This window comes from Anolis carolinensis, chromosome 1 (genome assembly GCF_035594765.1).
Source record: "Anolis carolinensis isolate JA03-04 chromosome 1, rAnoCar3.1.pri, whole genome shotgun sequence".
Lineage (NCBI taxonomy): Eukaryota > Metazoa > Chordata > Lepidosauria > Squamata > Dactyloidae > Anolis > Anolis carolinensis.
This window is the reverse complement of record NC_085841.1, coordinates 43,178,245-43,291,653: the sequence shown is the minus strand read 5'-3', so window position 1 is coordinate 43,291,653 and position 113,409 is coordinate 43,178,245. Positions and strand designations below refer to the sequence as shown.

The 113,409-nt window shown below is 40.3% G+C and overlaps 1 protein-coding gene and 1 long non-coding RNA gene across 3 annotated transcripts; both read right to left on the bottom strand.

Annotated features, from left to right (window-relative positions):
- Window positions 1–44,539: 44,539 nt before the first annotated feature.
- LOC100562670 (uncharacterized) lies at window positions 44,540–104,763 on the bottom strand. 2 transcript variants are annotated; one of them, XM_003217367.3, is made up of 5 exons: window positions 104,210–104,760; window positions 90,375–90,453; window positions 88,254–88,744; window positions 64,150–64,203; window positions 44,540–47,191 (listed from the first exon to the last, which is right to left on the bottom strand). In XM_003217367.3, the coding sequence occupies exons 1-5, from the start codon at window positions 104,276–104,278 to the stop codon at window positions 47,063–47,065; spliced, it is 822 nt and encodes a 273-aa protein (XP_003217415.1). In that variant the 5' UTR covers window positions 104,279–104,760; the 3' UTR covers window positions 44,540–47,062. The 2 variants fall into 2 exon arrangements, with proteins under 2 accessions (XP_003217415.1, XP_016846929.1); XM_016991440.2 differs by lacking the exon at window positions 64,150–64,203 and having other exon boundaries at window positions 104,210–104,763.
- Window positions 97,928–103,877, bottom strand: LOC134297013 (uncharacterized). The gene is made up of 2 exons (XR_010003758.1): window positions 103,651–103,877; window positions 97,928–102,140 (listed from the first exon to the last, which is right to left on the bottom strand). It is a non-coding gene; the product is annotated as an uncharacterized LOC134297013 (long non-coding RNA).
- Window positions 104,764–113,409: the final 8,646 nt, after the last annotated feature.

Genomic DNA, 113,409 nt, shown 5'->3' with positions numbered 1-113,409 from the left:
AGCCATTGCAGATTAGGCTTCCAAGACTTTAAAGAGTATATGACTTTGATGGTCCCTTCAAACTGGCCACTTTTAAATTTCATACAATTTTAAGACTTGCATATGTCTAGATATCTATGCTGTTACAGAAAATGTTCTATTGTATGATCAAAATCAGATGCCTACACACACACAAAAATCCTTAACCTGCCAACAGAAATAAAATAGGGAAAATACTAGGTAAGCCTCCTGTGGGATGAAGTTCTTCAGTCTAAGAGCACCCCTAAGAAGGCCCTCTTTCGTGTCCTCAACAACTGCCTATGAAGCTGATGGGACCAAGAGAAAGCCCCCTCCTTGAAAATACATAGAACTCAAATCTGCTCATATATGACAATACAGTCTTCTAGGCAGTCTAGACCGAGGCCATGAATTCTGCCTTTGAACAGACTGTTAGTCAATAAAGGTGGTTCAATGGCGGATTTACACAATTCATGAAACCAGCCCCAGTCAGCAGTCTAGCCACAGCATTTTGGACCTGCTGGAGTTATCAAAAGTTTATGTTATTTTGTGCCTTAAACACAGTAATTACTTATGGTGGTCCTAAGGTGAGGCTGTCACAGGGTTTTCTTGCCAATATTTGTTCAGAGGAGTTTTGCTATTGCCTTTTTTTGAGACTGAGAGAGTGTGATTGTCCAAGCCCACTCAGTGTGCTTCCATGGCTGAACAGCAAGTCTAGTCCTGGTCTTCCAGTGTCCTACTCCCAACACTCATGCCAATATATAATGCATAACACATAATGCTATAAAGTGTGCTAAAACAACTGAAATGGGATATAGTCAAGATATGGGCCACCATAAGCTGATCTGACTTCTCAAAATATAGATAATAGCTACTCTGATCAACTTTCTATTGATTTCTTCTTACACAATCATATCTGTTCTGAAGCTTGGAAGCATGTTTTCCTTGGTAGTTCTATTTTTTCCCCTCCCTTATGAGTGGGTGGGAAGCTGTTATTTCAGAATCTTTCAAATAACAAGTGTGAATTTCACCCTCATAAATTTTCATCTCCCTGTGTTAATAAAATAAGCATATTTTTCTCTTAAAAACAATTGGTCTTTACTGCTTTGACCTTTCTACAAACCATGAAGGATTTATCATTGACTCAAAACACATCTCCCCAAGCCAAAAGGAAACTTCAAAAATGTTGTTTTTGTAAGGCTGGGTTTAGAAATGTCAAGTGGGCAACCAAATAGCATGAATCATAGGAATCAGTTCAACAGGCCGAGAGCAATATGCATGCAATTAACAGTAAAAGAGGTAGAATTTCATAGTATACAAAACAAATTCTTCTATCAACTGGCATCTGATCTTTAGTTGAGTTTACTGCCATTAGGATTTCATACAGTTGAGCTTTTTCTGTCCTTCCTGCAGTATTTCTGCTGCCCAAAGTATGAAGCAGAATGCCTATGCAGCGTGAATATTTGTTAGGAGAAACATGAAGTCAATTAACAATGGTACAGTAGAGTCTCAATTATCCAACACTCGCTTATCCAACGTTCTGGATTATCCAATGCATTTTTGTAGTCAATGTTTTCAATATATCATGATATTTTGGTGCTAAATTCATAAATACAGTAATTACTACATAGCATTAATGTGTAATGAACTACTTTTTCTGTCAAATTTGTTGTATAACGTGATGTTTTGGTGCTTAATTTGTAAAATCATAACCTAATTTGATGTTTAATAGGCTTTTCCTTAATCCCTCTTTATTATCCAAGATATTCGCTTATCCAAACTTCTGCCGGCCCGTTTAGCTTGGATAAGTGAGACTCTACTGTACTTTACTTTCACCATGCTTTGAAGAACATTTTGATAAAACAGCTCAACCTTCTCCATCCACATTGAAATGACTGTATGCATTTTAATTTGTACTAGCTCACTGTGATGGAGACTAGTGTGAACAATTCCCTATAATTTTTGAGTGTTTTTTTTCCCTTTCTAGTCCTATTCTTATTGACAAGACACCTCCTACCATAGAATTATAGAGTTATAAGACATCACACATGTTGCAGGAAAAACACAATCAAAGCAGCCCCAATAGATGGTAATTCAACCTCTGTTTAAAAGTCTCCAAGGAAAGTGCTTCCACCATACTCCAAGGCAGAGAGTTTCACTGTTAAACAGCTTTTAAGATCAGGATCTTCTTCCTAATGTTCGAGTAGAATCTGCTTTCCTGTATTTTGAACCCATTCCTCCAAGTCCTAGTCTCCAGGGCAGCAGAAAACAAGCCTGCCCCCTCTTCTTTATGACATTCTACTAAAAAAGAGGACAGTACAAAACAAAAGCTGCTGTTCGAGTCTAAAGTGGCTCTACTCGAAGCAAAAGCTTATGAGATAAAATGCATGCTGTCTTCTTCTGCACTTCGACAGGTCATGGTCTCTGGCCAATGGCCATATTCCTCTACCCGCCTTCTGACTTGCCTGTAACTGCTCAGTTGCACAAAGAACTTTTCCATTGTGAAATCTGACAGATTGTTATATGACATTTTGTTGGCTGGATGGAACCAGAAACAACAGAGCTGTTCTTTTGCAGTCACTAAGGACCTCATCACATTGAGGTCCGAATCGGTGGGGCAGCAGGGTGGGCAACATGGAAAGCCTCCCATGTTCCCAAGGAAGCATCCTAGCACGCTACCAGGATGGAGCCCCATCGAAAGATGCCTTGTGCCGTCTGATGCGCACAGAGATGGTACTGATATGAACGTTGAACTAGGCTATCCAACTCTGCACTGAGGAATTTGTTGGTAGGAACCAAAGGATGAAAGTTGCATGTTATTCTGAACCAAAGCATGAGGTAACATTACTATAAGCGAAGAAATCAAGCATCAGCTACCTTTGAATCATCTGCAGCATAGTTTACTGTTACCACAAATGAATAACCATGCCAATGTGGCATGGAAAAAAAATTGGATATGGGGTTGGACAAAGACAGTGGTTCTCTCTGGACACAACACTTGAATTCTAAACATGTTTACTTGGAAAAATTCAATTGGGCAATACATACAATGAAACACTAATTCGTGTATTCAGTGATTTATTATAAAAGGCTTTCACCATCTGATGAAGGATCTTTCTGATACTTTAGAGGCTATTTATAAAGAATGTGAGAGGTGGCAGCTGGCCAGTCAAGAGGATTAAGAGGCATAACAGAAACATCAGGGGCTTCTTCTTAAAAAAATGTTAGTGAGATTATAGGCTTTTAAGCAGAGGCTGGATGGCCATCTGTCGGAGGTGCTTTGAATGCGATTTCCTGCTTCTTGGCAGGGGGTTGGACTGGATGGCCCATGAGGTCTCTATTATTCTATGATTCTATGAGAGGTCAATCATGAAATAAATGAAGTTACTCATGTAAAGTGTCAATGAGTGAACTATACCACGTATTAAGGAGGCAGTGTGCATCTGAGCCCTTCTTTAAATCCATGGGTTAATGTGGCATCATAGAATCCTAGAGTTAGAAGGGAGCCAAAGACAACAGACCAACCCTTGCCATGCAGGAATACACAATGAAAACAATCCTGCCATCCAACCTCTTGGATGAGACCCCAAAAGTAGAATTCAATTCACCACTCCCTGGGGCAGTCTATTCCACTCTCAAACAACTTTTTGCAGTATAGACGTTATTTATGTTTAGGTCAGACATGGGCAAACTTGGGCCCTCCAGGTGTTTTCAACTCCCACAATTCCTAACAGCCTACTAGCTGTTAGGAATTGTGGGAGTTGAAGTTCAAAACACCTGGAAAGCCCGAGTTTGCCCATGCCTGATATAGGTGTATCCTCTTGTAATTTGAATCCATTATTCTAATTTCTGGAACAGATGAAAACAAGCTTGTTCTGTCTTCTGCATGACACCACTTCAACTATTTAAAGATGGCTATCATATCATTTTTCACTCTTATTATCTCTTTTCCAAGCTAAACGTAACAGACCACTTCTCACTCAATTATTTCTTCTCATGTTAAACATAACCACCTAATAAGTGGATTTGTTAGTGTGAGTCTTCAATATTTCTGAGTGACCCTAAGGCGAACCTACCAGGGGCTTTCCTAGCAAAACATGTTCAGGGGGTGTTGCCCTAGCCTTCCTCTGAGAGACTATGGCTTGCCCAAAGCTACTCGGTAGATTTTCATGGCCAAGTGGGGATGAGAATCCTAGTCTAACAATGTTTTAATCCAATACTTCAAACCACAGTTAGGGAAATGGTGTTTTAAGCTGTAGATCCCCAAATCCTCCAGCCAGCAATATATTTAGCCTACCTGGGGCATCTTAGAAATTATAGTCCAAAAAGTAATGTTTCCAAGCCTTGTTTTTTCAACCTTTCTCTGAAAAAAAAAATCTTCCATATCACAAGTCTCCAACTGTTTCTCTGGCATGCCCTCTGTAGAGCAGGTTGTATAGCCAGACTAACAGAGTCTTTTTGACAGAGGATTGTCAGTATCTCAGATGCAGGAGATTTCTTCCTGTCTCTCTACCTGATATGCTGTTCATATTACCAGATCTTTTGTAAAACTGGGTTGTTTTATTTAACTTAATTAATTATATATACTCATTTATACGTTGACTACATGTATAAGTGAAGGGCAAATTTGGGGACCCAAATAATGGATTTAGATATAAGCTGTAAGTCAAAGCTCATTCTGCAAAGCAGAGTACTTACATTGACTGTAGATAAGTCAACTCAGATTTTGGACTGCAAATTATAGACTTATAGACCCATCTACAATCCTTGATTGATTCTACACCCTACTTTTCTCACACGCAGGACACAAAGCCACTCACAGTATACATTGGTCCAATAAAGTCCTGAGATGCTCCATGGAACCCAACTTTCATAGTCACATAATTCAAGCGAAGGTATTCCTGACATCTATTTTGTCTAAAATGTTTTGCCAAAATAAAGATACTGATGTAGGTCAACAGTTTCCAGGCTTTTAAAGCATTCCATCAGTTCATAAATAAATCAAAGATGATATGGGAGTTAGAGTAACGAGGAACTAGGAGCAAAGGAATATAAAAAAACAATAATCAAGGGACAGAAATAAAGCTTTTCAAGCCAACACCAGGAGTTGCATTACTCCAAGCACACCCTGAGGCAAAGGTGACATAAGGTGTGAAACAAGAGAGCCTCACAATGATAGGAAAACCAAATGGGATTCAGTCAAGGGTCAAAGCCAGAGCAGAAGCCATAGGTCTCTATGGAGGAGGAAGCAAAAAAAGGGAAAGAGATAAAGGCAAAGCAGCTACACCATTTCCCCCCTTTAGATGTGGGGGAGATGCTCCAAGAGGGGTTTGCTGATTAAGAAACCATAACAGTTGGTAATGATCTCCAGCTGCAGCAATGAAAGAACTGCTCTGGGATTCATTAATATGAGAGGAGGCCTCCAGTCCTTTCATGAACTCTTGGGCAAATGTTGAGATCAATTAAAAACTGGGGAGAAGGCACAAGCAATGGAGATTATTTTAACATCTGGCCTGTGTGAAATACATTCCTTAAAACAATACATTGACCCCATCTGATGGCACATGCTCCCCTCCTGTGAGCTCTTCCTTGTGCTCCCACCCGCTGCTTAGTGTACACTACACCCTTCAAAAATACATAGCATGCCATTTGGAATCAATTTTGCTTTCACACACAGGTAACCTCCAGTCCAGGCTCCTCTCAGTTTCAAAACTGATCTTATCCCCATTCGCTAGCCACCAACAGGATGGGAATATTGCAATCAGCTAGATCAGTGGTTCTCAACCTGTGGTCCCCAGATGTTTTGGCCTTCAACTCCCAGAAAACCTAACAGCTGGTAAACTGGCTGAGATTTCTGGGAGTTGTAGGGCAAAACACCTGGGGACCCACAGGTTGAAAACCACTGCTCTTGATGTTGTTGCACTGCAGTTCTCATCAGCACTAGTCAGCATAACTATTGGTGAAGAATACTTGGGAGTTGCAGTTCAGCAACAGCTGCCAGGCAATGGGCTTTTCACAACTTGTCTAGAAAAACTCCAGTCAATTACTGCCTTTTTTCTTTTTTAGTTTGAGCAAAGAGGGTTCAGAAAGGGAGAGTGTATTTTGAGTGTATTATTTTTACTGTTTTTATGGTTGCATTTTGGTTGCTTTCCAAAAATGATTTTTGGAGATAGTTTTTGCTGTCATGATATGGTTCTGATTAAGAAGGATACTGTTAAGAGATACAGAGTTTGGAACCTATTTACTTTTCTTTGGCGAAACTGCATTCAGGCCTGTTACAAGTACTATCAGGCCTGAAAAATATGATACACAATAATGACAGTATATGATCCACCTTGGATAAAGCACTTTGAGGTTTTTTTTCTCTCCATTAGTGTGGTGACTTTGGGGATTTTTTTCCCTTATTGCTTGTGTAAAGTTTCTCATTCAGGTTGCTATTTGTATACTCTTCTTGTTGTGTGCCTTCAAGTCATTTCCAACTTACCTATGTCACATCTATCCCAGGATTTTGGGGGGCTGAAAGCGTGAATCACCCAAGGTCACCAAATAGATTTTCTTGGCTGAGTGGAAAATAGAACGCTGGTCTCCAGAATCATAGTCTAATGTTCAAACCACCACAATAAATTTTAAATACATAATGTTTTATAAATGCTTTTCTTGTCCTACACAGTATGTTAATAAATCAGTAACTATGGTGTTGTGGACAAATGTAGACTGCAGATACTGGTGATGTACCAGAAATACAAAGGTCTATAAAATTTCTTTGTCTGTTGGATTTCTATCCCCTCTTTCTCCCAGAATGGGATTCTCCTTAGGCAAGCTACATGGGTGCATTCCATTTTCCCGTCACAACTTATTTCAAGGAAGATTGAGTTGGAAAGGTTATAGCAATCCAGTAAACACCATGGTTTCGTGCATATTTGAATCCAAGTGGCATTGGCACTACACATCTATATCAACTTTAATGATTTGGTAACCTATAAGAGTCATTTTTCAAAATTCAAAGTGCTTGGATCATCACATCTAATTTTGGACGCCTTGCGATAGAAATGACTCCTTCCTAAGGAGCCAAGATACTTGTGTTTTAGTGAAGTACCACACTATCCTTAGGTTGGCACCCCTAAATCACAGTTCCCAAGGTAACACATTTAAACATCTACACTGTATATACACAGTAGCATTTATGCAGTATGACACCACTTCAACTGCCATGGCTCAATATTATGGAATCATGGGAGCTTTAGTTTATAAGACCTTTGGCCTTCTCTATGAACAAGTGCTGGTGCCTTGCCAAGCTACAACTCCCAGGATTCCACAGCATTGAGCCAGGGCAGTTTAAGTTGTCTCAAGTTACATGAATTTTACAGTGCAGACGCTCTCTAAAATGTGTTCCCTTGGGAACTGTGGTTCAGGGGACCTAGCCTGTCAAATCTCATTAATTCATTATAGTTGCAATCCCTCTTTTCAGGCTACCTTGAGACCCATAGTTGAGACAGTTGTAACTGGTTTGACTCTCAGTCCTTCTTAGCATTAACAACAACAACAACAACAACAACAACAACAACAACAACAACAACAACTTTATCTACATCCAGCCACTATCTCCCAAAAGGGACTCAGGGTGGCTTGAGACTACAGCTGAGGTAGTCTAAGCAGAGCATAATTGAGAGAATCTTTATAACAAGAAGGCTTAACAACTTTTTAAAAAAGCATAAAATTCTTTTCTGCAAGTCCCTTTTTGTAATGTTTGACATGCAGATACTGAGTATGTATTCCTAGAGTCTTGCGGTTGGGTTCAAAACCTTTGCCTGCAGGAACGCTGGCAGATATCAGGATAGATCCAGAAGGGGAATGTTCATGCAACATTGACACAAATATTTCAAACGGGAGTTGGCTAAAGAAACATGTCTTCCCTGGGTTGCCTAGGTTTGTCATTTACATCCCTCATATCTTCATCCAGAGTAGAGTTTTGCTTTCTTTGCTTCATAAACACACACAGCAGTGTCCACGCTTTAGTCAGTTCCGAGGTCTCTCTCACAGAACAACATCTCATTTACAAGTTGGATCCATTTTGTTTACAAAAGACATGCTGATATAACGGAAGTTTCCACTGGAAGAAGCAAAAAGAAATTTTCCTTTTCTCCCTGCTGCTCTTACAACCCTGCCTAATAGCTATATAAATATTTCAGCCTAGATCAGAGGGAGGCACCCTATACATGCAGACACACATACAGAAAGAGAAAGAAAGATGGCCAAAACTAACCACAGAAAGACATTTTACCTTTCCTGCTCCCTCTTCAGGCTATTTTAAGGTAGATAATCATTCTTTTGGTGATGAATTTAAGGGAGATTGAGTCACAACAAATTCTTAGCAACACAAAGTCACTTCAGCAAATGTTCGTGGAATGAACTCCAGTTAGCAAAACATCTGTCAGTCAATCTCTCAGCAATCTTGCTCCACTTTTCTTCTTGTTCTCTATCATTGGATGATTTTAGCAGCATCCTCATTGGGAGGATGCTGAAGTAGGACTGGAGAAATACAGGCATTTAGAGTTGGGTTGGAGCAGCATTTTTTGCAATAAACACTGCAATAAAACTTGAAGTGGGAAAGAATGGGATTATGCTCCAGTTAATACTATTTCAGCTGTGTTTATGGGAACATGGTAAACTTCTCCTTTTTTACCCTCCTTCTCCTCTTCTTCCCTTCTTGCTCCTCTTCCTTCTTTCCTTGCCTCTCCTTCTCTTTCTCTCCTCTTTCCTCCTCCTCCTCCTCTTTCTCTTCCTCTCTTCTTTTCCCTCTTCTCTTATTTTCCATCCTCTTCTTCTACCTCTTCCTCTAATGGCTGTGGGGTTGTGGCTGTAATTCTAAATATACAGGAGAAATAGTAAGGCAATACAGAACTCAGGCGTGAAGCCCAGTTCCAGCTACATGCCAAAGGAGCTGGCTGAGTTCAGTGCCTGGCACACCCTGCTACCTTGATCAACACACAAGGAAGCAAAAAGGAACAGAGGTTTATTGCTTTCAGGCCTGAAAGAATGTCTGTGCTCAAAAAGATTGGACATAAGCAGCATGTAGTACAGTACAAGATATTTTATTCTTTTGACAGCCATTCAAAATCCCTATGCCCTCCTCAATTGGTCAGAAGCTGATCTGGTTTCAGTCAGGCTCCTGTTGGCTGGGGAATAGTGATGACATCAAAGGTGGATGGAGTCTTCTCCATGCTGGGAAAAATAAATAGCTGTCATTTGATAGTTTGAAACCAAAACATTTGGAAGGTCTGCCCTGGAAGACCACTGAATGCGAATGCCACTGAATTCAGCCCAGTCTGATGAGGTTGTTAGGCTGTGCAGCCTGTAACTAGAAGATACAGATATATTGCTAACAGATGATGTTATCTCTTGTTAAGTCACAATGTTATATACTTACAGTTTCATTATTGGAGGAAGAAATTAAATTGAAAGCAGCGTCGTGTACTGGTTTGAGTTTTGGACTAGGACACTGAGAGAGCATAGTTTGAATTCTTGGTCAGCCATGGAAACCCACTCTCAGCCTGAAGAAAGCAATGGCAACCCCATTCTGAACAAATTCTATCAATAAAACCCCATTATAGGGTCATCTTAAGGGCAGTATAACTCTGAAATGATGTGAAAGCACACAACAACAAAAGCTATTTATATGAGGTGATTTACTTCCAAGAAAAGCAGAAAGATGGGCCAATTGAAAACAAAATTAATGTAAGCTAAGTTTTCAAAAGCAGAGCTTTGACACACTCGTTTTGACTACTTCTTGTTAAAAGTTGCTTCAGTTTTGGACCACTTTACTAAGACTGATCTACTAAGGGTACATTTACAGTACAGAATGAATGCAGTTTGGCACTACTTTAACTGCCATGGTTCAATATTATGGAATCCTGAGATTTGTCATTTGGTGAGGCACCAGAATTCTTTGGCAGAGAAGGCTAAAAACATTACGAAACTACAATTAATAATTCCACAGCATTGAGCCATGGCAATTAAAGCTGTGTCAAACTGCATTCATTCTACAGTGCAGGTTCACCCTTAGATCCATTCCATTTAGAGGAGTTACTGAGAGCTGTCCTCTGGTGACCAATGCAGCAGTGCAGTTGATTATTTAGGAGTCAGAGTTTCATGGAAAGGTTTTCCATATCTTTAGCTTCATATGTTCCAGGTCTAATCCCAGCTGTTCTCTGATGAACCACAAACCTCAAATTAAGCCCTAGGTGGAGTCCTTCAAGCTGCAAAAAATAAATGGCTTGGTGTAGCTTTCAAAACTTGATTGTATTAATCTGCAAGCTTGGCTCTGGGTTTCAGTAGTTGTTACTTCTAAGGCATTAAATATTACTCAGGCTTTATTAAAAGCATATTTACCAAGGTTTAGCATCAATTGGATGCACATGCATGTCCCGCATGGGAGCTGAGCCTTGATGAGAATTGTTTCAATAAGGGAGTGGTATTTCGTTTACAAGGCATTGCCATGTTGGTACTTCTAAAATGAAGAACAGCAAAAATGTTCCACTTTGTGGAGGATGTTTCCCTTGAAACAGAATAGAAGGCCTCAAGCATAGGAAGAAAGAAGATCCCCCCTCCCCTAAGTTCATCAATTCCTGATTTTTTTTCTCAGCCTGTTTTATGTTGGACTGGACAGCAATTTGATCTAAACCAGATCTTGCCTGCATGTGAAAAGTTTACTATACCCAAAGTTAATCCAACTATATCAGAACCTTTACATCGATAGAAATTCTGTACAGTTACTGCTTATTTAAGTCCCATTGATTAGGTGGGAATAATTCAGTTTGACTAACCAGCTTTAGGTCTAGATCAGAGTGGGCAACTAACAAGGGTTGGGGGATCATACTGACTCCATGAGAACTCTAGGGAGCCCTCGTTTCCTCTCCATCTCCTTATATATATGAATTAACAGCAGGTTCTGTGTTTTCTATTACTTCCCAACAACTCCATCATGGAGAGGCATATTGCCTCTGAAGCAAACTCAAAATGGCCACTCAAATGGGATGGGACAGGAGAAGGATGGAGGGAACTTTGGATCAGCTGGATCCAACATGCCAGCATTTCCACCTGTTATGCCAATTCAAACCTGGTACGAGTATAAACCCTGTAAGATTAGGAACAATAGGTTTTAGAACTGATCGTCATTTGGTTCACACATCCTGCAATCCCATTTAGAATTTCACAATTCGATTCAAGTTCAAATGGATAGACTGTGCTGGATTAATAATCTAGTCCTGGATAATCTTCTTTCTAGTGTTAAACTTTGACTCATAGATGGAGGGAATAAGGAGAGGATGAATTCACAATAACCAGCTGCTGGATGCACCTTAGGGCCCTTCCACACAGCTATATAATCCAGAATCTCAAGGCAGAAAATCCCACAATATCTGCTTTGAACTGGGTTATCCGAGTCCACACTGCCATATATTCCAGTTCAAAGCAGAAAGTGTGAGATTTTATTCAGATGTGTTGAGGGGGTCTTAGTCCACAGTTTGCAGTTGTGCTTATTTATCCATTGTTAATTTAATACAAACAGCTCCTAATTTCTGCTGAGACAATAGAAGTTGAGGTCTTTTGAAAAAAATGGGGCTGTGATGCAACAGGCAATGTATTTTGTAAAACAAACCGACAAAAGGCTTGCTCTTCCTTTGATACATGACATGAATCCTCTTTCCGGGGACTTCTCTCCTAGCTCCCAACAATAACACACTGACACACTTTGATTAACAGAATGCAATCTGCTGACACATGGAGGAGGTAACAGAACAGACTTCGGCTGTTGTCCAGGTAAATACATAATTACAGACAGGAGATGTCTTATATGTATCACTTCATCCAAAAACTCAAACAACTGAGAGTTGGGAAATAGCCAAAATTATGCCACTTAAAGTCTATTCTCAGATGCATCATTCTTTTTGTTCACTGAATAAAGAAAATCTAGTGTAAATAAAGTGATCTAGTAATTGAATTCCAAGGAAGCTGCTGTGTCAGGGATGTTCTTTACTGACCTTGAGCTCTGAGGCATGTAATTAAAAAGGAGATGTGTTGCCATTTTTAATAATTTCAATATACACACACTTTACTCTAAAAAAAGGAGAACTAGGCAGAGTGACTAAAAATAAATTGAGAAGTGTAATTTGGTATCAAAGCTCTTACTTTACAAATGCCTCCCCCGACACAAAAAAATGTAACCTCTGTCTTGTGTTCAGCGCCCCCCCTTGTTGGAACTGAACCCATGGCACCAGTTTACCAATATTTTAACTTTCTTCCACTACCATAACAAGAAGCTCTTCTACTACTCCCACCTGTTTCAAGAATGTGAAGTCTAGGCTGGGAAAACAACATATGGTAATAATCACATGGCAGTTCAAACATCACCAAACATGGCAGCAAACATCACCAATTATCCAATTGGAAGGTTAGTGGTACCTAAAGCATCTACAGTCAGTTTTCCATAGTCACTGAGGTTGGGGCAAGGACCTTGTGAAAGTAGGAAACATGTGAACCCCTTTCCCCCACCTTTTTTTTAACCTGAACATCTCTTTAGGGATCTCTAGGCCCTCTCGCATTCCTCAGTTGTTACCTTTTATCAAAAGCTGACTTAGAACACACCTTGGAGCACCTACAAATGCCTAGAAAAGTCTACTTTTTTGGCATCTCTAACTCCTCTTCTTCTGGTCAGCATCTGTTGGAGGGCCTAGAGCAGTGGTTCTCAACCTGTGGGTCCGCAGATGTTTTGGCCTTCAACGCCCAGAAATCCTGACAGCTAGTAAACTGGCTGGGATTTCTGGGACTTATAGGCCAAAACACCTGGGGATCCACAGGTTGAGAACCACTGGCCTAGAGAATCAAATCCACAACAGCTAACTTGTGATCAACAGAGGTCTGCTCTCCTGGTGATCATGAAGCACTAGCTGACTCTCTCCCTTCCCATGAGCAATTTACACGCAACTGTGACAGGTGTCCGGTTTCTGCCTGTCACTTATAGAATGAAACAGGACCATCAGGGGTTTGGGGCGTGTGCAGGGTCTGTTGTGTGTAATATGTTGTATGTCTTTGTTTGAATGTTAGGGTAACTCTTATATATAATTTTAAAAAATTAGTAGAAACCTAGATTGAAAATAGTGGATAACATGTAGAGCAATTCCATATGTTTTGAGTTACTGATAATAATATGTACTCAATGTTAGAATTAACCAGTTGATTGGCTAATGTAGATATTCATGTACATTTCAAAAGGATTGTTATCTGACTTTATCTGCTATAATTTGCTGTTTTGTTATGTAACATATCATTAATAAACTGTTTACCCACCAAAAAGAAAAAGAAACAGGACCATCAGTGAACTGCTTCCCAATTGACAAGGGAACAGAACCCCATGATTACAGAGGCTGCTTCCTGGTAAAAGGGACTCTACCATTTGAGAAACTGGTAAAATATAAGCCAATAAAATTGACATTTGGGCATTAAAATAATTTTTGTGAGATATTTATGGCATGTATTTTATGTATCTTATCTTTGTTTTGTGGCCAAGCAATAATTTCATATTCATGTGTTGTTGCTCCAGCAAATTGGAAGTTGTGTATATATTTTTGTTTACATAGTAGCTATATTAAAGTACATCTGCCTCTTGGCATTTCCATGATCTGTAATTCTCGCCTTGTAAACTTGCTTATGAAAGCTCATGCTACAATAAACCACTGAGTCTCTGTAGTGCCAAAGCTGCATTTGTCTCATAATTAGAGAATGTATGCTCAAGCACAAAGGAACCAATTAAAGCTAAAGGCTTCCTCCAGAATATTGAAGAGGTCGACTATAAACAATGAAAATGTGACACATTGAACTGAATCATTGAAAAGAAAAGAGTCAAGCTTCATATTGGTGCCATAATATCTCAGGAACTTTGATTTAAAAATGCCAGTTGCTCTATGCATTTCAGTGGAAAGCTTCTGCAGAACTTTTAAAAAGGAGTCATTTTGTTTGAATACTCAAGTAGGACAGAATAAAATCCACATTTTTGTACAAAACTCAACTAAATTATCCAGTCAGAATATACCAGCAAATGCATCACAAACAATAGGAAATAAATCAGGTTTGAAACAGTACTTTATCTCTCAAAAAAGGTAATATTGGAAAATTAAATGCCTAGGTACAGTGGACTACATATCAAGAATGCCAGTGTTCATAGAGAAGACCAGTTTCATATTTTTAGGACCAAGAAAGGACAGTTTGCGTACATACGTGTGGGAGAGTCTAATTCCATTTGCAAATTGGTCTACCACAATTCTACTCCCACCCCATCCTCAATCAAGAGATGTGACTAATTGTGAGTGACCACTGAATGGAAAATAGGGGTTAGGAAGAATGAATTAAAGAGCTCACTATTTAACACAGTATTGAATTTCTCCTTTCAATGCTTATCGCTGATTAGGTAGCTTGATACAAGCCTGACCTAGTAAGCACAAGGATTGGCCCACATCCAGAAATGGCTTTGTGTTTCCTTCTCCATTAAGTCTCTTCTTATTAAAAACAAGAAGGTAGGGCTCAAAAAGAGCTTCTTTTTTTTTGATGAAGGGAACTTTCATTGGACCTGTAGAACGTAGTTGTGGGAAAGTAGAGGTACAGCTACAAGTTTAATCTTTAGCAAAATAGTGCAGTGGAGAAAAGTGTGAACAGGTGAACTGCATACAAGTTGGGCATATCTTATCCGAAATTCCCAAATACTCTGAAAATCAAAATTGTCCACATGGGTGGCCAAGTAGTAATAGCTTTGCTTTTCGGTGACTCAGTGTTCACAAACTATGTTTAATGTATAAAACAATGTTTAAATGTTGTACAAAATTATCTTCAGGCTATGAGTATGAGGTGTATATGAAACATAAATGAATTTTGGGTGTAGTCATGCGCCTGATCAGGGTGTATGCCAGCAGTTTTCATTTTTATTATTATTATTATTATTATTATTATTATTATTATTATTATTATTATTATTTAAATTTTTATTGAAGGTAAGTGATATACATAGACACAATTTAAAAACAAAGTAACAGTTGGGCTAACAGTGAGGGATATTTGGGGGGGAAATAGGGGGGGAGTGAGGGGAATGGGAGCGAGACACACAGGGGCAAACAGGGTAGGGTCAGGGGTACGTTGAAAACTTCCATTCTATCCCCTACTCGGAAAAAATTTCATTGTTCTATCTTTGTGTCTAAGTCCCGGTTCAGATTACTATTATAGTCCTTTTCTTAATGTAAGAGTCTAATTTTTCCCACTTTGTGCTCTTCATCGGTTCTCCTCTAATTGCTTTCAAATAAAAAGTTAATTTGTCCATGTCTTTTATTTCTTCTAATTTCTCCAACCATTGTTCCAATTGGGGGATCTGTTCTGTTTTCCATCTTTTTGCAATAGTTATTCTTGCTGCCGTAGAGATATATGTAAACAGTTTATCGTCATTAGTGTCTAATTCCAGTGATGTATCCAATATTCCCAATAGATAGTATTCGGGTTTCATAGGGTATTTTTTATCCAGTATTTTTTGAGCCTCTTCGTGGATCATTTTCCAAAATTTTTGTAACTTTTCACATGTCCACCATGAGTGAAAAAAAGTTCCTTCCTGCCTTTTACATTTCCAACAGACATTCTGATAATTTTTATACATTAAATTTAGTTTTTTGGGGTCATGTACCATCTATGAAAAATCTTTAGCCAATTTTCTTTTAAATCCCATGCATATGTATACTTTAACTTTTTATTCCAAATCCGTTCCCATTCCTCCATTCTTATTGGACGACCGATATTTTTTGCCCATCTGATCATACAGTTTTTCACTGATTCAGTTTCAGTAGACCAATCTAATAACATGTTGTAGATCTTTGAAACTTCTTTCCTCTTTGATGATATTAGTTTGTCCCATACACCCTCCTCTCCGCTGAAGCCTACTTTTTTGTCCTTTATAAATTGTTCCCTAATTTGTGCATATTGAAACCAGGAGATACTTTTAAATCTCTCTTTCAATTCTTCCTGCGATTTTAGTTCATATTCTCCCTCCTTTTTCCTCAAAAGATCCTTATATCTAGGCCAATTTTTCCACCCTAGTAAATTTCTTTGATTTGCTTCCAGTGACGAAGTCCATAATGGGGTTTTGTTATATAGGTATTTCTTATACTTCTCCCAAACTCTAATTAGGGATGCTCTAATAAAATGGTTGCCGAGATTTTTCTCTACCAATCTTTTTTCATACCACAGGTATGCATGCCACCCTCTACGTAAATCATGGCCCTCTAGGGTTAGGATATTCTCATCCGCCAATGTAATCCATTCCTTAACCCATTTTAGGGTGCATGCCTCATAATAAAGATTTAAATTTGGGAGGCCGAATCCCCCCTTACTTTTTAAGTCTGTCATTACTTTATAATTAATTCTCGGCTTTTTGTTTTTCCATATAAATTTGGATAATTCTTTATTCCAGATATTGAACAGTTTTTGATTTCTTAAAATCGGTAAGTTTTGAAATAGGTGTAGCATTTTAGGTAAAATGTTCATTTTAATCGTTGCTATGCGTCCTAGCAGGGATATATTTAGAGATTGCCATTGTCGTAGATCTTTTTGAATTTCTTTCCATTTTTCCTGGTAGTTATTTTTCAATAGTTGTGCATTCTTTGCCGTTAACCAAATCCCTAAGTATTTTAATTTAGATACTGTCCTTATGCCAGAAATTTCTTGTAGGATTGCTTGGTTTTTCTTAGTAATGTTTTTTGTTAATATTTTTGTTTTTTGTTTGTTTATTTTAAATACTGCTAGGTTGCCAAAACGATCAGTTGACGCCGTCCATTTGCCGATTTGATGCCTAGGTTCTTCTATTATGCAAATTACATCATCGGCAAAGGCCCGGATTTTGTATTCCTGGTTTCTTATTTTGGTGCCATTCAAATCTTTATCTTTACGAATATTACCGATAAGTGTTTCCAAAGCAAAAATAAATATTAGGGGCGAAAGTGGACAACCTTGCCTTGTTCCTTTTTCAATCTCGAAGTTCGATGATTGCTGATTATTTATCACAACTTTAGCAGTTTGTCTGTTGTATATCGCTTCTATGGCGTTCAGGAAATGAAATCCAATATCAACTTCTTTAAATAATAATTTAAAAAAAGACCAATTTAAGTTGTCGAACGCCTTTTCCGCGTCAATGGCCAGTAGGGCGACTTCTTTTTCATGGTGGAGTTCATAATATTCAATAATGTCTACTATACATCTTACATTTTCATTCATGTTTCTGTCTGGAAGAAAGCCTTTTTGATCAGGGCCAATCCAAATTTTTAAAAATTCCTTAAATCTGTTAGCTAAAATTGGCGTGAAAATTTTGTAATCTGCATTTAAGAGGGATATAGGTCTATAGTTTCTTATTTCCATCGGGTCACTATTTTCTTTTGGAATAGCGATTACTTCTGCCTGTGTCCACGATTCAGGTATTTCTGAATTTTTTAGAGCTGCATTCATAATCTTTTGCAGGTATGGTAGTGTTTCCTCTTGGAAAACTTTGTAAAAGTCCGCTTGGAACCCATCTGGTCCCGTGGCCTTATTTGCTTTCATCGTCTTTATTGCTTTTCTAATTTCCTCCATTGTTATCTCTTTGTTTAATAATTCTCTTTGCTGATCTGATATTTTTTGGAATTGAAATTCTCCTAAATATTGGGATATTTCATTTATATCGACTTCTTCTTTTTTATATAAATTCGTGTAGTACTGTTTAAATTTCTCTAGTATTTCCTCATCTGTTGTATATGTCTTACCCTTCTCTATTATTTTTATTATCTGTTGTCGTTGTCTTTTCTTCCTTATTCTCCTTGCCAACCACAAGCCCGGTTTGTTTGCGTTTTCGAAATTGTATTGTTTTATATACTTCAATTGTCTCGCTGTATCTTCTAGTTCCTTTTGTACTTTCTTTTTCTTCCAGGTTGTCAATTCATTTATTATTTCTTTGTTAGAAGGGTTCATCTTCAGTTTATTCTCTAGAGATTCTATTTCTTTCTTAATCTTGTTTAGTTCCTTATTTTCCTCTTATTTTTCTCTGATTTTTGTTGAATAAAGTGGCCTCTCATGACTGCCTTAAACGTATCCCATATAGTTTGTTCACTGATTTCCGGCGTGTTATTAATTTTGAAGAACTCTGTTATCAGCTTCTTATTTTTGTTGATATCCTCTTCTGATTTCAATAAATTTTCATCTAATCTCCATCTAAAGGGCGAGTTTTTTTTGTTTATCGTAATACTAATAGGGCAGTGATCAGATTTGTCTCTGGGGTGTATTTTAATTTCTCCTATTTTAGTACATAATGAGTTAGTTGACCAGACCATATCTATTCTCGCCCATGTTTGATATCTGGCAGAGAAAAAGGTATAGTCTTGTTTTCCTGGGTTATGGATACGCCAGACGTCTTGGAGGTCATATTCTTCCTTTAATTTTATAAAATTATGTGGGAGTAATCTTGATTTGGCGTAATTCCTGCTTTTATTTTGCCTACTTGTATCGAGACTCACATCCAGTACTCCATTAAAGTCTCCTAGTAGAATTAGGTGGTCGTAGTTAGATTTCATAATATTTCTCCTTAGTTCACTCACAAAGTTCTTTTTTGGGCCATTTGGGGCGTAAATATTACAGATAAGAATTTTTTGTCAGTCAATCTCAATTGTAACAGCTACATATCTACCTTCCAGATCTTTAAATTGAACTGTTGCTGGGATATTATCTTTAACATAGATTACTACGCCCCTTTTTTAACGATATCTGACGCGATAAATTCATTACCAATTCTCTTATTTGTTAAATATATTGCATGTTTTGCTATAATGTTGGTTTCCTGTAGGGCTATTATGTCATAATTTCCTCTTATCAATTGAGACATGACACTTTTTCATTTGTTTGGGGAGTTTAATCCATTTACATTATTTGAGAAGATTTTTAAACATTGTCGAAGGCTTTCATGGCCAGGATCACAGGGTTGTTGTGTGTCTTTCGGGCTGTGTGGCCATGTTCCAGAAGCATTCTCTCCTGATGTTTCGCCCACATCCATGGCAGGCATCCTCAGAGGACATTTAAACATTGCATAAAATTATCTTTATTCTTGTTCATGTTCATTTTCTTCAGGTTTCTTGAATTTCATTAATTCTTGATCTGTTCCTAGGGCTTGTTCTACTTCTGAGATTCTGCCCTCTTCCTCTTCCTCTTCCATCTCTACCTCATCTTCATCTTCTTCTGTTCCTTCCCCTTCATCCGTTAGTTTAGAGCTTTGAGTTTGAAAATTTACATCCCTCTCTTCTCCCTTTGGTGAATTATGGCGGGCCCTTTTTGGTTTTTTCCTTTTGACTGACGGAGGCGTGGTATCTTCTGTGGAGGGTTCACCTTTCCCTTCTATAAATTTCCTGTAGAATTCCCTTGCCTTCTCTTCTGATGTTAGCCAGTGTTTTTCTTCTTTATACGACACCATTATTCCTTCGGTTCTTTCCCATCTAAAGCGTATTTTTAATTTTTTAAGTTCATCTGTTAGGAAGAAATACTTCCTTCTTCTATTTAAAGTAGCTTGTGGGAATTCCTTTAGCACAATTACTTTTTTATCCTTGAAATAGATTGGGTTCCGGCTATTTTGCATAAGGACCTCTTCTCTGGTTCTTTTCTTTACAAAGTGTATGATAACGTCTCTTGCAACCCTATTCTTCCTAGAAAAATTTGTCTGGATACGGTACACTTTATCAATCTCATTATCTATATATTCTTCTGGGTATTTCAAGAGTTTCGCAGTCATCTTTATAATCAATTGTCTAATGTCCTCTTTCGCCTCCTCTTGGATATTCCGAAATCGCAATTGGAAATCTCTTTCATTTTGTTCTAATTGTTCTTGTAATTTTTCTATTTTATCAATTTTTGCATTTTTCTGCTCTAAATCGTCCATCTTTTTTTGTAGTTTATTCTGTTGTTTAATTATTTTAGTGTTCTCTGATTTTAAAAAATTAATCTCCTTGTTTGTTTTCACCATCTCTTTTTTCAGCAAACCAATTTCCTCTTTAATTTCTTTTTTCATATCTAGCAACTCCTGACATAATTCTCTTTGTTGTATACTTTGCTTGTCTAACTTCTTTTGAGATTCCTTTTGGTATTCATCTTGTTTCTCTGCCAATTTCTGAATTTCTTTTAAAATGTCTCTGAGATTGATATCATCCGATTGTGAGGGTCTTCTCATGGCACTTTTATTATTTTCAAATTTCGCTCTTGCCCCTGCCATCATGGAACGGGGTGACAGCTCTATATCTACTCACTTTCAGTATATATTCCTTTTTTGGGTATTACTTCTCCTATAATTTTCCTCCTGTGTAATCTCACCTTTTCTGTCTTTTATATTTTCTTATTCTAAATCTTGTGATTTCTTCCAGATCAGTTGATTTAGAGAGTATTAATTTTTAATTAATTTTTTAAATTAATTTTTTTTATTAAATTGATTTTTGATTATTATTTAATAGATCTTCTAGCTATTTCAGCCAATTTTAATTGATATTTTAATAGATATTTTATGTTATATTTATTAAATTTAATTCTGCTTCTCAATTCATAAGACTCTAAAGTTCTACTCTCTAGTTTTTACTGAGCAGCCTCTTCACCATTAATTCAGGTACTTCACAATTGATCTTTGCTGAATCCTTATTGCCACTAAGATTTGATAGTTGATTATATACTTGAAGGCGTTCCCCCTACAAAGTCTTTATAGTTTTGTTTGTCCTCTAAACCTTTACACCTTCAAAGTTAATCGCTCTACACAGTGTCCATGTCCCACGTCGTCTCTCGTCGATCCTCCGGTTAAACACTGTTCCCAGTCTGTCCCGCCAGTGTGCGCCGCTCCTTCGATGTTCTCCTCCGCTTGGCCGGGGTTTAATTGATTTGGTTAAATACAGCGCCCTTTTTTTAAAAAAACCAAAACCTCGTCAGGGTCATATCTATTTCCACTACCGGTTTGTCAATTTTCGTCTGGTTCGTCTGGTTCTGGTTTCCTGCCGGAGCCTTTTGCAGCAGTGCTGTTTCTTAGTTATATTTCCGCCCTTACAGTGAGGGCTCAAGCTTGCCCTCACTATGGCGTATTTCCTTTGTCGTCGCTGCTATGTTGCGCTCCCGCGCTTCCTTTCCAAACCGCTGTGGAGCCCTGGAGTTTGTTTACAAGAAGGGCACCGTAGTCATAACACAGTCCTGGTCAAGGTCAGCCGCCATTAAATAAGTAAGTCCAATTCTCCGTTTACTTTCTAGTTGTCCCACCGGGGGAGCATAGAGCCGCTCCTCTCCGCATTAGCTAGATCCTTTAAGTTTCTTCTACAGTAATTAGAGGTTATTACATTTTAGAGGGGGATGTTTTCTCACTCCCTCTTGATCTGCCGAAATATTTACTTACTTTTGGATCTAATTTGTCCTTTTAAATCTCCTGGAACCCGGAATGCCGATTGGAGATAGAATTCTTAACTTTTAGATAAATCTTTCTTTGCTTCTTCTTCTTTCTTGTTTAAAAATGTGAGCCGGGCTGGCAGTGGATGTGGGCTTAAAGCCCACTGCCGCTGGAACGGTCCGCGATCCCCGCCAGCAGTTTTCAGATCGTTATGCAATGTGTCCAGCCAACGTTGCTTCAGTCATCCCTTTATCCTCTTGCCAAGCACTTCTAAATCAAGAGCAATCTTGCGAATGGACTCGTCTTCACCTCGGAGTGTATGACTATACCATCTGAGGCATGGTCCACAACACTTCTGCTCTCAAGGATTTCAGATAAGGGATATTCAACTCTACTGAATCTACTGCCTAGGTGCTATTATGAGTAATTTCAAGGGTGCTGTTCTCCTTTCTTAGGGTTTCTAATATTTAAAATATGTTTATACTGGACAGCCTTTCAAATGGTAGAAGGCTTCTAACAGAGAAATATCCTTTCTCACATAAGAACTGTGTTGTTTAAAAGAGATCCTACTATAAGGTGGGACACATGGCCCTCCTCTCTGTGGGTAGGCTTTAACTTGTATAGACTCCCTGCTTGTTTATGTCCTTTGTTCCAAAAGATCACAGAGATCCATCTTCAGAGACGAGACGTACAAACCAAGACTGCATTCCAAAAAAACATTTATTGAAGACACTACCTGTTCATACACAAAGCTTTCATTTGCTTGGTTATATTTTGTGCTGTTAAAGAGCCTTCATTTCTTTAAAGCTTTTAGTATCAAGTGGCTATGATTTTTTAACCTTCCAGATTTTGTCACTGGGAAAGAACAGGAAAGGAACAAAAATTCATATCAACAATTCACTCTCTTTCTTTCTCTCTTTCTATTGCTTTCTTTCTTTCTTTCTTTTCCTTTTTTTCTTTTCTTTTTCTTTTTTCTTTTGCTATTAGGATAGGGGAGTATTCTTCATACCAGTTTTCCCTGCACTGTCGGAAGTCCTCACTATGAACAGTAAAGGGCAAGCGAGTCCTGCTGCTTGGATCCTGCCAATTACCATGTTTTCATGCCAAACCTCACATCTACACATTAGCCTGATGTGACCTTGCCTGTGTTCTGTGCACTGACAGGGATATAGTAATCCTGCAAGTTTGTTCTTTGAACAGTAAGGTGAGACATACTTGGCTACTGACCGAAAAGGTTGGCATGGAAAGCGTCATTATATAATTTAGTCACTAGATAGCACTAGATTTCCTCCTCAGGACTGACCCTGCCATTACAAAGTGAGGCAGATGCCTCAAATATTTTGATTTATCATAGAAAGGCAACAGATTGGTAGTTATTCAACTTAATATTAATGGGTCACCCATACTGCACATTTATAGCAGGTTGAGGGAGGGACATAAAATATAGTACACTGAGGAAGAGATATATTTGGGAAGTGACATAGAATTTGAAGCCCGGGAATTTTAACACTACAATTTGTGGGGAGAAACACTGGATAATTTTAAGTCCTTCCAAGAATGACAAATACCAGGGTTGCATGGAAGGAACCTGACAATGAAAGTCATGTTTTCTGCTGCCCTGGAAACAAGGACTCTGAGCAATAGTTTCAAATTACAGCAAAGGAGATTCCACCTGAATTTCCTGACTGTAAAAGCTGTTCAAAGTGGGACTCTCTGCCTTGGAGTGTAGTGGAAGCTTCTTCCTTGGAGACTTTTAAATGGAGTCTGGATGGCCATCTATCAGGGATACTTTGATTGTGCTTTTCCTGCATGGCAGGGGGTTGGACTTGATAGCCCATGTGGTCTCTTCAAACTTTATGATTCTATGTCAAAGTGATTGTGTCATATGGGTTCAAATGTTGATGCTGGGACGGGCAATGACAATTGAGGAGTTGCCTGCTTCAGATACCAATATCACTGGAGCCCCCTTAGATACTTTGTTGTTTTTGTTATGTGCCTTCAAGTAATTTCTGGAAAACCCGAGACAAACCTATCATGGGGTTTTCTCAGCAAGATATATTCAGAGGCCTTTAAGATGGGCTTAAAGCTAACCTTAAAAACAGTGACATAGACACTGAGAACTGGGAAGCCTTGGCCCTTGAGCATTCTAACTGGAGGTCAGCTGTGGCCAGCAGTGCTGTGAAATTTGAAAAGACACAAATGGAAAGCAAATGGGAGAAATGTGCCAAGAAGAAGGCGCGTCAAGCCAACCCTGACCTGGAAACCAATGTCCTCACTGTGGAAGAACATGTGGGTCAAGAATAGGGCTCTATAGTTACCTCCGTGTTCACTGCCAAGACACTACACTTGGAAGGCCATCATACTCGGGCAACGAGGGATTGCCTAAGAAAAAGATTCAGAGGCCAACTGCTACTGCCTTCTTCTCAGATTGAGAGAATGTGACTTGTGCAAGCAGCAGGTTTCCTTGGCTGAGTGGAAATTTTATCACCAATCATTCTAGTCCCAATATTCAAACCACGACATCACAGTGATTATATCATTTCGGTAGTATGTATATGTACACTTATTTGAAGAGAGGTAATCCTTTCACTTCATCACCCTAAACAGCAAAATATCACAGGCTGGTGCTGGTATAAGTTGTATCTACTGTATTATTTTTATTCCTGCATAAATGTTCCTTTATTGCACCTTGATTGATTTGTCTCTTAAATCTGGTGACAATAGACAGAAGATAGATCAAGATCTATGTGTAGAGACTTCTATGGTCAGTTACCAATGGTTATAGAATTATAACAACTTATCTTAAAATGTGGTGTTAAAAGCAAGACAGCTAGAGGCAAAATAGGAATGGATATCAATCACTCAGTCAATCAAACTTTATTGATTTCCCGACCCATCTCCTCATGGGGACTCAGGGTGGCTTACAACATAAAAGGCAATCATTCATTGCCATAAAAATAAACAATAAATTAAACAATACAGATAAATAGTATAAAACATTCAATCATACAAAACAAATCACAATAAAAGACAAAAAAAGTATTTCTCAACATCAATCAAACAGTTAAAAGCCATATCCATGCATGTAGCTGAGTTCAATTTCTGGCTATGAAAGTGATGACCGTCACCCCGGCTCTCAAGTTGAATTGAAAGCGCAGCGGAGAGTTCCACAGATCACTCGCCAAAGGAACGGGACGGGACCGCAGCAGACTATTATTAAAAGATCTTTTTTTCTTCACTTTCCCCTTCCCTGAACTATGTAACAAATCCCCCAATAAAAGTAGCATTCATTTTAACAGTAACACTCTCTATCTGGTTATTTTGTATCTTTCTCTGACTCCTTCCTTTGCATGCAATTTCTCTCTCTCTCCCGTCCCTTTAACTCCGGCTGAGGTTTCTCCGCCATAGATTAATATGGCGGACGATACAAATTGGCTCATATCTCTGTCAAAATTACCCCTAGAACGCTCCTCTTTTAGTCCTAACCCTTTCTAAGGCTCCTGACTCGAAGACCACCAGCGGAACCGAAATCGGTCCAGTTCTCGGCACCTCAACAGCTGACTGTCAAACGGGACCGACTGCTCCTTTCAAGCCAAACTGCTGCCTTATCCCGGACTTTCCTCTCCCCGCGGAAGAGATCCCTAGCCCCTTTCTGTGAACTGGGGATGGGGGGATCGCTCTCTCGCGGGGGAGACATGGATCTCCAAGTACCCTCACCCTCTCTGCAGCTGCCAGGGGGTGCCCGGACGGGTGCCCTCCACGTTTCATTCATACTTTCATAATTTTATGAAGGAGAAGAACACTCTTCCCCAGACCTATCCCTGGACTTATGGAATCTTATATTTCCGAAGACTATTACCCACATGTGCCCCTTCCCCATGCCATCTCTACGAATTTCCTTCCATCACAGATGAACTCTTTTTCCCTCATGTATCCATGAATTTGCATATTCTATGTACCTGGACACCCTCATGACCCACTGTTATATGAACTTCTAATCGTTGGGCTAACTTCATGAATTGTGAAATCATGCTGCTTGAACTCCACTCCTATGACTTTCCATATTGGGTTCCCCAGATGTTGTAAACCTCATTCTTATCAAATGTTTTCAATTGTTTATATCATCCATGATTCCCCTTTATGCAATGTAACCCCCCCCCCCCTCTATGGATTCCCCCCTTACTTCCTTGAAATCTGTCTATCTGCCTATATGTATTTGTACTCTTTGGGATCCCCGGAAATTATGTGTTTTTCCCAGCTGGGTCTATGTTCCAACTTTATTTTAATTTTCACTCTATCCCATATAATTGTCAAATCATGAAATCAAATGGGAAATATTATGACCCCAACGTGAACCCTAGCCCCCATGATCCAGACCTCCCTTCCCAAAAACAAAAGGATAATCTGCCACAGTTTAATCCAATCTCATTCCGATCGCATGGACAATATAGGGCTTGAGTCACCAAATTCCTAAAGGTGATTCGACCCCAAGGTAAACATTGTCATATCCCAGGCCAGGACGCCTCAGGAAGGCACCCTGTGGGGCCCGTCAATGACGGCTCATCACCACCCTTCTCTACTTCCCCCTGACACCCCAAGGCATATCTAAAATCTGTGAACGTGACAGGACCCCGGACATCCTTGATGGGTGCCATTAATTCCTTTAGAAATCGGCCGGGCCAGGATTAATCTGATATTTCCTGTCCGGTCACTTCATTGTTTCAATAGCTCCCGCCTCCTCCTCCCTGATTGGCCCGAGTGGGGACAAAAAAGCGGCTCCCCATTGGGCCAGCAGAGCGAGGCGGGAAACGAAAGCCCGCCTCGTTCAACCTCCTAGCCTATCCACGATCAGATGGGCAGGGGAGCGGGGCGGGAAATTCAAAGGGCTGTCAGACCGAAACATTGTATAAATATGGCTTTATTTGAAACATATGTTACGCTAGTAGATTGAATGATCGCTATTAGCGTCCTTTTCAGCTGAATTGCTCAATAAAGACTCCTTGGCGGATTTTCCTTCAACTTTGGCGAACCTTCTTCATTTCAGGCTTCAGGTTGTATTGCGGCTTATATTCTCCTTTTGGCTTCGCCAAGGTCCGTTCCCTCTGGACCGGGTCGGGTCTCTCCTTAAGGGCCCGATCCCCTAAAACGCGGTCGACAGCAAAAGCAAACTTCCAGGCTGGATCGTGTCCTGCAATTCTTCCCGAATCACTCTTTTGGATCTGTTTGCAGTTAGTGGATTTTGGAGTACCAGTGACAAACAAAGTGCTAAGCTTTCAATGGCAAGGAGAAGCAGAAAACATGAGTTCAGGTCAGAAAAGATTTAATTTCCTGAATTATTAGGTATAAGGAAACTTTGTATCTATGGCAATTTTCAGCATGTGTTTCTAATCACATCAATTTCTAGACTATAGTATGCAACACTAGAATTGCACACACTGTATCTCTTTTTATTCAGTTTACCAAGAACAGTTGGCTTTTTGTGTCCCCCTTCAAATCACCCCAGGTTTCTCTTCCTCTTCCTCCTCCTCTTCTTTTCTGTGCTATTTAAATATATTCTTAAACTTGTGTTGGTGTGTATTCCTAGAGCTATCCATTTCCTCTTTGGGATATAACAGAAAATTCCTCTTTGGGATGTAACAGAAAATCTCTCAAGAATATATGTTCAGAAGCATTCATGAACATATGTACAGTAAAGTTTGAAATGTTCACTAGAATCCTGAATCTGCTACCTAGTTATGTATGCATAACTAAGGAACATGCCACTCCTTCCAAACCCTCCTTAAGAGCCAGCCATTGGATTGGGCCAAGGGGGTCCATTTAACCTTTGATCAGAGTTTAAGGAGGGTGACAGTTTCACTCAGTTCATGCCACTTGCCACAATGCAATACTGAAAGCAAGCCATTGTCTTTTTGGACCACAACTATAAGAATGGCTAGAGGAAACTGGCAATTGTAGGAATTGCATGTTTTTCATGTTTAACTGTTAGAATATTATAGAGGGAGCATATGAATCAGAGACCCTGTTTGGCTTTTTGAATCTCAATGTGTGATTTAGTATTCAAAATGATCTAGAGAGCCTGCCCATCTGTTCTCTAAATTGGCTTTATTCAAACTGGTGGTTCCCGGACTGGAATCATCTATAGCATAGTTTTACATTTCCGTTACAACAGCTGATGGGATCTGTACCAAGCTTTCCGCAGGATAACACATAAGATGGTTGTTTTTGTGTTTAGAAGTAACCTTCTACGTTAGATCACATAATCAGCTATGGACTGGATGTAAACATGGCATCAGTTTCCTTTACTAAGCTAACCAAAGATATTCAAATGTTTCTGTGCAGGCTTCTGAGACATCTGGTTTCTTCGTCAGTGAAAGGTATTTTAAATAGGCAGAAAAGGAAAAGCTCAGAGAGGGAATGATGATCTAAGATTATAGGTGGAAACATGTGCATAATATCCAATTAAGTCCATCAGCTTACCTCCAGGATAGCCCCTAGGCTTGCTAGGAACAGGAAAGGCAATGCATGGTAGTAAACATTGATTATCCCATCTTGAAAATACCACATCCACTTGAAAATTTAAAATTGATAGCATGATGCTTGCAATGTGTAGGTGAGCATTGCCCTGGCTGAAAGTGAATTTAGGAAGTGGATGAGATTAAACACATCAACAGAAGCCAAACCAGGCTTGCCATTGATGAGAATAAATTATTTTTTAAAAGGAAATAACCATGGTCTAGTTACCAATATGCCTCTGCCAAATCCCAATGAAGATAACATTTAGAAGACCGCATATATCTCAACAAGACAATATCTTAAATATGCACATCTTACATGAAGATTTAGAGCAATGATTTCCAAACGTTGGTCCTCCAGATATGTTGGACTTCAACTCCCAGAAGCCCCAACTTGCTTGAGAGAACAATCAGAAATTCTGGGAATTGAAGTTCAAAACCTCTGGAGGGTCACAGTTTGGGAATCAATGGTTTGGGATATGGACATGCCCATAAGCCCTACACCAAACATTACTGTCTTTGCCCAGCACACAACTTCCATTGTGTGAACAAGAACGTCTAAAGATGTTTTCTATTCATGCTTATTTAAACAGTAGACACCATTAAGAATCCTGTAAACTATAGCTTTTCTTATATTCTAATCTACATCAGAAATTTTTTCATGGGAAACACAATATGCTGTGAAAAAAAGGCTAACAAATATAAGTTGTTTGTTTATTTAGCAGAGCAAATTTCCATTTTATACTAGATTATATTCATTTTGGGAGCCCCCGGTGGAGCAGCAGGTTAAACAGCTGAGCTGCTGAATTTGCTGACCAAAAGGTCAGTGGTTCAAATCCGGGGACCGAGGTGAGTTCTCAATATTAGCCTCAGCTTCTACCAACCTAGCAGTTCAAAAACATGCAAATGTGAGTAGATCACTAGGTACCGCTCCAGCGGGAAAGTAAGAGCACTCCATGCAATCATGCAGGCCACATGACCTTGGAGGTGTCTATGGACAACGTCGGCTCCTCAGCTTAGAAATGGAGATGAGCACCAACCCCCAGAGTTGGACATGACTAGACTTAATGTCAGAGAAAAACCTTTACTTTTATATTAGTTTCACTGTCACCATTTCTGGGATTTGTAGTCTGGCAACAGTGTTGAGATTTTTCTCAATTTCACTCAGTTTCCTTCACAGAATGATTTCTCCTATGGTTTTCTAATTGTTAAATCAACATCAGCCTGGAAGTTAGCCTTAAGTATATTTCATTTCCTAGTGTTTCTTCTCTGCTCACCTGGCTTCAAAATCCAAAGGAATCTTACAATACAAATCAATCTCATATAAATACCACCGAGGGAATGTTAAAATGAACGATGAAATCCAGCAGAGGCCAAGCCCGAACGAGACAGCTTGACAAGTGAGATCCCTCATTGAGAGCTGGAAACAATCATTGCTGACTCCTCATCCCTACCCCCACTGTAAAGAAAAAGAGTCCATGTTTGGACAGATTCAGGAGGTAAATTGCAGAAAGAAGACCTAAACAGTATTCTGGCTTCTTTCTTTCCTCCCCCCCTTCCTTGTGACAAGTTTTTAAATCTCGCTTTTAAACACCTGTTAATACTATGCAGAAGGAGGCAAGGTAGACCTCTTTAAAATGTTTTTAACCTATAATGAGATTGCGTAATATAGAGATCAGATATGGCTATAATGAGAAAGTAAGACAGAGTGGAGAGAAAAACAGATTGGATGGTCTTCCCTATATCTTTCCATGGATCCAGTTCATCCTGTGATCCAGATGTTACCCTCTTTTGCTGAATTATCTGTAGAGATCTTGTCATCTTTCCCTTTCTACTTGACCCTTCACTTTGTTTCCGCAACTTTCCATCTCCATTGCTAGTATCCACAGATAAGTAGCTTTAACCTTTTCTTAGAAATTGGATCTTGTTATAATTCTCATCAAACCAGACTTGATGTTTCTCAGTTTGGTATCCAATGGTTTATTCACAGGCTGTAATTATAGAGTTCCGTTTATTACAATGTTCCTAATTTTCAGGGTGTTTCATGGGCAGATTACCCTTGAGTGTAGTTTGGAGAAGGGCTCTTGAAGGGCCTGGGTGTTCATTTTACATCTTATCTTTCTTCCTTGGAGTCTACATTTGGGAGCAATCTTGATTACTCATATTCCCTGGAAATTTCCTGGACATGGTTTTATTTCTAGAATAATATAATTAAACTGATGCAGATGGGATTCATGGCTTTCAGGACTATGAAAGTGATAGGGCTTCTTCATTAGCAAATCTTGCTTGCTGTATAAACTCTCAATGGAATTTATATCCTGTCTTTTCAGAGTAATATTTAAGAATGCTAATCACACTGAAAGTAAAGCATGGGGCAATAATCCATGTGAAAAGAAGCCTGCTATCTTAGTGATCGCAAGCAGAATATGTGCCAGCAGCATGATGCAGTTGCTTAAAAAGCTAACACAGTATTAGATTGCATTACCGAAAGCATAGTGTCCAAATTATGAGATTAAATCCATTTGGGTATTTCTCTTACTGGAAAATCAAAACTTGAGGTGGGGGTTAGTCTGACTGCTTTGTCCCCAAGAAGTCACACATTTAGAAGACTTTTGGAGTCTGTATGTACAGTACAATTCTCTACATAGATATTTGTATGTACAATTGTACACACAAAGGACCTCATCATGTTAAGGCTGAGATTTGCCACACAACATGGCAATGGGGCCCGACAGAGGGCATGGGGAACTTGTTGTCCCATGCTCCGCATCGCTCGATCTCCCCCTCACCTCATCCCATGGGAGGAAGCATCACTGCCCGGCTTCCTCCCATTGATTCCTATGCAACATAGGAAGTTTCCCCTGTTGCCGCCACTGCTTCCTGCAACACTCCCACTTCACTTGAGGCGTGGAACCCCTCTGGAAATAGATCGACGTCATGTGATGGGAGCAGGCTGGCTTTGTGCCTCAAATGAAGTGGAAGTGTCGTAGGATGGGCAATTTTGTCCATCTGATGAGGTTGAAAGTACTCTTGGATGCAAGTATTTATGGATCCCAAAAGAAACTACTAAAGTCAGGGATACATGTGCAACACCATCTTATTGTTCACACATCAAATTTGCCCAAAATAATAATTTTTGACTTCCCCAAATTCCTCCCAACACTGAAATTCTTGACATGTTACATTCTTGAAAGACTGCATTCTGAACTCTGGTTCACTGGAGTATCGCCTTATTGATAACAAAAAAAACCTCTGGAAGATATCCCCATCTTGGTGGTATAGCAAGAACCTGGTGTCAGTTACTCAAAGAGTTTAGCTACATAAAGATTTTTTAAAAAATATCAATGCCATGCTGAATCAAGGCTGAAACCTAAACTAGATGAGCAGTAAAATGAAAAAAGAATGTACAGATGTCCCTCCAGCTTGCTTCCTTCCATGGCCAGATGTAAATATTTATCTGGCAGGCCCTAATGAAAGGCACAGGCTGAAACTGATGGTTTCAACATGGCTCTCTTCCATGTCTCTGAACTTGCTGGGACTGGTTATTTGCCACAGATTTCTCATCTCATGCCTCTGTGGGTTCTTGGGCAGTCAAGCGAACCTTTTTCTGGAAAAGTGAAAAAGAGAGAGAGACTTGTAAAACCATCAACATGGAATGCCAAAAAAATGTGGTAATGCAAGCTAAGTCCTCTTCCCCATGGTTTAATGAGTGCAACCAAAGCTATTTTAAAGTGGAAAAATGTTAAAGAAGAAATGTATGGGTAGAGTGAGGAGAAAGAGTTCGTCTGATGAAGGAGTTTTAGGCTTATTTGCCTGAAGCAATAACTGAAATTATAAATAACCGGCATTCTTGTTTTCTTTCTTCTGAACTGCCTTATACACACTTTGCAGCATGTTCTTTCATTCAAACAGCTATATAAACTGTTCAGGACAAGAGGTGCTCCCCCCCCTCCCTCTCCCCCCCCCCCCCCCCCCCGTCTACACACACACATATACCTATAAATATCTCTCTTTCTTTTGGAAGCAGATGTTAAAGAATTTCTTCAATTTTCTTTAGAAATCTTTAAAGCATGAGCTGAAAAGTCAGAACATAGCCAATCCACATTATTATTTGCATCCTTTCTTCCTTTCTAGAAATGCTGAAAGTAAGCCATATCTCAGACAACTATACAAAAAACAAAGTTACAAATAATATATATTTTAAAATATAAATGAAAGTTTTTACAACATATGTATGTCTCCATATCTCTTATAAGGGTTGGTTTAACCTCCGGTTTACTAGTAAAACTGAATTAATGTGTCACAAAATAATGCAGGTCGAAAAAGTGTGTTACCAACATGAAATGTTTGGAAAGCACTGGCCTAACCACTGTTTAGGGATAAAAAGAGGATAATGATCACAGGGCTTCCCTTCATCTGCCAGGAATGCACCCGCACCCTTCCCTTACTGTTATGGACTTGCAACTTGCCCAGCTGTAATTCTCATCATCCATTTTGTAAGCCAGCAAGGAAAAGGTGGTTGTCTCATCTGTCATTCTAATGGCCTTCAGGGCTGCCTATTGCCACAGTAATCTGAGACAAGGTGAGCGGGATATATAGTTGGCCCAACTGTTGTTCTGTTTCCCCTGCAATGCTGGAAAGGGCTGCCAACCTGACAGCAGCCAGTTGGAGGCTGTATTTTCCCATGATCCTGTCACCTTTCCTCCAGTAAAGTGGGAGAAATGCCAGCTTGGATAGTCCTGCCACTTGCTCGCCACTCTTCAAAGACATGAAGGAAGACGCTTCACCAGACTCTTCCAAGCCAGACTGGATGCATGATGCCAACGAAATGCACTTTATCCTTTTGCCTCATGGAGCCAACTGTGCATTTAAACAAAGAAGCTGCCTTTTGTCACCTCCAGAGCATCAAGGCAAGGGGAGAAAAGAACCCAAATATCATTCCGCACACCTTCTGGAATATGGGTTGACAAAATTTAAAATCTAGGCTAAAAACTTCAACATTAATAAAAACCATTATAAAATTGAATCATTGACAGAATTTAAAATCTAGGCTGAAGATCATATACCAGTACCATTAAGGCCCAACTCAACCCACAGGATCGTCCGGAGGGAGTCTAAAGGAAGTGGGGATAGCACCCGGGGGGGGGGGGGGAAATACCCATAACTGTAAATAACAACCTATGACTATAAATAGTGGTCTATATCTGCTTTCCCAACTCTATTCTATAGATGATGCTTAGTTCTTTTGGCTCTCAATCATCATCTGCCGGATTTTAATTGCAGCCGTGCAGAACTTGGCGACATTATATGTCACAGCTGAGATGGTATCTGAGAGCAATAAGGTTACGTAAAATTGTCCAGAACGTCCTGGGTATTTAGTTGTCCATGGCATGATGAGACGTGTTCGAATGTCTCTGTAAAACAGGCACTGCAGAAGTACATGCTCTGTTGTTTCTATCTGACCTGAGTCACATGGATTAGAGTCTAAAACTACAAGCAGCTGCCAGGATCCATTGCAGCAAACCAGTTTTAGCAATTTCCATTGCCATGAAAAGCAGTTCTTTAATAAAGTAATGGTTTTATTTAAGGCATGGTTTATCACATCTGGCACATCAACAAGGAATGCTTTTGAGAAACTCTGTTCTCTCTTTCCAACTACTTTGAAGAGTACAGCTTATCTCAGAGGATCCAGAGAAATCCAAGGGAATGAAAGGTACCTGTAAGTGCTTGTTTCGTTCTATCATCGAAAATGGGTTACCTTGAAAATATTGTTAGATTCCAATATCCATCCAAGCCAACACAGGCAATGTTCAGGGATGTTCGGAGTGAATACCCTCCAACATTTATAAAACTATAACATGCATGTCCAAGCAACATCAGAGTGTGGTTAAGATAACAGAAGTCATTAATGAAGAAAAAACATATAACCTAGTCAATGACATCTGTCTGTCTTACATCTTATCTTGCTTGTCTAGATGTCATTCCAATGTATCTGTACATCAGATTTAGAGAGACTGGAAGAATTAGAAAGTGAAAGAAATAATAGGGAGCTTCATCCAGCTATACAGTACAAATGTATATCAATGTTTTACCAGTCTGTTATGACTGCCCCAAAAGAGAACCAAATTTGGAGAGTTGTATTTAGATGCAAAAGGTGAGTATATTAAGTGAAAGCACAAATATAGCAATTTAATATTACTTTAACTGCCATGGCTGTGCCCTCCAGAATCCTTAGATATGTAGTTTGGTAAGGGATTCATAATTCTGTACTAGAGACTTTTAGTCCACTCCTCTGAACTGTAGCATTACAGGCGTGCTCTTATTCTATTATGTCTGTCAGATGTGTCTTGAAGCAGATGTGAACCTGATGAGGGAATAGAGGCAGGGAGAAGTCAACAATAATTCACTCACACAATCATTTAAAACCACTAGTGAGGAAACACAGGGAACTGGACATAAAAACTAAATTGAGAGCATGCAGATCTGATGGAAGGTGGGCAGGATGGTTCTCATCTGAATTCCAAGTGCTTACTATCTAATCTTCCTAAGCAAAAATAATTGGGTGCAAATGAATAAACCAGACTTGTCCAAAGAGGATGGAAGTGCTCTTGGTCAGCTGAATCAGTTGGGGTCATATCTTATTCTGAGTGGGGCTGCATTTCCTCTGAAAGATTAGGTTCATAACATGGGGAATACTGTCCCTCCAGATGCTGCATTCCGCCTTAGTGCTCTTTAGAGTGTGTTATGCATTGACACTCTGTTACAGAGCCTGAATAGGTCAATGTATCCATTTGTTCACCAGTGTATATCCTGAATCCAATGTGTATCATGAATACAGTGATTCCCAACGTGGGCGCTCCCGCCTCCTGGTGGGCGCTGCAGCAATCCAGGGGGGCGATGATGGCACCTATTAGGAGACGGGGGCAGGGCCAGGAGAGCGGAGGGGACTCTTCCCAAGTGCCGGAGACAGGGCTGAGCCCCTGGTGTGCCTGCTAGGACACAGGGGGCGGAGCTAGAGGAGTGGGCGTGGCTTCTTCCCAAGAGCCCGAGACACGATTGAGAATCTATACCTCTCCTGAGGCGCTTGTTGGGACACAGAGGGCGGAGCTAGGGAAGGGGGCAGGGCCTCCTTACAAAAGCCCGAGACAGGGCTGAGCCTCTATACCTCTTTTAGGACTAAAGGGTGGGGCTAGGGATAGAAGCTCAGCCCTGCTCAGCCCTGCTTCAGGGATAGAAGCTTAGCCCTGCCTCAGAGCTTGTCACTCCGCCCATCCCAGTCTTGGCTGCTCATTTGTGGCCCCGCACACCTCCCCCTCCCAGCCCTGCATCTTGGACTAGGGGAGAGGCTCAGCCCCGCCCTCTTGAGCAGGAGCCACACCCACCCCCCTAAGCCATGCCCTCTTTCCAGGGGGGGCTGAGTAATATTTTTTCTGGAAAGAGGGTGGTAGGCCAAATAAGTTTGGGAACCATTGATCTAATAGAACTGATTGTATCCTTTTTACCAAGGACTTTATCACATAAGGTTTGCAAATTGGAATTGCCATGTTGGCCACTTAAGGTCTGAAAGTTACAAAAAACTGTTCTAACTAGCAGTCAGTTCAATATCAGTATTCCCCTTAAATATTCAGAAACTTTGTCTATCAGGAAATTAACTATCATAGCTTTTTCTCATGGTTTGATTGTATATTCCTGCTTGGCAGGAGGTTGAACTGGATGGCCCTTGAGTGTAATGACACAGATAACACAGGTAAATACGGTGCTTTCAGTGGCACAGCTTGCATAGACCTTGAATCAGGCTAGGGAAAATCTTACACCTTCTTCTGTACAGTTGTGAAGATGTTTTTCTGGTGTTAAATCAATAACTTTGTACTGTCAGGTTTGTTATTATTATAAGCCAATGATTATCTTCATTTTATTGTTCATACTTGGACTGGCTCCCTTCCTGGATCAATGAGATTTATTTCATAACATGCTACTCTGCAATACATCTCTATAACTTCAAATGTTTTAAAAAGTTTAAATAAGTTGTAGTTTTTAATTTATATTATTGTTAAAGAAAAAAATCACCTTTAGATTGTCCCCATAAAGGTGGACATCTAAACTACCCTATCCTAATGTTAAAGGTATAAAAAGGAAAGTGGTTTGAGCAGAGAAGGGATTTAACAGCATTTTTAGGACTAACCAATTTATTTATATGAGCTTCTACCTTTTCTTTTTATGCAAAAAAAGGACAATGCGGGTATCTCTTTCAAAATTTCTAAACTATACTTTTGTAATGTGTTGATAATGCTTTACAGATTGTTTCCCAACAGACACTAAATGTATCTTTTATATTCACTTCAACACCGCTAGTTGTTCTTGAAATGGGAGCAGACAGATGCTTTCTTAGTAAACTCATCCATTAGAATACCAAATTAAACAAATTGAATTGTTTACAGCAGCTCTACAAGTAGAAAGGAGCAGGTTGAAGACCCTGATTAAAAATTAACAGCATCTCAGAGGGGGAGGCCATTGTGCCTTGGGAAGTCCTGGCACAGCTGGGAAGCCACATTGCAATGACTGGTGTAGTTGGTTTGGGCTATTACAGAAAGGGAGAACATAGTGTCTGGGACATGCTAATGACAACGTTGGGGGGGTATGTTTTATTGTTCTTGGGGAGTAATTGCTAAAAGGATTTGTTATTGAACCAGGAACATAATTGGCTTGATTAGTGGCATTGGATGCAAGAAGCAGTGGCCACAAGGAGCCCTGGAGTTATTCAGATGGTGCAGGAGGGAATTCATTAAGAGAGAACACAATAAACAACAATAGCAGATGCATGGACAGTCCAACGCTTCCAATGATCACAGAAGAATGTTAATTCAAAGGTTCTCTGTGTGCATTCATGGAGGTCAATGGCTATTAGTCAGGATCTCTCTGTTTCACCTTCAGTATCAGAGGCAGTGTAGATCTCCATGCCACCTGCTGTGGAATTTGTAATGCTGAAAGCAGTTGGCCTTAGATCTTGGCATGCTTTCAACAGAACATGGGATTATCTAGATTCAGCACAATTCTTATGTCCTTATGTTTAGGACCACAGTTTAGGACAGTAATTACTGGGATCATGCCCAGAGGGTGTACTCAAACTGCAGTTTGACATCACTTTCACTGACATGGCTCAACGGGAGTTTTAGTTTTGGAAGGACTCTAGCCTAAAGGACTTGAACTATCCAAGACCTACTTGCCTTTCGGAAAGCCTGCAAAACCTTTCTCTTCCGACAAGCTTTCGATAGGTGAAAAACTCAGGGCTATGTTTGTTTTTATTGTTGTTTTTATTGTTGTTTTTATTAGTGTTTTTATTGTTATTTTAAAGCTAATTGTATTGTTTTAATCTATTTCTGTAAACCGCTCCGAGCCAAGCTGGGAGTAGCGGTATACAAGTCAAATAAATAAATAAATAAATAAAGCACTGTGCTTCCAGTTTAACTGTAATGGTACCATTGTGTTGAATCCTGGGATTTGTCATTCTGTTCTCATTGTTGTGTGTTTTTGAGTTGTTTCCAACATATGGAAATCTTATGGTTTTCTTTTGAGGGTTTTAATGGAGTTTTCTTGGCTTTAGCCTTCCTCTGAGGCTGAGAAAGTGTGACTTGAACAAGGTGGCTCAGTGGCCAAGCAAGGATTTGAAGCTTGAGCTTACGGTCTAAGACCCAAACCACTATACCATGCTGGCTCCCTCCAGAGCAGCTTTCGATCTTTAGTTTGACAGTTTCGCTGCCCTCAAGCATCCAATTTAAGTACGATATGGAAATATAAGGAAAAGGGAATTGCAGAGGGTGGAGGGGATTCACTCAATCAGGTAATGCTAGCTCTTTTTTTCCCTCCAAGGCCACAGCAATGGCAATTTGAATGGTGTGGGCTCCCTCCCATCTGTTGTTGGGCCAAGGCACAACGGAGCTGTACCTGGTTGTTTTTCTCTTCTTCTGAGGCTCCATAAGTAGCAGCATCCTTTTACAAATGTGCATGGTGAGCGTAAGAGGCGGACCTATATACTCCACCTCACAACCCAAGTCCACTGTTCCTACTTGTGGTCTTTGGTACCATATAGAACCCAGGCAGTAGCTGCCTCCTTCTCAACCTCTTTGTCTGACTCAAAGGGCTGTCTTCTGTGGTTTCCTTTCACACAAAGAACAGATTACAACATCTTTACCTGTGAGGTGTGGAGAAGAGCATGTTTTCTTATTTCCAGTCTACAATATTGTGAAAATGACCCTGTTTCTCCCATCTGTTCTTCTTCCACTGGCAGGTTAAAGCTCTTGATTGGTTGATACAAAATAATATTTTAATGGAACTACTGTTTACTAATCTAAGACAATTTCAAACACAACAGTATGCCCCTACTGTTATATATTAAATGGTTTTAAGCCAGTTTTTAATAGGTCAGTTTATGTAATTGTTTTTAATTGTGCCTTTTTAAAAAAAGCTTTATTTTCTTTTAATCTGTTCCTTTAGTCTCATGTTGGGAGAAAGTCAGGGCTGAAATAAAATAAATGGTAAAGTAAAATAAGAACTTTTCTGGCATGTTGCAATGGCACCATATAATTCGTAGGTTACATAACAGAAGATATATCAGGTCAACTGAGGTGCATCTGCATTGTAGAATTAATGTAGTTTGACACCACATTAACTACAATGGCTATGGAATCGTGGGAGCTGCAATTTCACAAGGTCTTTAAATTTTTGAGCCAAATAGCCCTGGTGCCTCATCACACTACATCTCCCATGATTCCATAGAATTGAACAATGGCAGTTAAACTAGTACCAAACTGTATTAATTTAACAGTACAGATCAGTGGTTCCCAACCTTTGTTCCTCCAGGTATTTTGGCCTTCCACTCTTTCTATTCCTAACAGCTGGTAAGCTGACTGGGATTTCTGGGAGTTGAAGTCCAAAACAACTGGAGGACCAAAGGTTTGGAACCACTGGTGTAGATGCATCCTGCCAATTTACAACACTATGCACACTTAATACAAGAAAACCCCTTCTAGAGCACGTGTCAAGCCCAAGGCCTGTGGCTAAATCTGGCCTGTCATGTCATTTTATGTAGCCCAATGCTAGATCACAACTCCTGTATTCCTCATCATTAGACATCATGACTACAGCTGAGGAGAGCTGTGATACAGTGACATTTGGAAGGCTGTAGTTTGTTCTGTTTTGTTCGGAGAGTGGAGTTTGAATTTAAATACAAGGCTTGTGGATATAATGTCTGATTTTAAACATCCAGGGACCCAAACTGGGTAAAAACAAAGGAGCATGGTTAGAAATCATAGTTAGAAATCTATTTTTTAAAGAAAAAAAACCTAAATCATAAATGGCTTTCCAAAAGCATTTTGATGGGCCCTAAGGAACCATCTACACTTATTCTTTTATTGCAATATCTGACTCATACATCACATGATGCCTCCATGAAGACATGGCTCTCCCACTATTTCTGCCTTGTGTAGTATAGTATCTTGCAGACCATTTTATTTTATTTGTATTGTTTTGCCAGTGAAGCTGCTCTTAAACTGTTCACTATAACAATCTGCAGCGATGGCTTTCACTTTAGATGATACAAGAGTACCTCTGCAAGAAGCAGTTGGATTTCTGTGCCATATTTATTGACCAACAACTATCCTGACAGTCACACATTCTTTAGTGGATGTTTCTCAAAATGTAGCAAGATAGGAAGACACTTCAAAATCCCAAGATCAGGAGAAGTGTGTGAAGTGCAGTTTGCATGTGTAGTTCAGTTTTTCTATATTGGTCCATAAAACCTCTGTAAGAAACAAGAATAAATTCATCCACAGAATAATCCTTAATTACTCTCTACGAATACTATATGTGCCACTTCTATACTGGCAGTCCTGCAAATTCACATGAGGAAGAGGATAAGGTCACAAATATACAGCATGACCTTCATATCCTAACTAGTACCCATGGCGTTACACATCTGTATCTGGCAAAACACATATTCTCTGGGAATTTTCTAGTTCCTCTAGATCAGTAGTTCTCAACCTGTGGGTCCCCAGATGTTTTGGCCTTCAACTCCCAGAAATCCTAACAGCTGGTAAACTAGCTATGATTTCTTGGAGTTGTAGGCCAAAACACCTGGGGACCCACAGGTTGAGAACCACTTCTTTTGCTAGAAGTTACCATAGAGTTGTGCTAAAAGGCCTAAGATACATCTTTACAAAATTTCTAGATTCTCCAGGGAATATCTATCATAATATCTGGAGAAAGTTGTTCTTTTCAATGGGGTTCTCTATTATTTTATGGTTTCCTGTCTCAATGACAAGTCCAGGAATGTATTCCCTGCCAGATATGGGTGACATACTGCATTCTATGAGCATGCAGCTTGTCAAATGCCCTCCACAATTGGAATTGTCTTAACTGTCTCAATAAGGGAGGTAATCTATAATTCAACTGGAAAAAATTAACCCTCCAGATGATGTTAGATTGAAACTCACATAAATCCTAACCAGAATCACTGTTGGTGAGGGAGGCTAAGAGTTTCAGTGTAACAATATCTTTATAGGCAAACTATCCTTGATCTAGACATTTTTAAGGAAGTTGCTTTTTAATTGACTCATGTGTGGTCAATTGTATTAAACTAATACAATGGAGAAATGAATATGAAATTAAATCAGGTTTGAAGTGTCACTAGAAGCCTAAATGACTGTGGCTATTGTGTGCGTTCAAGTCATTTCCAATGTATAATGATCATAAGGGGTTTCCTTGGCATGATTTCTTTAGAGCGTGTTTGCCTTTGCTTTCTGAGAATTTGCAATGTGTCCAGTGTCACCCAGTAAGTTTCCATGGCTGAGCAGGGACTGAACCCTGGTCTCCAGAGTCATAGTTCAACACTGAAACTACTGCAACATGCTGGCCCTCACATAAATGACCAAATGCATACAATTGCCCTTCAGCCATATCACATAATGATATAACTCATTGGAAAAGATGATGATGCTTGGTGAAATAAACCAGGAGGGGGAAAAAAGACCACAGAACAGATGGATTGATTCAGTCAAGGCAGCCATGCCCTCAGGTCAACAAGACCTGAACTGTTAATAATTGGGGCTGCTGGAGGATTTTCATTCATAAGGTTATGAATAATACTATAATGAACACAGCTAAAAGTATCCATGACCATTTTTGAATGTACAATTATTTGTGTAAAAAAAGGTAGGGGGGGCTTTTAGTTATTGTAAATTTATAGAGTACAATCTAACCATTTTAGCTTTGATAGCCTAATGCTTAGAATAACCAAAATGTGAACCAACATTGGTGTCCTGGATGGAGATGTTGAGAAACATGCATCATGCACTTCCAGGGTGGTTTTAAGAACCATTTAAACCAGTGGTTCTCAACCTGTGGGTCACCAGGTGTTTTGGCCTATAACTCCCAGAAATCCCAGCTAGTTTACCAGCTGTTAGGATTTCTGGGAGTTGAAGGCCAAAACATCTGGGGACCCACAGGTTGAGAACCACTGATTCAAACTGAGTCAGGATTAAAGTGAGCTGGTTCGCTCCAGCATGCCTACACAGACACCCCAGAAACGGGATGGAGTATGGGATGATGATCCACCGATTCTGAATTGATCAGAACCCAGTCATATTTTTTTCCTTACCTCATCCAGTAGGATGCATGGCTGGACAGCAGCATATCCAAATGGGGTTCATCGCTAGAGCGAGGAAGGGCACAGCAACAAAGGGGCTGAAAGTGAGCGTTCCCATGGGAACACTGGTTTCCTCTGGAGTGTGTTTCTTTACTTTCCAGCCAACTATGTTTCTAGTCTCTCCCCCTCCACCACCACCACCACCACACATGCACACACAATGCTTCAGTACTAGCTCTTCCCTGACAATTGCTCTGAAATTTTCCATTTTAAGTCCATCTCTGCATGGGATATACACTGATTGGCTGCATCAGAATTTATCACTTGTTCCAGAATTTCAAGTGAGTTTTTTAAATGTGCTGTTTCTGGCTGGATAAATGCTATAGTGTGCATTAGGGTGCTCCGATCTCGAGCCGATTTTGAACTGCATTTTTCTATCTCTGTGGAACCATTACTCAACTGCGACAAACTACCTAGTTTCAACAGGGGAATTGGTCCACTTTTGTTTTTCAGCTACTTCTATGAAAATAGGTGGGATTAGCTACAGCATTGCTTCTAATTCTATAAACATGATTTCTTTAAATCTCAACAGCATGAGCAACACTACTGTGTTCAAAGGAGAAGTTCTATTACTTTGCAGTCTTAGCATTAAAACCACAGCCATTAACATTTACTGTGGCAGGAAATCAATCTCCTTCTTACTGAATGTGTTGAGTAGCTTGCAAGTGGAAGGGCTTTCACCTCCACTGGAACTTTCAAACTACTTAAACTCTGCATGGATCTATGTGTGTATTTTCTCTACTTGCTATGAATAACAGTGCAATTTCCTCCCCGTTTGGTTTCAACATTAGCAAAGCAAGTGTCAGATTAACAACTTATCCTTGGGTGGCCAACCCATCAGCAGGCAGTCCTACCATTATACGGAATAATTGTGTTATTCAGCCACAAAAGGAATTTAAAGTTGGGAGAGGGGAGGAGTTACTCTCTAATCTGCCAGTCCTTCAGAAAGTGTCCTCAGCTGGAAACATATGGTCAAGATTTATCAAATCCCAATAAAAGTCTTGCTTTGAGGGGGAAATGCCATATGTGTGTGTGTGTTAAATACATGTAGACATGTACAGTGTTCCCTCACTACTTTGCGGTTCACTTTTCACAAATTCGCTGTTTCGTGGTTTTTCAATAAACACTAAAAGAATATAATAAACCATAAAATTACAATTTTTCCTTCCTTCCTCTCTCTTTTTCCTTCCTTCCTAAGGAGAAGCCTAAGGAAGGAAGGAAGGAGAAGCCGAAGGGAGAGAAAAGAGGCTGAAGCAGCTTCATTTTCGCCTCACAAGGCAGCAGCACCAGCGGGAGCGCACATGGGCCTGCTTGTAAACAACACAAATATAGCATCCCTACTTCAAGGAATTTCACTTTTTGCGGGTGGTCCTGGAATGTAACCCCCGTGATAAGTGAAGGAACACTGTATATTTATTTATGCACACACACACATATATATTTAATAATAATCTATCAAGCTTTTAATAAGATTTATTTATTAAATATATCTCACAATACCTTTTGTGGAGTTTAAGAGATGTCGTATTCATTATAGCTGCATGTTACCCTTCGGTGAACTTCCAGCTTCAAAGGAAATATACCCCTCATTTTAGATGCTTTTGGAAAATAGGTGTTGTCACTGGCCATCATGGTTTGACACATAAGGAGTTAATTGGAATAGGTGTTTTGAGGCAGAAAAGGTAATTTTTAAACATACTCTTAAAATTCAGTTTTGAAACTTTCAGCAATTGAAATAGCCTTCAATCTGTAGCCTTCAAAACAGTTTTGACTATTCAACATGAGTGGGGATGATGGGAAATGCAGACATCCACATGTGGAGGGCATCAAGACTGAAGAAGACTGAAGTATATCACATTTTTAAATTGAACTGAAAAAGATTGGCCAAGGTGAGGAAAACATTTCTGGGCTTATTCTGATCAGAGCTTGCCATCAGAGAAAATCTTTTGTCACTCACTAGCTCACTCAGGCAGCTAAGCAAGGGCAAAGACTTGCATCCCCACCCCACTGAAAAAATGTAGAGTAGTGAGAAAAAAGACATCATTTCCACAAAGGCTCATCCAACAAGCAGCTTGTGTTTTTCTGTGTGTTTCAAAACCTGGGGAGGTCTGTACATTTTAGAAGCACCATTTCTTTCCCCATTACAGAACCAAAACAGTCTACTTTCACCTTAAAGGGGAAACACCTGCCTGAACCTAGTTCAAAGGCAACAGGATGAGGGCAAGCAGTCAGAAGTTACTGGAACTGGGCAAGCTGCTTAACCGCAAGCTCAACCGCCAGTCAGCTGTTTTCGGTTTAATCCCAAAGCAACCCCTGAACAAAGGAAAAGAGAGAACGCATTTAAAACAATTATCAACCTAGTAGGATTCATCTGCAGAAACAGCCGTACCAATTAACTGAGCAGTAGCACTATTAATACTACTATTGCAAAAACATTGAACAGGGATGTACTGTGCTTGTACCTTAATATTTTTACTGTATTAAGACAAAATGACAAGTGTTTGGAAATTTATCATTTTAATTTTTGTTTTTAAATTGCATTGCAGAAATTTCATTTATAGGAAAAATTCACAGAATCAAAGGCACTAGTTTCTGCATTAAAATATTTGCAGTCACATAGCCTTCTCTCACTGATGACGGCTGATAATTTTTTAGGAGAAAACTGGCACTCACATTGGCTGTCCAAGAAACAAAACACATTTAAGACATATGTGTTTCCCTTATACCCAAAATGGCAAAATTTATGCCTGTTCAATTTTCCTGGGTCTGTTAAGCGTATTTCAGACCCAGTGGCTTGTATTTTCTTGTTGTAAAATGGAGGATATTTCCTTTTTACTACTATAAAAAGAATGCACAGGGAAAGCAAACAGCAGAGCATATAGCAGCAGTTAAAATGTAACTTTATTGTTTTGATTGAAAAACCGAAGACAGAGAAAGCTTACAAAAGTAGTAAAGAAAGGCCACTTTAACAGAGGTTGTCTGCCCTCTGTTCCCTCATCTTGGAACATCATATGGGACGGTATCTTTGAAGACAATCAGAAACATTCACTTGTTTAGAAAAGAAAAAGCATTCCACAATATTTGTCGAACAAGATGGTGCTTTTAGGCACAGGAAAAAGTACCCCATACATTTCCTGACTATGTAACACACACAGACTGTTTGTAGGCCAAACCTAATTTGCAGAAACAGCAAAACCAGGTTATCATCTGCCCTTGTCATCACTGTAGAAAGATCAAGTCCACTGGGACTATAAATCCCATCACACACTGCTGACCTTGAAGCCAGCAAAAAATCATATTCTGGATTAAAAGAGAAAAAATATCCCCTACTTCAACTAGAGGAACAAGTGAAGCACCGTTGCATTTCACATTGCATTATTGGTTTTGTTCTCATCACAGCAACCCAGCAGAAGTTTATTTCTTGAGCAGGCTGGCAGAAAGCAGAGTTGCACACATCCCTGAATTGTTTTTAGATGGGATGGTATAGGAAGAAACAAAAGCATGGATTCCCTTAACCTAACATACCTGCCACTGGTACAACTTGTGCACATGGAGTACTAAAGGCTGCCCAATTGTACTCATAGCTTTACAGAATGGGAAGTTTAAATGTTCCAGTGTCAATGAGAACTGAAGGTGGCCTTTCTCATACTGGGTTCAACATATTCACCGTAAATCCAATTGCTTGTCCTATTAGAGCAGACCCATGGAACCAATTGCTGGAAGAAATCAAAACTATAGATCCCATTGATGCAATAAGGCCTGCAGCAGGAACAACCAACAGAATCTGGTCTACCATTATCAACATTCATATTGGTAGACATCAGCAGAAAATTGTCCAAACCATGAGCAATTCACACTTCCTAAATACAATTAGATTACACAGCAGAAGTACATTTGGCATTGTTCACTACATTATTTGCACACACATAAGGCCAGCATTTCAGGATCATGTAGGAGGGACAGTGCTGTGTATTAATTTCTAGGGGCCAATGTACACTACAGCAGAAGTGGGAACATTGTGGCCTCAGAGTCCAATGCAGGCCCTGGTTTCTCTTGACTCCCTTCACCTCATCTTTATGGCATTTTTGGCTCCAAAATTGATTTAGGAAATGTGGCTTTGACCAAACAGTCCAGCCCACAATCAAAGTAAAAAATGACTGGAAGGCAGAAATGTGGCCTATGTTGGGTTGAGAAGACCCAAAAATATCCTTCTGTGTGTGTTCACCCCCAGCTGCAATTGATTAAGGCTAACAGAAAACCTTCCACATCTGGCTGGCAACCCTCGCCAGCTTCAACCAATACAGCCAATGATGAGGAATGATGGGAGTTGCAGTTTGATACCATTATGAAGGCCACACAATTCTCACCCCAACTGTAGAATATGAGTAATGCAATAGCAAGAATGACATATTCCTAACATGTGAATGTGGGCAGCATGAAAAGGGTGAACAATATGAAGATGAAGAGACCACAGCAAAGTGTGTGTGACCATACAGCTGTCACAGTTTCCTATCAAAAGTCTTGTTTCTCACCTTTCCGGTCACCCATGCCCACAACAGCTAAATATGCAACAGGCTGAGGACATTTTCTTCCACTGTAACATCCTCTTAAACCGTTGTGTTTATACACAAAATCAAGAGCAATCCTTACACACATCCTGACCTGTTGTGGTTTCTCAGGAATAGGCTATAGCCATTCAGGATAGCAACATAAAAGGGGGAACCCTTTTTACTTTATACTTCAATAAAGGATGTCTGAAAGGTGTCAAAGGGAGAAGAAACTGCTTTCCCCATTCTCTCTCCTACATACTTCCAACAGAACAGTGTTTTCCATGTCATAACATAGCAGCCTGCACATGTCATTCTCTTACTCTGATTGGAAACACAGTTATTTATGGATTATCCTACTAATGTGTACTGAGGAAACCCTGGAGTTTCACAACCTTCAGGTACTTCTCACTCTCGCTTCAAATCTAAGGGCAGATCTACGTTGATCTCATTCATCTTTAAAGAGGAGTTAGTCCACTGAGATATCCCTACATAGAGGAAACATTTTCGCTAGGTTTGGAGCAGGCAATGATAAAAACGTGCCTATTCCACACACTCCAATATATGAGCAGGTGTTCACCCATTAAGGTAATTGACAAGTTCCTTTAAGAAGACACCAGCTTTCTGTGTACCAGACACCATCTTGATAATTGCACTATGGCTTGTGTACCTAGCTTACTCAATTCACATACATTCCCTTCCTGCTGCTTTTCAGAGGATACAGAACAAACAATGAGAAAAGTCACCCATCTCCCATGATCAAGGACTTCAGTGGTTATTGCAAACACATGCCCTCCTTATACTGGTCCTTGCTGGGCCATCTGTTGGTTTGATTCCTGAGAGTTTTGAGTTCTCTCCTTCAGTAGGCACATGATGGTTCTTCAACTGGAGCTATTGGGCTCAGAGGCTTCAAGGTGCTCAGGGATCGGAAGGCAAAGATGGAAGGGTCATACACAAAGTGAGGTGGTGGTCGGCTTCCATTGATATGCTGCAGAGAAAAAAGAAAATGGCAGCCATCATTCAACAAGGAGCCATGCAGCGAGTTTCTTATTTAGTTAATAAACATTAAATGGAACAATTAAAGCATGTCAGAGAGATACCGTTTACTGAACAGTAAATCAATAGAACAACAAGCATGAAAACTATAAAAGCTGAAAAGGAGAAGAGCACACATAATCATCAATACAAGATCCAAAACTAGGTAAGTCAGATTACATATTCTATTTAAAAATGCACTTCTAAACAAAAGAATTATGAACAAAATGTTTACTGTCAGTAGACCAGCAGACTTCCTCACAGAGTTTAGAAATATTACTTTTGGGACTACAACTCCTAGAGTATTTCAGCCAGCATGCTTACTTGCCATTTGGATTCTGAGGTTTTGGGAACTGGAGGATTCCTGCAGAGGATCCAGAATCTGAATGTCACCACTGAGAAGACAGATATCTCATGCCCAATGACAGAAATTCATATGGTGCAGAACAAAATGGTTGGAAAAGGTAGTATCTTATTACATGTGCCTTCCAACAATTAACTCTATACCCAACTCTTCATGACAGAACTGGGAATTCTGTAGTTTATGGAATCTTTTCTGGTAGCCTGTAGTTTCTTCCTGGACCCTACCAAAGGCTTTCTTAGCCAAGGGAATTCAACCAAACAACCTGATACTTTTGATACATGAAATTTCCTGGGCTGGTGACTTTCCCTTGCATCTGTTTAACTCCTGCCAAGAAATGTTACAGAATTGTAAAGAGGATTTCTGGTTAATTCCACTTTTTGTTTTTTGTGGTATTTCAAATTTGGGGTTTTCCCTGGATCCCATCTAAGAACTAGTCTTAGACCTCCCTTACACCATGTGATATTTTTCTGTGTTTGTTTTGTTTTCAGACTGTTTCCACTTTACTCTAAAGAAGTGGTTTGCAACCTTTGTTCCTCCAGGTGTCTTGGCCTTCTGCTCCCACTATTCCTAACAGCTGGTAAGCTGAGTGGGATTTCTGGGAGTTGAAGTCTAAAACAACTGGAGGAACAAAGGTTGAGAAACACTGCTCTAAAAGAGTCCTGAAACTCTTGTGATCTGGGCAATGCTCTTCAGCCTTCATGATCACATTGCTTTGGCTCTTCTTTGAGCTCTTTCACCATTACACAAATATAGTGCTATAATTTCCCTTGAACTTGATTGATGGCTGTGGACAAGCCATATTTCCTCAGCCCAAAAAGAAGACAATGGCAAATCTCTACTGAACAAATCAAGAAAAGAAGAAAACTTAACCTTGTTGTGTAGGGATGTGCCTTGTACACTATGTACCACTGGAGCAAAGACATCCATCAGGGAAATGATATTTAGCTACACCAATCACCAAGGACCAGTTCATATAATTTACTTTTACAGAATCACAGCAGCCCTATCATGCAGCAGAAGCAGAATCCCAATCAAAATGGCATTACAGGAAAAGGACAAAGTTGCATTGATACAGATTGGATGTAACCAGGGAGATTTTAGTCTGGTGATGGCAAACCTTTTAGAGTCCGAGTGCCAAAACTTGGGGGGGGGGGGTTTGGGGGGTGAGTATGTGGGGGGGGGGGCAGGTGAGCAAGCATGGGAGTGGACAAGCAGGTGAGCAAGAGGAAGAGGGAGCGGGTGGTGGGCAATTGAGGACGAGCGGGGGGGGGGGGGAGGCAGATGAGCAGGTGAGCAAGTGGAGGGCAAGCAACCAGGGTGGGTGAGCAAGCAGGAGGTGGGCAAGCAGGGGAAGGGCAATAGTGCACATGCCAGGAGAGAGGGTATTGCATGCCCCCTATGGCATGCATGTCATAGGGTCACCACCACTGCTATAGACCCTGTTGACTCTTCCTGCCTCTCTCTAGTGTCCCTAAATGCCATTTGTTTACTCAGCTATCTTAAATAGAAGGCCCTTGCACAAAGTATTGTGATTTTGAGCAAACAATTAGCAAGTCCTTTTTTTTAAAAGTGACCTCTGACACTTCATAGCTATGTCTGTCATGAGGTGGTTACTGTATCCAGGATTTTGGCGCTTTGATCCATCTATATTCCCTAATGGATTTTGACTCACAATCAAACAGCGAAAAGGTCATGAACAGAAAGCCCTTCTGTGTGGATGACCCAGCCAACAGGGTCAAATCCCTTTGTCAAAAGGGGAAAAGGTCCATTAGATTATCTGGTTCATCTCCCTGAGCAATGCAACTTTGCTTCCTAGCACAGGATACAAGAAAGGCATTTTGTTTCCAAAGAAGACAAAGCTCAGCATTCTGAGATCACATTGCCACATTATGCCCCACAAAGATTGCATGCTTAAATATGCAGATAGGTACATACATACATACATACAGATTTCTGTAATTGTGGTCAGAGAGATTTCTTAATTCACACATACCGGTATGTAGTGTAACCCACAGAAGTTGTCTGCTCAATTCAGTTATGAGTCTAGGTCTTGCTGCTTTGATGGATAGCAAGCCTGTCAAAGTCACATAGGCCTCCCTACTATGATCTTATAATAAGATATTTTCCTTTGTAAAAATGGTATTAAAAGATGGGTAAAGGAGCTATACAGAATCCTCAGAAGAATCAACAGAATGTACAAACACCACTATTGTTGCTGAATAATTTCAAGTTATTTCTTAGAAAAAAAACTCAATCTTTGCTTCTGTTTTTTATTAATGCTCCCATTAGAAAATGCATAAGGATGTGGGTGAACTACAATTCTCAAAAACCTTGGGCCAACCTCCCAAAACTCCCCCAGTATTCCCAGTTGGCCATGTTGGGTCTGTGTGCCAAATTTGGTCCAGATCTGTCATCTGCTGGGTTTAGTGTTTTCTGGGTAAGGGTGAACTATAACTCCTGGATGTCAAGATCAATCGGCCCCAACCCCGCCAGTATGCAAATTTGCCCATGTTGGGTCTGTGTGGCAGTTCCAAGTCCATCATTGGTGGGGTTCAGGGTGCTCTTTGATTGCAGGTGAACTATACATCCCAGTCCTTACAACTTCTATAAATCATGGTGAATTCTCCCCAAACCTCTCCAGTATGTCCAGTTGCTGATCAATTCCTGTTTGCTGTGTGCCAGAGAAAAGGGTAGGAAAGGGTTGAGAGGCAGTGGGTGGGGTCATGCAAATGGAGAGAGAAAGGAACACTGGGATGTGCTCACTGTAACCTGCAGTGTCCTGAGAGGGAGTGACTTGGTGGCTCCTCAGCATTAAGAACTATAGACTGTTTGTGGAGGCTGGAGGCTGTCTGTGTGAGTGGACACCCATGACACATACACACATACAGATTTTCACTTTTATTATGTGTATAGAAGATAGATATATAGAGGTGGAAATACACCCCAATGGCAAAACATAAGTAAACTAGGGGAAATTGCTGGGATACCTTTTTACCGGACATTTTTTATCATGAGCAATACAACACAACACAAGAAAACAGGAAATGGAAGGCAGCTGAAACTTGGGGATATTATTTACTCTCTGTCCTGTGACAGTGTTGTAAAACACCTGCCCTATGAGTTTCATTCTGTGTAAATTCTGCCACAAAACATGTCTCTGAGGCACCCCTATTCGACTGGAAGGGGGTTCAATGCTTTTCTATTTTTCAATCATGGAGAAATATCAGTTAGGGAGAACGCTTGGGCTTTCTTTTTTACACATTGAGATCTTAGTGCTTGTCAAGCAAAATCTTTTCATTCTAAATAATGTTGATATTGCAAAAGAATTCTATCATAAAGCATTTTGCTTTCAAGGATGCCTCCATGCACATACCAAAGGCAGCAATTTATGGTGGAAGATGCTGGAGGGCATCTGCAATTTTCTTACACATAACTCAGTTGAAAAAAATCATGCCCAGTGGCCAAGCATATATGCACACCAACAGACAGAAACACACACACACACACACACACTTAATCTGAAGCTATGACCAAGGACCCAGCAGGAGGGGGCACATTTAAAAGAGCCTCCATTCACCAGCCGCCTGCTGTGGCATTATGGATGGTACGCGTTCTGGCAGGCCTCGGAGTGGGAGGGTAACATAGCAACCTTTATTCAGAGCTAAAGGGGCAGAATTAATCAGTCCGATTTGTCCCTCTTCTGCGTTGAGACGATGCTTGCCAGAACCAAGAGAGACAACGAGTGGACAAAGAGCCTGGCACTGCCCTCCATTTAGAAATGCCAACCAATCAAGGTCGGTGAATAAGGCAGCAGCTGAAACCTTTTTGTTTGCTGCAGGTGGGTGACAGAGCTAATAGGCTTGGAAAGGGGAGAAAACCCAACGTAAGTAATCAAAATTCCTACGTAATGTCAGAGTGAGGCTCAGAATTTCTCATGCCATGCCAATAATGGAAAACTCAAAGCCTCACTGTAGGAAACCTGGTTTGACAGAATGTGAAAAAGCACAGCCATGATGAAAAATTCATGGTATGGGAAGACTGAAAGATGAAAGGTTTTATGGGCATTTGGTCTGTGGTGATAGCTGCTTATCAGTGCTCTGTATTTTGGACTTTGTTTTATGCTCAACCCTGATTATCACATGAAACCAACACTACAAATCAAGGATATCAAGTGCATAGCTTTTTGAAAGATGTGACACTTTACTTAGGTAAAGGGAAAGGTTTTCCCCTGACCTTAATTCTATTCATGTCCGATTCTGTGGGTTGGTGTTCACCTCCATTTCTAAGCCGAAGAGCCGGCATTGTCCGTAGACACCTCCAAGGTCAAGTAGCTGGCATGACTGCATAGAGCGCCGTTAACTTTCCACCTGAGTGGTAGTTATTGATCTACTCACAATTGCATGTTTTCAAACTGCTCGGTTGGCAGAAGCTGAGGCTAACAGTGGGAACTCACTCCACTCTGGATCCGAACCACCAACCATTCAGTCAGCAAGTTCAGCAGCTCAGTAGTTCAATCCGCTGCATCACTGGGGGCATCTCACTTTACTTAATGTACCACAATTTGACAGATTGTACTTTTTCAAACTGTACAGGTTCTTAGAGGTTCTGCAGCAGAAAAATGGATGAGAGCAGAACATGGGAAAGCAGAAGCGTTGCTTCTCTTTCCTTAGGAACCTTTAAGACTATTGCAGAAATGCATGTGAAGATGTCCAAAGTCAGACTCTTGTTTGAAAAGAAACCAAATGATGTATACTTACCATGTATCGTCCAACACTGCTGAGATGAAAATCAGGAGATATGCAAACCCACATATCATTATCATCATAGGCAATCACTTGTGGCCAAGTATGATTGTCTTCCAAAGGTAGAGTTTTGGCGGTGGATTAGTAAATAATTATGAATACCTATTCTGGATCCACATGGTCTTTTGCAATGAGGCCATAGATTTCCAGATGGAAGGTGGTACCAACAAGGGTTTGCTTGGTGCTCTTTCCTCTCGGCATGCTTCATCCTTTTGCCTTCTATTTATGCATCTTCAAAATCCATAGGTTAGTAACAGCTGACTTCCAGTTACAATGCTTGAGTGCCAAAACTTCAAGTTCTCAGTGTTTATATAGTTTTTTTAAGGTTAGCTTTAAGTACATCTTTAAATATATGAGTATACCATATATGCTCATGTATTAACCCATCTCATTCATAAGTCAAGGACAGGTTTTGGGGCCATATTTGTAGATTTTGTTATGACCCATGTAATGAATTGCAACACTGTACATATTGATGTGTATGTTCAACCCAAATGTGCATGTGCATCAGCTGTGCATGCATGTGCACCACACAGGCATGCATAATGGCACTGAATACCCAACCGTTTTTTGGGGTTTTCTTTGCAAGTTTGAAATGAATGCTGACATTCAGCATGAGATAAAAATGTTCAACTCTAACACAAAAGAACTTGGATATGTTTCAGACCCCAACACGATTCCAACCCAATGCTTCTTTTACTAACTGTTACAGTTAAGCAAAGCTTATTATTTTGCTTCCTTCAAATTTTAAGATGAAATAAAACAAATTAAAAATCTAACTCCCCCTCCCCCCCCCAAAAAAATTGGTTCTGTTTTGTGACTAATTACAAAATATTATTACAGCAAAAGAAAGGGAAGTTGGGGTTAGCTTATGTAAGACAAGAATTAGTCCCATGAAGCATCAGAAAGTTGCACTTTTTTCTTTTTGTGGAGGGACTATTAGACTTTGCTATTTCTTACACGCAAGCATTTAAAATATTTCTAAAAATTAAAGATTTCTCACCAAAAAAATCAGAATTTTTTTAAAAAAATCAATCAATCTTTTGATGTTTCACCATCCTTGTGGGAGGCTTCTTACATGTCTCCGCATGGAGGTGAAGCTGACAGAGGGACCTCATATGCGCTCTTCCCGGGTTGGATTCAAACCGGCAACCTTCAGGTCAACAACCCAGCCTTCAAGTCAGCAGTCCTACCGGCACAAGGCTTTAACCCATTGTGCCACTGGGGCCTGCACTAGAATTGGAGAGAAAGGGGAATCCATATTTGAGATTCCAAATCTGCTCTGTTTTGCTTTTTTTTTTTAAGATAAGAAGAAAAATAAATGAAGATACAAAACCCTAGGAAGCAAGATAAAGAGAAGAAGATGAAACTTTTTCCAGGTGCTTTGGGAATTATGGAAGGCCCAGTAATTGCAAGTCAAAGAAAATATGTCAGAAAGGTACACACCCTAGAGGAACAACCCTAGAAATTTACAAGAAAGAACAGCCTTAGGAGACTTCCTGCTATGATCCCCACAGATTACCTTGTTTCCAGGCCATGTCTGGTTTCTACAGAAGAGACTGTGGGATTTAAGCGAGGAAAAGCAGCCAGATACTAAAACTGATATTTGCACATTTCAGTCCCACTTTAAGAGTAAAGGAGGTCCCAGATCCACAGGGAGTTGCTCTCAACAGGTATCCAAAAGTTCCCTTCATCTACTGGAAAGCATTTTTCCACCATATTAGCACAAGACTGTAGCCTGTATGCCTGCTAGAAAGCATTCCGTTTCTGGGAGTGAGATGAAATTGTAGGTCTTGACTACACTTCCATCTTCAAAATGAACCGAAGTCTTATGCAGATGCACAAGCCCACTTGGTTATACATTAATTCAATTGTGCATTGCCTTTCAGTACATGGTCACATAGGGCAATCAATGTATAATTCAACATGTATTATTTGTTTATTTCTCTACCTTGGGTTTTCTAAAGAAATGCTGCATATAAATGCTTCAAAATGTAATGAAAGACGATGCTGCAAGACTGAAACTGCACTTACACTTGACCTGTTCTACTTCATATAAAGCAGGGGTTCTAAACTTGTTTTGTTCCATAGATCCCTTTGCCAATCAGGTAAAAAACAAAGACCCCTTCTCAGAATGCAGTGGTAGGTAGCTTAATGACACTCAACATTGGCATATCCCACAATCGTTTGAACACAGCAGGATTATGATTATATGTTACCTAGCATCACATTTAACACCTACTATGATTTCAAAGTATGGATGAGCACAAATGATTTTTTAAGATATGGAACAACTGTAATGTGATATGAAATGAACACTGCTGTAACTTATTTTCTACATTCATAAGTGAAGGAAATGCTAGATTTAAAGTCAGAAAAAAATACAAATAAGTTGATTTTTCCCATTTTTAACCTGACAGATCCCCTGAAATCTCTCCACAAATCCCCAAGGAGTCCATGGACTCTTGGTTAAGAACCCCTGATAGAAAGTTAAATTGATATCTGCTGAGGTTTGTTTCCAGATCCCCATGGAAAACAAAATCCATGAATGTTCAAGTCCCATTACACATTAAAATTTGTTGAAGCCACTGATGGTGGAATCCATGGATATAGAATCCATCAGTGCAGAGGCCTACATTATTTATCTAACTCTACGTGTGGTGAATCTCTGTTCTTTCTAACTAGTATTCAGGGGAAATGAATCACCTACTCAGCACAACCAATGGTCCAATGAGTCATGCTAGCTGGGGACTCTGGAGGCTGTAATCCAAAAATAAAACATTTTGAAACTATCCTGACTAATAATTTAGTGTCCTGTCCTTCAGTGATATGGAATAATCTCCAAGAAAGCTTCTTTACTAGCATACATTCAAACTTGTATATATTCAGGCTATCAACCTACCATATTTCTTCCATTCTCAGACACCATTTATTCGTAAGATGCACACTAATTTCAGTAACACCAACATAGTGATAAAAAGTCATGGTTGTAAGATGCACCCCATTTGTAAAGATCTTTACATGGAGAAATTGAAAAAATAAATTCTGGCACATCCTAGAAAGTTTGGCATCCCAATGTTTTTCTTTTTGCTACCTTTAAAACAGTTAAAGAAAGGCCCTCGCCTTGCATAAACACAGGAGAAAACACTGCTCAGCCTTCTCTTTGTACTACTGCAATGTTGCTAGGGATGGTTCCATTTGAAAAGGTCAGGTAAACATATCAATGTTCTCATTAATGGGGAAAACAGCACAAATATATTGACAAAGTTGTCAGGCAGCCACTGGCAACTACACAAAGGGATAACCAGACAATACCCTATCTTCTTTGAAAAGCTCTTCAAAGAGAACCATTATGCTCTGTTACACATAACCAGGTCTACTAGAAAATTAGCTAGATTTGGGTTCTTAACTGATGCCAAATCAAGATAGTCCCTTCTCTTCCTCCTCCTCCTCCTCTTCCTTCTAATCCCCTGTTTCTGGCACAGTGTTTTTATTAACAAATGCTTCATTGCTCTATGACCAGACAGATCAAGCATCAAGAGAAAGGTATTTTGGAGATGAGAACCAAGTTTAAAAACGAACTTCATTTCTGATTCATAGACACATTGTATATATTGCTTGTTATCAAGTGTTTCATCTACAAACTTCCTGATGTAGGTTTCGAGTGAGGAATCTCAGATTGAAATGTTATGCAGTTATCAATGATGCTGATTATCGATAATTCTTCTGTCAACCTGCATGGAAAAACAACAGTACTGCAATGCATTTACTTTCATTTCTTGATTGAGGAAAGGACATTGTGTCTATAAATCCCTTCTGTGTTCTAACTTGAACTGATTTTTGATTATCACAGCTATAGAAATGATCTTAACTTTTTGTTCCAAGCTGTTTCTGGTCAAAATTGCTACCCCTGCAATTAGTTTTGGCTACTCTCTGGAATAGAGAGGTGAAGCAGAAGCTCGTGATACATCCATGATGGAAGAAAATATAACCTACACCTTGTCCTCTTACTTATAGTCCCATTGTGATGCCTCATGGGCCTTGTAGTCCTGTTCCTAGTGCTATCGTGGCAGATGAAGATGAAAACATGGGGGTTTTCGCCGGTTCAACAAGAACCGGAGTCCTTTCACCTGCCGGATGTTGATGTTTGTCCTCAAGAATTCAGTAAAACAGACCTTGGGCATTCCTCGCCTCCGTTTCCCAGAAGGGAATCTTACTCTAGAGACAGAGGAGTCAGAGAAGCAAATCGCAGGAGTTTACAGATCGCTGCCAAACAACAGGCTGATTAGGCCTGCTTCCCTTGGGAAATTCTAAGGAGTCTTGCATCTGGACAGAGTTGGGTTTCGCTTCTCGTTCTCTAGGGAAAGAGATTGTTGGCGGGAAAACGAGACCCAATATAGGTGTTTGACGCGGGAGATTCTTTGCGGAGTCAACAGAGCTGCTTCAGGAGTGAGATCGTGTGTGGACTTCGTAACCCCAGTTCCTTGCTTCCCGGATCAAGAATTCAAGTACTGCCTTGCTTTGCTGTTATCCACGGACCTTGTTCCAAGTTTCACTGTTTGCCTTGTTTCTAGTCACGGACCTTGTCAAAGAACCAAGTCTATTTCCAGCCTTGTTGTCAAGCTTCCTTGGACTTCTAAGACTCTGACATTTCCCCACACTATTGCTTGGCAATAGTGTGTGTTTCGGTATTGGATAAAGAACTTTGAACTCTAATATCATTTATTGGACAATACATTTTTGGACTATATTTGACCTCATTTGAAAGGTCTGCTTCTGAACTATATTCTTCACTTGTTTTTATTGCTTTTATATATTTCCTTAATAAAGATATTAGATAGAGATTGGCCTCCGTGTATGGTTCTTGGTGCCCAGCTGCCAGGGGTCTGACACCCATGGATTCTTACTCCAAAGGCTTACTATAGTATGATTAAAAGTGCAAGGCTACCTTCAACTTTGTGGCAAGTGAAGGCTGGTAACAAATAAAAAGTTGCTGCTGTTGTTAATATTATTATGCTACTTTTTTTAAAAAAGGGCACCCTGGTCAAAACAGCTGGCTGTAAAGAAACAAAACAAAACCAAAGCCATCTATGTAAAACGGCTGGCTAGCATTCAAGAGCATTCATACATTTGGGCAAGAGGGCTATTTAATACATTTGTATGACAGGTTGAGCATCCCTTATCCAAAATTTCAATATCCTAAATTGTCCACATGAGAAGCTGAGATAATGACACCTTTGTTTTGTGATAATTCATAAAACAACATTACCTTCAAGTGATGTGTACAAGGTGCCTATGAAGCAGACATGAAGTTCGTGTTTAAACTTGGTTCTCATCACCAAAATATCTTATTATGTACGTATATGCGAATACAGGTATTTCAATATCTCAAAAAATTCAAAATTCAAAGCACCTCTGCCCCAAGCATTTTTGATAAGGGATAGTCAACCCACAGTAGAGTTCTGGCATTAAGTTAACACCAGGTTTAAGAGACTTCACGAAGCCTTCCCTGGAGGCAGGGTGGGAGTACAAGCAAGACAGGGCAGGCCATGCCAGTAGTAAAGCCAATCAGATGAAAAGGCTGCCAGGATTTTGCTAGAACATCTAAGGGCAGAAAGGATGACAGCCCAGAAAATTAGCACATGGTCCTTTGGAGAGCAAGCGAACCCCAAGGTCACCAATATAACCAAGAATCCTCTTTTCAACATCAATGAGAAAGAAGTAGGAGAGCAAAGAATTTTTGGTATTCATCAATCCCTTAAATTTTCAGAGTTAACAAAGTTAAACTTCTGGGAGCTCACTCACTAGGGTCTGTTAAAACTACTACACTGACCAGTTAAGTGAGTATCAAACCAATATTGAAGAAAGTGGTTTTGCTGTCCAAATTATTACAAAGGAAATCTTAGAACTGAGGCCCGGATGGTAATGACACAAATAACAGAGCACTGATGTGCGTTAAGGACTTTCTTTAGTGCATTTTCCTGGCCTTTTTTATCTAGCTTCAAACTGCATTCAATAGTGTAAATGGGGCCCTTATGTGACTTCATGATGCAAATTCTGATCCTGTTCATCTAACTCAGAATTGCCTGCACTAACAGCAGGGATCAGGCTAGAAAACATGTAAATAAAAGTTCCAGGTTAAATCACTGGTTTCTTCACATAGATTAACCACTGTTGTGGCTTCCCCTCTGCCTCGCCACACCGGGGAAGCCTCCTAAATCCGGCTTGACCCATCTTTCCTAATGGAAAGATGGGGAGGCTCCCGTCATCCGCTGCCGGCTGATTTTTGGCAGCAGGGATTTTTTTTCCAGTTTGGCCATGGAGCTGTCCCTGAAATAGTTGTACTGGGTATGATAGGAGCCGTTGGGCTCTGTGGCTGAACTTTAAAAACCCCATCACCGTCACCAAAAAAAAGCCCATGTGAAGAGGTCGCTGATAAAATCACCTCTCTTGAAAGCTGCTGAAAGTCTTTGACTGTAGGAGCATAAGATGCAGCAATCTATACTGAGGAATTGAAAGAATATTTCAAAATAATCCAAAAAAAAGTATCAGAATAATCTGATGGGAAGAATCCTTGACAGATAAGAAACTCCTGCAAGATGATTTTTGAAAACTGAGCAGTTTTTGAAGATGATTTATAGTTTAGGGCTGGGTCTGTACAAAATCTGCATGTGGGCCTTTTGCAAACAATTTTATGTGCAGGAAACAGTATTCTTTCCATAGAAAATAAAAAGGTTGTCTCTCTAGTTTTTAATTCATGTTTCCCCCCCCAATTTCATGGGAGTTATAGGCCCCTAAACCAGCAAAAGTTGTGACCTACTGCACCTGGGTTTATACATATTTGTAGGCTATATTTCTAATGCAAATCAGATGCTAGCTTTGGGCTCTGCCATAGAGAGAATGAATGCCTGCCTTATGCCATTAGTACATAGTGTGTGTGTGTGTGGGGGGGGGGGGGTCTGAAAGCATTGGATGCCTTGAAATTTGCATCAGCTCCAGATGTTGTTGCAGTTCCAATAGGCTAAGAAAGCTAAAACAGATAATATTATCATTTAGAATGAACAAAATTTTAAAAGAGCACTTGGTATAAAACAAGGCTGTTGGCACTGGTACTACACATGCCTACACAGGACGAATTGCCTCTGGACAAACTGCTTTGCTAGTAAAGACCAAGGATAAGAATCATGGGTGTAACACAATAAATGAAAAGAGGATCAAGAGATCCATAAGTATCATAAACAAAAGGAGAATGTAGTCCATCTACTGACTAACTGATTCAAGAAAGGCAAGCAATACATTCATCATTTCTCTCTCAGATATTTCTCCTAAGTATAGCTGAGAAGCAGTGATCCACAACTCCCCACCCCCAGACTACAAAGGATGCCCTTTCTCTTGCCTCCCATTCCTGAATTTCATTAATGGCTAACAATGTCCAAAATGTACCAACACCCAAAGACTTCTGGGAAAATGTAGATAGTACTGAAAAGTGGCATTTCAATGACTTTCTCTCCAGAAATTGTAATGGCAACATCAATTCACAAATAAACCACAAAAGTCCACTCTCTTCAACAAAATAACAAACAAAGCCCTCAGTTATCTGGGTTTCCCATATGGCCTGCATTCTGGTGGATTTACATATACCAATCACGATTGTACCATCCCTTGCATGTAGTACATATAACATGAAGTCTGCTGCAACTTAGACAGATGGTTTGTTTAGAAGACAAAGGATTCCATACTTTGTCAACATTGCTCTGTACTCAAAACATGCAGGGAGAGAGCAAAATACAAGGGTAATCCCACATAATTTACAGAAACGGATTAATCTTCAAAATTTGAGCACTGGTGGGGTTTTGGGAAAATAGACCTTGACATTTGGGAGTTTCTGGGATTTATAGTTCACCTACACACAAAGAGCCCCCTGAACCCCACCAACAACAGAATTGGGCCAAACTTCCCACACGGAACCCCCATAACCAACAGAAAATACTGGAGGAATGTGGGTTCCTAAAACCATCAAAATATGTGTTTTCTGATGGACTTTAGTGAACCCTCTGAAACCCCCCTTGCGCCCCCCCCCCAGGTTGAGAAACCCCCAGGATGAGAAACACTGTTCTAAAAGATCACAGAGTTGGAAGAAACTTCAGTGGTGATTTTGTCCAACTCTGCCATAGAAAATTTGCCAGTACAGCATCTCTTATAGGTGATCATGCAGTCTCAGTATAGAAAGACCCTTACAGCTCATAATGTCAGGATGCTTGTCCTAACTTTAGCCTTAACCACCTTTCTTGGCACATGAATGTGCCTGTCAGGCCCTACCTTATGGAGCAACAGACTATAAATTTGTCCCAGTGCCTACATAAAAAGTTTTCAAATATTTAAAGTTGGCTAATTTCAATGATCACTAATCTTACTCCTTTCTGTTGTACTGGTTTTGTTATGAGTTTTGTATATCAAATGGGATTAGAAAGCTTTGGATTATTTTGGAATACCTACATAATGATGTATCTTGCACATGGGACCCAAGTCTAAAATAAAATTCATTTATGCTTCCTATAAAACTATTGCACACAATGTAAAAGTAATCTTATACAAAGTTTACCTACATGGAGTCATCAGAAAACAAATGTGTCTCTATTTCAGCCATCCATGTGAATAATTTCATATTTTGGAGTATGTTGAATATCAAAATTCTGGCTAAGGGGTACTCAACCTATACTATGGACAAAAAGAGCCTGCATTCACTAAAAGCAACAGATCCCATCTGATCATGTAGGCTAAGGAAGATCATCCTTGTTAGTAGTTGGATGGGACACCACCAATAAAAGCCAGGTGCTCTAGGCTATATTTCAGAAGAAGGAACTAGCAAAACCATCTCTGAGTATTCCTTGCCTAAGAATATCCTATGAAATTAATGGGATCACCCTAAGTTGACAGTCAATTTAAAGGCACACACACACATTATAGCCATAAATTGTTCCTCCAGATATAGAGTTCAATACTGTACCAAGCAACTGCACACAAAACATTGAATTAATTGAGATTTATGCAAGCCTCTTTGGAAACAGTTTTGGCTTTGGAGAGCTCAAGGGAGGGAAATGAGAAAAGCAATTATCTCAGCGATCAAGAGCTTAATCCCAAAGTTTTGTACAAATGTTGTCTGGAACAGAATTTGAGTTATTAGGGTTACAATAATCTGCACTTATTCTGTGGTTTTCTACATACTGTGGTTTCACTTAGCCTGTGTTTTCCCACATGCAGTATTCCCGCATATAGCAATTGCTTTTACAGAAAGACAATTCTCTCATTAACTATTATATAAATAGCCAGAACTTTGGAATATTGAGGTTTCTCTGGACACAGTTTACTAGAGTACTTACTGGAAACATTGCCTTTTTGACTCATTTATTTATAGCTTTTTTGTCTCAAGACTAGAATCCTCAAAGCTTAAGATATATGTGTAAAACAAGTCTCATTCATCAATGCCAATAGATATGGGAAACAGTTCACTGATAATTTGGTGTGTGAAAGAGAGAGGGAAAGAGAAGGAGAGAAAACCTAAAAGCAACTTGCAGAAAGAGAACTCCTCAAACACTCAAAGCCAGAAAGATGTGAATATAATTTTATATAGTGTTTACATTGAAAATTTCAAGTTCTAATAAACGATATAGCAGGCAAATAGACATAACAACCCATTTCCTTCTACATAAGGAGTGTATTGCTGGATCAGACCTATGATCTGTTTAGCCCAACATTATCAGATATAGGACATTTAGCAGAAAAGGGTTATTGTCTTTAACCTTTAATAAGCTAAATAATCAAATAATTAAATCTAATAATCAAACTGCATTGAATTAGAATGCAAGAAACTAACTATAATTGCTTATATTAAACTGCAATTTAAGTTAAAAATTTACAATGAAGCTATTAGGTGAAAACATGATAAATAATTATGTGATTTTACTGCCTTTATCCCCAGTCTTTGAACATGGAAGAGAAGGAAACACCTACATTAATTCTATAACCCCAATTTCTCATCTATCCCACCAACCCCCCCCCCCCCTTTCTTGCTTGTCTTTCTATGTCTTTTCTAAACTCAAGATCCCTGCCCCCTTTCTTTAGCTTCTTCTTTCCCAAATGGATCCCAGCAAAAATCCCAGATTAAAGAGCAACAAAATTCAGTTTTCTGGGATAGATGCATGTGCCTCTATGTAGTGTCCAGTGTACAAAATAGAAAGAATAATAGGATTATAGAGCCCACCCAGTCCAACCCCTATCATGCAGGAATACACAATCAAAGCACCACCAATCAATGGCCATCCATCCTCTGCCTAATAATCTCTTGAGAAGGACACTTCACCAAACTCCAAGGCAGCATACTCCACTATTGAACAGCTATAACCATCAAGAAGTTCTTCCTAATGTTTAGGTTAAATATCTTTTCATGCATCTTGAATCCATTGCTCCATATCTTAGTTTTTCCAGAGCAACAGGAAACAATCTTGCCCCTCCTCAATATGACATCCTTTCAAATATTTAAACATGGCTATTGTGTCCCCCTCTCAACCTTCTTTTCTCCAAGCTAAACACACCCAGCCCCATCAGTCGTTCCTCATGAGGCTTGTCTTTCAGATCTTTGATAATTTTGGTTGCCTTTCTCTGGACATGTACTAGCTTCTCAATATCCTTCTTAAATTGTAATTCCCTGAACCGGACACAGTATTCCAGATGAGGTGGGACTATGATTTCCCTCCCTAGCACTATTTTTCTATTGATGTAGCCTAAAATTGCACTGGCATCACACTGTTGACTCGTGTTCAGCTAATGGTCTACCAATTCTAAATCCCTTTCACATTACCATTTCAAGCCAATTGCCATCCATCCTACCCCGCTAAGGATAGTATCTTGCATTTATCCCCATTGAAATTCATTTTGTTAGTTGTGACTCAGCTCTCTAAACCATTAAGGTCATTTTGGATTCCGATCCTGTCCTCTGGAGTATTAGCTATCCCTCCCAATCTGGTGTCATCTGCAAATTTGATAAACATGCCCTCTATTCCATCATCCAAGTCACTGATATAAATATTGAATAGCACTGGATCCAAGACAGAACCTGTAGCACCCCACTCATTACTTTTCTCCAGAATGAAGAGGAAATATTGGTAAGCCCCCTTTGAGTTCAGTCAGTCAACCAATTCCCAGTCCACCTAACAGTAGCACTGCCTAGCCCAAACTTTACTAGCTTTCCTCTGAAAGCTTCATCAGGGATCTTATCAAAGGCCTGACCAAAATCAAGATATGCCACCTTCACCTAGATACCAACAAGTCCATTATACTTTACTGACTGCCCTACTTTTTGATGCAAAAAAAGTATTGGTTTAAGATCCTGAGGTTATCCAATGCCACCTTGAAATCACCTCAGCCAACTCAATAGAAAGGCTGTAGAAAGGCATCCTGTTCTGTACAAACCCTTGAAGTTAGTGCTAGAACAAATGGACTCCTTATGAGCATGATAGAATTCTTATGGATGTCAGCAGTTCCTCTTCCCAATCCCCCAAATCTTGGCTGATGTTGTACTAAATATCTGGGTGGACAAAGCTGAGACAAGTTGATTCCACCAAGCCCACCCACCAAAGCTCAATATGTAATTCCTCACCCCTTGGGTCTAGATACAGCACATTATCCAAAACCTTCATGGCTCAGTCAAGTAAGGGAGGAAAAACAACCAAGAAATGGCCTACTCACACGAATTTTGATGATTCTTGTCTTTGCGCCACAATTCTTCTTAAATAGCATTTTCTGAAAAGGAAGTAGAATATTAGGAGAAGGGCCACTGATATGCAAGACATAAGTAGCATAGTTGCATAAATCTCTAGTGATAAACAATTCCGGAGTCCGAGAAGAAGCATTCAAGATAATCTTTTAAGTAAAAGGATGTTGCTGGGCATAAAATAACAGCACAACAGGTAACTGTTTAGCAAGACTAGCTAGTGACATTACTGTACAAAATGGAAAGAATGAACTTCTCCAGGACTTGAAATTTTAAGAGGCGTAAATGTTAGCAATCTTAGTTGTGAGCTTCCAGAAATTTTCCCATAAGGGATCGGTTTCCTCATTACCAGCTAACAGTAGTTGCTGTTACATTTTATAACAGACTCGTATCTATATCTGGCATTGCCTGGGTTTGCAACTTGCTTTTGGCTTTTTCTTTCCCTCTTCCATTTCCCTTCTATATCTTCTCCATTTTCCATTTCATTCTTTTCATTTTCTCCTTCCTTCCTTCTTTCCTGACCTTCCCTCAGTCTTTGTTTCTGTCCTTTCTCTCGCTCCCTTTCTCTTTCCTTCTTTTTCTTTCTTCCCCAATACCTTTTCCCCTTTTCTTTTCTCCTTCCTTACTGCTCCCTTTTTCTTTCTTCCTTTCTTTCCTTCCTTTTCCTTTCTTTCACCTTCTCTGCCAACTTTTTTCCCCTTCTTTCTTTCCTCTGTTTTTTTCACTCATAGGCCCCACCTACACTGCCATATAAAATCCAGAATATCTGCTTTGAACTACAGTTTCCATTTTTTACATTTGGTATGGGCAAAGGAGATCTGAAGAATATTTAGGAACAAGAACAAAACTTTTTCTGTTTTTGTATTTTAAAAGAACATTGTACATGGTGTATTGCACACTCCTAACGCAGTCCCCAAATTGCATCCAGGACAGATTTCGTATTCTTTTACTAGCCACAAAGGAAAAGGAGATTACAATGTCTAAGGCTATTAAGTTGGAGTGTGAAATGAGGGGAAAAGTCATATAACAGAGGTGCATAAAAGTTATGCATGTCATGGAAAAAGTTGAAAAACAGAAAGCTTTCTTCCACTTTTATAAGACTTGAAACTGACATCATCTTATGGAATAACAAGGTAGAAGATTCAAGTTATGGATTTTGTTGCCACAATTGGTTGTTGCTGACAACCAATTTAAGATGATTTTAAAGAGTGGAACACAACCAAATCCATGGACAAACCTACACCAGAGAAATGACATCATTCCTTTAGCTCCTCAAATGAAAAAAAAAGTATTTTCAGACATGATACATTAGTGTGGAGGCAGCCTGCTCCCTAGCCTCTGTTTACAAAAGCCAACTTGGAACATAATTCCCTGGGAATGCCTATAAAACAAACTTGGGCTTTGTTCCCAGTGCTTTTGCAAAAGGTGTCATAGGACAGGCATTTACTGGGCAAGCTCAGCAATATGTTTTTGAGTTGTCCTAACTTCTATGTCCCAGTCCACGGATATTTTGAAGTAAAGAAGGAAAATGGTATAGAACGACATTAGATCTTACACACATATCCTATCATCCCCACAAAACCACTGATGTGCCTTGAAATTTCTATGGTGAGGATGACCATTACTTTGTCATGTAACAGCTGGTTCTCACAGAATTATGTACCGGTAAATCAATAATAATAATAATAGTGTGCAATATCCCCTAACTTTCCTAAATGCAAGTCATGAAAATAATACTTCAGAGGGATTTCGTAAATACCCGAAAGGGACTACAACCTACGGATCTTGGAAATTAAGCAGAGCCAGCCTTGTTTAGTACTTAGATGGCAGGATACCAACAAATAACAGGTCCTTCTGGCTATATTTCAGAGGGAGGAACTGGCAAAACCACTTCCAAGTTTTCCTTGTCTAAGAAAACAGTACAGACTCGCCATAAGTAGACAGAAAACTTGAAGGCACATATATATACACATGTACACACAGTGTAGTAGAACATTACTATTTCCTAATTCTGCCTGTACAGGAAATTTCAGAAAGACTGACATCCAAATCTAGTAGATATGAATGAGGAAAATCCCTGTTCCTTCTTTTATAGAAAATTACTTTAAGAGGGAGACCTTCTGCATAGGCTGCATCTGCTCATTTTCTATCATCTGCAAGCATCTGAAAAGTCATTTTCACCTTTCTAAAATTACTATTTTCAAACTAAATTATGTGCACGGTGTGTACATGTGCCAATAACCTCAAAATTTTACCCAGAACACACCCCAAAGTCCTTTCCCTATAGCCATACTGTTCAACAGAACTGCATCTGCTAAGATTCACAAGACAGGAACTCAAGAGTTCACAGATTTAGAGCAAGAATTTATTAAACTATAAGTCTCATCCATGGAGATGAAAAATTAATTGACGGAAGTTCTATCTTTCTATATACAGTATTTAAAAACAAAGTGATGGGTGGGAAAGGGAGATTATCAAGGAAGTTTTTCATAGAATGGTCAGAGATAGGTTCAACTTCTGTTAAAGGTATAGTATCACAGAGGATGTAGAAACTTGGCAATCTTAGGCAGAACACAAGATATGTGCTGGTTTTGAAGGAAGAATAAATGGGTCAAACGATCCTAGGTATGATCTCTCAGTATTGTGTACTTCAATCAATCGTTTCTTACACATCTCCTTGTAAGAGCGGAAGTTGCCACCACTTGAAAAATGCCCACAGATGTTTATTTCACAGAACAGTACAGCATATGATTAGTTGCACTTTCAAGAAAATTAACCAGCTATTTATGCATAAGAACAAAAATAAAAATGAGCAATTTTGTAGCAACCCAGTGCATATTTTTAAAGTCCATTCAAGAACGGAATGTTGTAGATGAAACACTGAAGCAATTTTTAGAATAGCAGATATTAATGTGTATCAATGTATTATCAAAATGGAGCAGCTACAGTAATAGTAGACGTTAAGTATGTCTGTGTTGGTAAATGACTAGACAGTCACACAGATGGATTTTTTTAAGTGATTGGACAATATGTGACTATTTGAAATTGTTACAAAGTTATAATTGTTACCTTATGACAGTAATATTAGCCACAGGTACTATGTTTATAAGTGGTCGTAAAAAATAAATTGTGCTTCATTGTTCAACGCTACTCACACACTCTTCAAGCTGAAAGAAGTCACATGGAAGATCTAAAAATTTCTTTAAAAGTTCTCTCTCAGATAAAAAAAATAGAAATGTATTTATTCGTGGTTTTTTACTTTCATGGGGATCCTGTGCACCTAACCCCAGTGAATGTGGAATCCTGACTATACTTCCCCAAATGCCCCAAAAGCAACTTAGAATATCCCATCAGCATAGATTATAATTATAGCAATAAACCAATATAATTTTTCCAATGTTTGGTTCTCAAATATGTAACAGAAAGCCTTTTCAATGACTGCTCTCACACTCTACAGTTCACTTCTTCTGGGAACTGAACATGCTTCGTCAACAGGCAAAGCCTTTTCTATTCCAGTAATATATTGTGATCGGTATATATGCTGATGGGATATTCTAAGCTGCTTGGGGCTTTTGGGGAAGTACAATCAGGCTTCCACATTCACTGCACATTATACTCCTGACTAAAAACAGAAAAACCTTGTCATTCACAAGATGGGACCCTAATTCTGTTTGTAAATTCAGTATGTCAAAGGTAAGATCAGTTTTCTGCTCATTAAGGCAAAATGATCAAACAGAAACCCAGCACCGAATGATGACTTTTACAGCACAATTTTAAATGGCTCTCACAGGCTTTTACAGTAAGATGAGAGATTAGGTGGCTGGTATCTCTAGACCTGCTGCTCTAGCAGCTGCACAAAGCATAGCACATGGGTATCAAGCAACAGAAACATTGACATATAAACTGAAAATAGCCTACCTGCTCAGCTAAATTGATATTACTTTGAAAGTAGAACAACAGCAATACTTTCAAGAAAAGCCTGTTTTTTTTTAACAATCCTGTCCACAGCAACTGTGCTGGGGGGAAAGGCCAACTTGAAGGAAACCAGAACAAAAGCAGTATTATTGGAGAAATGAAGGAAGCTTTCCAAGAAAAGTGCTTGCTTGACCAAAGCAAACACTTTACAAGGTAGTCATGCTGAGAGATAACTAAAAAGATAACTAAAAAGCTAACCAAACAAATCCCAGCTGAAATGAAACTTCTGGATAGACTTCAGATGGCTCCAATACAGGAATGGGTCAAGATTTACTTAAGCAGGTGGATTTTTGTCCACTTTTAGCCTTCAGGTGTGCTAAATATAAAACATTTTGTTGTTTGCTTCTAGTTTACATTTAGATGTGTCATTTGAACTAAATGGAGATACACATATACATGCTTACATCACTTTTATCTATAGGTAATGAAGACCAGATGGTTTATATAAGTACAGAAGATCTACTGAGTTTTATTTGGAAAACATCAAGCTCAATAGTACTGCTGGCCAGCTGGTTGATGAGATTGTGAATGTCTATTTCAACACTTTAGAAAAAAAGCACTTAAAAAAGCATTTGTTGGATCCCAGCACTCTAAATAACTTTTGATCATAGTCTAATTCTTTTAAAAGAAAGTCTGGATATAAAGGATTAACACATCTCTAGGGTGAAGTGGATTACAAGTATACCTCAGTTACTTCCTAAGCATTAACAGAAAAATTGGCATTGGGCAGAAAAAATAGGAAAAAATAGAGATAGGCCCCTACACCACAAAAAAGAGCAGTTCAACAGTTTCAGCTTTTTATTCAAAACTAGCAATATGCACATGTGAAATCAAACTACCAAGTCAGATTAAAAGGGATATTCTGAAAACTGCTTCCAACATGCACCCAGGGAGGATGTTCACATACGTGCAGTAAAGAATTTGAGCCAATTGCTGTTTGGCTTTCTCATTTAAAAAAGCCAAGACAGACTCCTATTCTTCCCTATCAGAAGTTTTATTGCATTCTATACTGCAGTAATATTACTGCAAATTAATGCTAAAAGTCTATAGTGTCTTGGGACAACTGTCTTTAGCCGCTGTCCCAATGCCAATGCTGCTAAAAAAATAATAAATTAAAAGAAACTCCCAAACTTTTAGTTAAACAGTGCACAGGAAAGAGGGATGAGCAGTAAACAAGAGACTTTGCAAAAGCGAGGTTTTTATCAGAAGCTTTGATTTATGCCTGTAAGTGGATCCGTTCCAATCTGGATCAGTCCTGGTTTTAACAGAGAAATAACTGTCAACACTGATAGGTGAACAACACATGAAAGTGGACAGAGAGGAGTCATCACTGTTGATTCTTTTGAACTTTCCATAAGCATTTGATGCCACAAACCATGGTTTCCATGTTGGCCATTTGACTGACATGGTTCTTGGGCCTGAACCTTTTAGGAAGGCAGTATTGGCTGACTAATGTTTATCCCTAAGTCTCTAAGCATGTCCCAATACCACAAGGCTCAGGGCTTATTTAAGCTTCTAGATCAGTGGTCCCCAACCTTTGGTCCTCTCGTTAATTTAGATTTCAATTCCCAGAAATCCCCAAGTGTTTTGGCTTACAACTCCCAGAAATCCCAGCTAGTTTACTAGCTATTAGGATTTCTGGGAGTTGAAGGCCAAAACATCTGGAGACCCACAGGTTGAGAACCACTGACCTAGAGGACCAAAGGTTGGGAGCCACTGTTCTAGATGAAACCACTGGTGGAGTTGTGTGGTTCATCTTACCACTATGTTGCTGATACTGATGTCTCAAGATTTCCTTCTCCTGCTATTTAGGAGTAGATGCTTGGGAGGCTGAAGCAGTCCTGAATCACTGTTAGTCTGTGGTGGTAATCTCAGTTTGGGATTACCACCAGTTCTGATTAGAATTGCATTCTCTCTCAAAGATCGGATTCACAGTCTTAGAGTGCCCTTAGACCTAACACTGCGTCTGGAAATCTACATGGCTGTGTAGCAATGAGTACCTTTGCTCAGCTTTGCTGGTGTGCTAACTGTGGCTTTCTAGAGAGGCAGATTTGGCCACACTGGTTCATGGCCCCATTGGTTTCCCAGTGAGACTCCCATAACACCTTCTATACATTGCTGCCTTTGAAAATGTTTGGAAGCTGCTGCAAAAAGGTTAAGTCGGATTTCTCCTTGAGAGCACTGCTTCTTAAACTATGCATTCCGAATCAAATGGGGTCCCCTTAGCTCAAGGTTTGGGTCACAAAAAAATTGGCAGCAGTAAAGGTTTTTTGAATGTCACATAATGGATTTTTAGACATTTCTATGAACCTGTTGTGCAGTGTTTACAGAAGATTCTTCAGCTATACTTCATAAAAAGGAAAATTACCCTGTTCACCAAGCCTTGCAAATGCTGATTAATTATTAAATGTTTGATTTTTATACCTATTTTATTTACCTATATACACGGGATCATGTAAACATTTCTTGAGCCAAAATGGGTCACAAGTCGAAAAGTTTAAGAATACTGCTTTAGAGAACAAGTACTGCTGACTTCATAGCAACTACATTGACTTCCAATTTATTTTCAAACTCTATTCACAGTTTTAGCTGCCACTAATAAACAGTTTGGAACCACAGTGTCTAAAAGACTGTCTCCTCGCATAAGTCTCCCTGAAATTTGAGATTTCAAATAGAGACTGTTGCATATTCCACCAGCCAGAGATCATATCAGTTATAGAACTCCTTCCAAGGGGATTTCACGTTTCCTCCAGTGGAGTCCAGTCCCACTGCGGTGCTGCAACCAAAACTACAATGTTTCTTATGTCCTTAAAAATGTTGGCTTTGGTAACTATTTTAATGTGCTTTAAAAACTATTCTTTAAAATTTTGTTTTAAAATAACATTTCACCCAGTATGCTTTACCTTGAGAGCTATAATAGGCTGAGTAGCAATAAATTAATAATGACAAAATTAATAATGATGACAATGATGATGATAGGTCACATACACACAAGTGCTGAAGTACTTAGCACACTATACGCATAACTGGGGGTCACTATTATCTGTAGTAAGAACATTGCATACAAATAAGGGGAAAAGACAGCCATTTTCTGAAACTTATTCCAGTACTTATACTCAAAACACATAAGCAATCAAAGGGAAATTCTGGGAGTGAGGATCCATTCACATTAAACATTAGAAATACTGTGATGTTCCCAGATATCTCCATAGTGATATCCTATGGAACACTGGGGTTTGTATCTTGTTATGGCACCAAAGCTCTCTGAGTGATCATTCTAAATCAGCATTTCTCAACCTGGGGGTTGGGACCCTGGGGGGGGGGGGGCGCAAGGGAGGTGCCAGAGAGGTCGCCAAAGACCATCAGAAAACACAGATTTTTGATGGTCTTAGGAACCCTTTTGGCAGAGAAGTTTTGATGTAGATGAACTACAACTCCAAAAATCAAGGTCAATGCCCACGAAACCCTTCCAGTATTTTCTGCAGGTCATGGGAGTTCTGTGAGCCACGTTTAGTTCAATTCCATCGTTGGTAGAGTTCAGAATACTCTTTGATTGTAGGTGAATTACAAATCCCAAATGACAAAATCAATCCTCCCCAATGCCACCAGTATTCAAATTTGGACGTATCAGGTATTTGTGCCAAATGTGGTGGGTGAAAATACATCCTGCATATCAGAGAGATACATTACAATTCATAACAGTAGTAAATTACACCTATGAAGTAGCAGCAAAAATAATTTTATGGTAGGGGGGGGTCACCACAACACGAGGAACTGTATTAAGGGGTCATGGCATTACGAAGGTTGAGAACCACTGTTCTAAATGTCCGTCTCAAAACTATAAATTCTAGGATTCCGCCTGTCAGTTTAAAGCGGAATAATAACACTATCACTGTGTAGTGCAGATGGGCCCCAGAGCGCGCACCATTGGTACACCTTGCTGAACTTCTGCTCTACTCATGTCATATATTTATCATCACTAATGATATTCCTCTGTTTTAAGAATAAGCCACATTAAGAAAAACTTGTTTTCTATAGCTCTAGTAGCTAGAGCACAGCACAATGGATTCAAATGGCAGGAAAAGGTATTCCACCTAAACATTAGGAAGTACTGTACTTCCTGAGGGTAAGAGATATTCAACAGTGCAATATACTGCCTCTTCTGAGCATGATGGGGTCTCCTTCTCTGGAGGTTTTTAAGCAGAGGTTGTATGGCTATCTGTCAGGAGTGCTTTGATTGGGTGTTCCTACTTGGCAGGGAATTGGACTAGATGGCCTTTATGGTGTCTTCCATCTCTTATGATTCTATGAAAGCCAGCATGGAAAAACTCCATTGTCTCATACTGTAACAACTGCCTTTCCAGGTTCACGGGGCCTAAACTTCTCCCTTCAAAGTCAGCTGTTAGGGACAGGGACAAACTCTACCAAGAAAGAGAGCCAGTACTGAAACAAAAGGGAAATGCTCCCTACTAATTCTTGTGCTTGGCATACACCGTGTGGAGGGTTAATGCCTGCCTAAGGAAGAGAAGCAGCTGCAGCGTGGTAGATGAATGAGGTCAGACCACAGCACAAAGTAGCTATTGTGAGCCATGCTACAGTTACAGGGCGTCTGCTTGATGGGATGCCACCGACTACTCAACATGTGGTAACCCAAAGCAGGCCAGAGAGAAAGAAAGAGTTCTTGGAGGCCGCAACTGATGGAGAATGCAACAGCCCAAGGGCGGCTGGCTGGTGCTAGGAGAACTATGTCTCACTAAAGGAGATGTTCCAAAGAACCCTCTCAATCCACAAATGTGTCTTCAGTGTGTCCAAAATAAAAAGCAAAGAACAGTGACTGCAACAGCCTGCTTCTGAAACAGGTTTTATGGGACAGAAAAAGACTCATTTTGGTCTTTTCTAGAAGGGAAGGTGTAAAAGACCAATCAGATTCTTTAAAAGGATAGTATGTGTTTTCTAAAACCAATCTAACACTCTGGAGGTTGCATTGCAATCACAGCAAGCCTTGAGCAGTATTATCAGTATGTTATTACACAATACTGACAGTCTCTCATTCATTCTGAATATTCAAAGAAGAACCTTGAAACGTATCATCAGTTCAAGTCAACACTCCAAGCCACATGTGTCAAACGAAAGGGCCGTGGGCTGAATCTGGCCCGCCATGTCATTTTATGTGGCCCTCCAGATGCTGGATGACAACTCTGTGCTCTTCGATGATAGAGCTGATGGGAGTTGAGATACAGTAACATCTGAAAGCCTGAAGTTTGATCTGTTTAGTCAGGATAGTAGGGTTTGAATTTAGATATAAGGCTTGTGGATATGCCTGACTTTAATATGTCTAACCTTTTCGCAACCTCAGAGTCATAAGTGTTGTGGGACTGCAATTCCCATTATCTTCCGTCCACATGGCAGATATAACCAAAAGTGATCAGAGTTGTCATTAAATAACATTTGGGGACTAGAATTGAGTAAAGACTAGTCTCATGCATTTGTATAGGATTGCTATCAGTTTCTGTTTGTTTCATTTGTATGCCTCGTTTTTGTTTTCGAGAGCCGCTTACGAAAACGGAAGCCTTTCTGAATGAGCTCTTTTGTCCCAAATCCAAAAAACGAATATTTTTGTCTCACTATCAACAATGGGTGAGCTTCCCATGCTCCCCTTCCCCTCAGTTTTAGGGCTGCTATCTTTTCCCCATCCAATTGGGAAACCTACTTTGTACCACTGCTGCTGAGGTCTCTTCGTCGGAGCTAGGGGCAGACCCACGGTGGGATCCTTGGAGCGGGGCTGGAATGCACTGTGTTTGCTGGCGGCTTGCCGGGGCTTGCCCTCTATCGCATTTGCCAGCAGCCTTGCTCCGCAACCATGCAGGCCCAGAAATGCCCTGGCAGGCCTGCACATTTGGGCCTACACGCTACACGCACACTCTTCTTGGAAAGAGTGTGTGTGTGTGTGTGTGGCAGGTAGGCCCAAAGCGTGCAAGTCTGCTAGGACTTGCAGCCGAGTGCAGAAAGAGAGTGTTGTTGCGTGTGGTGTGTAGGCCCAAAGCATGTGGGCCTGCCAGGGCCTGCCAGGGCCTGTAGCTGAACACCAAGTAAGGAGCACTTCTTCCTTGGCACTCGGCTGCAGGCCCTGACAGGCCCCTGCGCTTTGGGCCTACACGCCACACAAGCACTCTCTTTCCAAGAGCATGCATGTGTAGCATGTAGACCCGAATATGCGGGCCTGCCAGGGCCTTTCTGGGTCTGCATAGTTGCGGAGACCCCAGCAGTGGTGCAAGGTAGGGTTCCCTGAGCATAATCCCTCCATAACTATGATGCTGAAAAGCAGGCTTGGAGCTGATCCCCAGTCCTGCCTGCTTTCATCTCAAGTTTATTTTCATACCAGGAGGGGCCTTCCCGTTCCATGCCTCTGAAGGAACAAAAGAAATGAAATAAATGGATGAAACGGGAGGAACGAATTTTGCGCACATGACTAGTAAAGACTAAGGAGCACCATTCACTATGTAAAAAAATATAATTAACCCTCTGTATCCACAGATTCTCCATCCATGGATTCAACAGCCCTTTGAAGTAGCCATAAGGCTGATGTGGCCCTCAATGAAAATGAGTTTGATAACCCTGCTCCAATCCTAACAAAAGCAGTAATATGAAAACCAGCGTATAATCTCCCAGCTCACAAGGCCTCCCGACATGCAATAGACATGCAAGGGTCAGTGCAGTATAATGGCTTTGGTGCTGGACCAAGACTCTGGAAGACCAAGTCTCAAATCTCCACTCAGCCATGGAAACCCACTGGGTGATTTGTCCAAGTTATACTCTCTCAGCCTCAGAGGATAGCAATGGCAAACTGTCTCTGAACACATCTTGCCAAATCTTATAATGGCCTTGGGAAAAGTGACTGAAGGCAAACAGAAGCAACTACAACAACGACACATAGGAAATCACTATTTTCTATCACTATAAAAGTTGACAAGTTCCTTTGTTGTACAATAGCTTCAGTTTGCTATTAGCACCATGTGCAAGGTTTGCAGGAAATACTGCAACACCTTCCATGTCTCATCTATAATTGAGCAGCCCTGTTAACCTGCAGCAAGGAATGATGTCTTCAGACATGCTGTATTAAATGTTTAATTCAACATCCATAACAAAGCCATATGGTTAACTCCAGTTACAACTCCCAGGAAACATATATAGGTTACATCCTTGCAAAACTCACATGGAGCCTGTTATATGAGACCAGCAAAGATTATGAGATAGCAAAGAGATGTCATTGCACAGTACTTTCTATTAAAGCTAAATAGCCAAGTTCAAAGGTGTTGCCTCAATAACACATTTGTCACACAAAAAACAAGTCAGTCTGGTGATATAGCGCTCACTATCACATGTCACAGAACTGTTAAATTCTTCTAAAAGAGACTGCCACTACCAACATTATCAGATTATGGATGGCTCTCTACAAACACTACAAACTCATATGCATTCATGTTCATCATTCTGCAGAATCAGTGGCTCTCCACACGTCATAGGACTACTATTCCCATTATTCTCAATGACTAACCTTGCTGTCAAAAGTTGATGGAAGTTAAATTTGAAGGAGGACAAATTTCTCAATTATATTTTCAGTCCCAAACTAGTCAACAGCTAACTTCACGAGTTTAACACGGATATATTTTTAGTCCCATGAATAACCATGTAAGATACACATTATGTATGAGCACCTAGAAACATTTCTAGCTTACAGCTTGCCTTCCATGTCATACATGCTGCAGTAAGCCAAGCTGATTTTTAACTATTAGTGGACAAACCATAGCAAGCAGAGATTGGACGAGAAATGAAGTACAATACCCAGAATCCTCCAACCAATGTAACCACTAGTCATGTTCAATGGGGGCTTTCTGGAAATTTAGTCTACGTTCAAGTGAGCTTTGGAAATAGGAAGTGGTGTTCAATTCCAAACAATCCCCTGTTCTGGTTGTGAAGAATACTGGAAGATATAGAAGCTGTATTTTCCTAGACTAAAAAGTCCATGAAGACAGGCAGCACTCATAAACAGGAAGCTGTCTTTCAGAGAGTGATCTGATTTGTCAATCTAGCCCAATTTCCCCTACTTCAGGGTGGGAAATGTCATTGAACTGCGGCTCACATGATCTTTACCCATTGATCTTTACCCTAAGACTAATGGGCATGAAGTCTAATGTCACCTGTCCAGTCCAAGTTATACACATATGGCCATTCGCAGAGAGAATTATATATCCATGATTAAATTGGGACCTCTACCCAACAAACCACAAGACTAAGGGTACCTGCTATACCTCCAAAAACAAGGGATTCAGAGCTCAGGAATGCTACTTTTGGACTATAACCCCCAGAATCTCCAACCAACTGGGATTTGGGGGATTATGTTCCAAAAAAGAGCATTTTCATGGTCTGGTCAATAGCTCTGCAATGTCATATTCTTTAAAAGTAGGCACATCAGCTTCAATTAACACACAGTCATCCCAGGCAGCTCCTTCAAAACAGAAACAGAAAAACAGATAAGCAGAGGGTGAAAAGTGATTTCAGGAACTTTATTCAGATTGGCTGTAAGGCTTTCAGGTCAAGAAAAATAATCTGGTATTTCTTCCTATTTGAAAGTCTGAGTAACATGCCCTTAAAATGCCTCCAAAATGCTTCAAAACATCCCCATAACCTCCCAATTTTATGACAGAAGGTCTTAGCTAGTTCAAAAGAGGGGGTGGTTGGTGGCAGCTGTGACTGCCTTCCTTTCAAAGACAAGAAGTGGAAAGGCCTAAGTTCAAGTCTTCCCACTCAACCATGAACTTCACAGGATAGCTGGTCACCATTCCCCAGCCAAAGCTACCCACTCAGAGCCACTGCAAAGCTTAAATGAAGGGAGAGAATTATGTAGGCCATTCTCAGCTCCTTGGAAAAAGGGTTGGCACATAAAGCAATGCATATTATACAGTCAGACATGTCTAACAATTGCTACACCTCCCACTCTTGATCTAGCAATACCAATTTCACTTCTCTGCTTACCCAGCCATCTATGTAAATGCACAAGAGAGTTGCTAATCTTCACATTCAACTTGAATGTTTATTTATGATGGATTAGACTTTACTTGTATATGCTAAGCAGCTTGATTTTGCATCAATAAGCATAGTTATTCAGAACTATCTGCAATGCTGAAAACATTGTTTAATATCATTAGGCGCATCCGGGGAATGATAACTGAATAGTAATGGGGCAGGGGAGTTATGTATATGGACTAACACAATGTTCTTAATTTCCATCTCCTAGTATCTTCTTTCCACTGCGCATCACGTACATATCGAATGGCACAAGAGCGTACACTGGAGCCGCTGAGGAGCTAATAGATAAAGGGATCTCACTCTCCAGTGATTTAATCCATTGATGCAACATATAATTAACTGCTGCGATTGGAGAGCATTAGCCCAGTGTTCTCCCGCTAATTGTTCGACTCACTGTACTATGCCCCAAGCCTGCTAGCAGGTCAGCTACAGATTCATTTTAGCCAGGCTGAGACAAAGGAGGAACAGTTTACCCACTTAACAAACACAAGCGGTGGGCAGGCAGATAGATAATAGGCACCTGCAACCTTCACTTGGAAAAATTGTTTGGGTCTTATATGAACTTTTAAGGAGCTTCCTCAAGGAAGCCTTGCAGGAGATCCTAACATCATGCTTAAAGATGGGTAAACTTGTAGGCCCACTTTATATTGTCACCTACACATTAGCAAAGGCTTGCTTGTAACATATTACATGTAAAAAATATGATAGGTATTAGTGGACCAGATGCCATTTAGTAATCATAATAGTTTTATTTCTTACCCGTCTCTTCTTGTGGCTCGAGGTGGGTTACAACATAGCTAAAAATACATGATTATATAAAATGCACACCTTTAAAAGTATTTCTACAAAATACATATATTAAATGCAAAAAACAAAGATTAAAATATAGTGAGTTTAAAATTTATGATTAAAACTGGCTGGGAAGGCCTGCCGGAAGAGATAGGTCTCTAGATGTGTTTAAAATTGATAACGCTAAAATAAATAAAGCTTGCTGGCCCAGATGGGTTTTCAGCTAAGTATTACAAGAAATATAAAGAAGCGTTGGCCCCAATCCCACTATCAGTAATGAACAAAGTGCTGCAATATATTCTAACTAAAAAGCAAGACTAAGGATAAATGGCCAGCTGTCAAACTGGATAGAAATACAAAAGGAACAAGACAAGGTTGATCATTATAACCCCTTCTGTTTATTTGGATGTTAGAAATATTAAATATTAAGGTCAGAAGATGAGGTATATCAAATGAATGAAAACAAAAGGGCAAGAATTTAAAGTTAAGGCATATGCAGATGAAATGGTGGTAATTACAGAAGATCCTATAGAGAATATATCAAATTTGATGGAAATAATTAGCAAGTATGGAACTGTGGCAGGTTTTAAAATAAACAAAACAAAATGATGTTTTTAACTAAAAATCTTTCAAAAAATAATATTGATAAACTGGAGAGCATTTCAGCATACAAAGGTTATAAGGAAAGTTAAATATTTAGGAATACGGCTAACTAATAAAAATAATAATTTACATCAAGATAACTATGGGAAGGCATGGAAGGAAGTTAAAAAAGACCTAAATAGATGGCAAAGGATTCAAATATCCTGGTTATGAAGGATAGCCATGCTAAAAATGATTATTTTACCAAAAATGCTGTTTCTATTTCAAAATTTACAAAATTTACAGGTAGATCTGTATAGTGGTAAAAGGGGGAAAATCATTCATCATTTTAGGCATGTATCCAATATTTTCCTGTCCCAAAATAAATGTTTGTCATTGTGTCCAATATCTTCTTGTATGAAAACAAAGGCTTGTTGTTATATTTAAAATGTTTTCTGATTATTTCCAAGCTTACTACATTATACATAACAGGAAATGGGGGGTAGATGAAAGAGGGAATGACTTTGTAGGTCCACAATGCTTAGGGACAGATTTAGGGTTCCATTGGGGGGGGGGGGATTCTTCTGACGTGTTCCATGACCAAAGAAGTTTAGGAACCCCTGGAATACAACTCTCTCTCTCTCTCTCTCTCTCTCTCTCTCTCTCTCTCTCTCTCTCTCTCTCTCTCTCTATATATATATATATATATATATATATATATATATATATATATATATATGAGGTCTATTGGAGATGCCTTCCTCTAAGTCTCATTAGTGGATTACTTGGGAGATGGTTTTCTCCATGGTGGCAATTCAGCTATGAAACTTCCTTCGGCTGGAGTCCCAACTGGCACTAATATTGGGATAATTTTGATGCCAAGACAAAACCTGGCTTTTTATTAAAGCCTTCATGCCAGTCCGGTTTCATCTAGGACAGTGGTTCTCAACCTGTGAGTCCCAGATGTTTTGGCCTTCAACTCCCAGAAATCCTAACAGCTGGTAAACTGGCTGGGATTTCTGGGAGTTGTAGGCCAAAACACCTGGGGGCCCACAGGTTGAGAACCACTGCTCTAGAATGTCTTATGGTCAAAACTCTTTTAGATGATTTTATGTTATATAATCTTAATTAATAAAGTGATTAATATATTTTAGCCTTTCAAACTATTATTTATTATTATTTTGAACTGATTTCATTGTAAGCAATCTTGACCTCTTCTGATGATATTACTGTTGCTGTTGTTGCTATTGTTATATTTGTGTATATCCTGCAATTACCTCCAAATTAGGAAGTAACAGAGCTCAAAAATTAAAAGAACAATATGATTAAAACATACAAAAAGTAAATATTAGAAAATCTAAGAAATCAAGAAAAATACTTCCCTCCCCAGATACAGAGACAACACAAAATCAAGATTACTTGAAAAATACTCGAGGAGCTCTTTCATAAGAAGTCATATTGCTTTACACCAATCTGGAAGAGGCATACAGAGACTTTTTGAGCTCTGTTCCCTACAAGGTTACATTAAGAAGTAAGTTTTAATTAAGAAGTGAGTTTTAACTCCTTCTAATTTGCAGAATAGCTATGCACCCTGATGCCACGCATTTTAACAATGCTGCGGAATTATCTGCAAGTTTCACAGATATGCATGTTTCCATCATAGGTAACAGTGGTGTAATCACTTTATGATACGTGTATTATAATAAAGTTGGAAAGGGACTCCGTCGCCAACAAGTCAAATCCCTGCTCAATGAAAGATCTCTAGCTACAACATGACCAGCAGATCTTCCTAGCTCTTTATAAAGAAGTGGGGGAAAAGAGATCTCATGACCTTCCTAGATACTTACTTCCCATCACTGAACTGCTCTTGCCCTCCTATAATTTAAAAGCCTTAGGTCTAGTCCGTTTCTCTGGAGGAGGAAATAAATCTCCATTCTCCTTGTTGTGACAGCCCCTTAGATATTTAGAGTTCAATCATGTTGCCCCTCAATCGTCTCTTCAACATGCTGAAGATCCCCAGCCTCTTCTACATTTTCTTGTATTATTACAAGTCATTATTTTCACATTTCCTCATTATCCGTGCAATTTTTTTACCTCCAGAAGAAAAGGATCCATCAATAACTGATCACAAAGATCAAAAATTGGGAAAGAATTAATGGGCCAATTTGCAGACACATTTCGGAAATCAGACGAACTAGTCCAATCTTCCTAGAAAGTGAGGTTAAATAAATAAATAAATAAATGGTATGCATAGACATTTTTGGGATGCAGGGATAAGGGATTTCCTGAAGATCTGGTAGTTGTAGCCAAATTGATAGAAAGCATTTTTAGAACGAAACAGGGAGAGAGAGAATGAGAAGTGGGGTCTCTCCATAAAACAATCTTTTCTCATTCTGAGGTTGTTGAGATAACTCAGTCTCTGATTACATTCCCCAGGCTTCAAAAAAAGAAGTAACAATCCACTCACCCTACAAGCACACATTCGGTCTGAGCAGTTTTAGATACTGAAATGCAAGGACGCAGAAGAATGAGTGTATTGTTTAACCCATGTAAACAAGAGGCCCTGTGTGCAGCAGTCTGACTGAATTACAAAGCAGGTTGGAGAGTGTTGTTCACACCCTAAAAGCACTGAGGACAACACCTTGACACCACCCGGCTGCCAAAGTATGTGCAACGAGGGCTGTCAAGCTTGACCTTTTCTTCTGGGCAACAGCCAATGGTACAGCTCAGATCTAATAGCTTCTTACCAGTCTACACAGCTCTGAGCCAAAAAGGATGGTCACAAAATTGGGGACACTTTCAACAAGCTGCCAATTCCAAGTTTTATTAAAAAAAAAAATCAACAGCTCTGGCAGCTGCCAGATGTCAGCTCCTTTCCCTTTAGGGAAACTGGCAAACCAGGATAACTTCTTAACTCATTGATCTTCTACTTATTTTCTTTTCTCTTTGTAGAATAAATCACATTTGTGTTTCTAACTCAAAGGACTTTGATACATGGAGACACCTTCTTTTCTCAAAAACAATGAGAGCATTCTCATTCCAAATTCCTGGTTTCCAATATGCTTCTTTGAAATGCCTGCAACCTTCATGTCCAACATTCCCTTCTCTTCCATCACAGCAAGCCCAACAGACCTCAGAACTACTTGATGCAGCATTAGGAATGAGACAATGCAGCATTTTGTACAATCTCTCTTAAGTCACAGATGTTTGCGCCTCAAGTAGAAAATGAGCAGTGATGGTTGGGACAGTGAGGACAAATAACAGTCCCTTCTTGCATATTTTTAAAATGCCATATTTCATCACATAATAGTCAGAGTTTTATACCCTTTTTGGCTAAAAAGGGAGGGTGTGTGATTATAACTTGATGAAAAAAATGCCCCTTAGTTTCACTGGTTTCTGGTTTTGTTGTTGTTGTTTTTTTAAAAAAACTGTCTCACGTCTCAGAGGCAGAGATGTTGGAAATTACAACCTTCTTCAAGACTCCTCTAGTAATTTGTTTATCTACAATCCAGTAGATTGTTGCTTACTTATTGTATGAATGTTCTGGTATGCAGTTTTCTTTCCTTGCTCTATGTTTTCCTGAAAATGTTGTGGCAGAGGCTGCAGACCACATGATCTGCTCTGGGATGAGCACAGAGCACAGACTCCTTTATAGACCTTGGGACCGCTCAGATTGCAGACTTGCAAACACTTGGATGCTGTTTTATTGTAATAGAGATTTTCTGGCTGGATGGCATCATCTGTAACTGACTGATAAGTTGTGTACCTGTGTATGCTGAACACATGAAGGCTGTGAGTAAACTATATATATATATATATATATATATATATATATATATATATATATCCAAAGTCTACTTATTTTGTCTCTTGAGTGTATAATATAAAACAAGTTGTTTTATGGAAGAAGAGATATACACTTCTGAAGAACTGCTATTTTTATGCACTGGCATATTCTCCGTTTCCTAATAGAGACAATAACTTATTCAGTCTAACAACTGAAGCCAATTGCCTTGCATAATTACATTTGGTTGCATACCACTTGAGAAGGTTCTACTCAAATGGGGTTTTTATTTATTTATTTATTTATTACAATATTTGGTGGTTTCCTAAAAGGTTATGATCTCTAAAAGGTCATGCTTTTCTAAAAGGTTATGAATGCCATTTTCTAAAAAAGGAAGAGGGAGGGGCCCAAGTTGACTTTGTTTCTGGGTGTGTGTTTTTTAAATGCGACGATTACACAAGGAAAGGAAAAATACAAATGTTGGGACCCCCAAAAGGGGGGGGGGTATGACTATTACACAGTGGAAACTATTTTGCAGTATTATACAATGAGCATCTTTTCTGCACTTTTCAAGCCATATGGCATCACCTTCATGCATTTCCACAGGGGGTAAAATATGTTTTTGCACTATTTGACAGGTGCACATGACAATCTGTTTGAACTTGTCAAAAATTGATACATTTTATTGAACACTGCTGTCTAACAATGCATAGATCCAGCAATGCAAAAAACACCTAGTACGCCTCCTGCTCAGGTAATGTGGATCAAAGAAAGCCTACTTAAAAAGTCTTGTACATCCCTAACCCATCGCTTTCTTGTTAAATTGTACCAATAAATTATTCCAAAGGGATTATCAATGCAAGCATTTTACTTCCTGCAGTAACTGGGGTAGAGAAGAGTAAGGAGTGCTATTGCATCATGATGCTTCCAGCTGTGTTCAGAATTGCTCTCTCTGAAGAGAGAGTGTGGCTGACACTGGAGGGCCAGATCCTTGGGGAGAAGTGGATGGAAGAAGTTACTCATGCACTGATGTAGTCAGATTCATTACTAGAAATGGGAGGGGGGAGGAAAGAGGGAACCACATAGCTCCCTGTAACACAATGATAAAAATAAAAATTCAAGTAGTCCAGCATATTTAATGAAAGTTTGTGCCCACTACAAAATGTTGCAGGACCATACAACCACAATATCCCCAAAGCCAGTACCCATGGCTTCATTTATCGGCATCTGACGAAATATGTCTTCTCTAGGCATTTTCTAGGTCCTCCAGCGTGATTCTATATTATTATTTGGGCTAGTAAAGGTAGGTAAAGGCAAAGGTTTCCCCTGACATTAAGTCCAGTCGTGTCCAACTCTGGGGGTTGGTGCTTATCTCCATTTCTAAGCCGAAGAGTCGGCGTTGTCCGTAGACACCTCCAAGGTCATGTGGCCGGCATGACTGCATGGAGCGCCGTTACCTTCCCGCTGGAGCGGTACCTATTGATCTACTCACATTGGCATGTTTTCGAACTGCTAGGTTGGCAGAAGCTGGAATAACAGCAGGCGCTCACTCTGCTCCCCAGATTTGAATCTGGGACCTTTCAGTCTGCAAGTTCAGCAGCTCAGCGCTTTAACACACTGAGCCACCGGAGGCTCCATTATTGGGCTAGATGTCCTTAATTTCAATATAGTTTGCTATTATCCATTATTCTGTATATCCATGCAAAGTTCAGGAAGATATAATCTGCAGGTATTGTATATAACCACATACAAAAGCAACCTTCCTATTCAGGTTTCTCATCACCCATTATCTTCTTGAGAATACTCTCTGGAGTATGTATTCAAACTTTGTAGCCCAAGAAGGATCTAGATTCACACCTCAGTCCCTCCTAGCCAGAAAGCCTTTGCTTTATGAACTGAGATAGCAGAAAGTCTCTTTCCCATGCTCAGTCAGAGCTTCCAGAAAGATCTGAAAGCATCAGCTGAGATAAATTTGTTGCCTCTTTCCTTTTTCTGGTCAGATGTAAAACCTGATTCCAATCTGAATTCCCCCACAGGAAAATGCCACCCAGTGCTTCAACTAAGAAACCAATTGACTAGTGGCCATACTTCCCAATCTCATCTACCGGGAGGTTTTCACAACAAACAGTTCCCCACACAGTCCATGACATTCTCTCCTTAACTCCAGTTTCATTTTTTCTCCAATGGACAGTCAATACTCCATTAGAGGATGTTCACTGCTCAGCCTTCACACAATTTATGAGAGGCTAACATTTTATTCTTACAGTATTATTATTAATTATATAAAAATTCAGGTTACCTCAGGCATGTTAGTATTTCTGTGGTAGTGGGCAAACCATGTAATGAAAACCGCTCTTTTTTAACCTGAGAGAACATCTTTCTAGGAAACTCTTTAGTCTGTCAGCATAACTATATGATCAGCTTGGAGAAAACATAACCAAATGTGTGTATAATCAAATTCACACAATTAAACCCACAAATGTGGTGGTCCTACTATATTGTATTTCAGCTTTACTAACTTACTCTCCAGAACGTATCAGTTCAATTTCAAGATGAGACAAATAAGTAGAGGTAGTAGAATGTTCTATTTCACTAAAAAAAATTGATAGCAGTACAACAACCCTGATAACCATGGAGAAATGATTATGTGTGTATATATGGCATAGAAATTTTCCCATAAAAAAGAACATCAAATTTGATATCATGCTTCTCTGACCAGGTCAATGTTAGACTAGCTATGTCACAGCTGCTTATTACACCCTCTTGACCATATCCTTTTTGGCTGCTCTTCAACTATTTATACAACAGATATGTATCAACTACCCCCATCTTTTCAGTACCAGGTTGAGTGTTTTGCAAGGCCTTTGCTGACTTTTTGGAATTTGTTCCGTTCTGCCCACTTAAACCTTTTGCTTCTGTGGGAATGACCAGATGCCAAGAAAAACATGTTTTTATCCTTGCAATTAATTGCATAACAGAATTTCCAAAAAATTTCAAGTTACTTTTTAAAGTTATCCATTAGCATTGTAATTCCAAGGTTTTGCTAAAATAATTAACTTTAACTTTACTCAAAAGCAGTGGCTGAATGTTACAAGCTATTGTCCTGTGGTATAAAACACCAACCTCCCACTTCAGCGTCTGCAAGAGAATATGAAGCACAGCACAAGCCAACACTTGAACCATGCAACATTCCACAACATTAAATCCATAGTCATGAAACTAACTAAGACATGCAGTTAAATTCCCAAACAAAGGTATTCCTGGTAAAGTGACATATTCCTGAGTTATTGGGAAAGGGCATCAATTATAATGAACTGGCTAGTTACTGCATATACTCATGTGTTAGTCTAGAAAATTTAGTCAAAAATATCAACTCAAAAAATCTGGGTTGACTTATCCATGGGTCAATGTGAGTACTGTACCTTAACACTTATCAAATAAAGGAACCATCACCTTCCCTGAATAGATTGGCAAAACACGAGAGATTTGTTGATTCAGAACATAAAATATGGTAGTTAGCAGCAGCAAACTAAAGATGCTAATCACAGATACAGACAAAATGTGATTTGCGATTTCCTGCTTCTTTGAATGCGATTTCCTGCTTCTTAGCGGGGGGTTGGACTAGATGGCCCTTGAGGTCTCTTCCAACTCTACTATTCTATGATTCTATGATTCTATGTCTGGAGAAAATGCTGCTAGAACATGGCCACACAGCCCAGAAACCACACAACACTGGGGCAGACAAGAGGGCCAGGACTTTAAAGTGAAATAACCTACAAGTTATCCCTGGATCATATCCAAATCCATAATTTTGGCACCAAACATGGTCGACTTATACATTAGTATATATGGTAATTAAACTGCAGAATAAATAATATTCCTGGTTAAGTCACATTGTAATGTAACATAGTTACTGAAAGAGGACATCACTTACAATGATCTAATTCAGTGGTTTTCAACCTGTGGTTCCCAGATGTTTTGGCTTTCAACTCCCAGAAGTCCTAACAGCTAGTAAACTGGCTATGATTTCTGCGAGCTGTAGGCCAAAACACCTGGGGACCCACAGGTTGAGAACCACTGATCTAGTTACTGGGTAATGGTATCAGATACAAGGAACTGTTTAGCTGTATCTCACGATTTCCAAGTTCTGGGAATTTCAGCCAGTTTTGTCCTTACATGAGAAGCTACAGCTATTTAACACCCAATCCAGGAAAGTTTGAAAAGGAAAGTATGTTCGGTCCTTTTCCAACTGTTACTCCATTGAGCAACCAGGACCAATCTCCAACCAGAAGCACACGCCATCTGCCTCATGCCCTCTGAAGCTTCCCAATTGGCCACCCTGGAAGCAGAGGCTGCCCCTACCACCAGAGGCCAGCCATGACCCTGGTCTTTCTGGGACACAGACACAATGCCCTCATTAAAATGCATATGGCTGGCAGCAGGTCCTGAGTGTAATTAGGACATTGCCCAAGGACAGTGATCAGGGGGTGCAGGAGACCATACAATACACTGTAGATGTAGCAGTGTCTTTATAGGCAAGCCAAGTCAAAAGAAAGAAAGAAGAGGTGGCGAGGGAAAGATGGGAACAGAGCCAAATGCAAAGAAACATGCACACTGAACCAAGCCACTCTGCGGCAAAGGCACAAGCAGCCTAGCATGACAAACAGATGGGGCAGCTGCTCTTTCCATTTCATTACAGCAGAACAATACAAGCACCATCAGGACCAGTACAGAAGCCAGTGGGACACCAGTGGCCTACACAGATGAAATGTAAAGCAGGAAGAGACGATAAAATACCCCCAGCAGAAAGGAGCAAAAACAGGAAACTGAGGCATCAACAGAAGAACATAGCAAGCAACCTTATACCAGATCAGATTCTTTGTCCAGATAGTCCAGTGTTGATCTATTCTGATTTCCAGAAGCTTTTCTGAGATCTCAAAGGCAGATACCATCTTCTTCACACCTCCTGCTACCTAGTCCTTTCAACTGGAAGTGGCAGAGGCTGAATCTGGGATTTGAATCTACAGTGAAGCTTGTGTTCTAGCAATGGATTATGATTTCTTCCTGGAGAGCGAAATCTGTTTTTCCCCTCAGAACTCAGAACATGATTATAAAAATCTGATGAATTAACATATTGTTATTTTTGTAGCAGTCTGTTAGCACTGAAAAAGATTTTCCTCATATAGTATTCACTGGGATGAAAAGTAACATGTTGCATTATTTCTTAATACTAACACCACTTTCCGTAATCTAAAATCATTGCTACATTTTTCAACTGGCCAAACATTATCTAGAAGTAGTAACAGATAGATGTAATGAGCAAGTATTACCCTTCATACATTCAAGCAAGTCATGCACTAATATGAAAATGTAAAAATATCTGAACACTGCTACTCCCTAATTACCTTCAAAAAATTATTAGAAATAATGTTATTACTTAAACTGCATTGTTTTTAAACTCTACATTTCTGTAATAATTTAAGAGCACAACCCAATGTAGAATGGCTAGAATTTAACCTGCCAAGATTAGAACAAGATTAAGCCCAGTGTAGACAGGCGTCAAGTCCAGAGTAGATAGGCAAATTAAGACTGGGAAGTAAATACAAATCAGTAACTGCTAAGCAAGCAGAAGCAGAAGATTCAAAATGCAGTAGTTCAAAAAAGCAGCTCATTAGCTTACCAATGTCTAAAGACTATTGATCAAGAGAAACCAAGTGATCCTGGGCAGCCAAATCAATTCCCTTTGAGTCTAATTTCAAGTTAGCATGAAATAGTTGGTGAATGATTTTCCAAAATGGCTGGTGTAAGGTCAGCGATGAAACCAACAAGAACCTAGCTACTGGGAAAGGAAGAGAGCCTTACCTGTTGCATTTTTTCCAGGTCAAGGCTGGGCCTACCGACCTTGTCTCCATAGCCTTGTCGGTGTCGTTTGCAAGGCATTACTTGTTCAAAGCTGGCTCCCACGCTGGTAAAGATTAGAGGCCGGGAGGTTGGGGTGCAAACCAAGGGCTGGAGTCTTTTGGGAGGAGAGGCACTGAAGAGTACAGGGCTAGGGCTGGCATGCAAGCGGTCTGCAGCTTCAACCACAGGCCGGAAGGACATGCCACACAAGTTCTTCACTTCTTCATCACTAGAGGAGGTGTTGTAGTTATCACCACAGCAGGCCAGCCTGTTGACCTGTGACCACTTTCGTTTTTCAGCAGAAAATTCACAGCTGATACGTTCAAGCTCCTCTTCAGAACTGTGACGGTCTAGACCAGGAGGAAAATGGGCCCGCATTTTGCAGCACTGGTTTTCTTGATTCTGCAGCTGATTGGTTGCCAGAGGAGTCAATGTGCAATTTCGTCTTCTCTCTGAAAAAAAATATAAAAAACATAAATTTTTCACTGGGTAATAAGGAAGATCAACCATGTGCCTATCACATGATTGATCCTACCATTAGACAGAAAAAGTTGGCTGTCTTAGTTAACAACATTTTTGTGACTTGAAAAGATTACAAACGTTAGCTATTTATTATTCCCAAGAAAAGAACAAAGGTACATGTGGGAACCTCTGCCTCAAATAATTTAGTTGGCCATGGATAGTTGACCATGGATACCTTGGTGGTGATGAATGGAAGTAGCATTTGTGTTTCTATTTTATGCAGCAAAATATCCTAGGCAAGTCTTGAGCTACCTTACTCCATCTCTGCACCACGAAAGGTGAGTTAGTGTGTTTACACTTGTTTGAAAAGAATGGATGAATTCTTGAAAGTCCCACCATCAAGGATTATCATGACTGAGAGAAATGAAAAAGAAGAAAACTGGAAGCCTGAATACAACTGTAATGATTACCAATCAACACATGGACAACAAGCAGGGAACTTTACTGGTCAACCAAGATGCTCTTAAAAAGTGCTGCTCAAACCATTTGATGGGGAAGAGTGGCTATTTTTTTCTGCAGTGAACCTCTTAAGACAGGGTGAACAACACCTATGGGCTACTATGCTCACTACAACATTTCTGGGACTTGTAGTCCTACATATCTAAAGGGCAGGAGATTGGGAAAGCTAGTTTATGCATTTCTGAGCTAGATGTTTCAGTGCTCCAACTCAACAGTAGGCTCAATATATCTCATATGCATGGGGGTATTGGGATAACGATACAAAATGTCTGCTAGGGTAGATCCTCCCTCATTCAGATTCAGCCCACCCCCCCCCCCCCCAAATCAAAATCCTGGCTATGGACCTGCCTACGGCCTAAGGATATCAGAACATAACTGATCTTGGAAGCTAAGCAGCTTTGATTAGTACTTGGATGGGAGAATGCCAATGAAAACCAAGTGCCATGGACTATATTTCAGATGAAAGAATTGACAAAACCATTCCTGGATATTGCTAGCCTTAAATAAAAGAGCCTATGAAATGAATGGGGCTACAGTAGTTGGCAGGTGATTTGGCCCAGTTGAAAACAATACGTTTTGAAATAGTTTTTAAAAGATGGATGTGACATGTATTCCAGGTACAGTGGAAAGCAGAATTTAGAAAAGTTACTTCTTGGTCTATAATCTCCAAAATCCCTCAGCTAACATGACTAATCATGGAGAGGGTGATAATAAACTGTAGTCAACAGAAGTAACTTTTCCAAGCACCGTTGGGAAACCACTGAAAGACTCTTACAGAACCCACATAAATACCAACCAGGACAATTATTTGGGATTGGTGCCATGTTTTACATGTTTAATTAGTTTTAATCTGTATTTTATATGTTCATTGATTAATTGTGTTATGTACTGTCTGATTTTTTGTATAATTTGCAGCACCGAATGTTTGCCATGATTGGAAACCACTGAGTCCCCCTCAGGGTGAGATAGAGCAAGGTAGAAATAAAGTAAATAAAACAAGTAAATAAAGCACTGATTATCTAGTCCATACATACACACACACACACACCCCTACAACATGCTCTTCCAATTTATTTTCTTCTGGTTGCTGAAAGAGTTTACCTTTGTCAATCTGAGCAAGTTCTTGGTTCTCTCCCTCAGAATCATCACTGTCATCTTCATCACTTGAGGGGTAGGAAATCTAGAAGAATAACAAAATGACGTAATATGAAATATGGATAGGCAGATTTCTCTCCTTCATGGCTATGTTGCTTATGCAAGTATCATTCATCTTGAAGTCCCTGTTTCCACATTAATCTGTTTCAACTCATTTCCAAATTATGGCGACCCTAAAGTGAACCTATCACAAGGTTGCCTTGCAATTTTTTCAGAGGAGGTTTGCCTTTGCTCTCCTCTGAATATAACAAAATGTGACTTGCTCAAGGTCACCTGAAGGTCTATGTGGTTAAGTGGAAATGTAACTCCTGGTCTCCAAAATCCTAATTTGATGCTCAAATCTCACCATGCTGGTTCTATACAAGTCTGAACTTTGCATGGAGGTGAAAAGCCATGAATAGCAAACCCTATTATTTTCAATGGGGCAAATGATGGAAGAACTGAAAAGGGGGTGTAGCTTGTACAGGAAGCCTAAGTGAGTAAGTGAAACCATGAATAAGTGAAGTCATGTATATCATAGAATCATAGAATCATAGAATAGTAGAGTTGGAAGAGACCTCATGGGCCATCTAGTCCAACCCCCCGCTAAGAAGCAGGAAATCGCATTCAAAGCACCCCCGACAGATGGCCATCCAGCCTCTGCTTAAAAGCCTCCAAAGAAGGAGCCTCCACCACAGTCCGGGGGAGAGAGTTCCACTGCCGAACAGCCCTCACAGTGAGAAAGTTCTTCCTGATGTTCAGGTGGAATCTCCTTTCCTGTAGTTTGAAGCCATTGTTCCGTGTCCTAGTCTGCAGGGCAGCAGAAAACAAGCTTGCTCCCTCCTCCCTATGACTTCCCTTCACGTATTTGTACATGGCTATCATGTCTCCTCTCAGCCTTCTCTTCTGCAGGCTAAACATGCCCAGCTCTTTAAGCCTCTCCTCATAGGGCTTGTTCTCCAGACCCTTAATCATTTTAGTCGCCCTCCTCTGGACGCTTTCCAGCTTGTCAACATCTCCCTTCATCTGCGGTGCCCAAAATTGGACACAGTATTCCAGGTGTGGTCTGACCAAGGCAGAATAGAGGGGGAGCATGACTTCCCTGGATCTAGACGTTATTCCCCTATTGATGCAGGCCAAAATCCCATTGGCTTTTTTAGCAGCCGCATCACATTGTAGGCTCATGTTTAACTTGTTGTCCACGAGGACTCCAAGATCTTTTTCGCACACACTGCTGTCAAGCCAGGCGTCCCCCATTCTGTATCTTTGATTTCCATTTTTTCTGCCGAAGTGAAGTATCTTGCATTTGTCCCTGTTGAACTTCATTTTGTTAGTTTCGGCCCATCTCTCTAGTCTGTCAAGATCGTTTTGAATTCTGCTCCTGTCTTCTGGAGTGTTAGCTATCCCTCCCAGTTTGGTGTCATCTGCAAACTTGACGATCGTGCCTTCTAACCCTTCGTCTAAGTCGTTAATAAACGACTTCATTTCTATGGATCCAGGGGCCTTAATATATATCAATCTTTTCTTTCTATCTGAACGTATTTCTCTTAACCAGGTAGTTCTATTACAGTATTTCTCAACCTTTGACTCTCAAAATGTTTTGCATTGTAGCTCCTTGATTTTTGCAGGGTGATGAGTGGGTGGGTTAAAGTATTGGGCTCACATTTTTTTTAAAAAAAATTCTCCGAGCTTCACTTAGTAGATTTCAGGTTCTTGTTAAAACAAACATGGAAAAGGATGGCCTCCCAAGTCAAGAATGTTGCACCATGGATACATTTTTGAGAACTTCAAACTGCATATAGACGCTCTTGAATCTTAAGTGTTTTCTTTGTGTGTATGTATGTGATCAAGACAATATCTAATGAATTCCTTCTACACATTTATTCATCAAACCCAAATAACACACACTAGTGTGTGTAGACATTATATGACCCTACACTGGAGTAGGGGAAGAGACGTGATGAGGCTGCAATTGAGGAGCATATTTTGCACCAGGAATATACTACTATTGCTCTCCAAAGTCCCTGCAAGACTGGCTTTGCCTCCAGAGGAAGCTGCAGCTGTGTTTATTTGTGGGAAAAATGGCTTTAGGGAGGGATTTACTGTAGCAACTTCTCTTTCACCTTCAAACATTTTTGCCCCCGCCTCTTCAAGGCTGGAAAAATCTTTATATTTTCTCCACCAACAGCTACTTTTCCCTTGAGAGAGTAAGACAATAAAGTTGAGAAAAAACAAGTGTGGTTAAACATTTGGAATTACTTTTGTCCTGCTCTCTTCACCCGCAGCCAAGCCTGGGGAACAGATGTATTAAGAACAGCCTTTGGCAGTCTCTAGGAGTTGGGCCTTTCTATGAACTCCAGTTGCTGGATGCCCCATCCCACCAAGCCATCAGCGATAATAGAGTAACAGTCTACACAGCCAGAGGATATCCTGTTGAAGAAGACTAGTCACGAACATGGACTATAGAGGCATCATTTCAAATGCAACAGGGGGGGGGAGCTAAGGCTGAACTAAAACACTTTGGAAGTCGTGTTTTTCTGAAGAAATGTCTAGTAATCATCTTATCTTTCTCCCTAGAACATGGACTGCATCTGAGCCACCACAGATCACCACTTTTTGATGGCAGGTGTGCTCAAACCCATGTAGAAATACTCCAGCAGCAACATCCCAGAAAATTAGCAGAATGGTGACCAGACCTCCTACATCAACTATGGTGGGACCATCACACTCGCTGCTCCTACAACAACTATGGTGGGGAAATGACAATGCTCCCAGTGCAAATGATAGTCCCAAGAAACTTTTGGATATTTTCTTCTTTACCAGAGAAACATAATGCAAAAGGTTGACCATCACTCATACAAAAATCAGAGCAAGAATTTTAGGAAGCAATTTCCTCTCAAATGGTTGTTGTGTGTTTTCCAGGCTGTATAGCCATGTTCCAGAAGCATTCTCTCCTGACGTTTTGCCCACATCTATGGCAGGCATCCTCAGAGGTTGTGAGGTATATATGTAAGCACACAACAACCCTGTGATTCTGGTCACGAAAGCCTTCGACAACACATTCCTCTCAGATCTTTATAAACGAAAGTTTTACTGACACCAACAAATCAAGTTTGACAAAAAGACAGAGCTTTCCAAACAACAGCAAACTGAAACAAGAGTTGGAGGCCACACAGACTGACCTGTGTTTCCTAAGATGCCTGGTGAAAGGTCTACTTTTTAAAATAATATAAGAAAGGGTGCTACCTTGTTGTTTTCATCAGGCAGCAAATATTTTGGGTCAGCTCAGAATCAGGTACTGATAAACCCAGAGCTCAACTGTAGAGCCATCCAATCTTCTGTAAGATGTTAAAATTCATAATCTTGAATGAGCCATAATACCTTACTTCTCATTCACCTTTTTGACTGACTCATTCATTCCCCTCCCCTGCCCTACCTTCTGGCTTGTGTGTATTCCTGCCCCAGTTGACCTGGCTGGACAACCGTGTAGAAATGCAAAAGCTTTTAAAAATTCATATAAATTATGGAATGTGTAGATCTTTCTGAAAGTTGGCAGAAATGATGCCCTACTGCTGCTCCTATGCTGTTGTGGTGGAGAAATTCCAAGGGATACCTTTTTGGGGGGGTTGTAAAGGAGATTTTATTTCTAGAAACTTTAAGAATTTCCTTTTAAAAAATCAGTAGATGACACAAACGTTCTGAAACTTGGTGGGCTCTCAGTGGTAAACGTCTTCTCCAAGTGTGGCCATTTTTGACCCATAGCCCTAAAAATGATGGAAAGGGGAGCCTCAGAAGTCCCTTCATTTCTGCCAACGGACTGGATCTTCCTTGAACAAAAACAGAACATCCAGCTGACGGATCAAAAACGGAATTTTACCCTCCTGAATTTGGGCAGTTCCTAAAAAACCAGAACTGAACACGTGAAAACAGCACAGGGTTTACCCAAATTGCACATCTCTAGAAATAATAAATTGATGAAATCTGTAAAAGTGAAACCTGCAAATGTGGAGGGGCAACTGTATGTTCAAATGGATATCCGCTTCATTGATTTTAAATACAGTAGAGTCTCACTTATCCAAGCTAAACGGGCCGGCAGAAGCTTGGATAAGCGAATATCTTGGATAATAAGGAGAGATTAAGGAAAAGCCTATTAAACATCAAATTAGGTTATGATTTTACAAATTAAGCACCAAAACTTCATGTTATACAACAAATTTGACAGAAAAAGCAGTTCAATACTCAGTAATGCTACGTAGTAATTACTGTATTTACGAATTTAGCACCAAAATGTCACGATATATTGAAAACATTGACTACAAAAATGGCTTGGATTATCCAGAGGCTTGGATAAGCGAAGCTTGGATTAGTGAGACTCTACTGTACACCGTAGAGACAAATGGATAGACTTTTCCTTTCTGTCCTGGCTTTGAAAGGATTTCCAGAAACATTATAACTCAACCTACCTTATTAAAAAAAACTTTTATTACATTAATCCAGAGTGCTTTTTCTTGGATGTTTAAACCGCTTTACTGATTATTACTCTGGTGATTTTAATTGCTCAGTGTGACTGTTTTAAAGGCTATTCATTTTTAAATCTATTTTTAATTTGTTTTAATCCATTTTTAATAGGGTTAGACACCTTGACTGCCATTTGTTAGTGGAAAGCTGGGATAGAAGTGTAATAAACAGGTAACAAAATTAACAGCCATAAACTCGCAACACTAGCCTGCTTTTTTCTACCAGTACAAACTTTGCCAGCATAAATACCTACAATCTCCTAATTTAAAAGATTTTTTTTAGCAATTGTTGTGTGTATGCCAAGAACCAAGTCAGGTCGATGGAATCAGCCACAACAAACGTTCAAGTCAGACTCCCCTATTTTTCATCTCTAACTTTGACTCCTTCTATGATGGCAAATCTATATTAATTACATGCTGAATGTCCCTTATCCAATACACTGGGAACCAGAAGTATTTTGGATTTCATGGTTGGATTTTTTAAATTTTTGAATACCTGTATTTTCATATATGGTACATAATGAGATATCTTGGAGATATGACCCAAGTCTAAACACAAAATTTATTTATGTTTAACAGATATAAAGCCCCAGGTCAGAAAGTGATACAATCACACCTTACAACACTGCATACAAATCAGAATCACACTTGTATGTCAAAATGTCCTGGCTGGGTTTGGACACCATGCTACCTGCTTCTCAGCTTCAGACAGAAAAATGCTTTGGGCTGGTCAGGTTCTCTGTACAATCAAATAATTTTCTGTTTAGATAGCATCTATTGGAGAAATAAATAAGCAGAAGACACACATTACATCTAAACACAAAGGAAGAAAAATCAATTTATGGAATCCCCTTCTTATATGCCTCCTATATATTCCCACAAACAGCCTGTTTTTCTCTTATTTGTCAAGCTGCATAGGCTCTGAAAGAGTATAGAGCTAGTGGGCATCTAGATAGTGTTAGCTCTGTGTTATTGTGTGTTTTCCGGGCTGTATGGCGATGTTCCATAAGCATTCTGTCCTGAGGTTTTGCCCACATCTATGGCAGGCATCCTCAGAGGTTGTGAGGTATATTGGAAAAACTAAGCAAGATGCATTAATATATATGTGTGTATGTATGTTTATATATACATGCATATCTGTGAGGGAGAATAATGTTATAGGTAATTCAATATTATCTTATTTTATGTATATCCTTTTCCATTTCCCCCCTTATTTTCTTATTTTATTTTTATTTTGTTTTGCTCCCCTCTTCTCCCCCTTCTATCTTTTCTTCTCTTCTCCCCCTTCTTTCTTTCACTGGGGGACTCACAGGGGTGTTGGTTTTGTTTTGTTTTTTTTCGTCTGTTTGTTTGTTTTTTCTTTTGTAAAATCTTACCGTGTGTCTATATTGTTTTTGTGTATTATAATCTTCTTGGAAAGCACTAATAAAAATATTATTTAAAAAAAAGGAAAAACTAAGCAAGGAAGGTTTATATGTCTGTGGAAGGTCCAGGGTGGAAGAAAGAACTCCTGTCTGTTGGAGGCCCGTGTGAATGTTGTAATTAATCACCTTGATTAGCATTAATGGCCTTGCCAGGTTCATGTCCTGGCTTCTTCCTGTCTGGGGGAATCCTTTTTTCAGAGGTGTTAGTTGACCCTGATTTATTCATGTCTGGGATTCCTCTGTTTTCAGAGTGTTGTTTTTTTGCCTGCCATAGATGGGGGTGAAATGGCTGAAAGTGAGGAGGAGTTGAAGAGCCTTATCACCAAGGTGAAAGAATAAAGTGCAAAAGTTGGGCTGCAGTTAAATATCAAGAAAACCAAGATTATGGCAACCAGTCAAAAGTGAAAGAAGATAGACGCTTTTGAACTTTGGTGCTAGAGAAAAATCCAGAGAGTGCCTTGGACTGCAAGAAGATCCAACCAGTCTATACTCCAGGAAATAATGCTCGGCTGCTTACTGGAGGGAAGGATATTGGAGGCAAATATGAAATATTTTAGCCACATCATGAGAAGACAAAAAGCTTGGAAAATATCATGATGCTGGGGAAAATGGAAGGAAAAAGGAAGAGAGGCCGACCAAGGGCAAGATGGATGGATGGTATCCTTGAAGTGACTGGCTTGACCTTGAAGGAACTGGGGGCGGTGACGGCTGACAGGGAGCTCTGGCATAGACTGGGCCATGAGGTCACAAAGAGTCGGAAATGACTGAACGAATAAAGAAGATGAGGTGGGTGAAACGTCAGGAGAGAATGCTTCTGGAACATGGCCAAGCAGCCCGAAAAACTCACAACCACCCTGTGATTCTGGCTATGAAAGCCTTCGACAACACAGAGTTAGCTACTAAAAAAGTCACTGGCTCACTTCCTTCAGAATATAATTTATTGTTATGTGCATTTTCTGAACTTGAAGTGACCCTAAGGATCATGGGGGTTTCTGGGGCTGAGAGTGTGTAACTCACCAAAGGTCACTGTGGGTTTTCATGATTGAACAGGAAATCAAACCCTGGTCTCCAGAGTCAAAATCCAACACTCAAACCCACGACATCATATTGGCTTCCTCACACTATAATATAGATTTTGAGAAGAGACACTGGCTTGTGGGAAAGTATTATAATAGTAACTATTGGCTTTGAAAATGCAACTATGTATCAAAGGTTGCCCATATGTTTATTTCTGAGACACACCCTACTTCTTTCCCTAATGATTAGTCTATCTATACAAAGTTAGCCACAACACATGTTCTTAATAACTCCTGCTTTTAGCAGCTTGCATCTTGACTGTATCCCAGATCAGATCACAGAGAATCAAGATCACATCACACTTGCCCCATCACTGAGATATATTTCCTTTGCTATATTTAAGACAGCCAAAAGAGAAAAACAAAATAATTTAATCCAGGTGTAGGCAATTGTGGCTGTGCAGATGTGACTGTACTGCAGTTTCCATCATCCCTCACTATTGGCGTATTTGACTAGGAGTGTTGGCTGCTGAAGAACAACCATGTGAAGAAAACATGACCCCCACATACTCAATTTAGTTTATCCATATTTATAACATGCTGCCAACTTATATAAACAAGCACACATATTGTGATGACTCATGGGCCATGTAGTCCCGTCCCCAGCACTGTTGTGACAGATGAAGAGGAAAACTTAGGTTTCCCACCGTTTCAGCCAGAATTGGAGCCCTTGCACCTGCAGGAGATTTGCCTTCCAGAAGTCTGCCAAACAAGCCCTGAGCCGAAATCTCCCCCATTTTCTCGCCGTGATTATTATAAACAACAGAAAGGCGCTCAGGAGGCGTCTCGCAGGAGCGCTAGGATTGCTGCCAGGCATTCAGCTGATTAAGCCTGCTTCCCATGGGAAACTTTAGGGAGTCATGCATCTGGACACAGAGGATGGCTTTCGGTTCTGGTTCCCCAGAGAATTGTTCTTTGGCGGGAAAACGAGACCCTATTTAGGTGTTTTGCCCACGTAGGAATCTTGTGGAGTCAATTCGTCAGCTTCGGGAGTAGGTTGTGTGTGGACTACGCTACTCCCGCGTTCAAGCCCTTTGCTCCCGTTTCTAGCCTTGCCTTGCTTCCCAGGACCTTGCCTTGCTCCACGGACCTTGCCTTGCTTTCCGGACCTCGCCACGAATTTACCACGGATCCTGTTCTTGCTCCTCGTTTCTTGTTGCCTTGAATTAAGCCTAGTGTTCCAAGAATCAAGTTTACTTCCTAGCCTTGCTTAAGTTTCATGGACTATAGGACCTTGTCATCTCCCCTCACTTTGCTTGGCAAAGTGAGTGTTTCGGTTACTGGATTACAACTTTGCACCTTAATATTTCATATTGGACATTGTTTCTTTGGACTAATTTTGACCTTTCCTGGAAGGTCTACTTCTGGACTATTTTCTACACTTGTTTTTATTAACTTTATATATTCCCACAATAAAGATATTAAATAGATTCTGGCCTCTGTGTATGGTTATTGGTGCTCTGCAGCCTGGGTCCTGACACATATCTTCTCTCTAAACACTTTTATAATTTCCCTTTGTATTGATTGATTCATGGACATTATTTGAAAATCTTATATGGTATTAGCAGAGAGTGAAGGATCAATGTGATTGGGGTCCCCAAAAAAAGCCAGTTTCCCCACTTTCCCAGTCATCTTGTCAATAATAGTTTATTGAACCTTTGGAGTTGTTGAAAACTTTTGTATCATGTGGCCAAAGCTTGTCTTCCTGGAGCAATGCTCATTTGCAACACAATCCTCGAGTATATATTTTATTTATATCTTGATGGAACAGCTTGGAAAAGGTTGGAGTTTTTTGTTTTGTTATAGTACTAGTTGTAGTTGTTGTAGTAGTAATAGTATTCATCCTAGAATCCATTAGCCATTCCTAGCTGGGACATTCTAGGATTTGTACTCCCAAATAAGGCAACTGGTTTAAACTCGCAGATATCTCTAGGGCACTAGCGCTTGGTTTCATTGATTCCTAGAAATCCCAACAAGAAAGAGAGATTCAGCCAAAAAAATGGCAGTCAAATCTGATGTAGAAAACATGTCAGCTGAATCCAAGACTACAGGCCTTTATAGAAATGAGAACACGTGCAAGCAAATCAAGGAGCCAAACCATTAACAAAATCACAGAGTTGGAAAACCCTGTAAGAGTCCCCTTGTTCAACCCGCTGCCATGCAGGAATATAATCAAAGCACTTCTAAGAGATGCCCATTTGATCTCAAGACTTCTAGAGGAGGAAGGTCCATCCGTTCTGAGGCCCCTTCCAGATAAGCCCTATCTCCCAGGATCTAATCCCAGGTTTTCTATTTATCCCAGATTACCTGGCAGTGTGGACTCATATAATTCAGTTTAAAGCAGATCCTGGGATATAGGGCCTGTCTGGGAGAGCCCTGAGAGTAAATAATCCATTTCAATAAAGAATTCAAACACTGGATACACCCAAAAAATAAATATCAGAAAACATTATTCTCATTCAAAGGCAGGTTTCGATTTGTTTGTTTTTAACCAGGTGGGTCCATCATTATTTCCATATAGTTAAGCTTTTTTGAATATTTGAGCAGCCTGTTTCAGAAAACTTAACCTACCTAATTTTCAGAATATGCTTCCAATACTCCAAGTGCAATACAATTTAAAAAGAACACTAAGGGGACATCTATACTGTAGTGTTAATGCAGCTTGATACAATTTTAACTGCCAAAATTCAATGTGATGAAATCATGGGAACTGTAGTTTTACAAGGTCTTTAGCTTTCTCTGCCAAGGAGTGCTGGTGCTTCATCAAGCTACAACGCCTATGAATTCATGGCAGTTAAAGTGCTGTCAAACTGCATTAACTCTACTGTGCAGACTAGAGCCAGCTTTAAAGGGGCCTGCTGCATAGCTTCCCCATCCTTGATCATTCTAATTTAGGAAAAGGAAGACTTTTATTGGAGGCAAAGCAGTTATCTGTTTCACATCTTCATATTTCACCCTCTCCAGTTCTCTTTCTAGAAGAGGAAGTTGCAGATTTAAGAAAGCTCATGCTTTTTCTTTGGAGGTGGTGAATCCTTTTTTAAAAACCCAAAATTTGACAGAGGTTAATGCCAAACCCACTCTAAAATCCAATGTCTTCAAACAGGACATTGTTCAGGTGGCTGTCACAAGCCTTCCTAAGCTTTTATTCTCAGCTGGACCATATATGTATGATCCCCTCGACTTCTAAAAGTGCTTGGGAGTTCACCGCAAACATCACAAAAAGCTTTGTCTAGGGCCAAATCTACACTGCCATATAGTGCAGTTTCACAATGCAGATTAACTGCATCGAATTGGATTATATGAGTCTACACTGCCATATAATGCAGTTGAACTGCACTGAATTGGATTATAAGAGTTTACACTGCCACATGCAATTAAACTGCATTATATGGCAGTATAGATAGGACCAAAGTCTCTGGATGCTCCCCAGCCTTGCCAGATATTTATATTCCATTCATGAGAGTGGGAAAGAAGGAGGAAGTGAGAAATCAGAGACCATGGTGCAGAAAAAGGGAGGCCCTGGTCTTTGTTTAAGAACTATATAAAATGACAAAAGCCAGACAAGCGGAGACTAGGCCTATAATAAATTAATTTACAGAAAAGTGAACAAGGAAAGCAGCAACAAGGGAGAGGGTAGGATTCTGTTTTCTTACATGTACTAAAAAGTTTGTCTTGCTGAATTGAAGAAGTTTTCCTCAGATTTGAGGAACCATGGCTTTAGCGCTTGGGGACTACCAATCCTAGCTATATAGCTATGGCTGGCTGAGGGGTTCTGAAAGAGGCAGTCCCCACGCATTTCCAAGCTCCTCCCAGAACAGGGGCCAAGCAACCCAACTCAAAGCCTGCAAAGTTCCTTCTAACTCTGTGGTTCCCAACCTTTGGGCCTCCAGGTGTTTTGGACTTCAGTTCCCACACTTCCTAACAGCTGGTAAGCTGGCTGGGATTTCTGGGAGTTGTAGTCCAAAACACCTCGAGGCCCAAAGGTTGGGAGCCACCGTTCTAACTGGTTGCATGTCAAATACGTTTTCCCCAACCCCATCCAGGCACATAAGTCTCTCTCAGAAGGTGCTTTCTCAACATCCACCTGTTGACTGGCTTACGGTCAAATCTGACATGAAAAACTTTCCAAATTGCACTTGTTGGTTGAATTCAAGACCACAGGCCTTTACAGAAGTGAATCCGCATGCAAGCAAATCAATTAGTCAAACTATTAACAGAATCAGAGTTGGATGAAGCTACAAGGGCCACCTTGGCTGTCTCGACACTGCCATTTTTAACTACCATGGCTCAATGCTATGGAAGCCTGTGATTGGTGGTTTGGCAAGGCACCCAAACTCTTTGGCAGAGCAGGAAAGAGTTATGATAACTGCCTCATGATTCCATAGCATTAACTGGTGGCAATTAATAATAGTAATGATAATAATAATAATAATAACTTTATTTCTTACCCACCTCTCAAATCTGAGGTGGATTACAACATAGTTAAAACACAAAATGATTGTAAAAACTCTATAAATATACATATTAAAAGTTAAAGTGATATCAAAGTGCATTCATTTTGCAGTGTAGATGCACTCCTTTCATGCAAAAATTCATAATTCCAGCACTTCTAAAATATGCCTATCCAACCTCTTTTTAAAACTGTTCAGCATCATCTGCAGACATGTGTGCAATTGAATGGGATGAATTCTTCACATAACCAGGACACTCTTGGGGCTGGAAAGCATAAAATTGAGTTTAGTGGAGAGAGAATATCTGAACTGAAACTGGCCTTCGGTGGAACTTAGGCCTCATTGACACTGCCATATAATGCAGTTCGAAATCACATTATATGGTCAGTGTAGTCCAGGCATGGGCAAACTTCAGCCCTCCAGGTGATTTGGACTTCAACTCCCACAATTCCTAACAGCCTACTGGCTGTTAGGAATTGTGGGAGTTAAAGTCCGAAACACCTAGAGGGTCCAAGTTTGGCCATGCCTGGTCTACATTGACCATATAATGTGATTTCTGCATTGATCTGCATTATATGAATCTTACAGGCATGAGCAAACTTCGGCCCTCCAGGTATTTTGGACTTCAACTCCCAGAAATCCTGGCTAGGCTACCAGTAGTTAGGAATTGTGGGAGTTGAAGTCCAAACACCTAGAAGGCTGAAGTTTGCCCATGTCTGGTCTACACAGACCATATAATGCAGTTTCAAAATGCAATGTATATGATAGAACCCAACACTTGTTCTGAAAGAGGTCCAGGCAAAGTCAAGCAAACAATCCCAGAAAGGCACTGCAGACTAATTCAGCCAGAGAAGTCAGCCATAGCAGAGCACTTGATGAACCACGACATGCGAGTGTGGAGAACAGCAAACCACAGACCACCTATTACAATGCAGTCTGAGCCCTGCCACATGCACAAAGGAGGACCTTCTTATAGCAACAACAGAGGCACTCCAAGTGGCCAGCTTCTGGTCAAAGGGCCTTTAGTATAATGCCAAATTTTTAACTTTGCTTACGTTTTTAAATACATTACAAGGGCATCCTCAATTTGCTTCTAATACAATAAATAAATAAACTTGATGAACCAACCTGGACACAACATATTATTTGAGAATACAGAAATGCTGGACCACTCTAACAACCACCACGTCAGACTACACCGAGAAGCCAGTGAAATCCACAAACATGTGGACAATTTCAACAGAAAGGAGGAAACCATGAAAATGAACAAAATCTGGCTTCCAATATTAAATAACAAAAATAAGGACAGTAAATGAAATGGAGATGAGCACCAACCCCCATTTTTCAGGTTTAAAAAAAACCTGGTTTGCTCATGAATTGAAACTGATTAACCAAATCCCTATGAGTGTCCACTGAAGTTTATCTGTCTTGAGTGTCCACTGAAGATTATCGATGGAGCCTGATTTCCAAATCATTTTGCGTTATGGAACTACTCCATGATTCACAAAAAAAAAAAAAGTTTCACACACACACACACACACCCATTTTTTCTAGGGGGAAACTTTTATCTACTTTACCTTTAAATAAAGAACAACACTAAAAAAAAGAGGAATTCCAGACATGAATCAATCAGTGCCAGCTAGCACCTCCCAACAAAGAATTCCCCCAGGCAGAAAGCAGCCAGGCTTTGAAGCTGCAAACCATTCAATGCTAATCAAGATGGCCAACTGCAATGTTCACACTTGCCTAAAGCAAGCAAGAAGTCTTTTTCTCACCTTGGACATTCCAGATATATAAACCACACAGCCCCTGAGGTTGCCTGCCATAGAAGTAGGTGAAACGTCAGGAGAGAATGCTTCTGGAACTTCTGAGGATGCCTGCCATAGATGTGGGCGAAACGTCAGGAGAGAATGCTTCTGGAACATGGCCATACAGCCCGAAAAATATACAACAACCTTCTAGAACTTGGCCGGGAAACTCACAGCAACCCTATGGCAGTGTACCTGGAGCTAGAAAGCCCAACTCTTGCTCTGAAAAAGGCCCAGGCAAAGTCAAGCAAACAACCCCAGTCCAGTTCCCCTCACCAGTTCAGCTTGGGGCCTATCTGCACTGGAGAATGAATGCAGTTTGACACCACCTGAAATGCCATATAGACTTCTGGGAGTTGTGGTTTCTCGCGGTCTTTGGCCTTCCGGTATCTCACCGAAATACAACTCCCAGGGTTCCAGGGCACTGAGTTCAAGTGGTGTCAAACTGCATGCAGTCTGCAGTGTAGATGCTCCTTGGGGGGAGGGGCGCATCCGATTCCCGCATCCCTCCTGGAAAGAAGCTCACCTTTAGCTGGAAAGGCTGGATCTCGCCCAAACTCTGGTTCCTGAGCTTCTTCGTCAGGACCTTGAGCATGGTCCAGCCCTGGGGAGGCAGGAAGGGCTCCAGCTTCACGGCCAACCTCTGCTGGGGGCAGCGCCGGGCAGGGAGGAGGCTGGAGCGGGAAGGGCCGCCTCGCTCACCGCATCCTGAGCGGCTTCTTCGGGTCTCAAAAGGCCCCCAAGGAAGCCCCCTCGCCCTCCGCCTTGCTTTCCCAAAGAGCAAGCGTCTTCATTGGTTGCGGAGGGAACTAAAGTGGGAACTTTGGCAGCAGGTTTAGGATGAATGTTGTTACTCCTCTCTTTTTTACCTTGATGCAACTAGAGCTTCGAGGGGAGAGGGGCTGAAAAGGTGCTCCCTCTCAGCCTGCCCGCATCTCTTTCCTTTCCTCTCCCACTTTCTCTCCTAGTTCGGGGCTTCCGCGCAGGCGCGCACTCCCCGGCTTCTCCTCTTCCTCGCTCGCTCGCTTGGTGAAAACTTTTCTGCCCGTAAGACAACGCTCAGCCCCGGCTCCGCGATTGGACGGCCAGGGCGGAGCGTGTCAAGTTGAAGGGGCGGGCCTTCCCTTAAAGGGAAACCAAAAGGGACCCCCTGCCAAGGGGAGGTCCCCACGCTTCTAGCCCCGCCCCCTGCCAGTCCAGACCCGCTCCTCGAAGTGCCACTCCCACCCCCCAGACTTGCCAGACTATGGCACAGCCTTGTAGTTTGGAATACCCAAACATTTGACCAAATTACAGACATGAATCAATCAGGGGCAGCTAACACCACCCAACAAAGGATTCCCCCAGGCAGGAATGAAGCTTGCAAGACCATTAATGCTAATCAAGGTGATTAATTGTAACATTCACACTAGCCTCCAACAGACAAGAGTTCCTTCTCCCACCCTGGACCTTCCACAGATATATAAACCTCCCTTGGTTAGTTTTCCAATATACCTCACAACAGGGATAAATGCAAGATACTTCACTTTGGCAGAAAAAAATAGAATGCAAAGATACAGAATGGGGGACGCTTGGCTAGACAGCAGTACATGTGAAAAAGATCTTGGAGTCCTTGTGGACAACAAGTTAAACATGAGCCAGCAATGTGATGCGGCTGCTAAGAAAGCCAACAGGATTTTGGCCTGCATCAATAGGGGTATAGCGTCTAGATCCAGGGAAGTCATGCTACCCCTCTATTCTGCCTTAGTCAGGCCACACCTGGAACACTGTGTCCAATTCTGGGCACCACAGTTGAAGGGAGATGTTGATAAGCTGGAATGTGTCCAGAGGAGGGCAACTTGTCTGGAGAACAAGCCCTATGAGGAGTGGCTTAAAGAACTGGGCATGTTTAGCCTGCAGAAGAGAAGGCTAAGAGGAGACATGATAGCCATGTACAAATATGTGAGGGGAAGTCATAGGGAGGAGGGAGCAAGCTTGTTTTCTGCTGCCCTGCAGACTAGGACGCGGAACAATGGCTTCAAACTACAGGAAAGGAGATTCCACCTGAACATCAGGAAGAACTTCCTCACTGTGAGGGTTGTTCGACAGTGGAACTCTCTCCTCCGGGCCGTGGTGAAGGCTCCTTCTTTGGAGGCTTTTAAGCAGAGGCTTGGATGGCCATCTGTTGGGGGTGCTTTGAATGCGATTTCCTGCTTCTTAGCGGGGGGGCTGGACTGGATGGCCCATGAGGTCTCTTCCAACTCTACTATTCTGTGATTCTATTACTCTGAGGATGCCTGCCACAAATGTGTGTGAAAGGTCAGGACAGAATGCCCAGAAAATGCACAGCAACCCATTTGACAAAATCAGAGACTGCAGCAAAGAAAACAACAGCAGGAAGGCAGAGCACGTGCAGGCAAAACTATATGACTGGTGTCACTCCTTGGGAAGAGATCACCACCCAGTCCAGCCCTCTGCCATGCGGGAACATACCATCAAAGCACCCTCACAGACAGACCTGCAGCCAGAAAAATATTCAGGAGGTGTTGAAACTTTTTCCCCCAGATGACTTTTCAGGGCCTTGTTGAGTTCTGGCATGAGACCATCATTGTGGAAAGGTTCTTCACAGGTTAATAGGTCCTGAATCTTTATTCCCTCTTAAAGCCAGTTCTTGTCGGTCACAAAGGATAATAGTTTCCACCACCAAACAGAAGTTTCTTTCTGTTTTCTTCTGCTTTCTTCTTATTTCCTTTATCATCAAGGCATTTTCCACTGTGAATTAGCAAGAAGTTTTCAGCCAAGCTTACTTACTTATTTACTTAGGCGATCCCTCGTTATCCAAGTATGATGGTCCTCCGGGTGTAGTGTTTTGGCAGTGGGTACGTAGGTGACTGTGGAGTCCTATTCTTGACCTGCATGTTCTTCCACAGTGATGGCATCAGATTCCACATGGAAGGCGGTTCCGGTCAGGGATGGCTTGACGCACCTTCCTATAGGCACGTTTCTCCCTTCAGCCAAGCACAAGTTGTTCTGATGGTACTCTGTTTTTTGGTGTCTATTGAAGATTACTATTGCATTTTCCCATTGCACAAAGGGTTTAGCCACCAATGCACCTTCACCCTCCAGCTTCTCCTCCAAACACCACACTGTACTTACAGAGCACACCTTGTACATGTAATGAGTAGACTAACCAGAGAAATCTGCTGAACCATTTCGGTTGTAAGCTTAGACACCGCATTGACATAGCATGGCAATGGAGTCTGTGGATTTTACACAAATTGAGCTTTCACTTGGTCATCAGAAACAGTCTTGTTCATATAAGTCCAATGACACAGCTTCATCTCTTTGCTCTTGTTCCATTGTTTTTTGGCAGGGTTTCAACTACAGTCACTTCCACTATGTCTGCTATTGCTGCTATTGAAATGTAAATTGGTAGAAAGTTGGTAATGATGTCATGAATAATCAAATTTTGGTTGAGGTAGTGCTTGTAGTTCTGGAGAGACTCTAACTTTTGCTTGCTCGCAGATGGCCATCCAGCCTCTGCTTAAAAACCTCCAGAGAAGGAGACTCCACCACACTCAGAGGCCGTACTGTTGAGCACCTCGAATTATCAGGGAATTTTTCCTAATGTTTAAGTGGAATCTTCTTTTCCTGCAATTTGTTACTCCATGTCCATGTCTCCAGAGCAGCAGAAAAGAAGCTTGCCTCTTCCTCAATATGGCATCCTTTCAAATAGTTAAACATGGCTATCATGACCTCTTTCAGCCTTCTTTTCATCAGGCTAAACTTTCCCAACTCCCTACGCTCCTCAAACGGCTTCATTTCCAAACCTTTGATCATTTTGATTGTCCTTCTCTGGACATGTTCTAGCTTGTCAATATCCTTCTTGAATACTGGTGCCATAGCATTCCTGTCTATTGATGGGCAATCACTTGTGGCCGAGTATGATTGCCTTCCATGGGTAGAGTCTTGGCAATGAATCCATAAGTTACTGCAGTGATTATTCTGGATCTGCATGGTCTTTCACAACAAGGGCATAGATGGAAGGCGGCCATGACAAGGGTTTGCTTGACATGTGTTTCTCTTGGCACGTTTCTCACTTTTACCCTCTGTCTATGCCTCTTCGAATTCCATGGCACCATTGGTAACAGCTCTGGGGCCAGGTCTTCCCAGTTCTCAATGTTTATTCAGCATTTTTAGGTTAGCTTTAAGCCCATCTTTAAATCTCTTTTGCTGTCCCCTGACTTTTTGTTTTCCGTTCTTGAACTGAGAATAAAGTTAATTGCTTTAGGTGAGGTCTCAGCAAAGAAGAATAGACTTCTCTTGATCTAGACCAGTGGTTCTCAACCTGTGGGTCCCCAGCTGTTTTGGCCTACAACTCCCAGAAATCACAGACAGTTTACCAGCTGTTAGGATTTCTGGAAGTTGATGGCCAAAACACCTGGGGATCCACAAGTTAAGAACCACTGATCTAGACACTATAAATATGGTGTCACCCGTCTCTTCCTATGGACCTCCAGTTTGGCCTGAGTAGTGTAACTAAAATACCAAGAAATGTGGTAGAATGATTGACTATAACCAACAAACCATAAAAAAGCAAGACACACTTGCAGCATGTCCAGACAAAATCATGTCACTGGTGCCACCTGGTGTGATAACCATGACCTCCTGCTTTAGCAGAACACAGTGGAGCCTCCAGTGGCCTAGGGGATAAAAGCCTTGTGACTTGAAGGTTGGGTTGCTGACCTGAAGGCTGCCAGGTTCGAATCCCACCCGGGGAGAGTGCGGATGAGCTCCCTCTATCAGCTCCAGCTCCACGTGGGGACATGAGAGAAGCCTCCCACAAGGATGGTAAAACGTCAAAACATCCAGGCGTCCTCTGGGTAACGTCCTTGCAGACGGCCAATTCTCTCACTCCAGAAGCAACTCCAGTTGCTCCTGACACGAAAAAAAAAGCAGAGCACAGTGTTGTAGCTATAAAAAACCCCACAAAATTTGAAAAAAATCAAAGACAGCAACTGAAACAATAGTATGCACTTGAGGAACATGCAAACAAAACCACACAGTTGATGTCACCCAGTATGATAACTTCTGGTGTCACCCTCCCTCCTGTGGACCTCCTGCTTTACCAGAGCAAACCACAATATTGTAGTTAGAATATCAGAACATTTGACAAAATCAGTGACGATAACAAACCAGCAGCAACAAGAGCAACAGTATGCGCTTATAGCATGTGTAGATGAAATCACATGATTATGTTACCTGATGTGGTAACTCATGGTGTCAACTCATGGACCTCCTACCCTTATAGACCAGACCACATTCTTGTAGATGAAATACCAGGTAATTTGACAAAATCTGAGAGGAGGAGGTTTTTAAAAGAAGAGGAAGAAGAGAGAAGAAGACTTGTCCCACTGCTGCCAAGTGGGATTGTCAGATTGAAAAATGGATACAGTTCCTCTATTTTTAATGGTTATGTAGAACAAAGTATTTCAGCAGATGTGATTGTCCTGAAATCAGGTACAAGCTACACTCACGGACTTACTCTCCCAATTCTATACAACCACTTTTTAATGTGTCAGAAGCAATTGAGAATATACTTCAAGTCGCTTCTGGTGTGAGAGAATCAGCCATCTTTAAAGACTTGGCCCAGGGGACGCCCAGATGTATTAACATCCTGTGGGAAGCTTCTCTCATGTCCCCGCATGGGAAGCTGGGGCTGACGGAAGGGAGCTCACCTCATCTTGCCAATTTGAATTGCTGACCTACAAGTCTTCCAGTCAGCAGTTCAGCCGGCACAAGGGTTTAACCCATTGCACCACCGCGGCTAAAGATACAGTAAAGATATTTAACGTGCAGAAGCCTTCTCCAATGTTCAATCTGACAATACTAAGATGAAGTATAGTTGTTTCTGTAACTATCTAAAATTTGGACATTGCCTTTTCCAAAGAAAGTATTTTGCCTACCCCCGCCTCAGTGAAATCTTCTTTCAATGCCTAGATTTGAAAAATTGTCATGGCTTTAAACATTTGTTTGAACCTTTACAAATACAATTTCAGAATTAAAAGAAAAAAGGTTATTTTTTTATAAGAAAAAAGGCCAGGCATCATAAATATCAGAGTTCTCATCATGAATATTTTTCGGTGCCTCAATTTCTGGAAACCTAGATTTTGGGGACTGAAGGGAAATGTCACTGCAAGGCGAAATTCTTATTTGGAGAGCAAATAACTTTATATTCTCCCTCTGTCATGGCTGGCAGGAGCTTTCAGAAAAATGTTAATTGCAATGACTTTCCAGCATAGATGCAAGTACAATGAATTCCCTCTGAGGAGTTAAATCCTTTATTGTGTGTCCCAATTATATGAATATTTTAATGTAAAAATTTTATTCCTACTTGGTAGCCTAAATCCAACTATAAGTCTGAGCTTTCTTTTGTAGTAAGTCAAATTTCCATCTAAATAAAGCAAAAAGCTAGTCCTGAAGAATCATGGGCAATGGTGTAGTTCTCTAAGTGTATGTATGTATACGTGTATGTTTGTTTATTTATCTCAATGTATGCATTTTATTAATGGATCTGTAAACAGAATTGCATTGAGTAATTCTCAGTATTGGAAGAGTAATATCAGATATATTTTTTCCCAAATGAGCATGTGAACTAAATTATCTTAGTCAACTTCCTGGGTAGGCCAATCAAGCAGATCTTATGAAGCAAGGACTTCCACAGTCTGAACACAACTGGTGAGAAGATTCTGTTCCACCTATATTCATCTTCAGTATATTTTAAAGACAGAACCAGAACAAACTTTCCAAAAACAAGCCAGTGCTCATCTACATGGGCCCTTTATCCTGGGGTGGGGGGAAGCAACTCTGTGGTAGCTGCATGATGCACAGAGTTGATTCAGGTTAATGCAATCTTGAACCTTTTTTTTAAAGTCATACGTTGCTCCAAATTTTACCTGAGAATCTGGAGCAAACTGCGGCTTTATGCCCATGTAAGCAGTTGGGCCAATTCTAAGAATGAACTGGCCACAACTGTTTATCTCACCGTCCCATATTCCCCAGGCTCAGGCAGCTTGGAGATACAGAGTGGCCTTCATGGTCTCCCTCCTGTTCTTGTTGTAACAGCAGCCAGTGTGTGTGTCATTACTAGTGTCCCTCAGTGTTACCTGGAGTGCCATTGGAGAAGAAACAAAAGCCATCAGAGAACATGCTTCTTGTGAGTTCGAGAACTGCCTTCTGTGAGCTCGAGCAAGTACATGGCACATATACTGTAGATTTTGGTGCTCTGTAATGTTGAAAGTATGTTAAAGGTAGATTGGTTAGAGCAGAGTTTCTCAAACTGTGCTTCCCAGATGTTTTGGACTTTAATTCCAACAATTTCTAACAGCTAGTAAGCTGGTTGGGCGTTCTGAGAGCTGAAGTCCAAAACACCTGGAGGAGCACAAGTTTGAGAAACACTGGGTTAAAGTGTTGAGGTAAGATTCAGGTCCAGATTGAGCAGGGCCATTGGGTGACCTTGGGCTGGTTACTGTTTTCAGACTGGTCAAGTTCGCATGATTATTGTTAAGATAAAGTGTGGAGGAGGAGAACCACAAATGCCTCCTTGCGTTTATTGGGAGAGGTATAAAACTAACATACAAAAGTCAGTGTGATGTAGTTCTCTCCATGTGTATATTATTTGTCTACATGATTTGATGATTAAATATTTGGGGGATTCTGGAAGTTGTAGTCTGACACTTATCCAATTTTTGACAGGAATGATTATCTTTATTATTGTACTTGCTCATCTCAAACTCCCAGAATCACTCAAGCTTTTCCTATTATTTTCATATATTTTAGGCTTTGGCTGCCTGGGAGCTTTGTATACTCTTCCTCGTTCCAGACATACTCCTGTGAAGTAGTTGATGGATTGCTGTTTATTTAAACTCAAGGCCATCCTTTGGCTTTTCAAACTGTTTATAACTCACTCTGAACATTTAGCATAAGGTAGACCATGAGCCTCAATAAATAAACATTTGTGTTAAGGCAGGAATGAAGGGGTAGGAGGAAATGGCCATATAAGGAGGTACGAGCAGGCCAGGAACACAGCCGATGGGTTATCACATGGTTTCCCTGAAATCATGTGTTTTGAGAGAAACGAAAGTAATGAAATGTAATACTGCACCACAAATATGCACCAATGGTTTGATATGTGGGCGGTCGTAAACTGAACCCACTGAATTGTATAAATAGACACTCGACCCTGTCTGCGGCGTTCTCCCTTTTGAGCATCTAGTTGTGCGTGGGATGAACCTCTGCAGCTGCAGGAAACTTTTAGTAAACTGCTTTCTTTGGGAAAAAGAAAAAACCTCCAGTTGTCTGTCTCCTACTTCCACTGCGTCCGCACAGACACACGAGAAGCCGGGAAGAGGGGAAATCTGGTTTCCGCTACATTTTCTGGTGACCCCGACGTGATTCCACAATAAGACGGGCCAGGAGATCGGAGACGGATCCCGTTGGCGGGACGGTCCCAACTCGGCGGTGGGGGCCAGAGGCAACTACCGTGAGACGAGAAGGGGCCCCTGAATATTGTAAGACCGGCTGCGGTACTTGCCTCTGATGCCAACGCCGGCCGACGGTGGGAGCCGCAACGACAGCGAGGTTCCAAAGAAACCAGGCAGGGAAAAGGATCCAGGGAAAAGTCCAGGGGCGAAGGTTGGTCCGACGTCTACAGCAATCTGGCAAGTATAGTGGTTAAAATGAGACACTAAGGGAACACAGTTACCAGCGCCGGGAGGGGACACACAAAGGTTCCCAGGGAGGTATAAAAGGGTTTCTGTCTTGTGATTCCTGACACACACCGTTGAGTGTCCAGGTGCCCAGTCCAAGGCAGTCCCCTCTATTAGGCAGGATGGGAGGCAGTGGGTTCAAATCCACCACCCCATTACAGTGTATGTTAGATAATTTCGGCTCAGTTGCAAGTAGAGCCGTAGAAGGAATTCCCCAGAGAACAAGACTTGTGAGGGTGCCCCAAGACCAAGTCGTGCAGGGCTCATGAGGAGTCGCAACTCCCGGGGAAAGGAAAAAAAAAAACTGTTTGATTTCTTTGTCATATGTGGGAAATAATGAGTTTCAAGTTCTGCATGTTTCGTGGTAATATTGAAGTGAAAATGAAAAATGAGTCTATAGATTTACACAAAAAATGTTGAGCACAAATATCTAGAAATGTTTTATTACGGTTGAAAAAATCTGATTCGAAGAGGTTCTGTCTGTGTTAGTTTGCTTTTGCTGACAAGCTGCAGAGAGGCAGAAAAAGGGAGGGAGTTAAAGTGGTGTTGAGGCTCAGAAAGTTTTTTTTTTTTTTCCTTGTTATTTCTGAGGAACAAAGGCTGTTTTCTTAAAAAGTTTTCTTTTGCACCTGGGCCTCATGCCAAAAAGATAGTGGGAAAATCTTGACAGTTCAAGGTAAAAACTCCCTGTTATTCTGGTTAAACTCAGGCGAAATGCCCAGAGGAAGATAATGGAATTCCAGTGGACAGCCAAGGTCAATGAAAGCCGCTGTGAAATGTAATGTGAATTTAATATGAAAAAAAAAAAGAAAGAAAGAAAATGATGATGTAAATGTGTGTATATATATATATATATATATAATATTTTGGGGTTCTGTCTTTCACCTGGATCTTAAATCCTTGCTTTGGACTTATTTTGGGACAACTGGGTGAGAATGTTTTCATGAGCTGAGAGAGAGTGTGTGACTTTATCTAAACA

What these genes read in the sequence shown, in the direction of transcription:
- LOC100562670 (XM_003217367.3), bottom strand. Translation starts at nt 104,278, where the DNA reads ATGCTCAAGGTCCTGACGAAGAAGCTCAGGAACCAGAGTTTGGGCGAG. An exon ending in TCCAGCCTTTCCAGCTAAAG is followed by an intron (nt 90,454 to 104,209) that starts GTGAGCTTCTTT and finishes TTATTCTTCTAG; the next exon opens with ATTTCCTACCCCTCAAGTGA. An exon ending in ACCTGGAAAAAATGCAACAG is followed by an intron (nt 64,204 to 88,253) that starts GTAAGGCTCTCT and finishes CTTCCTTTTCAG; the next exon opens with AAAATGCTATTTAAGAAGAA.